This window comes from Heterocephalus glaber, unplaced genomic scaffold (assembly GCF_053883595.1).
Source record: "Heterocephalus glaber isolate CG9 unplaced genomic scaffold, H.glaber_assembly_v1.0 deba00001538, whole genome shotgun sequence".
Lineage (NCBI taxonomy): Eukaryota > Metazoa > Chordata > Mammalia > Rodentia > Bathyergidae > Heterocephalus > Heterocephalus glaber.
In genome coordinates, this window is record NW_028258333.1 from 22,918,708 (window position 1) to 23,062,886 (window position 144,179).

The 144,179-nt window shown below is 40.3% G+C and overlaps 1 protein-coding gene and 2 pseudogenes across 3 annotated transcripts; 2 read left to right on the forward strand and 1 right to left on the reverse strand.

Annotated features, from left to right (window-relative positions):
• The first annotated feature begins 41,388 nt into the window (after positions 1–41,388).
• Positions 41,389–116,573, forward strand: Slc1a3 (solute carrier family 1 member 3). Of its 2 annotated transcripts, XM_004848608.4 has the most exons (10): positions 41,389–41,570; positions 43,491–43,765; positions 65,583–65,720; positions 100,553–100,757; positions 103,375–103,417; positions 106,298–106,590; positions 108,879–109,112; positions 109,928–110,122; positions 112,538–112,672; positions 114,346–116,573. In XM_004848608.4, the coding sequence occupies exons 2-10, from the start codon at positions 43,585–43,587 to the stop codon at positions 114,548–114,550; spliced, it is 1,629 nt and encodes a 542-aa protein (XP_004848665.1). In that variant the 5' UTR covers positions 41,389–41,570; positions 43,491–43,584; the 3' UTR covers positions 114,551–116,573. The 2 variants fall into 2 exon arrangements, with proteins under 2 accessions (XP_004848665.1, XP_021117153.1); XM_021261494.2 differs by lacking the exons at positions 41,389–41,570; positions 43,491–43,765; positions 65,583–65,720 and adding an exon at positions 66,149–66,171.
• On the forward strand, positions 43,772–65,568 carry LOC147824511 (tubulin beta-3 chain pseudogene; annotated as a pseudogene). Its single transcript, XR_015442238.1, has one exon. The product of XR_015442238.1 is annotated as a tubulin beta-3 chain pseudogene (transcript).
• Positions 74,995–75,069, reverse strand: LOC147824512 (U2 spliceosomal RNA; annotated as a pseudogene).
• Positions 116,574–144,179: the final 27,606 nt, after the last annotated feature.

Here is a 144,179-nt window from a genome sequence, read left to right on the forward strand (position 1 = left end):
TCCCAGCAACACAATGCTGGGAACCAAGTCTTTAAAGCATGGGTCTTGGGGACATTCCAGATCCAAACCATGACAATCACCAACTGTCTTGAGAAATGAACATTCTAGACCAGTGATGGTGAACCTTTTATTTTATTTTATTTTATTTATTTATTTTTTGGTACTAGGGATGGTGAACCTTTTAGAGCTTTCAATGATAACAAACAGCCAGCCATGGTGTGCATGCCATGGGTTTGCCACCCCTGTTCTAGGCCTATTTTTTCATTAAATATGCTCTTTTATTTTTATCTTGTATCATGGTTCTTGGTTTTGCTTTTATTTTTTAGCTCATTGCTGCTGAAATTACTTATTCCAAAAATGTTAAATACAGTTATCAACTAGCAAATGGCAAAACCATTATAGCAAGAAAGTTTAGACTATTTTCTAAATATATCATGTGTGTCAGTACTGTTCGGCGTTTATGCCCAGCAGATACCTCACATACACTGAACCTATAATTTCCCATGTTTCCTACCAGTGGAAAATCTTTTCTGTGTTTTTGTGACTCTTCCCGGCCACCACCCCACACATAACAAGGCCCAACTGACTGAAGACCAAAGGGTCAGTAGTGTCAAAGAGAAGTGAGCTGCTGCTATTCGCTGAAAAGTAGATGCATGTCCTTTCAATAGCTAGCCTCCTGCATGCTATTCTTTTTTTTCTTTTTCTTTTTCTTTCTTTTTTTTTGAGACAGGGTCTCACTATGTAGTTCAGGCTGGCCTTGAACTCACTATGCAGCCCAGGCTGGCCTCGAACTCATGACACTCATGACGATCCTGCCTCAGCATCCTGAGTGCTGGGATTATAGGTATGCACCACCACACCCAGCTCCTGCATGCTATTCTTTTTTGTTGTGGTACCAGGGATAGAACTCAGGACCTTGTGTTTGCCAGGCAGGTACAGTGCCACTGAGCTACATTCCCAGCCCCCTGCATGCTATTCTTTAAAAGAAGGGCTAAAACCCATTGTATGGAGAGACAGCTGGGAAGAGATATGCATTGTGTACATTTATGGAAATGTCATATTATACCTCATAAATAAGAACACTTACAATGTCTTAAAAATAAAAATATATATTAAAATGATAAAATGCAAAAAGACATGCACATTATCATTAGTCCTTTTATAGGCTTAACCACATTAGAGTGAAAAGTCTGTTCACTGAACATACATGCGTATTACATGTGACCATGGCTGAACTAAATGTACAAGGTAGAGAGCTACTGTATTTGTTTTCTGTGCTGCATAGCACATTTCCTTTCTCTACAAAATGGGAATAATATTAGATCTGCTCAGGGGTTGTAAGCAGTAAGAGTTAATACACATAAATATGACTTGGTAAAGTGTTATATCAGAAATATATACTAATTATTACTACTTTCTAAAAAAACACTATATTCCTCCCAGCACTTGGGAAGCTGTTTTTTATCTGTCAAATGAGAATAAAAAATAAATATCTCACATCACAGGATTCACCATAGCTGGGCCTGGCGATGCATGCCCATGATCCTATCACTCAGGAGGCTGAGGCAGAAGGAAAATTAGTTCAAGGCCAGCCTGGGCTACATAGTGAGTTTAAGGCCAGCCTAGTCTACATAGAGAGGCCTTGTTTCAAAAAAAATTATTTTCCAGAATAAAAATGATCCCTGTGATATTCCATAAAGACTTCTTTTTAGGACTGGGATTATACCTCAGTGGCAGAGTTCATGTCTAGCGTATGTGAGGCCCTGAGTTTGATCCCCAGCACTGCAAATAAAGGGGGAAGAAAATCTCTTTTCAGTAGGCAAACATAAGACTGTTCAATAGCTACAAATCTACTTATCAATTAATTTTATTTATTTATTTTTTTTTTAGTACCAGGGATTGAACTTGGGACCTTGCGCTTGCGAGGTAGGCACCAGAACCACTGAGCTACATCCCCAGCCCTTATCAAATAATTTAAAAAAGTATACTAATGTCGGGTATGGTGGTGCATACCTATAATCCCAGCACTTGGGAGGCTAAGGCAGGAGGATGGTTGAGAGTTTGAGTTTAGCCTGGGCTACATAATGAGTTCAAGGCCAGCCTGAACTACATAGTTAGACCCTGTCTAAAAATAAAAAACTATAACAGTAAGAATGAAATTTCTATGCTTAAAATGGTTCAAACAAATTTTTGTTGGCTTCTTTTTGGGTTTTCTTGTTTCCTTTTCTTTTATGAAAAATAAAACAAAATTTCATAATAAAATGATAAAGAGCATAATAGTTACTACACTATATTGTTATCTTCAAAGTAGTTGGCTTCTTATGCTCAGATGTTTCCTTTTTTGTGCATTATTATTCATTCCTCTATTCTTCTTGTATGTTCCTATCAACACATTCACCTCAGAAAGCAAATTCCTAGGCAGAAAACATGTTTTGAATCTGGCAGCATAAAAGAGTATAGAGTACAATATCATGGACACCCACAGGTTCAGGAAGGACTTGTTGATGATTTTTCTGACAATACTTAACACTTGTTGAATCCCTTTTAAGCATGGATATTGAATAATAAGAAGAGCCAATACTTCGTAGTTCAAGCCATCCCTGGCACTCATGGTGCCAGGCAATCTTTCAGTGTTTTCATGTATAAACCTATTTAACACTGTAACAGTCTACCACTGACAGTCCTAGCATCCCTGTGTTGGTCAGCTTTCCTGCTGCTATGATGTGACACATGACACCCTCAACTTAAAGGGAGAGAGGTTTAGTGTAGCTTCCAGTCTCAGGGGAGCAAGTCATCAGGCTCCAAGGCAGGAACATCATGGCAGAAGGGCATGGAGGACCAAAGATGCTTAGTTCATGGCCGCTGAGAAGCAGAGCAGAAGAGCAGCACCAGAGAGGAAAGAACACGGGACCAGATATAGTACCCAAGATCATGTCTCCATGACCCAACCAGGCACACCCAGCCAGTCAAGTTTACACAATCAAGCTTAAGGCACAGTCTCATCCTACAAATGAAAAACATGAATCCCAGAAATGTCAAGTATTTGTCTGAGCACCAGAGTTGAGTCACAAGCCCATGCTTTTAGTTCTATCTTTGCTACCTCTCTGATTGCAAGAGACACTAATTGCCAGAGACACTGATCTAGCCAGGCACTGGTACTGCCTGGAGCAAGCACACCAGGCTGGAGTCCTGCTGCCAGGAGAGCAGGCAGAGGGAACACACTCCATGGGGCACCCCAAAGCCTGTGTGGATCCTATCCATTCCAAAAAATCCCTTATTTCAGAGCCACAAGGAGAAGGCTTTCCATGTGTATGCCACTCATGATAATGACAGTGCTGCTTTCTGACTCCCTCTTCTCTCCGGGAGCCCTGGGCAAAGGCACTGTTGGTGGTACCAACTTTCCTCCTCTTCAGTATTGTTTTCAAACACCCTACACCACAACGAATTCTCTCCCCCAACCCCCTTTGTCTGGGTGGGCTTTGGGGGTATCAGGTTAGAGAGGTGGTAGGGAGGTGACACTGGACCTCGCACATTATGTTTGGATGTTGAACACAGCATGGCATTTCTCAAGACATCTCTTCCTCATGGCACCAGCCAAAGCAACACCTGTCCAGCTATTCCATTCCCTTATTATTTTGGCAACCTAGCCTGGTTTATCTTTCTTTTACCCTACTTTTTTTTTTTCCTTTTGAACACAACTATTCCCTTCGGGATTTAGCAAGAGGGAATGAAGGCGAAGGAGTGACCTGACAACTCCTGCCACATTCTTCATGGTTTGAGGTGGCCACATCCTGAGCAGCCACCCATCCCCACCCCACCCTGCCTGACTGTCCCTCCCCTGCTCCCTGGGGGCCAGGTCTAACTGCAATGTGGTCAGCCATGTTTCTCTTCCCCTTTGCTCCAGTTCCCTTTCCTCTGAGTGCTTTTGCCACTATCAGGCCTTGTTCCAGCAGCAGTTTCTAGATAGTGCCTTTCTGCCTAGGAGCCACAATCCCTAGTGAATTCCAGAATCTTCCACTAAAAGCCGGCTGGAGAACTCTGTAAGATCCCAGCTCATATCCTCCCTTCTCTGGAGGCAAACTTATCCTCTAGCATTTGCCAAAGACTTCCATACACGTTTGTTCATCCGTTCTCCTTCAGAGAGGAGCATTGCTCATACCATGAGGGCGTATAAAATCACACTGAAATGTCAGTAACCTAGGGCATCGAGACAAGACCCTCTTCAGAATGTGACACACTCCAGCTTTGCACACACTGCCCCCAGGTAGGTGCTCCTGGGGCTGTCCACAGGTGCTAGGCAACACAGCCCAGACCTTGGAACTGAAACAGTCTCCTCCTACTCCAAACCCAGCACTGTTTTCAATGTAGAAGTAAGAACACTTTGCCAAAATCTCTCAGGAACACCAGTACCCCCTCCACAAAGCTCTTGCACCACAGCGTCATGTCAGTTATATCCATCTCCCACGGCCCTTTCCCTTCCTTCCTTCCTTTCTTTCCTTCCTTCCTTCCTTTCCTTCCTTCCTTCTTTCTTTCCTTCCTTCCTTCTTTCTTTCTTCCTTCCTTCCTTCTTCCTTTCTCTCTTTCTTTCATTTTTGTTAGTGTATGTTCAAAATACATAATGGTTAATTTGTCTGGGGGAATTACAACATGTATATGACATATCTTGGGGGTTTTTTACCCCCTTTCCCTCCCCACCACCTTTCCCTCTCCTCTGATTCCCTTCCTCATTTCCAAACTTCCTGCCTTCTTGTTTCACACCATCTCTCCTTAATTTTATTCTTTTACTCAATTGCTTTCATAGCTGCCTTTCTCTACCACTGTCCTAGTGAGTAAGGCCAATGTCTTGTTCATATTTATAGTCAAATCTCCCCACCCCCACCCCAGAGATGCTTGACAACATTTATACTATGGAAATATTTTAAGACAAACAAGGGTCTCATAAAGAGCGTTTATTAATACTTAAGGTCAGGCTTTAAAAAAATTAGGCTCATACACCAAGGGAATTAGGAATAGCTGACTTTTTTTCTAGGTGAATCCTCTCCTAATCAGACTCATCCACCCAGTACCATTAAAAATATCACAGATGTTTCCACCTTCTGTCTCCCAAAGGGGTTTAGTTATAACTTCTATTATAGCACTTATCACAATGTATTAATATAATTCTTTTCTTTACCCTATCTAGACTAAGAGTTCATTAAGGACAAGAGGCTAAATCATTCCATTCTGTGATGGATGAGTGGTAGGTGGTAGAGGGATGCTTCCTAAGTAAGTGAAGATGGCATGAACTAGACTGTCCACCTGAAAGAGAAGTGAGACAGGTTGATGCTGGCTATGAGGTTGTCAGAGTTTGAGATCTGTAGAGAGACACTGGAGAGTGTTAATGACACTTTAGAAATGAAGTCGAACTTACCCCTTTTAATGAGGAGGACATCCAGGGAAGTAAGTACGTTGCCCAAAGTCACAGTTACCCACTAAACTGGAACTAGGTCCCTCGGTCTTCTAGTTTGCAGTTCAGTGATTCCTATCCCTTTGAGAATTAGAGGCAAGGGTGAAGATTTAGAAATTACCCAAGCTGTCCTTCTTTCTCCATCATACCAGGCTTCACAGGCAACCAGCCTCAAACTCAGCCTTTCTCAGAGGCCCTAGGTCTGAGGCAGCAGCAGAAGAATTTTGGATGAGGTGGCTTTGAAAGCTCTAATGGCTCCCATGTTTTCTCCCTTTTCCTTAGGGGTTTCTTCCACTTCAAAGAATTTGCCTTCTTCATTCAGAAGGTGAACAATGTTTTATATTAAAGAACTTTCATCAAAAAGTTTTTGTTTTGTTTTTTCTTTAGTTTGGTTTGGTTTGGGTTGGGTTTTTTTGTTTGTTTGTTTTTTGAGACAGAGTCTTGCTATATACTTCAGGCTGGCCTTGAATTCACTATGTAGCCCAGGCTGGCCTTGAACTCTGGGTAATACTCCTGCCTTAGCCTCCCAAGTGCTGGAATTACAGGTATGCACCACCATGCTGTGACAAAGTCATTTAATAGCAAATTTGTTACCCAATACAAATGTCTCAAAACAGGAAGACATTTAAATAAATCATGGTACAGCTATACAATGACATATAGTATCATACAATAATCTGTTCAATTACTGGCCAGCAATGTAGCTCAATGATAGAGTACTTGCCTAGCATATGCAAGGCCGTAGGTTCAATCTCCAGCTCTGGGAAAGGAAAGGAAAGGGAAAGAAGGAAGTAGGGAAGGAAGGAGAGGAAGGGAAAGGAAGGGAAGGGAAGGGAAGGGAAGAGAAGGGAAAAGGAGAGGATACACTGAGGTATAGAAAGACTAATTCACTCAGGATAATACAAGTAAAAGGAGGGATTAGAAAAACGTTTTATTATAGCTGGGTGTGGAGGCTCATACCTGTAATCCCAGCACTGAAGAGACGGAGGCAGGAGGATCACAGCAAGCTAGAGGCCAGCCTGGGCTATATAGAGTAAGCCTGAACCACAAAACACTACTCTGTCTCAAAAAACAAAAGAGAGAGAGAGACAAAGTTTTATTCTAATGTTAGCTTTAAAAAATTCATTGTACAACTTTATATGTTGTTCCAACTATCTATCCAACTGTCTTTGTCCAAGGAAAAACCTTTAATTTTTATTCACAGCTAATAGAAATACTCATAGCTTTTGTTTTCTGGGGATTCTCAGTATTTTTCAAATGATCTATGATGGATAAATATTTCTCATTATACTTGTTTGTTTTGTTTATTGATTTAAAAACACAATGAGAATTTCATTTTTTAAAAATATTCCGTGTTACCAGAATCTGAAAAAGAAGAAAAGAAGGTTGTCTTAGTCCATTTTGTGTTTCTATAACTAAATACCTAAAACTAGGTAATTTAAAGAATAGAGGTGTATTTATCTCATGGTTCTCAAGGCTAGGATGTCCAAGGGCATAGCATCAGCACCTACTTGGATCTGGTGAAAGCAAGAAAACCTATGTCATATCAAATTGGAGGGCATAATGTGGTGGAGGGCACTAGCTCAGGTCTCTCTTCCTCTCCTTACAAAGCCACTATTGCCATCATGGGGACCTGCCCTCATGATTTCATCTAATCCTAATTAATTCCCAAGTACCCCAAATCCAAATATCACTAACATAGGAATTTGGGTATTAAGTTTCCAACAAGTTTTACATGGGACATTCAAACCGTAACAGTGAGGATACCTTAGAAAAGTACATGGGAAAGTGGGACAAGTTGAGCCATCATCCTGACTTCTTGTAGCCCTCTCTCATCTCCTCCAAGCTTTCTCCCCCAAATCCACAATGAGTCTTGCTTTCACCCTAAGAACTTCTCCAACTCAGGACCCAGAGTAGGAAGACAGGAGCTGCTTGCTTCATGGTGCCAACTATAGGAATGCCAATTCTTGGCCAATAATTTCCCCAGAAAGACTATGAGTGAAACATTTTGAGTCCCTTGCTCCCAGTTATACTTTCCTCTGGCCTCAAGACTCTGTGCAGGGGATTTCACACCTATAAAAGGGCTGCTGTAGAGAAGGTTAGAAAGGCCAGAGGTGGACAACAGAGTCCCTTACCCATTTCTATCTCCAGGTCAGCTCTGCCTGAGTTTTCACCCTGATGACCTGGATATAGGGAAGAATGACTAGCAAATCAACACTTTGAAATGTATCTGGCCCTGCTTTACCCCACTTGAAGCTTGTACAATCACTCTGTCCTTCTGAAGCACTAGGACTATGCTGCTTGCTTTCCTTTGTAACACCCACTTCCAATACTTACTGCCCTTCAGTGTGAGCACACAGACACATGCACAGGGGACCACAGCCACAGCCACTGCACGCATTCATAGGGTGGGCACCCATAGACACTCCTAAAGGCTTGTGCAAGGAGGATGGCAGGCAGGAAAGTGAGTTTCTAAAATGCCTTTTTCTCCGTCTCCTTTGTTGCCTCTTCTTCCTAAATCCCACCGTCTGGAGTGTACAAGGATACAGACACTGCACCTCCTCTCTTCTCCAGCTACTCACACCCTGAATGAGGTCAGCCAGACCCATTAAGAAGTTGGCAATTCCCAAATGTACACATCCAGCCAGGACTCTCTACCTAACTCATAAGTCAAAAATGTTTACAGACAGCCCATCCATGGGGAACAAAATGACAAATCAAAGTAGCATAGAGATTTTAAAATCTATTTTATGCTGGGAAGCAAAGCTCTCTCAATCAAATCTTTAAAAAGGAAAGATAAGAAGAGGAAGGAAAAACTGATTTGCTTTAAAATGCTTTCAAAGAAGTTTAAAAGAATTTAAATGAGCAAACCAAAAACATGTTTCATGTCATGGACAATTATCATAAAAAATCCTGCCTTTAATCTTCCCCAGTTTTTAAAAATATTGGCAGATTTGCTTCTATTTGATATTCATAAACACTCCATACAGCAAGCAAAGGAAATATCTTCGACCATAGTTATTCCATAAAAGAACTTGAAGCCAAAATAAAAAGTAATCTCAGAAGATCCCAGTAAATTGTGGCTTAGTCAAAAATGAATAAATATAGCCTCTGCCTCTCAAATACTAGCCTGAGATAAATCGACTACTTTTCGCTGACTCTCAGGGACCTCTTCAAGCCTCACTTATTATCAGACCCCAGGATTCATGGCAATAGAAACCATCCAAAGTAAAGAACAGACACAAAGCAAGCTAAAAACGATTATCAAAACATCAGTGATGTGTGAACACAGTATCCACTGGTCAAAAATATGTGTAATTGGAGTCCTGGAGGGAGGCACAGAAAGAATATCTAATAAATGGTCCTCAATTTTTTTCCAAAGTTGATGAAGAATATGAACTCACAAAACCAAGAAAGTTAACAAATCTCAACAGGATAAACCCAAAGAAAACTATATCATATTATGTCCTAATAAAATTGCTAAAAAATAATAAGTAGAAAGACTGTTTTTAAAAGCAGTAAAAGAAAAGAAAAATGTACATTATACACAAGGAAAGAAAAGATAAAATTGCTGGGCATGGTGGAGCACATCTGTAATCAGGAAGCTGGGACAGGAGGATTATCATGAGTTCAAGGACATCTTGGGCTACATAGTGAGTTCCTTCCAGCCTAAACTATATAGCAAGACCCTGGCTCAAAAAAAATTTATCTTATGAGAATTATACCATATAGAGAATTACAGTTTATTACAATAACAGAATCAAGAGAAGAATAAAGAGAAAGCATATTGGTTATTAATTTTAAAAATTTTATGAGATATGGTATATCTTCATCCTTTTATCCTTATACCTCACCCTCTTGTCCTTCTGTCTTTCTTGTTCCATTAAATACTACTGAGGCAATCTTTGCCTTCATCATTATTTCCAGTACTGATTTTTCAACTCTACTACTATTTTTTTTTTTTTTTTTTTTGCATTCTAACTCAGGAGGAGACTGTGGAGATGACAGAAATTCAAAGGTGCTGCAGTGCTGAGTTTGGCATTATCCACTTCAGAACCTTCACTTTGCTGGATGTGGCAGCACACACTTGTAATCTCAGACCTTGAGAGGCTGAGGTAAGAGGATCTCCATGAGTTTTAGACTAGCTTAGGCTACATAGTGAGTTCAAGACCAGACTAAACTAAACAGCAAGACCCTGTCTCCAAAGACAAATGAAACAAAACAAAACAAAACAAAAAAATGTCTTTATTTTGGCCTCTAGTTCCTTTGCCTGCAGTGATACTGTGATCATTTACCTCCATACTCTGCTCATCTCACCAAACCCCAAGCTATATAAACTCTTCCCTTCAATTTCTCCAACTATTTTATTATTGTCCTTGTTGCAGTTAATTGATTAAGAAATTCATGGGTAATATCATGGGGTTCTAATACTTTTTCTGCATCTAATCTCAACTAGCCTTTGACACTGCTCCAGCTTCCTTTTGCCCACCTTTATTTGGTTTCTTAGTGGAATCTACTTCATCTTAGATGTTTGTCTTTTCTTTTACTTGTATCTTCTCCTGTCCTCTTTGTTCCTATGGTAGATACTTGAAAAGGTTTTGATTTCCTGACATTTGAACAACCTGTTCTCTTTCTTCAGTTTGGCAAAACTCCCACTGTGGTAGGCAGACTTCTAAAATAGCTCCCAAGGTTCCTACTCATTATTTAAACACTAATTTCAGATGTTAATTAAATTCCTCAAACAATTGACCTTAATATAGGGAGATTATGCAGATTGTTCTGACCTAATCATAGTAGTTTTTTAAATCTGGGTCTAGAGATCAGAGACAAAAAGCCAGAGATATTTGAAGCATAAGAGAGGAATTCAATCAGAAAGGAAAATTCTCTACATTAACTTTGAAGATGGAAGGATCACATGGCAGAGAACACAGCATCTCTACTCTCTGAGAGTGGCCGTCTAGCTGCCAGCTAGGAAAGGGAGACACCAATCTTGTAACCAGAAGGAACTGGGTTATGCCACAACCATGTGAATTTGGAAGAAGATTTTAAGCTCTCAATGATAATGTGGTCTGGCCAAGACTTGATCTCTTGTAAAATCCTAAACAGAGAGCCTAAGACTCCTCCTCTACAGAACTATAAAATAATAAATGGTTGCTTTTTGTAACCACTAGGTTTGTGATTATTTGCTATGCAGCAAGAAAAAAATAAACCTACTGCACCCATGTTATGAGTTTGGGTAAAAGCAGAAACCATGTCCTGTCAAGATATAAGCATATGGTTCGGGTTTTTCCTCTCAGATCTTTGCATGCTAGAGTCAAGAGCCAATGGTCTAATAAAAATGGATCATGACATTCTCACTCTCTTTGATGTTAGAGGAAATTGTTTAAAATCAAGTATTCCACATATAAGTGATGTCCATACTGTTACTGGGTTTGGGGGTGAAGAAGTTTGGGGGAGAAGAAGTCTTAAAATTAGGTACTAGATGTCTTCCAACCCTGTTTTTGTTTTTTGTTTTTGTTTTGTTTTGTTTTTAACTTTTCTAGGTCCTTTGTGCTCCTATAAAACTTTTAAATTTCAATATCCAATTCTTCATTTATAGCAAGTATACATAGACCTGAATTTTTATATATACCTTGTGTTTTCTAATCCTGTTAAATTCAAATACTAGTTCTAGGGGCTCCTAGAGATTTCTTAGTATTTTCTCTGTAGATGATCATTTCATCTACATATAAAGATTTTGCTTCAACTTTGCCAATCGTATCCCAACTGTGTCATTTTATTGCCAGACTATTTTGGTTTAGGTCTATGTTTCAAAGTTTAATGGACAGATGAAGAGTAGGCATATCTGCCCTTGTTTCCCACCTTAGGGAGAAAGCTTTGTATCTTCTCCATTTATATAAGACATTTTTGCTGGAAGTATGGAGTACATGTCTTTAATCTGTTGAGAAGGTTCTGTTCTACTTCTAGTCTCCTGATAGCTTTTATCATGAACAGCTGTAGAATTTAGTTCAATACTTTTTCTCCAACTAGTGACAGGATCATATGGCTTTTTCCTTTCCTCTGTTAAAATGATGACTTTTGGGGGTGGATCTTCCAATGCTGAACCAACACTGCCATCCCTATGATAAAACCACTTTTTATATACTGCCAGATCTGACTTCTAATAGTTTGTTTTGTTAAACAAATTTCTATCTATGTTCATACTTTTTTCTTCTATTATCTTTATCCAGTTTTAGGATTAGCACAATGTTGATTTCCTAAAATGAGGGGAGAAGTGTTCCTTTTTTTTTCTGCTTTAAATGTTTGGTATAATTTATCAGTTAATATGTATACAAGCCTGTTGTCATATATATAGGGTTTCAAGCTAGGAATATTCTTTCTTTAATAGGTGCTGTTCAAATTTTATATTTCCTCCAGAGTTAGTTTCATGAATTTGTCTTCCAAGGTACTTCTTAGAAGTTGTCAAATTAATTTCAAAACAGATTGGGTTATTTTTATTTGTTTGTTTGTTTGTTTGGTACCAGGGATCAAACTCGGGTCCTTGCACTTATGCACCAGGCAGTAAAACCACTGAGCTAAATCCCCAGCCCTCAAAACAGATTTTTATAATATGCTTTCTATATCCTCTTAAATTCTGTAAAACCTGTGGTAATGTCTCCTAGATCTTGATATTGTAATTTAAAAATGTATAATTGATATTGTGTAATAGGAAGAAAAGGTCTAAAGGAGCAGGGGAAGCAGGAGGGGTAGGGGAAAGGAAAGAAGTGAAAAGAAAAAATGTGAGAAAAGGAAAAAAATGGAAACAAAGTCTTTGAAAATAGGGAAGGATGGAGGGGGTGAAGGGAAGGCAGGGGAAGGGGAAAAATATAAGCACCAAGATACTCATGTAATGGTACAAGATCCCAATGATGTATGTAACCATATTTTATACCTAAAATGTACCAATAAACTTAATGGGGGAAAAAAATCTCAGGTCTATAAGTGGTAATAATACATTGGGGGTTTTTCTTTGTTTTTCTTTTATACCACAAAGTTTGAAGTGGGTTGTTATGCAGCAATAGATGAGTTATACAGTCTCTCAGAAGTAAGCAGACATTAAACAATCATAAAAAATAAAAGGGAATTTCATGATAAGGGTACCATGAGACCCTCTCCTTTTCTGTTCCAAGGACATCACCTCATCCTATTTCTCTTCTCTCATCTTCCCAATTTCCTGTCCTAGTTCACAAAGGCATCACCTGACAAAAACCAAGGCTGGGAAATTTGAATCATTTTTGGCCTACATTCTTTGTACCCATATTTAATCAGTTATCATAGCCTGTTCATTCTACTTCCAAAGATGCCTCCCATCTCGCTTTTTCTTTCCAATCCTACCATTACATCTGCCTGAGGCAGCCCCTCAGAACCTCATCCCTGGTTTACTAGAATGCTTTCCCCAGTTGGTCTCCCAGCCCCTATTTGCCAACTTGCCAATTCATTCTATTCCTTCCTGTCAGACAGGCCATCCCAAACCACATCCCCAAATTCCCCCTACCCTGTTCACAAAACTTTACTCCTTTCACTGTCTATAACTTGCAATGTCTTAAGCCCTTCATGGTCCACTACTCTTCTCTGACCTGGTTATGTTCCACACAGTTCTGCTATTGCACACTACACTCCAGATAATCTGAACTTCTCAAGACACACCTTCCAAACACACCTTCTTCTCAATGCCTCTGAGCTCTTTATTCCTCTATCTGAATATTTCTTCTTTCTCCTCGCATCTTGGAGTGTACCTCCCACCACCTTTTGAGGTGCGGATAGCAGTGATTGTCATCAGTCCTATAGGAGGTTAATAATAGCCATGGCCAACATGGCTGTGGCCCAAAGTCTTGCACAACAACAGTTATGACTTTTTTTTTCTTTTGCAGTTCTGGGAGTTGAACCCAGGGTTTTCATACTGAGCTACATCCCCAGCCCTTTTTAAATTTTTCCTTTCGAGACAAGGTCTCACCAAGTTACTAAACTGCCCAAACTGGGCTCAAACATGTAGTCCTCCTGCCTCAGCCTCTCTGAGTGATGAGGTATGGGCATGTACTACCATTCAATGAGAAGTTACAAATTTTAACTGAGCACATGGCCAACTACAGACTAAATTCTTATCCTAATGCAGTTTAACATAATCATGTGACTAAGTTCTGGCCAGTGGACTGTAACCAGAAATAGTATAAGCCATTTGTGGGTGATGTTGTTAAAAGGATTAAATATGCCTCCCTCCCCCGGCATCATCTTTTCCCTCTCCTACTAGTGAGAACGTGGTGAGAACTATACTACTCAACTTGGTCTTGGATCTGGAAGCTACAAGCTAAAAGTGACAAACCCTTTATTGACCCAGACCTCCTACCTCTCTGCACAAAGAGGAGAATCAACCTCTATTTATGTTGTTATTGGATTTTGAGATCTCTTTGTACCCAGTATGGTGATGCCCACCTCTAGTCCCAGCACTCAGGAAGGCTGAGTCAGGAAGATCACAAGTTTAAACCCAACCTAGACAATTTAGCAATTTAGTGAGTTTTTTTATCTCAAAAAAAATTAGTAGAGAAATGATTGAAATATGTTATGTGCATGTACAAATTTGCCAAAATGAAACCTATCAGTCTATATAATCAACATGTACTAATAAAAAGAAGTGGAGAAAAAGACTAAAAAAATTTTAAGGGCAGGAGATGTAGCTTGGTGGGAAGACTTTGAGTTCAATCCCCAGTACCACAGAAAAAGAAAAAAAGAAGAAGCCAGGCATGATGATGCACACCTGTAATCCCAGCACTTGGGAGGCTGAGACAGGAGTATCACCATGAGCTCAAAGCCAGCCTGGGCTACAGGGTGAATTCAACGTCAGCCTGATCTTCATAGAGAGATCTTGTCTCAAGGAGGAGGAAGAAGAGGGGGAGGAGGAGGAGGAGGAGGAGGAGGAGGAGGAGGAGGAGGAGGAGGAGGACAAAAGAAAAGAAAGGGAGGGAAGAAAGGAAAAAAATCTCTTTGCTACAGCAGCTTAGTTTGAATCCTAACTTAATCATTAATGTTTATATCGAGGGTTTATTAAGTGGCAGATGATCTATTTCACATCATTTTTTCCTCATGATGATATCATGAAGAAGATAACATTAGAAATGAAGAATTAGCTGGGGTGGTGGCACACATCTATAATCCCGGCACTCAGGAGGCTGAGGTTGGAGACTGGCCTGGGGTACCTAGTGAGTTTAAGGCCAGCCTGGACTACACACAAGACCCTCTCAAAAAAGCAAAAAAGCAAAGAAAAAAAATGAAGACACAGAAACACAAAAAGCTTTGCAACTTGCTCAAGGTAACATGGCTAGTAGGTAATAGAGCTAAAAGTCAAATTCAAACCAATTTTTTTCAGAAACTAAACAGTTAATCACTACTTGTCCCTTTGCTCTATTTCACAGCTATACAGGCATAGACAGATGTCTTTTAGGCTTGTCAAATACCCTCACAAGCACTTGGGGAAAAAAATGCTTTGTATATGGTAGATGCTCAATAATCATTCGTTGTGTGAATGCTTGGTTGGTTTTAGGAAAACAGGTTTTTTGGAAGCTCATAACTACAATGATGTGATACAGTTATTCCTGGTTATCCAGTATTTCTGTATCCCTATTTTATACAGAACACTCTTCTGTGTGCTTAATATTTATTTCTCGCTAGAGAATACCATACATCAGAGCACTGTATCTTTACTCACCCTACATACAGTCAGCAGAGTCTATCTGAAGAAACTGGGAAAAGTGTTCAGCCTAATGCAGTATTTATTTACACAGCTGTTCTCCCCTTTGTTGAAGCAGAAGACTGTGGCCCAGAAACCAGAGATGGAAATAAAATCAGGGGGCTTTTTGAAGACTGCTGTGCAGGATCCTGCATCCTGGGCTCTCAGTAGGGATGTGGGGTACAGGGACTTTCAAAGTGTTCCTTTGTGCTGCATTAAGGGTACCAGTACAAAGTGAATAGTATTGAGACCCTGGGGTTGTGGGAGAGGTGATTATAAAATACCGATGTCCTGCTGTGAGGGCTGAATGTGTTCCCCTCTTCAGACCTCTTATCTGGAGCCCTTAGATAGAAATGGAATAGAAGAGAATGCTTGAACTGTTCTGGGGTTGCCATCAGCACTCTCCTGGGAAAATTTTTAGCAACAAACACAAATTAAGAGGAAGCTAGAGAATGATTTTTTTAAAGGGTCTTCAAATAGCCAGGCTTTATTTTTTCAAGTGGGGGGGAGAAAAAGAAGAAACTGGAGCCAACTTTCTTTCTAATTAAGTTCCAGGGACCTCCCAAAATACAACACAGATGCTATGATGAGCATTAACAAACTCTTCAGTGGAGTATGCCTGAATGCAGTGGCACTTAGAAAATGATTTTTGAAACTAAAATATTTTAAACCAAAACAAAACACATACACAGAGAAAGACCATAAAAGCTTTTTGTAAATATGGCTTGCATTAATTTGGGGAGAGCTTATGCAATAAAGCTGAATTCTTTTTCATCAGTACATTCAAAATAAATTCATTCTTGTCTTTCTGTTCCACAGTTATATACAATTAAGATTAGTCTTTTTCTTCCTGTGTGCACCTATCATATTGATATTGATGCAGCAATTTGAAAATGAGCATGATTTTGTTTTCACATATATGTTGGAGAATAATGTCCATGTCCTGGAATTCCACAGAGCCATAGTCTCAGTTGAGGTGCAGGAGTCAGATGGACCAACCACCTAGAGAACCATGCAGATTAGAAGGACTATACAAATACTGGATTGTCCCACTTTCTTGATCCACTCCTATGCTGTTTAAAAGGAGCCAAATCCCATGGGAGAAAGGTAGAATGGGTGGAGGGTAGATGGTCAAGCCTTGATAATTCTGCCAAATCAGAGGGTCTTTCTCTTCCAGATTCAAGTTCCACAGCAGTAACCCCATGATTATCATCAAGGACATGAAAGGGACATTAGGTGAAGGGTTTAGCATCCTTTTGGGGTTAATTAAGTTGAATTAAAAGAATCAGACAGGGCCAGGCCATGGGGTGAATGCCAGGAAAGACGGATGATGCTGTTCTGGAAAAGAGTTGAACTTAATGTCCCAATTCCAACTTGAGGCAGCTGAAAATTGGATTGAGGATTATCTGTGTATGATTGTATAAAGGAGTATTTGTAAACCAGTTCAAGAAAGAAGAAAACTAAAACACTGGAGAAATGTATCCTTATGATTTCTCTAATGTTTCTATTGGAGTGAGAATAAACTAAATAATGTAGGGGATTTGTTGAAGGCAAGAAATACATACGGAATGAACTGTGGAAGAAGATGAAGATTTATTTCTGGCTCTCTAGTGTCTATGTATATTATGTCTCTCATCCAAAAAAGTGCAGTGATAATTTACTCTTTCCATCATCACAGTGTTTGAAGGGGAAATTGTGGTTCCCTTCTTTGGGGGGGTGACTCTTGCAGCCTCTCTCCTGCTCCCACTTTTACCTTGGAGAGGATCCCTGGATTTATTTAGAGAGAATAAAGTAGGTGTTCTTGGCTCAGTTCCTGCTTTCTTCCTGGAAGTGAGCAGGCCATGGGGCTGTGCAGTCCTATCTGGGCACTTCCAGCCCAGGGGCATCCCTGGGCCATTCCTTGCATAAGGCTTAGTATACTTGCCTAATTCTGTGGCTCAATTCACAAGGCTGCTTGGAGGTCATGCTTAGCTATCCAATCCAGTGTGGGCCTCTAGCAAAAGTTATATATTGATTTCCCATCAATATAAAACTTAAATGGCTAATTCTTTATCTCTTTTTCCAATTTGTTCAGAACTTGGACAAAGAAATGCTATACAGGTGCTATTTGACTTAGGACAGCTACATCTGGACAAATCCATCTTAACTTGAAGATACTCTAAGTTGAAAGTGCATTTTAAAGAAAGAGAAAAATGGAGCAGAGGATGTAGCTTAGCAATTTTCTAGCATGCACAAGTCCCTGGGTACAATTTCTAGTGCCATTAAAAACGAAAGAGAGAAAAGAAAGTATATTTAATACACTTAACCTACTGAAGATCACAGCTTAGAAACACAGTACATGAGAAAATACTGATTGTTTCCCTTATCCTGTGGCTGACTCTGAGTGGGAGCTGTAATTCATCCTCTTGTTAGCATCTAAGAGAGTAGTATGCCACAAATCACTTGCCTGCAAAAGATCAAAGTTCAGGTAGGGTGTGGAACACTCCAGAGCCTGAGGCAAAAGGATCACCATGAGTTCAAGGACAGCCTGGGCTATGCTGAGCCTGTCTCAGAAAAAAAAAAATTCAAAATTCAAAACATTGTTTCTGCTGAATACAACCACTTTTATACCATGGTAAAAATCTTAAATCTAGTAATAATTGTAATATTGAGACTGTCTATATATTAGACTCCCTGGGAAATCCCCACCAAATACTGCCTATGCAGACAGCTCAGTAGGTCAGATGAGAAAATCCAGAAATAGATCAAAATAAATGAAGAAATATACAATTATAAAGATGAATTTAAGGGCTGGGAATTTAGCTCAGTGGTTTCACTGCCTGCTGTGCAAGCACAAGGACCCGAGTTCAATCCCCGGTACCAAAAAAAAAAAAGATGAATTTAAAATCAGAAGAGAAAAAGGAAAATTTTTTTTAAATAAGTGGTATTGCAGCATCCATCTGGAAAAAATTAAGTTGGATCTATACTTTATAGTTAATTATAAGATAACTTCAGTTATAGTAAATATTTTTTCTTTCATTCGTGTGTGTGTGTGCGTGTGTGTGTGTGTGTGTGTGTGTACTGGAGATTGAACTAAGGGCCTTTGCACTGAACTACATGCCAAGTAACTTTTATTTATTTATTTTTATTTTTTTATTTTTTTTTTAATGGGATGTCACAAAGTCACTAAGTTGCCTAGGCTGGGCTCGAATTTGCAGTCCTCCTACTTCACACTCCCAGAGTGGTGGGATTATAGGTATGTGCCCATGCCCAGCCTACAGTAACCATCTAAATTCAAAAAGTGAAATAATAAAAAATCCAAGAAGAAATCATTGAAGTACTTTTATAGTCCTGCAAAAGGAAAATGTCTTCAAAGTAATCATAAGAGAGCCTCCAGCCAGAAGTCTGCTTGACAAAAGCAGTGTGGGTGAACAGGCCCCCAGAAGGCCCTGCCCAGACACCAGCAGCTTGGGCACACAGGCCCCAGCCTAAGGTCTGCCTGGAAAACACCTGCACAGGCATGCAGATCCAGCCAGATGCCCACCCAGATACCATCAGTAAGTGAGTGCAGACACCAGCCAGAAGCCTACCTAACAACAGCAACACAGATGCAGAGGCCCCAGCCAGGGCCCCACCCAGACACCAGCAGGTTGGGTGCACAGGCCCCAGCCAAAGGCCTGCCAGAAAAACAGCTGTATAGGTGCACAGGTCCCAGCCAGAGGCACACCAGGTACCATCACTAAGCCTGCACAGGCCACAGCCAGAACCATACCTGGACAACAGGGCAGTGCGGGGATCTAGAAGGCCATCATTCTGAACCTAGGAATTGGCCCAGTGGTGAGCAGCAGAGAGAAGGCTTACTGAGAATTGAAGCCCTCTGGGTGTGCAAAGAGACACCTCAACAATGGTGCACAGCCTGCATCTGTTGAAATGAGGAGACACATAAACAAGACTCAGAACCAGACTTCCAGATCACCTAAGGCAAGCCCAAAGGTCAACAAGATGGAGCAATCAGATACTCAACCACCTGGACTCCCTGAACTGGCAATGAAAGAGGATCTGGAAAAAATAAAATAAGAAATAATTTCTGAGATAACAACAGAAATTGTGTTCATAGTGAAAGACATGATTAATAACTCTAGAGCAGACAGATTAAAAAAAATAGAGGAGCTGAGGAACATGATGGAGTCCCAGCATAGGAAACATATGCAATCCATAAAACAGATGCAAACAGATTTCCAGGAGATTAAAAACTCCATTGAAAGTTTAGGCAGCAGAATGAGCCAATGTGAGGACAAATATAAGATATAGAAGACAGGATTGCAATTAGTGACCAGGAAAAGAAAAATTTCTTTAAAATAGTAAGGGACTATGAGAAATCAATCCAGCAGCTGCTAGATGATGCAAAGAAGAACATAAGACTGATTGGAGTCAATGCAAATGACATAAAAAAATCACTATTCACAGAAGTAATGGCAGAAAACTTTCCAAGTAGAGGAAAAGAACTTGACATACAGATAAGTGAGGCATATAGGACTCCAACTAGCCATGATCAAAAACAAAATCTACACCTAGACATATAATAGTCAAGATCCCAGAAATCCAACAGAAGAACAAAATATTAATACCAGTTAGAGAAAACAAACAAATCACATACAAAGGAAAGTCTATCAGAATCACAGCAGACTTCTCAACACAAACCTTCAAGTCAAGAAGAGCCTGGAGTGAAATAAAACTCAGATTGATATATCCTACAAAATTATCTTTCAAAATTGATGAAGAAATAAGATACTTTCATGACAAACAACACCTGAGAAACTTCATGAATACCAAATCAGCACTCCAAAAATTTTTAAACAATATCCTAGGAAAAAACAATGAGAGTCAAAACCCCATGAAACCCAGCAGAATGAATCCATCAGGCAAGACAAGAAATTAAATGCAAAGATGGAAAATCGAACAACAGAAAAAGGTTATGACAAGAAAAAGTCAATACATATCAATTATAGCCATCAGTGTTAATGATCTCCATTCAACAATCAAAAGAAACAGGCAGAATGGGTCAAGAAGCAAGATCCAATAATATGCTGCATACAAGAAACACATTTAATTCAAAAAGAAACTCATAGACTGAAAGTTAAAGGGTGGAAAACAATACTCCATGTGACAAGAACCCAAAGAAAAAGCAGGAGCAGCTATCCTATTTGTAGACAAAATGGATTTCAAACCAACACTAATTAAGAGAGACAAAGAAGGCCTCTACATCCTTGTAAAGGGAACAATTCTCCAGGAAGGGATGACAATCAAAAATATATATGCACCAAATACTAATGCACCCAACCATATAAAACAAATACTAACAGACATGAAAAATCAAATAAGCACTAATACAACAGTAGTGGACGACCTCAATACCACACTGTCAGAAATAAATTGATCAACTAGACAAAATATAAACAATGAAATACTGGAACTTAACCATACTCTCTTTTTTCTTTGTTTGGCTGGGGGTTTTTTGGTACCAGGGATCAAACTCGGGTCCTTACACTTGGGCAGCAGGCGACGAAACCACTGAGCTAAATCCCAGCTCAACCAAACTCTTGAACAAATGGACATGACTTAACAGATGTGTACAGAGTGCTCCACCTCACAAAATCAGAATACACATTCTTTTTGGCTGCACATAGGTTGTTCTCCAAAATAAACCATATACTTGCTCATAGAACATGTTTAAATAAATGAAAAGTAATTGAAGTTATCCTGTGTATATTATCAGATCATAGTGTGATGAAATTGGAGCTCCATAGCAGAAGAAACCACAAGAATTTCATAAACACATGGAAATTGAACAACACACTTCCGAACAACCAATGGGTCACACAGGAAATTAAAGAAGAAATCAGACAGTTTCTACAATTAAATGGCAGTGCCAATTCAGCATAATGGAATCAATGGGACACAATGAGAGTAGTCTTACGAGGGAAATTCACAGCAGTGAATGCTCATATTAGGAAAACAGAGTGAGCTTGAATAAACAACCTAACGCTGAACCTCAAGCTCCTAGAAAAACAAGAACAGGACAAACCCAAAGCTCACACAAGGAAATCATAAAGATCAGAGCAGAAATCAATGCAATGGAGACTAAGAGAATGACACAAAAAATCAATGAAGTCAAGAGTTGGTTCTTCAAAAGAATAAACAAAATTGACCAACTCTTGGCCAACCTTCTCAAAAAAAAAATAAACACCCAAATCCATGCAATTAGGAATGAAAAGGGTGAAATTACAACAGACCCAGCAGAAATCTAGAGGATCATCAATACCTACTTCGAGAACCTATATTCCAATAAGATGGAAAACACAGAAGAAATGGACAGATTCCTAGATATGTATGAATTACCAAAGATGAATGAAGAAGACCTAAAAATTCTAAACAACCCAATACCAATCAATGAAACTGAAAATGTAATTAAAAACTACCAACTAAGAAAAGCCCTGGCCCTGATGGCTTCACTGCTGAATTCTACAAGACATTTAGAGAACTATCGCCACTACTGTTTAAACTCTTCAATGAAACTGAAAGGGAAGCAATACTCACAAATTCATTCCTGGAAGCAAGCATCACCCAAAGCAGAGAAAGACCCAACCCAAAAAGAGAATTATAAGGGCTGGGAATTTAATTCAGTGGTGCTGCCACCTGCCTCACAAATGCAAGGTCCCGAGTTCAATCCCAAGTACCAAAGAGAAAGAGAGGGCCGGGGATTTAGCTCAGTGGTTCTGCTTCCTGCCTCGCAAGCGGAAGGTCCCAAGTTTGATCTCCAGTACCAAAAAAAAAAAAAAAACAGAGAGAAAGACAGAGAGAGAACTATAGGCCAATCTCCCTAATGAACATTGATGCAAAATCCTCAGTAAGATACTGGCAAACAGAACGCAGTATATTATCAAAAGATCATACACCCTGGCCAAGTGGGATTCATCCCAGGGATGCAGAGATGGTTCAACATATGCAAATCAATCAATGTAATACACTATATTAATAAAGCCAAGGACAAAATCTATATGATCATCTCAGTAGATGCAGAAAAAGTGTTCAACAAAATCCAACACATATTCATGATAAAAACCCTACAGAAAATTCGAATAGATGGTCTCTAACTCAACCTGACAAAAGCCATCTATGAAAAACCAACAGCCAACATCATACTAAATGGTCAAAAACTGAAATCCTTCACACTAAAATCAGGAACAAGACAAGGATGTCCACTATCACCACTCCTGTTCAATATAGTTTTGGAAACATTAACCACACCAATTACACAAAAGAAAGAAATAAAAGGAATAAAGATAGGAAATGAAGAAGTTAAATTGTCATTATTTGCAGATGACATGATACTTTATATAGAAGACCCCAAGAACTCCACCAAAAGTCTTCTAGACTTAATAACCAAATTCAGTAGAATAGCTGGATACAAGGTCAAAACACAAAAATCAGTAGCTTTCCTGTACAAGCACAACAGACTCACTGAGAGAGGAACTGGAAAAACAACTCCTTTCACAGTAGCATCCAAAAAAATGAAATACCTAGGAATCAACCAAACGAAAGAAATCAAAGACCTATACTCTGAAAATTATAGCACTCTGAAAAGGGAGATTGAAGAGCATATCAGAAAACGGAAAGACATCCTCTGCTCCTGGGTAGGAAGAACCAATATAGTGAAAACGGCCATACTTCTAAGACTGCTATATAGATTCAACGCAATCCCAATTGAAATTCCAACAGCATACATCACAGAACTTGAAAAAGCAATCCAAAGATTCGTTTGTAACAAGAAGAGACCTAGAATAGTGAAAGCAATTCTAGGCAGCAAAGACAAGGTAGGGGGTATCACAATCCCCAACTTGAAACTATACTACAAAGCTACTGTGATAAAAACACAATGGTGGGGGTCGGGGATTTAGCTCAGTGGTTTCGCTGCCTGCTGTGCAAGCTCAAGGACCTGAGTTTGATCCCCGGTACCAAAAAAAAAAAAAAAAAAAACCAGCATGGTACTGGCAAAGAAACAGATCTGTGGATTAGTGGAACAGACTAGATGATGCAGAAACAACTCCAGGTACAGTCAGCCACCTCATCTTTGACAAAGGAGCCAAACACCCTCACTGAAAGAAAGATAGCCTCGTCAATAAATGGTGCTGGAAAAACTGGGTTTCAACTTGCCAATGATTAAAACTAGACCTATATCTCTCACCAAGCTCTAAATTAAAATCTGAATGGATCAAAAATCTAAATGTTAAAACAGAAACGCTAAACTGGCTGGAGAGGTTGGGCAAAACTCTTGAAGACATTGGTGTATGAAAAAATTTCATGAACAAAATATCAGTCACACATGAACTAGCACAAAGAATCAACAACTGGGATTTCATCTTATCAAGAAGCTTCTTTACATCGAGAGAATCCACCAACAGCTTGAAGAAACAACCCACAATGTGGGAAAAAATTTTTACCAGCTGTTCCTCAGACAAAGGTCTACTATCTAGAATATATAAAGAATTTTGAAAAAATCAGACTTCCCAAATTTTTTTTTGCAGTGACTGAATTTATGTTTTTAATTAATATAATTACTTTCTATTATTCCAATTGCAGTAGCAGTATGTTGAGACATACTGGCAATTTTCAGAAACCCAAAAGCAATCATCTGCTTTGTACTACTTTTTCTTTAGGTGTAACATTCAAGTTCATAATGATTCTCTGCTCATAAGCTAACAGTCTCCAATTAGTTCATATATGGATCAAACTTTTGGTCCTATTATAACTTTTAAATGAGCTAAAGCTTAGGGCTACATTTAGCAAAATGTGCAATTAAAAAAGCATTACTTTAGCACTACCTTAAAAAATTCAGATTATTAAAGAGGACATTGTTTTCTAAGCTGCTAATTTAATGAAATGGTTAACATATATATCAGAGATTGGAAATTCCTAAGGGTTTTTTTTTTTTAAGTTTTTTGGAGACAGGGTCTCGCTATGTAATTTAGGCTGAACTTGAACTCATTATGTAGCCCAGGCTGGCCTCAAACTCATATGACGATCCTCCTGCCTCAGCCTCCCAAGTGCTAGGATTACAGGCACCACCATGCCCGGCCAGACTTCCCAAATTTAAAGACCCAATCCAAAAATGAGCATCTGAAATGAACAGACATTTCTCAGACAAAGAGGTAGAAATACCAAAAAAACATATAAAAAAATGTTCAACTTGACTGATCATTTGAGAGATGCAAATGAAAACAATGCTGAGATTCCACCTCACTCCAGAAAGAATGGCTGCTATCAAGAAAGCAACCAACAACAAATGCTGGCAGGGGTGTTGGGGTAAAAGGAACCTTTTTCCATTGTTGGTGGGAGTGTACACTGGTACATCCAACATGGAAATTAGTATGGAGATACCTCAAAAAGCTATGATTGGAGGTCCCATTTGACCCAGCTATTCTCCTACCGGGTATCTTCCCAAAAGAATTAAAAGAATCATACCACAGTGATATATGCACACCCATGTTTATAGTAGTACAGTTTAGTAATAGCTAAAATTTGGGAACAGCTCACTTCCCCATCAACTGGAGACTGAATAAAGAAGATGTGTGTTTTTTTAATAAAATGGAGTACTACTCAGCCATAAAGAATGAAAAACTAGAGTCATTTATAGCTAAATGGATGTACATTGAGGTCATACTCAAGTGAAATAAATAGGACACACATATGTAAATACTAAATAGTTTCTCTGGTGTGAGAAACTGAAAGTATAAATAACGATCAAGATATATTATAGATAATGTGAAATAGGAAGAAAAGTCCCAAAGAGGAAAGAGGAGTGGGAGAGGTAGGGGAAAGGAAAGAAGGGAATAGAATTAGTATGAGGAAAGGAAAAAGATGAAAACAAAGTCTTTGTAAATATGGAAGGGTGGATGGGTTGAAGGGAGGGGATGGGTATGGGGAAAAAAATAAGAACCAAGATATATCATGTAAAGGTACAAATTCCCAGTGATGAATGTCATCATATTGTATACCTAAAATGTACCATTGAAAAAAAGTAATTATAAGAGTCTAAGAAATCATAAAAGGAAATAATGATCATTTCAATTACATAAAAATAAAAACTTAAACCCACCAAAAGAACAATTAAAAGACAAATGATAAACTGGATAAATTATTAGAAAACTAAATCACAGAAGAATATTAAACTTTCATAATACATAGAATTTGTTTTTCTCTTTTGGTTTTTTGAGACAGGGTCTTGCTATATAGTTCAGGCTGGACTTGAAGTCTGTGTAGCCCATGGTGGTCTAACTCATGTTGATCCTCTTACCTCAGCCTCCATAGTGCTGAGATTACAGATGCGTTCCACAATGCCTGTACACGGAATTTCTAAAAAACTTTTAAGTAAAAGATTAGTAACTCAATAGGTAAACAGGCAAAGTATATGAAATAGAAATGGCTGATAGATATGAAAAGATACTTAGTGTCATTGATTAGAAGAAATAAGTGAGTAAAACTACAATAACTTTCCTTTTTTGCTTATTAAATGAGCAAAACTTAATAATTTATATAAAACACTACATGGATGAGCCAGCAATATTAATACAAAGATGGGAGTATAAATTAATATTTCTACTGAGAATAATTTGACCATATCAGTGAATATTAAAAATGTACATACCCTTTAACCAACAAATTTCTGTTCTTGAATTATATTCTACTAATATATTTGCATATATGCAAGATGATATATGTATGAAGTTTTCACTGCGACAATGTTTATAATACCAAAACATTAAAAAGATCTAAATATCCATTATTAAGGAAGTGATGAAATTGTGAAAGATCTCATTTAGAATATAGGCTTCATGTGGGAGGAGATTCTTGTTTTGTTCACTGATCAGAACTCAAACAAGTGCTTCATATATAGAATGAATTCAATAACTATTTGCTAACCATATCTATCCAAAATAATTCTAAGTAGAAGTAAAAAAGAACAAAGAATCTTTTCAAACACAGATGGATCCAAATATCATTAAGGGAAAACAGAAAGGCAAAAAATATATGTATAATATGCTATTGTGTTTGACTATATAGGTAGAGTACATATATTTAATTACATACGCATAAAATATTTATATAAAAATACAGAAGAAACTAATGATATTCATTGCATCCAGAGAGGGAAGTGAGCAGTTAGGTCTGGAGATTGGATATGAGTAATAAGCTTTTTACTCCATGACATTTTGTGACTTTGAATCTTGAACCATATAAATTGTTAACTATTCAAAAATAAATAAAATGGAAGTTATTTTTTAAAAATTTGCTCTCTTGATTGTGGTGATTTCATGGCTGTGTACACATCAAAGCTTATCAAATTGTATACTTTAAATATATACAGGTTATTTTACTTCCATTATGCCTCTGCAAAGCTGCTTTAAAATATGGTAAATTAGGAAAAGATTGACTATTCAATAAACAGTACTGGGACATTTGGCTACCATTTATGAAAATAAGTGGAAAAGTTACAGCCTTATATTATAACAAATTCCAATGGGTTAAAATGCTAGATAATAATCCCAGCACTCAGGTAGCTGAGGCGGGAGGATCACTGTAATTTCAAGGCCAGCATGGGCTACATAGTGTGTTCAAGGCGCCTAAACTACATAGCAAGACCCTGTCTCAAAAAATAAATAAAATAAATTAAAATAAGATAAAACGTTACATAAAAATAATAAAACAAAAGCCCTATAAAAACGTTGGGAAAATTTGAAAAATATAGTATACTTTCATAACTTTTTGTTTTTCGGTACTGGAGACTGAACCCAGGGCCTTCTCACTGAGCTACATCCCAAGCCCTTTTTATTTTTTATTTTGAGACACAGTCTTGCTAAATTGCTAAATTGGCATCCTCCTGCCTCAGCCTCCCAGAGTGCTGAGATTAAAGGCACGCACCACCATCCCCAGTGTTTTATAACTTCACAGTAGGAAAGGCCCTTCTAAGAAATACTCCAAACCCTGAAGTCCTAGAGAAAAAAGGAAGGATACCAGACTCACCATCTAACACAGAAAAACCTAAGTCAAGACACCATGAATGAAGCCAATGTCCTTAACCAAAGCAGCAAGATACCTAGTAGCATATCATTATGCTGTCTTCCAGTGTAGTATGGTGCTCAGAAGTGGGAAGCACATGAAAGGAATGGAGAACACAGAGATAGCAAAGTGTTTCACCTCTTTACTGCCTATATCCAGGGCTAATGAAGCCCTTTCTTAGAATATTATAAAATGCATAGCGCATAAAACAAAATGCAAATGATCACAAGAAAGCCAATTATTTTGAAATACAGTCATATGTACATGTGCCTCTTCACTGACACTGAAAATAAGAGACAGCAGCAAATCTAAGACTTACTGTACAATTTTAAAGTGGTATTGATGCCGGGGATTTAGCTCCGTCGTTCCAGCGCCTGCCTCGAAAGTGCAAGGTCCTGAGTTTGATCCCTGGTACCAAAAAAAAAAAAAAAAAGTGGTATTGAGCATAGATGACTTTAGAGATATCTGAAACAATTGTAAAACTATGTGGAAATATCTGTGATTTCTATTGGGGACAAATTCCAGTTACAACCTATGTAAGTTGCTGCCTTAATCCATAATTGGAGGGACTGCTGAATTGCAATGAAAGGTTAATGAAAATAAAGAAGTAATACTTTTCACACCTCAGTTCACAGATCAGTGAGTTCTATTTACACACGCTTTGGAGGGCTGCTCCAACCTCAGGTTCAGTGTTCTGAGGAACGATTTTGACATAACCTATGAGAATAAAGAATGGCAAATTGCAAACTCCAGTCAAGTGGTATAGCCTCACTGCGGTTGCTTAAAGTTCCATAGAAACAAAACCCCAAGAGTTAAGTTATGTGAGCTGCCCCCAGCCCTTACCTTTCAAATTCTTGACCAGATTCTCAGCATGGCAGAAGGAAATCTCTAGGCAACAGGCAACACCGGCTAGCTGAAAACAGAACTCGAAAGCATCTTCTTGAGAAAGTAATCCCAAATTGTTTGCATGACATTTTATTATCATGTATGTATCTAAAATACTGGAGAGATTTAAAATTAAGTACAGAGGTGATGTCAAGTCAAAGCCATGGTACTCTGTGCACTAAATTTAGAAAGAATCTGAGAATATTTGATATTTTTAATTCTTGTAACATTTTATAATTTGACATATTTACCCACTTCTGCTCTTTCCTCCCTTACCTTACTATCTTCCTCCCAAAGCTTTCATATCTTATCTACCTTGATTATTATCTATTTTCCAGCTCCCTGTGGAAATTCTATCTCCATGCTGATAAAGCAAATCTAATCTCAAAGCAGACTTCGCTCCTGACTTCTTTCTCATATCTGACAGACTATCAACATCTCCACTCAACTGTCTCCAATTTTGAATTCCTGCCCTGACCACACCCCATACAATCTGTTCCTGGTATTCTCCAAATCAGTAAATCACAACTACATTCCTCTGGTTCTTCAAGCCAAAAACCTTAATGTCATCCTTTGAGAGCCAATAAATGCTAATGAAAAACTGGCTAAACATAGGAGGCAGAATAGTAGAGATTCAATTGTCATTCCAGCTTTTGTAATAGTGCTTGGTGTTCTAGCATGCACAACGTTAAACAAAATAACTCTGACTATTTAACTTGTAGTTGTTCCATTCCATTTCAGTTATGAGTCTTCTTTAACTTCATGTACCCTCACATTCCCTTGGAATGCTTGTGTAGAACTTAAAATTCTATGTGTGTGTGACAGGTCCCAAAGGTGGAACTCCAGCCTCATCTCTGTCTACGATGCCTTTGCCACCTAGACATCTCTCTCCATTTGAAGATCTGAGAGAATCCAGAACAGAGTTCTTCATCCTCTGACACCGAATCTGAACTTTGGCCCTCCACCCACCTCAAAATTAAACTCTGTTTACTCAGTTGCTCAAGCCTAAGAGGTATTTTGTTTTTGTTTTTGTATTTTGAGACAGGGTCTCACTTTGTAGCCCAGGCCAGCCTCAAATTTGTCTCAATCCTATCGCTTCGGCCTCCTGAGAGCTGGAATTACAGGCCTTTGCCACCATGCCCGGCTCAAGCCTAAAACTTTAATTCCTCTTTCATGACTCTCTTTCATACCCTTTGTCCAATTTTTCACCAAATCAAAACAGTGCTTATTTCAAATTATACGCTTAATTGTACCACTTTTCATCACCTCTTTGATTATTCCCCAAACCACCATCAGCTCACTAGGGCTTTTTCCAAGACCCTCCTAACTAGCTTCTCATTCTACTAACCATTCTCTACCAGGTAACCAGTTACACTCTAAAATGTCAGTTCATTTCTGTGCATTAAGCCCTGCAAGGCTTGCAGCCTGACTCAGAGTGAGGTCGAAAGTTCTTTCATGAAGCAAGGTATCTTTATTTGCTTCGGATTCCATGAAAGTGATTCACTCTCTTTTGTTCACTTTTTCCACAGCACCTTAAATGATGCCCAGCAAACAGTAGTGTTACAGGAATCTCCTGGTTTTTTATTCTCCTGGAGTGTTACACAAAAATGTTATCAGAGAGCTCTTTTTAAAAGTGGCTCGCCAATTAAACGTTACCAGCTTCTGGACTGCTCATCTCTTTCTGGAGTTGGATTCTAGGTTCTTCTCATCTTGAACAAAGAACTGAATGAAAGGAGCAAAAAGCAGTGGTATAGTTTATTTTAAAAAGTAAAAATGAACTGTAAGGAAGAAACTGGCACTGCAGAGCAAGCTTAGGCCAAGTAAAAGAGGAAAAAGCAAGATAAAAGAACGCCCTGGAGAAAGCAGCGTGGGCTATCCACGAGGAAAGCCATGATAGCAAGCTTTTCTTGGGGGCTGTGTAGTTTATACTCTCCAAATCTCGAGGAAACCCATGAGAACTTCTACATACGGGTCCTGAGTGGCGGCGCTGGGATCCCACGCCTCAGGCTGACCTCAGGTCTAGGCCATTCTATTGAAAACCTACTCGAGTTCTCTCCTAGAAGTCCACTTCCAGGGCTTTGGGAACTGTTCTGCACATGGGTTCCGGAATTTTTGTAATTAACAAGTCAGGCCTACTTCCCCAATAGGCTCTGCCACTCCCTAATCTCCTATGTCAGTAGGGCCCAATAAATATTTGTTTCGGGGCGGGGGGAGAATAACCTGCTAAATGTGGAGTGAAGGCTAGAATGTGAAGTAGTTTAGGAAGGAAGGTAACACTAACATTTTATTCTATATTTTTTACTTCTTTACAAAAAGAAGACATTTTAAAGACCTGCATCTTCAAAACTTTAAAGGGAAAAATTCAGGAAGGAGGGCAACACTAACATTTTAATCTATATTTTTTACTTCTTTACAAAAAAGAAGGTAGACCTGTGTCTTCAAAAACTTTAAAGGCAAAAGACTTAAGCTTATTGACAAGTCCAAGCTCTATATAATGACTGAAGGGACACCAGAATAAGATACCAAAATCTGTAAGGGCAGTGTGAGTAGACCTGAAGGAATTTGAAAATGTTAGATCAACTCTAAGAGGAAAATCAGATAGTCATCGTTCAATCTAAATTGACTTTATAATAAAAATCAATGTCTTATCTTTGGCTGGAGCTCATTTCTATGCTTTTGAAGAATATTTATGCCTTTCCCCACTCTTTTGTTTATAACAATAACACAACACACTAATTAATAATACAATAGCACCATTTTCGATTCTTACAGTCATAGTGTGCTTTTAAATCTGCAGGCAGCACCTAGTGAGTCAGGATGTGCCTAAATCAAGGCCCTTTTTCATAATGCCTCAACATCTCAAAATAAATAAAAATAGGATATATCTAGGAGACTCAATAGAAAGTTCAGAATAGTCAACAAAGTAATGGACTGCCTGACCAGAGCTACAGGCCCTGAGGATTCATGAATTTGTGGTGATTTTTTTCTGTCTGTGATTAGGAAGGCCAGATGTTCCTGGTGGTAAATGAAATATTAGAGGGGCTCCAGGATTAACAGCCAATGCCTCTTTGAGGGGTCACTTCTGGAAGGAGTAAGATTTGCTGGGTCCTGGTGAGGGTATAAATTTGCAGTGAGATTAGTGGAAAGGAGTAAATCCACCCCTCCACTGGTGATCACACCCTAATCCATGCGCACACGTTTTAACCAGGAGAAAAACCCCAAGTGGGATTTGATTGTGACTGCATTTTAATCACTAAATTTCATAACAACAGGACAGATCCATCTGATGGTTCTAAGAAAGAATCTGAAAGAATCCTGAAAGACTGCAAAGGCAAAACTAGAAGAAAAAACTCTGAGTCCTTTTGCTTGTGGTAGAGGAAAGATGAATACGAGCAGTCTCCAGAAAGGAGGTGAGGCCAGATGCTGTGTCCAGGATTTGACAGGCGAGTTCCATTTTGAATTAAATATTACATTTGAAAAACAGCAGACATCTGAAAAGAGAGTCTGACTGATATAGGGGGAAGAGATGTAACTCTCAAACCTACTAGATATCTGAAACATGAGTTCGTGTCCCCTAAAATCAAAGAATGAATTCTAGGAAGAAGGGAGGTTAAGAGTAGACAAAATTTATTGGGAGAAAGAAAGCTTCTGTCTAAGAGAGAAGGGGGACCGGAAAGTGGGTTGCCCACTCATCTCACTTCGCAAAGATGTTTTATACAGCAAAGCCACGTGGTGAGGCGGGCACAAGGTGGAATAAAACTGTAAGACCCAATGGAAATTTACAAGGTGGGCATGAGGTGGGAAAAAACCATGGCCAACCAATAAGATTACAAGTACAGACACCCAGGTAATATTGATTAAATGAGGGTCAAATGGGGGAGCAAGTCACGTACCAGGTGTACAGGATTTTCAGTAAGGTAGGTCAGGGATATTTCCTGGAGAGGCTGGGTTAAGACCTTGGCCCCTCACTCAGGTGATTGATACCTATTTAGAACATCAATTACTGCTATTCATCCTACATGAGTGTGCTAATTTCTCTCCTTTTACAATGCTGGCCTTCAGTGAAGGTGTCTTCTTCACTGTCCTCCATGTTGGCTCCTTGACTGTCCTCCATGTTGGCTCCTCCTGTGCTGGGCCTAACTGCCTACAAGATATCTAATTAACTTACCTATCTGCAGTATGACCAGCTATATAATAAAATTATTCACTCTTTCTACATATGGTGAAAGGTGCTTTTTCTAATCTTTTCTGGCTGCCTCATAAATGTTAATGATTTTTATCACCTGATGAATCTATTTCCCCCAAGTCAGGCCTTTCTTTAATGGAATAAAAACAACAACAACAAAGTAACCTAGGGTTTTAAGTAAAGCATATGGATGAGGAGTTGGGGGGGCAGTATCCTGGTTCTTCTTTTTGTTTGTTTGTTTTTTGAGACAGGGTCTAGCTGTGTAGCTCAGGATGGTTTTGAACTTACTGTGTAGCTCAGATGGGCATTGAACTCACAGCAATCCTCCTGCCTCAGCCTCCTGAGTGCTGGGATTACATGTGTGTGCCACCACACCCAACTGGTTCTAACAGATATTCTGCCATATGAAAGAATGCTTGCCATGGAAGAATTACTGTCTTGGTGTCTTTCACTTGGATATATTCCTTTTGATTCATGATGTTCGGATAGTTCTTGGAAGGAAGGTCTTTGGGTTGATTTCATTGTCACTGATATTATTACTGGTTATGGCAAATACCAGGACAAAAGATTTTAGCATCCTACATGTATTCATATATACTTTCCTTTGATTTTGTAAGTCACGCCTAAATATTTGTGTTAAACCCAAGAAATGCTGTTATTGCTTTTTCAAGAAAGCCAGATATAATTGTTTCTATTTTTTTACTTCACCTATATAATTGTCCAAAATAATGTGGCCACCACCCCCTACTTTCTTTCTCTCTCTCTCTTACTCTTTCTCTGTGCACATGTATTTTTGTGTCCCTGCCTCTCTGCCTTCCATCTGTCTGTCTGTCTGTCTTTTCTCTCACCCTTCTTGCCATGTGTAAAGTGTCATTGCTCTGCCTCTTCCATGAAACCCTCCCCTTTCCCCACAATATGAGTTAATCTGTCTCCTGCCTGTCTAGGGGACTTTTGCACATTTTTTAAACTGACATATAAAAATTGTACATGTTAATAGGATACCATGCAATGTTTCAATACATGTGTATACTGCACGTTTAAATGAGGTTAAACATGTTAACCTCCTCAAATATTTATCATATCTTTATGGTGAAAATTTTCCAAATCTTTTCATCTAGCTTTTTGGCATGCACAGTACATTACTGTTATCTGTAGTCACCCTACTATGCAATAGCACATCAGGGAATTTTATTTGTTAATTTATCTCCAGGTCTTATGCTGTCATAGATCTCACAGTGCATGATTTCCCTTCTATGTTGGAAGATCCTTGAGGACTGCAACCATTTTGCCAGTTTGTGTAACCCACTTCCCCTCTGATGCTTGCAAATTTACCAGTGCAAACCTGTGGAATTGAGGCAGGATTTTCAGGGGGAATGTTAGTCTGGACAAAGCAAAATTGTGTGGCACTGAAGCGTCTGAGCTTCAAATGCAAGAGGTCTGGGGTGGAATCCCAGTCCTACCACTTAACCAGTTTCTGACCTTGGTAGTTTCTAATTCCCTCAGAATCTCAATCCTTTCATTAGTAAAGCAGGAATAATAAAATTTAGTTAACAATAGGATTGTTGTGACAAGTAAATGAGGCAAATACAATGTACTTGGTGCAATGCCTGACACATAGAAAATGCCATACACTTAATAAGTGGTAGCTATTTTTATTATTATTTTTACCATTAGCAATAAACCTGTGTGCAAAGACCAAAATATTCTTACCCATGTTAATCTACTTAAATAAATTGGAAGAGACTGGGCACAACAGGGAATTTCACCAGCCCTGCCAATGTTACCCTCTATCAAGGATCCTCCATAAAGATTAATCACTTCTTCAAAGTGCTGACCAATAGAAATATAACGCAAATCACACATATAGCTTAAAATTTTCTACAGGTCACAACAAAAGAAGCAAAAAGAAACAGGTAAAATTAATTTTAATAAATTTTACTTAACTCCATATATTCAAAATATTATCATTACAACATGTTATCAATATAAATAGTTATGAATGAGATATTTTACATTTGGGAGAAGCTAAGTTTCCAAAACTCCAATATATACTTTACAGTTAGAACAGCAGATCTCAGTTCCTACCTACTGTGTTCAAGTGCTCAATAGTTACATGTGGCCGGTGGCTACTACTGATGGTTTTTTGTTTTGTTTTGTTTGGTACTGGGGACTGAACTTGGGACCTTGTGCTTGTGAGGCAGGTGGCGGAACCACTGAGCTAAATCCTGGGCCTTGGTGGCTACTATATTGGGCAACCTAACATTACAACATTGGATTTGAAACATGCCTCATAAATGAATCATATCATACCAGGCTTCCACTGAATGTAGTCAGTATTATATAATAATGTGTTTCTTTTAAAATGAATAGAGCTAGAAGCACTAATATTAGATTCTGGTCTTTTTTTTTTTTAATCTTTTTACCTTCTGATCTACTCTCCCCTTCTCCCCTTCACTTGACTGACTTTAGGCAAGCCATTAATTTTTTTGTGGGTTTATCACCTTTGCCCTGGGCTTGGTTAGGTCACAAGATCAAAAAATATGTGACCAGCCTCTCAATCCAGTCTATTTTATTGCCACCCACTCCTCCAGGCCAAGACAGACCTGAAACACAAACACATCTTACTTGTAGAATTTGTTAAACAAGTCATGTTCCTACAAGAGACAATTGAGGTATCACTAATCCTGTGGGGTTCCTAGAGTTCACTTTCTGCTTTTTGTCTTTTCCACAGAGGTTATCTCAGCTTAGGGGAACTCTATTCTTGGAATTTGAATACTTTGAGTTTCTGATCTGATCATTCCCATACCGTGCCCTGGTACTTGTAGCACAGACAGTCCACATGCTGCACCAGTGAAATGGAAAGAGATAGGAAGAGAAAGGCAGAAGAAGGGCGAATCTCATGGCCTGATGAACAGTATTTTTGTTTATCTTGTCATGAGATTTTATTTGCGATCCTGAACTTACTTCACCCTTTCCTTAGGAGGAGACGACTTTCTTCAATATCTGCCCAAGCTGACACAACCCAGGTCTCCTGACCCCAAATCCCAGTGCATTTTTCTCAAATGCCACATTACCTTTGCTAGTTTTACCTGGTCATGTTATGAGATTTTGAGGCTCTTAGTGGACTTAAGCATCTGTCATAGAAATACTCTTACAACTGGGGCCTGTTGGTGTGCGTGAGCGATAGCCTGCATTCATTTTCTTTCAGTAAGTGTGATCCTTCCTTGATAAGGAGGCAGGCATGTGGGAGAAGGAGGCTTGCCTTTGCCTCTTCTATGACCTGGAATTGAGCTGCCTCATGAGGCGACAGCAATTTCCCTGTCCGGCCAAGGAAAACAGGATTGTTATGCATCCTGGGGAATTTTCTTCTCTGGTCTTGCAGCTTAGAATCAGTCCACAGTCATGGCAGAAGGGACTTTGACTCAGGAGAACAACATAAACCCTAAATGTATGTTTAACACATAAACTAACTTTATTCTGACCTTGCCCCACTCCCAGTGCTATAAGAGCATCCAATCACCAAAAATTATTTCAGCCACTAAGGCTGATTTGTGATCAAGGTCCAGACAGTTTCCACTATTCCCCCTGTTTTCTCAGCTCAAAGCTGCATTTTCTGTTGCTTGAAAAATTTGCATATTTTCTCAGTGCCTGTTTCTGACTCACAATAAACAATGCTCATACCTCCTGCCAAAAAAATGTCCAAATGTGAAATAGTTGCTATAATAGTCGTTTTTGTGATGGCAACTTGGAGCTGTGTGCTTTTAAATTATAATTACTTTTTCCTTACAAAAGATGTGTATCTGTCTTGATTGCTGTAATTATGATTCTATACCAGCAAACAGTTATAAAAGAGTCATGTCATCACTGTGCCTCATAAAAACCATGTTTTTCAATAAGCTTCCTTTGGTGATTGTATTATGTTTGTGTTTAATTTGTGGCAGGGAACCCTAATGAGAAACTATTAATCATTGAGTATACTTAACTAAATAGACCAAAGAGGATATGGCAAGCCATTATTGGCATGACATGATTTAGAACTGGAAAGGGACTTGAGAAAAATGATCTAGTCTAACCTAATATTATAGATGATATTCATTCTGAATTGGAAGAGGAAGCATGTGGTTCAGTGACTGCAAACACAATAGAGTTGAAAGTCAAAGGGCCCAAGTTCTAAATCTGAACTTGGCACTAAGGAATTATGGGATAAACTGCCTAGACTTTTTTTTTTTTTTTTTTTTTTGGTACCGGGGATCAAACTCAAAACCTTGCATTTGTGAGGCAGGCTTCAGCACCACTGAGCTACATCCCCGGCCCTTGACTTCTTCATTCATCCTTGTTTCCAAACTGTCCTGTGCAGAATCCGCAGATTGAGGAGTTGGAAATAAAAAGGGGATATCAACTTGACCCGACCTCCCATCCATTTAATTAGAGCAGCACCACTGGGATCTATTTTATATTGTAATGTTTGGAAAAAAGAACTCACTGGCTTTTCTCTTTTTTAAGTTTGATGTTTACTGGTGTTTCCTCAAGTCTGAGAATCACAGATGGATCAAGAGGGAGAACTCCAGCACACACTGGTGCTGACTTTAGAAATGTACACTCAGGGGCCTTGGGAGCACATGGTGGGGACAACTAATCCTGCTGGATGTGGGGAGTAGGAGGAGTTTAGTTGACTTCCCAGAATTAACAGATGATAGGTCTTCCTTGGAATGTTCTTGACTTTCCTTTCTATCTATCTTTAATAAAAGCTACTGGAGGCTTCTTTTGGAAGAAGATGAGAGAGAATGAGCAAAGTTCCAAGAACTGCTAAACAGAACCTTTGTCTGACTGTAATCCTGGGAAAATTGCTTAACCAGTATGAACCTCCATGTCAACATCTGGATATACAGGACCACCAAAAACAGATAGTACCTCAAAGCAACATCATGAAGATTAGATAATGTGTGTAAAAGTACTAATAAAACTATAAACCCTACAAAAATGTTGATTATCGTTACTAAGACTGGAAAAGGATTTAACTACAGTTAAGTGACCTGATTTTTCCCAACTACACTAAGACTGTGGTCCGACAGAAGTTTGGCTCATGTTGGACAACTGGGGGAAAATGCCACTTTCCAATGTAAATAGTAATAATAATCGTGAAATCTTCATTAAAAACCAGATCCTCTTCAGTTTTAGTATTTAAAAAAAAAGCTGCTGGAGTTTTTACTTTCTTTTTTCTTCTGTATTGTCAATTGAACCCAGGGCCTTTGCACTGAGCTACATCCCCAGATGTTTTTTTATTTTTAATTTTGAGGCAGAGTCTCACTAGATCACTAAGTTGCCCAGGGCTTGAACTTGAGATCCTCCTGTCTCAGCCACCCAGAGTGCTGGCATTACTGGCCTGCACTTCCATGACCCCACTAATGTGTTAGATTCTTTTAAGACACTCTTATATCTAAACTTAGCTAATTGAAATAAAAGCAGTTGGTTGCTAGGTGTGGTGGCATACATCTGTAACCCCAGCACTCTGGGAGGTTGATGCAGGAGGATATCAAGTTAGAGCCCAGCCTGGGCAATTAGTCAAGATCCTGTCTCAAAATTTTAAAAAGTAAAATAAAAATAATTTAAAGGCCTGCAGATGTAGCTCAGCGTGAAGGCTTTGGGTTCAGTACCTAATATGGGATGGGGTGGGGGCGTTAAGACAAATGAAAGACCAACTACCACCAGTACCACTTCTGCACTCTCTTGCTGGTCTACTGTTAACACTCAGCTCATCAGGTCCTGTTCATTGCCTTAACATTCTATGATTTCTTTCTTTTTGGGGAGAGGGAGAGGATTGTAGACAGAGTCTCCCTATGTAGTTCAGGCTGGCCTCAAACTTGTGGCGATTCTCCTCCCTCAGCCTCCCAATTGCTGGGATTACAGGTGTGTGCCACCATGCCCAGCTTTTGGGGGGAAGGGCTGTCTATGATTTCAATATTTAAGAAGGAGAATTTACATTCCTTATGGCAATCCTTCAGTGCAAACTATTTTGAAAAGGAATGATAGAAAAGTCTTCTGAAATTAAAAATAAAAGTGAAAAGTACTCAATAAAATTTAAAATATTTTCTTGTTTTACTTTTTTTTTGGCATGGGGATCAAACTCTGGTCCTTGCGCTTATGCAGCAGGCAGTGAAACCACTGAGCTAAATCCCCAGCCCTTTAAAATATTTTCTTAATCAACTTTCTTTCTCCAAGAATCCAATTCACCATAATTTCCTAATTTTGTGTGCTGAAATCTGACTATCCTGTTTTAAATTATGATCAGCACTTACTTATTGTCTTGATCTCCCATATTTCAACCCAGTTAGTGGGTATGCTCCATTCAAGGATGAGATTTGGTTGTTTCTTGTTATACTGACACTTTTTTCCCAAAAAAATTTACCTGCAACATACTTAAAGAATGTTCAAAGAAAACTCTTGGCAGATTTTTCAAAAGGAACAGCATTTGCCACATGTGTGTGTTTGTGGTTTTTTCTTTCTTTTTTTTAAATTCTGGAATCCCAACATTAATGATTCCCTGGCTCTGTGTCCCTTACCCCAAGTAGTTTTAAATGAAATACAACATACAAAGATTTGTTCATAGCTTCTTGATCTTTCATTTTTGTACTGTTTCTATGAAGGAAAAAAAAAGTCTTCAAGGCCCAAGGGTCTGAACTATAAAATAGAAGGGAAGGGCAGAAATACACTGAGTAACCCCATGTTGCCCTGGGGCATTGTTACTCTAGCTTTCCAGAAAAGAAGGTGGTGCTTAAAAGAAGTAATTCCCAATATTTCCCCCAGACTAAAGCCTTGTCATTCCAATGAACTCTAAACTAAGACTCTTTGCATCTCATTTTCTCATTAGGTTTTATTACAGCCAACAAAACTTTCAGTGGTGAATTACTTCCCTTCTCAATGAACACCAGACTCCCATCATGTCTGTACAAACTGAAATAATGAAATGGTTTGTAACCAAAGTTTAAGAATTGGGCGAGGAGAACCAGGATCTTCTCATCTCTGTGCTAACCAAAAGTGTGGTTTTCCAGCCCTCCTTTCTTCTTGCCTATGAAAAAATAAATAATTTTTTTTAAAAAACAACAGAAGTGTCACAGGGCTTGAAAACCCCACTTAAAATAATCAGATTTCTCTTTCAAGTTCCCTTGAAATACAAAGTAATTCTACAAGAAATGTGAACCCAAAAAAATGTGAACAAATTGGACCTATATGCATAGATCAAGTAGGAGCTGATATAGTCAATAAATGCTTTTTTTTAAAGTAGTCATAGGGCCAGGCGTGGTAGCACACACATATGATCCCAGCACTGAGGCTGAGGCAGGAGGATTGCTGAGAGGTTGAGCCCAGCCTGAACTACAAAGGGAGACCCTGCCTCACAAAAACAAAAACAAAAAAAAGTAGTCATGGTGTAAAGAAATGAAATCAGTTCCATGCATCCAAGCCAGAGACATAAAAAAAAGTAGCTTTGTTTTAATACGAGTCAAAAATCTTTTGGTTTCACACCGTTATATTATGCCAGCCATTTGTAAAAATTGCTTAATGATTACTGTGGATCAGGCATAAGACAAGGTTCTTGCCCTCAAAGAACTTACAATTTAGTTGAGAAGCCAAAACTTGCGATGTTTTAAAAAGGACACAAGACAAGGTATAACCAAATGCTAAATAATGTGGCACAGATGCTAAGTGACCTAGAAGATCAGAGGAAAGGAAAAATGGCTAAGGGCTGAAACTCCTAAGAGAATGTATTTTCAAAAACTCTTAAAATAATGCCAAATTTAAAAGTTGTTGTAATTGCCGCTAATTTGTAATTTTAAGGCATTCACATGATTCACCACTGCTGTCCAACCAGTAGCTGTTCAAAAGCATATACATGGGCAGTTGAAGGTGTCGGGAGATATTTCTTTATAACTCCCTAGCTTTGCTAATGAGGAACAAAAACACATGCTTTCATATTGGATAAAAGACACGTGAACTGAGCACATTTTGCAAGGGGAATTTAGTGAGCAAGAACACAAAACTCTGTGATTTTGGGTGTGAGTTTTGGTTTCTAACGAGCAATTTTCTTCTGCTAAACAAGTTTTAAGTTTTGGGAATGAGTCAGACTCAAAAATAATTTTTTGACATCTATTTTCACAATTTATTTTCCTTTTAAGAAAAATGAGCTAGAGTTCAAGTTGTATTCTCAAAGCAATAAAACTCTTCTAACTCCTAAAAATGGTGTGTGGGGGACGTCTAGTATCCTTTAAAATTGAGGCATCTGAAGAACAACTAATCCTTCCCAATCAGGAGACTTCAAATGTGCATCTGCACCCTTGGTCTTAAAAATGCTGGCGAAGATCCCAGTCCTTTGTATTTCTTACCTTTTCACTCTGTGCAAAGCAGGCAACCAGAGCTCAATTGGATTTGTCATTATGCTGTTTAAACTGCTAAAACACAGTCATGTTGAGTTACTTGAGACAAGTTTAGCGTATTGTTGTTTGGATTTTCTCTGTATATTTATGTTTAGGATTTTCTCGAGAAACGTCAATTGTATACCCAATTCTTTTTTTTTTTTTTTTTTTTTTTTTTTCCTTTGGTATCGGGGATTGAACTCGGGACCTTGAGCTTGCGAGGCAGGCGGCGGAACCACTGAGCTAAGTCCCTGGCCCCCCAATTCTTTTTCATAACAGCTGTACAACCAGCCAAAAGAGCACACTCTCGTGTTCCCTGAAGGGGAAGAAACCTGCAATAATGGGAAGTAATTAAATTTAGCCTTAGAAAAGTCTTTGAAAATGTTCTAATCAAGACTTCCAGCTTTCCCGAGTGTGCGCGCGCTTTATTTTTCAAGCTTCCTAGTTCCGATCTTGCATTCCTAATGAAAAGTGAGCTGACAAAGCGTAAAAGTGGTCTAAGCCAGCAAGCCCGCTTTCGGTGAGCCAACAATTAATCAATATTCCAGAAACCTCGGACTCTCCCCGCCCTCCGGGTTCTGTTTTCATTGCCCCGCTCCCCCTTCCCCGCGCCCGGCTCCTCCCCTTTTCTTAAGTGGCCCTGATAGTAACTTGCAGTTTCCGAGCACATGCAGATTGCCTGGGCTAGCCTGCCGCTCGCTCGCCGAGTCCTGCTACTCCGTCCTACCTGCCCGGAGTTCACCTTGTCATTGCCTGGGCTGTCTTCCACCCGTCGGAAAATCGGAGAAGGTACGTGTAACGACCATGTTCCCGCTGCGTTTACTTTCTCGTCCCACTTCCCTGCCAGCCTGTCTTGTGCTCCAGGCGCGGGGCAGCTGGCCATGTTGGTAGGTCAAGTCCACGCCAGTGACTGCAGAGAGCGTGGTGTCTGCTTAAGCCGGATCCACTCCCAGTTTGGAGTTGAGTCATTCAGGGTGGGTTAGGGGTAGGTTGTAGTTGGAGATCTAGAAAAAGAATTAAGATTGAGCCGATCTCCTTTAAAGTGACTGACTGGTAAAGGGAATCAGCGCATTTAGTAAAAAAAAAAAAAAAAAAAAAAAAAAAATCCGGACCTTCCCCTCTCCTCTCCTTCAATTCTCGCTAAACTTTTAATCTGGTGTAAAGTCTTAAACAAGTTGCAGGTCTTATATCAGTGACCTCAATCTGCGATTTTGTTTAAAAGTCAAACTGTTCAGACAAATCTTTTTTTCCACCCTTGTACTTGCCGAACGCCTGCGAGGCGTCCTGGGTTTCCAGTTACCTCCCCACACTCACACGCTGGCCGCCTGCGTCGCCAGATACACACGTCCACAGGCACCGCCGAGCTTTCTGAGGATGGATCGTGGCAAAGATTATGGATTAGGACTCTTGCAAAGCAGCGGGAGGAATCTCTTGGTTTTCCAGAACAGCTGATTTCTAGCAAGGAAAAAAGCTTTTTCTTAATTGTGTTTGAATAACCTAAGAGCGCTTTAAAGAAACCAGAAACCACACACTAATGTTTGGAATGAAAATTGGATTCTTCTCATCTGTTGTAGGAATCCTAAATTTTAAAATATTTAGAAGTCAGTGATAGTTTCCTCAGAAGACTCCAATGTGTTTGCCCAAAGACAAATGCTACTTTGCACTTCTACTTCTAGTAAAATGAAAATGAATTATGATTTCAGATAATTAGTAGATGTGCCTGGAGCACTTGGTTTATTTCATGGAAAAAATTCTAAGGTACCCTGTAAAGTAAATATATTTCTCATATCCCCTGGGCACTTGTGTTCTTTTCATGATGATATTTACTAGTTGATGTTCTCTTTTTTTTTTCTTTCCGTTTTGATTTCCTCTCAGAGCCTTCCATAACCTGGGCCACTTAATCATTTACCTGGACCCTGAGTTCCCCCCGCAACCCTTTTTAAGACAAGGTCTCACTCTGTAGTCCACGCTGGCCTTGAACGTGGAGCCCTCTTACCTCAGCCCTCAACTGATGGGATTACAGGTGTGAGACACAACACTTGGCTCCTCCACCTCTTTATTTTGAGACTGTGCTGTGCTAAATCGCTAAATTGTCCTGGCTGGCCTAGAACTTCCTGTCATAGCCTCTCAAGTAACTGGGATTATAGGTAGGCACCACTTGGCCCAACTCGCTCTCTCTTTTTTTTCCATAATGAAGAAAATAACCAGTTACTTTACTACACATAGCACACTCACCTGCTGAATATGCTGAATAGTCCTTTTTATTGACCTGGTTATGCCTTCAATCACATATACAACATGAGTTATCAGTTAATTATTGGGTACTTCCTATGTGTTCAGTTAGCTGGACATTTATTAAGTGTGTTCATTATACAAAGTACTTGACTGAGTTCTGAGGGTAGAGCAGGGATAGAGGATGTTCCTCACATGTAGCTCTGAAGAGCCCTGTTTCTACCTTATTCGAGGGAAAAGGACCAATTTTGAAAAATGGAACACAAGTTCCACTAATACATTCTGAATTTATACCCATTCCTCACACTTGGTCTGTACAATATGTACCCTCTAGCCTGGAAGCCCTATACCGTGGCTCTCCAATCCTTGATTTCCACTGAAATTATGCATTTTGCCCATAGCCTGCCATAAAATGGGGCAGCACTGACTTCTAATCCCTGGAATCTGTAACTCTTGTCTTTTTCTCTCCCGTTCTAGTTGTGTTCTCTCACGCCAAAGAGGAGATTTGACTTTGTGAGTTGGTTCCAAAACACTGAAGTACAAAGAAGCGACACTCTGAGAAAAGTAAAACATGACCAAAAGCAATGGGGAAGAGCCTAGGATGGGAGGCAGGATGGAGAGATTCCAGCAAGGAGTCCGTAAACGCACACTTTTGGCTAAGAAGAAAGTGCAGAACATCACAAAGGAGGATGTTAAAAGTTACCTGTTTCGGAATGCTTTTGTGCTGCTTACTGTCACCGCTGTCATTGTGGGTAAGTCCTTTGAAAAAAATAAAAACAAAGACAAACAACAACAACAACAACAAAAACCCTGTATCTTGTTTCTCTGGGGCATCTGGCTGCCTGAGAACATTATCACATGGATTGATTGTAGATATTCAAAATGATAGCCCAGGTTCTCCTTTGAATTTGTAGATTTTTTTTTCCAGCAAAATTAGCTATTGACATGTTTGGAGCAATAGATGGTAAACACATGAAAATCTGAAAGAAGCCTCACTCAGCATTATGTAAATCACTTGATTGTGAGGTGAGGGGAAAAAATCAAACATTTTCCCTATTAGGAATAAAGGAGCAATTTAATCATTAGGGATGAGCAGTTAAGTAACAACAGAAACAACCAAACATGCTAGATTTGGCCAACATCTAATCATTATACAATGTCACTTTTACTTTAAACTAATTTATACAATTAGTACCCCCAAAATGAGATATGGCTCCTTAATAGTAATTATATTCTAATTGGTGCTGACTTGGAGGTGAGCATCAGTGCTTAAACACATAAGCCAAATCTTTTATGTGTTTCCACGCTCTCACCCAGCGGCTGGAAAAGAAAGGTAAATTGTAGTTCAAACTGGCCTTGAACACACAGCAATCCTCCTGCCTCAGCCTCCAAAGTGCTGGGATAACAGGAATGCACCACCTTGCCCAAAACCCAGCTATATCTTTTTTTGAAACATTTCAGTCCCTTACTAATTTAGCAGGTTGACAACAATCTGTACTAATAAAACATTGTTTTCTTTAGTTTATTGGTATTAAAGCTTTAGTTTATTACTTATAGGTAGTATTGATCTTAAAATATAGCCAAAAAAATACTTATTTGGAATTTTTTACCAAATTAATATAAAAATCCTTAGGTTGGCAAATATACACACCAATACCAGGTTATAAAAAAAAGTTCTAACTTAATTTTACATTAATTGGCTACCAAAAAGGCATTCATATACAGTTTTAATATCGGCCTTGGAATTAGCCAAGATCTCCAACTATAAAGAGGTAATGAGTTAATAAAAATTAAGAAAATTCTGTAGCATCTAAATATGTTTTCCCAAGAAAAAAAGATTCATAAGTTGCAGCCAAATTGAAATACAGCAGAAGAGTATAATTTGTCACAAGACTTTAGATATATCCCATTTCAATATCTTTGGCTCCTTTTTTTAATTGTTGACTAATGAGTGTAGTCTAATTGATTGTAAAGAAGCTCAAAGAGAACATGTCCTGGTTCACCCAGAAATGTAATGGCTTTCTTTGTTTAGTTTCCCAGACTTGAGTATATTTCTGGAAGAGGTATTTCACTGCAGTGTCATTGACCTGGAACTCAAAGCAAAGTGCACTATCCTGATCTCATTTTTTGTTCTAAATCACAGTCATTGTCAAGCCAAGGAATAGCTGCATAATACTCAGAGAAAACATTTACGTAGTACTGTTCCAACTACTTTCTAGGTATTTTGCATGTATTAGCTCACTAAATCCTCAAACAAGTCTAGGAAGTAATTGGGTAGGTATGATTTCTATGATCTTTCTCATTTTATAGATGCAACTGGTCATGGAGAGATCAAACAACTCCACACAAAGTCACAAGGCTAGTTAGTTAATACTAGAATAGAAAGTCAAAATAGTCTAGTGCGGACTGCTGATAAGTTGACATCTTGTGAGAAATGCCAGGAAGAGAAACACTTCCATGTGTGGGTGGAGGGCAATTAGCAAGCAGAGCTGGATGCATTCATATATCATTGCCATTTTATTATTTGATTTACCCAACTAAACTCAGCAAAAAAAGACTTATCTTTCTCAATCATTTGACAAATCTCCATTAACTTTTTAATCCTATATATAATACCTATTGAAAATGTATTTCAAGCATGAGAAGAATTCAATCTCTAAAAGAGAAATACTTCTACTAAAGAATAGAGGAAGGGAAAATAATAAAATCTGACCATGGAAGGAAAATTCTTGGAAAAGGAAGTTCCTAAATACAAAGAAACAATATCTCTAATAAATAGGAAGAAAACTCCAGGAGTCGAGGTTCATTTTCTCTAGGAGCTCTAGGATCACTTCCTAGCCCATTAAGGCCTTTCCTCCAATTTGTGAGAATTGCAATAAGTCAGCTGAGATGGAGTAGATAAATTGGCAGGATGCCCTCATGGTTGGCCTTACCAGTGGAAACTGAGGAGTTAGAAGTAACAAGAAGAAGACACTAACAAAGAAACATAAAAGAGCTCACTGACAATCCGGGAGACCATCAAGTCTATGCCAAAGACTTGGAATAACAAATAGCTAATTTAGTAACAAACAGATTTAGGAAAGAAAGAAGAACCCTTCAGTTATCTGTTGGTGTGTCATTCATGGAAGACCCAGGGGAAACAAAGGCTCCACTGTCTAGTCCCTAGGTTCCATGTCTATATCAGCCTTAAACAAAATAAAGGGGAAAGAATATGTCTGGACACCTCTTTTATTCACTGCAGTGTAACAATAAAAAACAGGAAAGATACTAGCAAGGAAGAAGGAAATAGTTACTTTCTCAAAATATGATATAAGAAGAACTATAGCTATTACTTTTCAGATTCTTAGACTTCAAATTTTTGGGAAAAAAAGCACTGAGAAAACCTGGGTAATTGGGGTAATTTTTTGTTCAATCTGTTCTGTCTTTTTAATATCTTTTTTATTTCCGGTACTGGGAACCAAACTCAGGACCTTGCGCTTGCCAGGCAGGCGCAGGCACCACTGAGCTACATCCCTGGCCCCAGTGTTCTGTCTTTTTTAAATAAAATAAATCTATACTTAATGTGTGGAAATGGAAGCTAGAGAAATATCATGGAGGAGTAGAAACATCTGAGTTAATATATTCAGAATAAAACAGAGAATTGTAAATATTTCAATATCAAATCCTCTATAGCCATAGAACCACTTACATAGTTTGAGTTTACATTTTAGGAAATAACATCTGCGGTGTCATTTTTCAGCAAAGTTGAAGTCTCAATGTTCTGTGCTATGACAAAAGCACACGTAATTGGAGCAGGTTAGCATCCTGATAGAGAGCAGTGCCAAGTTGCCTGTCCCTTTAAGAGGTTTTGTTAGGGAAGCACCAGGAAAATGTGTCTTCTCGGGCTGAGGCAGACATCTGTCTGACAAAAAAACACACTGAGAAGAGTGTTATTCTTCCTCCAGAAAGCACTTTCTTGTCTCAAACTGTGTGTGTTGTGTTAGAGTGACCTCAGACATCTTGGTGAAGGAAAGGAAAAAGCATTTGTCTTGTTCAAGTCGCAGAATACCAACTGTTCTCCATGAATTGTCCAATTTAAAAAAAAAAAAAGCTCAGGCAAAGGACTATGAAGAAATGAATCATAAAACCAACTGCAGGGATAGGATTCTAACTAGAATTGCATAGAATCAAATGGTGCTTTACCTGATGGAGTGTGTGGATACAGTAACTAGCATCTTTCTCTGCTGTTGGTTTTGCAATCCACACACACTCAAAAAGTTTGCATCTAAGTTTTCCTTTCTGTCAGTTTGAGAGAAAGAAAACAAACTAATTGATTTTTTATGAAATGCTAATACTCCTTTGGAGTCAATTTAAATTGTTCTAAAATTCATCTCAGTTCAATTCTATAAAAATATCTGAATAAACTGGTCACCACGGATGCCTCTTGGGATAGGAACCTGGTGTCTATGGGAAAGGGAGCAATGAATATTAATTTGCTCTGAATAGGTTTTGGAATACTTTGAATGTTTTGTTACTTTTTAGCTCAGTTATATATCATCTATTGCTTATTCTCTACTAAAGAGATAAGTTAAATTACTTCTTTGTTTTTTGAGACAGGGTCTTGCTCTGTACTTCAGGCTGGTCTTGAACTCCCTCTGGAGCCCAGGGTGGCCTCCAACTCATGGCCATCCTCCTCCTGCCTCGGCCTCCAGAGTGTTGGGATTACAGGTGTACACCACCATCCCCAGCTCAAACTATTTACTTTTTAAAAATCCAGTGCTGCTTACCAATTTAACAAATATTAAATCCTGTGTGTCTGGCCCTGTGCTAGGCAATTAGTTTAGTGGGAGAGATGGATAAAGAGTAAAATGAGATGATATATGAGAGTCAGTGGTGGCAACAGAGAAGTTTGTAATGAATTCTACACTTTTAAATTTTTAAATTAGTTGAGCATGGTGGTGCACGCCTGTAATCCAGCACTTAGGAGGCTGAAGCAGGAGGATGGCCTGGAATTCAAGGCCAGCCTAAACTACACAGCAAGACCTTGCCTCAAAAAAAGAAAAGAAAAGGAAAGGAAAGAAAAGAAAAGGGAGGGAGAAGTCATATTATGTGTACTGTTTTATATAACATATGGCATCTTTATCTGATAATACTTTAGAGATTATAAGATATTTTCTTTTAAATACCTGCATTGGGATCCCTACATGTGCTATATTTTAAAAAGTATGGTCTTTGGTGAAGTATAGATCTGGATTCATATGCTAAGTCTATTAATAGTTTATATGATTCTAGAGAAGACATTTAATCTTTTTTGAGCCTCAGTGCCCTCATTTGTCATTACAGCTATGATAAGATAATAAATATTGCTAGCAATAGTACAACATTTACACTATGTTCTGACTGTTGTTGTGTTTTAATTTTATTTAAACCCTCTAACTACCCTGGGAAGAAGCCATTCTTATTTCTCTCCTTTTACAAATGAGGAAACTGAAGCTCAGACCCTTACCCCAGTGCCAATACATATTGAGTGAGAATCAAATCCACCACTCCCACTCCAACTTCCTGCTCTTCCTCACCACACCACTCTGAGTGCCAGTCCCTGCTCCCAGGGAGGCTCACCCTCACTGTAGTACAGCAGTGCTCTAACAGTCTGCACCAAACCTCCACAGGAGGGATGGGAAGGAGATTTTAGTTGGGAGATTATTAGTCAATCACTCATGACACTTGGTGATTGAATGAGAGAGGGCATATTACAGGGTGGTGGCCTGATTTCTGGATTGTGTGACCAAGTAGTTGATGGTGCCCCCTTGAAGGAAGAACTCTGGGATGGCTGAGGTACACACAGGCAGTGATCTCTGTTAGGGACCTGATGAGTTTGACAGGTAAGATGCCACTGTAGTGGACGTACAGTAAAGGAAATATCCCCACAATCTCTAGACTGAATGAGGACAGTACTGTCTTTGCATGTTAAGTGAGTAACAATTAGTAAATCAGGTATTCTACTACAGTAGCTCCTCTGCCTTTTAGGCCTGAAAGCCTTCATCTTGCAAAAATGCCATGGTGTATTCTGTATCTTGGACATTATCTATGAGTGGAGCTAGTTCAGCCAAGAAAGTTAACTGATGTGGTTTGCTATCAGCTACTGGGCTTACCCAGCAGATTGTGGGACTGCACTGGTTATCTGCTTAAGTTACTGGAGCAGGCAAAGTCTGGCACCCATGCTGACATTAACTCTGTCTCCTGAGGCCCCAGACAGAAGGCCATCTCCACACAGGTTGAACAACAGGAATCCAAAGAATGGTGGACCAGTTTCTGGGTTCAGACTAATGGTTTCCTCAACAATTCTGGAAAATAAAAAAGGAGAGAGGAGCTTCAGGGAGCTGGAGAATGGGTGGTCCTGAGGCAAGCCCTCCCCTGGCAGTACCAGAGCTGGGTATGCTCCAGCTCATCAGAGGCTCCTGGGGCAAAGGCCTGGGGAGGAGAAAGTTGTGAATTTGCTGGAGAGATAAAACACAGAGACAGGAAGTAAGCACTACAGTCTATCTTTCTGCATCTTCTCCCAGGAAGCAAAAATACAGAAAAAAAGTCAGGGTGGGTGTTATGGCTTGTACCTAGATGTGCCCTCCAAAGCCTCATGTGGTCATAGGTGGGGCTTTTCAGAGTTGGCTGGATCTAGAGTGTGTGACACTGGAATTGATTCATGGTGCAATGCTAGGATCAAGGGCCCTAGGATTAAGGGTGTGAGTGCTACCTGCCCTAAGTATCCTGAATGAGATACAAGGGACAGAAAGAGCTGTGGTCATCCCTTGTTGCCTTACTACCTTCTGCCCACCATGAACTGTTTCTCCTCTGCAATGCCTGTCTGCCATGCCACTCTGTCTTGGAGCCAGCCAATTGTGGATTAAAACCTCTACAAACTGTGAGCTAAATAAACCTTTCCTCCTTGAACTTTGAGTGTTGGGTATTTTGTCTCAGCAATAATAAAAGTAACTCAGACAGAATTTGGTACCAGCTAAATGGGGTCATTGCTGTGACTGTACCTGCAGCTGGCTTGTGGGAAGGGGAAGAGTTAGGAAAGGTTTGGAGATGCCAGCTGAAAATGTAGAGCTGGAATACCTGAGGCTGTACTTGATGGGAGACTCTGGTCAGAGCTCAGAAGATCAGAATGCTGATAGAAATTCTGCCAGTAAAGACCAGCCTCAGGAGTTTTCTGCTGGGAAGGACTTCATTGGCTGTTGGACTCCAGATGATTTGTGTTATTCCTTGGCAGAAAGTTTGTCTACATTTTTGCTCATGTTTAGAGACTTTTCCTAAGACTGAGATTAAGGGCAGCAGACTCACTAATCTGGCAGAAGAAATTTCAAGGCAGTCTAATGTTGGAGCAGTGGCATGGCTACTGTTAGGGGCTTTTAGCCAGATTTATGTTAAGAATCAAGAGCAAAGAGACCAGCAGAATGATCTAAAACATTTTGAGTTTGGCCAGAAAAGAAGCACCAGTAAAGTTGCAGCCTGCAAAGATGGAACTGAGGAGAAATTGGTCACTGAAATGACTAGCAAGAAAAGCCAAGTATTTCAGAAAAGGACAATAGAAGAGATGGCCTGAGGACATCACAAGAACCATCCTCAACTGGACTCCACCCTCTGCAGCCTCAGAGTTGCAAAGGTGAAAAAGTCTTTGAGAAGAGGCCCTCAGAGCACCATGTTCCAGAATGGTGTCAGCCTAGGGAAGTTTTTCCTCATAGGTACTCAGTCCCTAAGGCCAAGAGAGAAAGAACCTTGGCTACTGCTCCAGCTGGCAGCAGACCTTGACATCATCTACATGGTGCTGGTTTTAGGTGCATGAAGAATGCAGAGTTATGGGGTCAGAATGGCTTCCGCCCAGATTTCAAAAGAATGTCTGCAAGGCCAGGCACTGTGCCCCTGAGAAGGCAGTGTGTGAAGCTGCGAGTGTGAAGCTAAAGGGGCAGTGGATTTCCCAAAAGTTTGGAGAAGCCAGGAACATGGATCATCTGAGGAAAACTGCAAAGAGGGAGCAGAGCTTGCCCCAGAGAGAAGCCATGGGAGCTACAACCACTGGCACTGCCATAGGGGCAGAGCCACCCAAACCTATAGGAGTTCACAACTTGCCACAGATTGCTGAAAATGCTGAAAGTAGACCTGTGGGATTTAATGTTTTCCCTGCTGGATTTCAGTCTTTCTTTGTTCCCATTCTTTGCTATTCCTCCATTTATAACTTTTGGAGTGGAAATGTTTATCTCATGCCATTGAATGTTGGAAGTGTTTAACTTTCCTTTCATTTGTACAGGGGCTTGCAGCTAAGAGTGACTTAAATCTCAGAGGAGATTTTTGGACTTGGTCTTTTCAGCAATGGTGAAATTGTTAGGTCTTTGGCAATTCTTAAAGATGGACTAAATGCTTTTTGTATAAAGGCATATGCATGAGCCTTTGTGGGGCTAGGGGTGGAATGTTATGGCTTGTGTTTAGATGTCCCCTCAAAAGCTTCATGTGGTTATAGGTGGAGCTTTTTCAGAGGTGGCTGGATCTAGAGTGTGTGACACTGGAATTGATTCACGGTGCAATCCTAGGATCAAGGACCCTTGGAATAAGGGCATGAGTGCTACCGATCCTAAGTATCCTGGATAAGATATAAGGGATAGAAAGAGCTGTGGTCAGCCCTTGTTGCTTTGCTACCTTCTGCCTCCTTGAACTGTTTCTCCTTTGCAATGCCTATCTGTCATGCCACCGTGCCTTGAAGCCAGCAGATTATAGACTGAAACATCTAAAAACTGTGAGCTAAATGAACCTTTCCTCCTTGAACTTTGGGTGTTGGGTATTTTATCTCAGCAATGAGAAAAGTAACCAAGACAGTGGGATGGCAAGTACCTGATAGATGCGTATGGTACACGTAGAACCTGGCCACTTCCCCATCCTCTCCAAAAGCATTACAGGGAGCTGCTTCCCATTGTGTGGTGTATCTAGTAAGGTACAGTGGGAATCCTGGCTCTGGGTTCTAGAGGCAGATAACCTAGGTTTATGTCTGAGATCTGGAGCTGAGCCTCTGTTTATTCATGTGTAAAATAGAATAATTATAAAAACTCTTCGCCAAGAAATCTTAGATATATCCCAGCTCTGCCATGGACAAGCTATGTAACTTTAACTGCTGTCCTTAAGTGCTTGACAGGTAAAATGTCCATAAAAAGTTCAAAACCCTTGCCTTTCATTTATATCTTTGCCGTGGCAATGATCTATAATGTGCACTAATTTGGAGATGCTGATTTGCCAGACAACTAACTACAAAAGCCAGGGATTGGAGAGAATGAGGGCCAGAAGATATTTACCAGATTTAGGTTTAGGAGAAGTGGCTCGTATTTTCTTGGCTACAGAAGAGAGCCAAGAGAGTTGTAGGTAGAGACTTTAATAGTTGTCAAGGGCCTTGAGAGGCAGAAATGAAAACCTCAGAGTGAGTGATGCTGACATTATCTGACCCTTACCTCACTGGCCTCTTGAGCAGAATCAGAAAGTAATCCCCAGGCAACTGCTATCACAACACAGACTACCCAGTGGAGGGAGAACCTGGCAGGAGAAGCCTCTCTCAGGAAAACAAGGAGGTGCTGAGAAAATATTTTTTATAAATGTTGTAATGAACTTGGATTCCTCTTTTGTTCCTGCCACTTGGGGCCCATTGTACAACTCACCCCCTTCCTGGTTCCTCCATTTCTCCAGTGTTTTGTGTCTCCTGCTCATTAGCATCAGGGGTTGGTGACAGGAGGGGTGCTGGAACCTTGAGAGAAGCGTAGCTGGTTTCCAAGAGAGTTGGTCAGGGTTATTTTGAAGCAGGAGGTAGAAGTCTTGATGTTCTAAGATTATCTCTGGATTTTATTTTGCTCTATTTCTCTTCCTGTTAATTCAGATATTGAGAAAACTCAAGAGGTTGAGAAAAATTTGAAACTGAGCAGGCAATTTCAAATTTCTCTTTCAAGTAGGTAATCAAATAAGCAAGTATGTTTAGAACAATTACTCGCAATAATAATACCTTCCATTTTTGTGGTGTTTCGGTTTCTGAAGCACTTTCCCACTTCGCTCAGTAGCAATGTTCAGCCCCATCCAGCCCACTCACTTTCTAGGTCCTATCTGCAATTTCTGGAATGCAGCTGAGATGCACTAAGAGCCTCAAGGTCTTGGTTACAGGCCCAACTCTGCCATCAGCTAACACATTTTGTGATTTAAAACAAACTTCTAGGCCACTTATTTCCTTGTCACTAAAATAAGGGTAGACTAATATCTGCTCCCAGTTCCAAAATTATATTAAGTCTTGTTCGCCTTCTGCTAAAGGATCAGAACACATGGAGTTAGATATACCCTATTTTCTTTGCAATGCAGAACTGTACCATTGCAAGACCCTTTCTCTGATACTGATGATCTCCCAACTCATTTGAGCTGGTCTCTCCACACTAACAGGCAACCTCCTTCTCTCCTCTTGCCTTCTCAATAATGGCTCTAACATCCCCACTCTGGGTCAGATGATTGATCGGTGTTTCCTACCCAGTGTGTGGGGACATTGGGAGGAGCACACCGCTACAGAAGGCGCATCTATCTGCTCATCTTTCATGAATCAGAAAAAGAACAGTGCAAGTGTTTGCTTTTGGGCTCACATAAACCACTATGTGGAGGAGGCAACCGGGGGTTTAAGTACTATCTTTTCCAAGGTACACATTCCAGGCATTAGAGTACTCTGTATTTGTGGGACACTGGGGTGCTATCATCTGTCAGGTGTTTGGCCTGGCAGCTGAGTGGGCTGCATCATTGCTGTGAGATGAGGAAACACACAGAGCACGTCAGGGCACCAAGTTCAGCCATCACACAAACCAAGCATAAGAATTATGGGTTTTGAGTTAAGCTTCAGGGCTATCAGGATTTCCCAGAGCTAATTCCCTAGTCAAGCATATTCATACCAAGAGTATTCATTATACCTTATTAAGAGATGTGCATAGTAATCAAAGAGATGATAGCTCAGGTGGGAAAGTGTATGTCACCTAGTGCAGCATAAAGATACCTTCACTTCCTATTTGTAAGTCATTCCAGACTAGCAAACCAACAGCAAAAGTGAGAAAACTGTATACACTGAAAATTTAATTGCTAATTTCACGATCTTGAAAAAGAAAAAGTGGAAATATCATAAAGAATTGTTTGGAGAGAGTGAGGGAAAGCAAGAAAAAGGAAGAGAAAGGTGCTCAAGAAGTTTTGAAACCAAATGGAGAAGGATAAAAGCCCCAGAAAGGTTTAGATAAGACCAACTAGGGTGAATTAAGACAGGGAGCTGGGCCAGGCACTCCTTTTTTTCCTCTGTGTACCATACAAAGACTCGAAGGTAAATAGGAGCAGGGAGTTGAAAGGCCCAATCAAGTTTTGAATTTCAGGACAGAATTCCTGTCTCCAGAGAGGATAACTCCATTCTCTTTGTCCCCAGAGAGACTTCTCCAATTTTCCAACCGTGAGTTCAGGGCACCAACTGATTCCCAGAGAGAAGACAGTGGGCTGTCAGTGAGAGAGCTGTGTAAGATGAGCTCATTTATCCTAATGACAGTAGGGGTGGACAATATCTGGCCTTCTCACCCTGAAAAGATGCTCTCATTTTAGACACTTTACATCACGGGAAATTCCATCTTTAAAGCAAGTAAAACAAAACCCTAGGAATGCGTGTGCTTGACAGTAAGTTTGCTGGTTTCTTCAGCTTCTCTATGAATGTGAAGGTAAAGGCATCAAGAGGAAAATTATGAGTCTATTAAGAGACTGCTTGTGAATAAAGTAATCTCCATTTTTCTTTATTAATCTTTGTTTTCTTGGATTTGTATACATATGTGTGATATTGGACATTGAACCCAAGGCCTTCCCACGGAGGTACATTCCCAGTCCTTTAAAAGATTTTTAATTTTGAGACAGGGTCTGTTTAAACTGCTCAGTTGCCTAGGCTGGCCTTTAATGTCTGATCTTCTTGGCTCAGCCTCCCAGAACCCTGGGATTACAGACAAGCACCGCCATACCCTGTTTGGATTTGCTTTTTAAGGCAGGTGAAGTAGTAATGTAAACAAAGCTGACATTCAGTAAAATTTCCAGGGTATTGCAAGTTTTGGCATTACAGTGCTTTATACTAGATGATGGATAATGAAAGAGCATGTCACCTTTGCTGTCCGGTTTAGAATGTGAGTTTTTAGTTTGTGCTATAGTGCTTGTAACTCCATAGGAAAATTGACTGAAGCAGCACATAAGCCTGTAACAGCTGAGTTCAATGTTCTTTCATATTCACTTCCTTGTCTCCAGAAAATAAAAGTTATTGGTCAGAAAGTGATCCACTTACTAAATCAAGCACAACTAGGGACTTTCCTCTCAAAGTCATCATTCAAGCGAATTAAAACAGTATTGAGAAGAAAACAACTCAGACTGAAAGCAACTTCTTAGAAGAGCATGGGAATCCTGCAGAAATGATATAGACAACTGGGAGTGGTGGTGCATGCCTGTAATCCCCAGCACCCAGGAGGCTGAGGCAGGAAGATTGCCATAAGTTCAAGGACAGCCTGGGGTACATAGGGAGACCCTGCCTCAAAAAAACAGAAAGAAACAAAGTGATATAGAAAAAAATTCAGTAAGAAGAAAAAAATCAAGAATCTTTTCTTTGCTTATTTGTTATTTTACTTATGCAGTACATAAACTTACATAGCTTAAAATAAAAATACAAAAGGATATAAAAAGAAAGAATCCTGGATTTAGCTATACAAATTGTGCTGCTATAAACCACTATAAGAGCACACGCCCAGGTCCTCTGATCCTCGGCAGCATCCGAGCCTGCAGCCAGCATGAGGGAGATCATGCACATCCAGGCCAGCCAGTGCGGCACCCAGATCGGGCCCAAGTTCTGGGAGGTCATCAGCAATGAGCATGGCATAGACCCCAGCGGCAACCACGTGGGGGACTCAGACCTGCAACTGGAGGACATCAGTGTCTACTACAATGAGGCCTCCTCTCACAAGTATGCCTTGGGCCATCCTGGTGGACCTGGAGCCTGGGGCCATGGACAGCGTTCGGTCCGGTGCCTTTGGGCACCTCTTCCAGCCCAACAACTTCATCTTTGGTCAGAGTGGAGCTGGCAACAACTGGGCCAAAGGTCATTACACAGAGGGCGCGGAGCTGGTGGACTCAGTCCCAGATGTTGTGCAGAAGGAGTGTGAGAACTACGACTGCCTGCAGGGCCTCCAGCTGACCCACTCATTGGGCGGTGGCACGGGCTCGGGCATGGGCACCCTGCTCATCAGCAAGGTGCATGAGGAGTATCCTGACCGAATCGTGAACACCTTCAGCTTGGTGCCCTCGCCCAAGGTGTCAGACACCGTGGTGGAGTCCTACAACACCACACTGTCCATCCACCAGCTGGTGGAGAACACCAACGAGACCTATTGCACTGACAACGAGGCGCTGTATGACATCTGCTTCCACACCCTCAGGCTGGCCACGCCCACCTACAGGGACCTCAACTACCTGGTGTTGGCCACCATGAGTGGAGTCACCACCTCCCTCCACTTCCCAGGCCAGCTCAATGCCAACCTGCGTAAGCTAGCTGTGAACATGCTGCCCTTCCCACACCTGCACTTCTTCATGCCTGGCTTTGCCCCACCTACTGCCTGGGGCAGCCAGCAGTACCGCGCCCTAACGGTGCCTGAGCTCACGCAGCAAATGTTTGATGCCAAGAACATATTGGCTGCCTGTGACCCACGCCACAGCTACTACCTGACAGTGGCCATGGTCTTCCGGGGCCACATGTCCACAAAGAAGGTGGATGAGCAGATGCTGGCCATCGAGAGCAAGAACAGCAGCTATGTTGTGAAGTGGATTCCCAACAACATCAAGGTGGCCATGTGTGACATCCCACCTCGTGGGCTCAAGATGTCCTCCACCTTCATTGGCAATAGCACAGCCATCCAGGAGCTGTTCAAGTGCATCTCAGAGCAGTTCATGGCCATGTTCCAGCTCAAGGCCTTCCTGCACTGGTACACAGGTGAGGGCATGGATAAGATGGAGTTCACCAAGGCTGAGAGCAACATGAATGACCTGGTGTCCGAGTATCAGTAGTACCAGGATGCCACAGCTGAGGAGGAGGGCGAGATGTACAAAGATGACGAGGAGGAATCTGAGGCCCAGGGCCCCAAGTGAAGCCACTCACAGCTGGTGTGCGAGGCCATGCGGCAGCCAGGGCCAAGACAAGCAGCATCTGCCCCAGAGCCATCTAGCTACCAACACTGCTCCCAGCTGTGCTTCCCACCAGCTCATCCCAGCACCCTAGGGCTCCTGAGTTAATGTCCTCAGTATTTATGGCCACCCCACCCCACGAGTCCATGTGGCTCTGTCCTCCCCATGTAGGTCACTTCTGTTTCCTGTTGCTCTTGGTCTGTTTTATTGTGGCTCCAAGTCTGATGTTTTATGGTTTGTTTTTTACTGGTTGTGTTTATATTTGGGGGGGATACTTAATAAATCTATTGCTGTCAGATAAAGAAAAAAAACATTGGTATGCATGTATCACTGTAGTATGATGACTTAAGCTCTTTGGGGAATGTGCCTAGCAGAGGAATAGCTGGGTCATATGGAATTTCTAAATTCAATTCTTTGAGAATTCTCCATACTGATCTTTATAATCATTGTGCTAGTTTGCATTCCCATCAACAATACATGAGGCTTCCTTTTTTCAACACAGCCACGCCAGCATTTGTTATTGATTTCCTAATGATTGCCATTCTTTCTGGAATAAGATAGAATCTTACCATTGTTCTAATTTGCATTTCTGTAATGGCCAGAGATGTTGAACATTTTTTCGTGTATTTATTAACCATTTGTATTTCTTCCTCTATGAAGTGTCCATTTCTCTAGCCCATTCCTTGGCTGGGTCTGATAAACAAAATGTGGTATCTGTATATAATGAAATACTACTCTGTTATAAAGAATGACAAATTTGAGGCATTTGTAGGAAAATGGATGCACTGGAGAATATAATACTGAGTGAAATAAATCAGACACACAAGCTTCAATACCGTACGGAGTCTCTCATTTGAGTGAGGCAAAGTATGAACAAAAAAAATGATAAAAGATGGCTAGAAAGGGACAAGGGGACAAATCTTGTCCAATGGGGAAGTGGTTTAAGAGAACAGGGACAAAGAGTGAGGAAGAAAGGAAGGAGAAATGAGAGGAATAAAGATGTGCTATGTACTGGATCCTAATAACCCCAATCAATGTAAACGTTTTATGCGATAACATGAGCTAAGACAAATAATATCAACAAGTGTGTAAAAGGTGATGGGGGACCAGAGGAAGAGGGAGAAGGGGAGAAAAGGGGAAAGGGATTAGAAAACAAGCTGTAATATGTACATGTAACCACTCCCCAAGATGATTATAAACTGCATGAGTTGTGAACACGTACTAATAAAATTTAATTTAATTTAAAAAAAGAAAGTATCCCACCTACGCTTGTGCCCCAAAGATTTGGTTTACCTTAGTATCCTTTTCTTGTGTGCCTGTAGAGTACTTTTTGAGTGTAAAAATAAGAATATATTTATTCTTTTTTTTTTGCTCTTTGTACATAAATAATAGCATAGTATACAAAGCTTGCTTCATTTTATTTTTTTAATCTGTGCGATATATCTGCATTATTATCCTATATGAGTACATAAACAGTTTTCTTATTCTCTCTTGGTACTGCATTGTATGGGTGTACCATAATTTGTTTAAGCAAATCCCAAAGGATGGGCATTTAAATTGTTTCTAACCTTTAGATATTGCTATTAAAATATACTATGTAATAAATAATCTTGTACAAAAGTTATTTCACCCAGGTAAAGTGTGCATGTGAAATATAACCCTGGAAGTGCAGTTGCTGGGCTGAAGGTATATGCGCCTGTAATTTTGACAAATATTACTAACATGCTCCATAGAGATTATAGTGATTTGCTTCCCTAAATTGCAGAATTTAAAATACAGCTTTGCTGCTGCCCTTGCTAGAGGTGAGGATCCAAGAACTTTGCGATTTGTGCGGATTGACATGAAAAGTAAATTAAGGAAATTAAAGCAATCTGTGAAATGAAAAAAACAAAGCTCTTTCAGGATAGATTAAGCAGGTACAGATATTCCTGCTGCCTGCTTCCAATGCCTGGCTTTAATTCCGATGAGATACCCAGCTTCCCAAGCACCACCACGTATCTCAGCATCTACAATCTTCATAAGAAACTAAAAGAACAAGGCTTCAGGGTTTTGTTTTGTTTTTTCGTGAAACCTCTCCTTCCTCAATTTAGAAACCAAGACCCTGAGGAATCTGTCAGAGGTGCTCAGAAATAAAAAATAGCTGGAAACTAGACTCCAGAAGCAGAGCTCCTGCCTTCCTGGCCAGCCCCGGCTCTTTCAGGTGTGGTCCAGGCTGGGGCGTCCTCCCCATAAGTGATTCCACAGAATCTTCTTGCTGATAAATAACCTAAGGATCTGAGCATAAAAGTACCCCCTGCCACACAGAGCAGAAGATAAAATAAGGAAATAGGAGTAAGCTTTAGTGTTTGTACTTCACAGAGACACATAAGTGAGCAGAGCAGAGACTCTCAGAGGACCAAAAAGGGAGCACATGGAATAGAAGGAAATGGGCACCTTGCTGTGCACAGGTATATGACACAGGAGCAATAGATACTCAATGGATACACAGAACTTGGAAAAATTTAAATATATTTCAATTCTATTCACTCTTAACAGTATATATATATATATTTTTTTCTAGAATGTAAGACACCAGGTTCCGACTAAATAGTATTTGTTATGAAGACTCCTTACGGGAAAGACTGAACCCTTTCTTCAGCTTTTCATAGGAGAAAGTATTTAACAAAAATGCATCTTTTCTTCAACCAGCACAGTGAATTTTGATCACCTTAAACATCCCAGTGATGATATTCCCTAGATTCTAGAAATTTTAAAATACTCAAGAAAGAATGCTACATAACTGTAGACTGAGAGGGAACAATCTGAGTGTCACTAATGAAATCTACATATTATATAATGTCACCAAGATGCAAACCTGGCAAAGTTTGTTTCAGCTCTAACAAGCCTACCAGGGAGTTATCCTGATTTTTATTTTTGCAGAGTAGTCAGCAGGGAAGATCTGTTCTTTTGCACTCAGGATCTGTTGGCCATAGAGCTTTTCATTAGCTCTGAGACCATGAGTCAGTGAGTGCGCTTCAAATAAGTTCTCGCTGACCTCCATCAGCGTCTCAGCAACTGAGCTACTTTATCAAAGAGAAACAGGACTCCTGAGACTTTGTCCAAAGACCTGGCCCTACTGCCTCTCATTGGTAAGAAGGACAGGGTAAAGATGGCACTCAGACATTTGTGTATCAAGCAGAGAGGACATCTTTTAAGGAGGGTGTTTTGTATTGCTGGGATAGAATGTAATCAGAAACCTATCTGCAAACCTCCAGAAAAGCAGTATTTGAATTCAGAGCACTTCCTCTTGATTTTCCCCCCTATCTTTGGTACTGGAGATTGAACCCAGGGCCTTACCACTGAGCTATATCCCCAGCCCTTTTATTTTTTATTCTGAGACATGGTCTCACTGAGTTTCCCAAGGGAGCCTTGAATTTGCAATCCTCCTGCCTCAGTTTCCCAGAGCTGGAATCACAGGTGTGTGCCATCACACTCAGCTTCCTCTTGATTTGACCCTACCATTGGCTTGGCACAGAAAACTGAAAGAAAATGTCTTTTGTTTATTCACCCAGCGAATGAGTTGAAAAAGCTAGATGTTGGCTTCATCAAATAAAATCAACCTTTGTTTAGCTCTAAATTTAGTTATTCTGCCAGGTATGGTGGTGTATGCCTGTAATCCCAGCACTCGGGAGGCTGAGGCAGGAGGATTGCTACAAGTTCAAGGCTAGCCTGTGCTACCTAGTGAGTTCAAGGCCAGCCTGTGCTACATAATGAGTCTCTGTCTCAAAACAAAACAAAAAATAGATTTAGTTAACCTAAGTCAAAAATAGAATAAGGAAGTAAGCAAAATACCGTGTGCTAAGTTAGGCTTCTAAACTTAGCAGCATGATGACTGAGAGGTCATGAGTACAGTATGGGATGAGAAGTCTGAGCTCTGGGGCTGGAGAGCCCAGGTGTGAAGTCCATTTCAGCTGCTCACTGCGGCAGTGGATGGGCAGCTTGGCCTCCTCTCAGCCTTCCATGGCTCTACTGTACCAGCCATGTGGTCTTGGCAATGTACCTACCCTCTCGAGGGCACTGGCTCTTTGTCTGTGAGATAGGGATAATAATAGTCCTGGCCTCAGTGGTATTTCTGAAGCAAAGTGCTAGTAAGGTCTTGGCATCTGCCATGCGCCTGATGACGATTAGCTGTTGCTGTTAAGAAAGTGGATCTTGGGGCCGGGGACGTAGCTCAGCTGCACAGCACCTTCCTGGCAAGTGTGAGGCCCTGAGTTCAATTCCCAGTACCCCCCCAAAAAAATATATATATATATATAAATATATAAATATATGGATCTTGAAACCAGTCATAGTGATCTACACCTATAATCCCGGCACTCTGGAAGGCTGAGGCAGGAGAATCACAAGTTTGACCCCACCTTAGGCAACTTATCGACCTAGCAAGATGCTGTCTCAAAATACAAAATAGAAAGGGCTAGGGACACAGCTTGGTATAAAGGCCCTGGGTCTAATCATCAGGACCACAAAAAAGGTGGGGAGGGCCTTGAAATATGTTTTGATTTATTGTCATTTTCATCTCTATTGCTGATGGTTTCCAGTGATTAAAATGTGTTCAGTCAAGGAAAGGCAGGCTATTTTAGTTAGTAAGCTTTATATAAGCTTAGTTAAATCATTCCATTTTTTTTAAAGGCATTTGGTGTAGCTCCACAACAAATAAGACCTATAAAGTAGTCCCCATTGTGCTGGGTGCCTCTGAGACATCTCTAGGACATCCAAGATTATTACTCAAGAGCATGAACGTTGTGGAAGTTAAAGATGCTGAAGATCTAGGGCCCATGCTCTTTGGAAGACTACCCTTAGACCCAGCCTACAAGGATGTGTTAGTGTTTGAGAGGAGCTGAAAGAGTAGTAGAAAGAGCACTGGGTTTTGTTTAGATCAGCTGCTTAACTTTGTAAGCTTGAGCAAGTTAACTAACCAACTCATTCATCTTTAATTTAGACATGATAAAGTTGGCTTCATAAACTTCTGATGAGGGTTAAACACCACCATTAGCACATAGTAAAAGCTCAATAAATACTCCCCTTCTCCAACATAATCTCTTTCCCAAGAGCATAAATGACTCACTTGGAAAACCTAGAGGTAGTAAGCCCGGGAAAGCATAGTCAGAGACAAAATGATTCAAAATGTATCTGTAATCTGGTGTCGCTACACAACTTTACTCTTCAAATATTTGACCTAGCACCACGCCTTATAAATAACTGATGTTATAAATGGTTTCCATTCTAAGGTAGCCTGCCTGATGGGTAAACCTGACAGACCAGTAGGAATTTGCATTCTAGATCACCTATCTTAGATAAGATAAGATGGATCACCCCTCAAATCACATAAATATACCCAACTCCAGGCCATACTGTCCCTCTCTCTAGAATACCCACACTCCACTTTCTCTGAATGTGTGCTTTTAAATTATGCCTAATAAACCTCTTCATGCTTCTCAAAATAAAGTGATGTTTCCTCTCTGCTATCCCCATATTAAGAAGCACTTTTAGTGAATGTGGATCCTGTAGAGAAGCTGAAAAAGACCCTAGAGGAGCTGAGGCCAATTTCTTTCATGACTGTGAGGAGACACAAAAAAATATCACAATTCTCGGGAGGTAGCCTACCTGTCTAACCAGATCCTACCTGCCCTTGAAAATGTTGCTGTATGTGAATAAATGCATTTGTAATAACAGCCAATTCAGGTATGAATTTGTAAAACCAAAGCTGGTCTTAAATTGGCATTTGAGCAATATTAAAAATTGCTGATAGCTTGCTGTGTTCAAATTCCAGATGATCAAAATGAGTTTCTTGGGTTAATTGTGTACAGTTTTTGTTGTCATGAAATGACAAATGTTTGAATATATTTAAATAAAGATCAGAAAACACAGAACCAATTCCAGTAAAATTACATTTGATTGAAATTAAAGTAAAACATTTATTTGTTTGGATTATAAGATGAAGCACTTATCTCTGTGTGGCTTGGCTTCCATATGAACAAGCAGGAAAGAACCATGTATAACCAAAGGCTTTAATTAATTCTTATGTGTTGTGGATGCAGCTGTGCTGAATAATGTACATTGAAAATTAAGAATTAAGTCTCTTACCTCAAATTGAGTTCCAAGGAAATTAAAGGTTAAGTATTTTAAAATAAAGCAAGCAGAGAAAGAGAGAAAAATGAATTAAAGGTTTATAAGCTTGTGAGAGGCAGGGAAATTAAAGTTTATAACTCTTGAAGAAATTACCTTTAAAAAGTGTGCAGATATTGTTTTATGTTAACTATAGAACATTCCAGAAAGAAAGGCACTGAAGCACTAACAGTGATTGCCTTTCCTCTCTGCAGGAGAGGCAAGAAGCATGAAAGGTGGTTAAGAGTGGAATCTGAGTGGAAACTGCCTGGGTTTAAATCCCAGCTCTGCCACTTAAGCAAGTTTTCAGGTCACAGTGATTAGGTTTCTCCATCAGTAAACTGATGATAAAATAGTCTTTATCTCCTCGAGTTGTTGTGAGGGTTAAATTAGTAACAGAGAGAAAGCAATGACAATAATGCCTGGCATATAGTAAGAGCTCAGTAAGCATGAACTAACTTCCTTTTTGTTTAAGTGGCAGAATCAATACAGGCAGGCTTTGCCTCCTCTCTTGCATCTTCCAAATCAGCTTTTCTCTCTTGAGGATATTACTATTACATTGGAGAAAAAACAGCAAGTATTTCCTAAAGGTCCTGTGAAAGTAAGTCAGCTGGATTTTCTAGTCATATACATTCAAGGTTTTATGAAAACCTTTCTAGAAATCACGGTCTATAGCTGGAGAATGGATACTTCATGGTTGCTGAGACCTAAGAATTAAAATTGAAGTTGCAGTACTGATTGAAATGAACTTTGCGTCCCATTGCATAAGAGAAAAAGCCTATTTCATAAGAAGTTAGGAAAGCTCAGTTTCTATAAAGGACTGCTTGCATCCTTTGGAAAAACTTGTGATTTCCCAGCTTCCTTTCCTCCTCCCTACCCTTCACCCCCAACTTCTAGCTTCTGCTCAACTTAGTACTTGGCATTTTCTTTCCTCTATAACTTACACAGACTTTTTCTTTAATAAAATCACATGTTTTAGTAGCATTACAGATGTCTTAGTTACTTTTCTCCTGTTGCTGAGACAAAATCCCTGTCACTCAGAGTTAAAGAGAAAAGGTTTATTTAGCTCAGGCTGTAGAGGTTTTAGTCCATAATCGGCTGGCTCTAAAGCAGGGTGGCATGGCAGACAGGCATTGCAGAGGAGAAACAGCTCATGATGGGCAGAAGGTAGCAAACCAAGCAAGAGACCCTACCAGATTTTTTCTGCCCCTTTTATACTCTATCTAGGCTTCTGGGCTTAGGGTGGTGCCAAACAAATCAGTGGACTGATTTAGCAATCATACACTCTTAATCCCAGCATCACACACTCTAGATTCGGCCACTTCTGAAAAAGCCCCACCTATGACTGTATGAGGCTTGAAAGGTACATCTAGACCCAAACCATAACAACAAAATTTTTAAAACACTTACAATAGTGGAATTAGTAAATTTTCTTGGGCAAGGAAAGTAGAGAAAGAGAAGAAGGAGTCAATATATTCAACATCTTCACTAATTTCTAAATGGGTCAACAGTTTTCATGCATAATTTAGTTTACATATACAGTTATCATTCTTAAAATATGTTTTGAAGTTCCAGGAGCAAAGAGAAAACTTAAGAAGGAATTTCTTTCTCTTTCACCTATTTTGCCACAAATTTTTGTTTTGGAGTCTTGCCAGCAACTAACAAGTCTGTACAATGCAGTTCCCACGGCAATGCCAAGACCATGTAGACAGAGGAAGAAGATACAGTGTGCAGACAAGGAGATGGTGAAAACATTAATAATGTTAGCATAGGGTGAGGGATAACTGGAAAAAGTAAAATCACATTTCCCTTTACATCTGATGCTGTAAGGGAACCCTTTTCCTCCATATCACTTTGTTCATGGGTGCATGATTTCTTTCCTAATTATGCCCTAATCTCTGTACCTCTGTAATGAGCTTTGTCAAAATGGGTTCCACTGCATTCAAGTCAGACAAAGAAGTTTTTCACTTGCTTATTTTTCTGTCAGTTCTACTTGAAGCCTTAGATCCAGCCAAACCCTTCCAGATCATGACCACACAAACAGATGCACACCATGCTCTCAAAGCTACACAAATATTTGCTGATTGAATAAATTTGCTCTTGTCAGATGTGAGTAACCACCAACAAAATATTTGCTCATTTTTCTAGGACTGTTGCTGTAGTTTTTAAAAACTCGATTTTTCTTTCTTCAACCTCCCCCGCTTTCAGGTACAATCCTTGGATTTAGCCTCCGACCATACAGAATGAGCTACCGGGAAGTCAAGTATTTCTCCTTCCCTGGGGAACTTTTAATGAGGATGTTACAGATGTTGGTCTTACCACTTATCGTCTCCAGTCTCGTCACAGGTACTATATGTGGTTTTTGATGTTTTTATAAGTGTGCTTATTGCAAAAAATTGCTTAGAAAAGCAAACACTTTAGGTTTCTGCTGGATGCATGCTCTGTTCTAGCAACAAAAAAAAAAAGTCCCTTCAAAATGATGGAAAGGAGGCTTTAGTAATGCATGAACGATTATAACTCTCGTATGTTATCAATCACAAGAGGAAATGGATTTAAACAGCCACGTAATCTGGTCTGCCTCACCATGAACGAGGTGCCCTGCTAGACACCACACAACCAGCCTTCTCTGACCGCAGTGATGTAGTTGACAACAGCGTACAACAGGTCTGTTTTCTCACCCTCTTATCCCACCCAGATAACATCTGGTTGGACAGCCTATTAGCTATTGATGCAAGAATGCTTGTTCTCAGAGCCACCAGGACTTGAGCGGGAGCCTTCTTGGAAGCCTCATCAAGAGGTAATGCCCACAACACACTCACCAACTCTGCTGCCACCAACACTTTCTGTTTTTCTGGTGAACCCGCATGATTTCATGTCCTCCTTCAGTTGCCCCACATACCCTTGTTACCTTTCACACTGGTGGGAGAATGGGGAGGGGGTGGGAGATTTCCCTGATAGATATTTTGTCCATTGACCCTTGGATTTTTAGCCAGTAGAAGCTTTGCAGGATAGGATTCTATTTTCTGTGACACTGAGATAACAGTCCACTCCTGCATAGAAAAAGGTTTAAAAAGTCATTTGCCTACATGATTGACAAATACAAACAGAGCCAAGAAGTTATGGAAAAATGTTACTGTCCTTCCTGCCCACTCTCCTCTTTCCCACAGCACATCTCTGACTTGCAGAAGGGATTTCCACAGACACTGCCCCAGCAAGATGGTTTCTGGTTTTGTAGCTAAAGCCCAGAGCTCAGGTATTACTGACTCTGCCCTTTTCCACCTATGGCTCACTGTCCTCTCTTAGGCAGTCCACATCACCTCTATGTGAGCTGTCTCTGAGTATCTCTTCCTCTCTTGCCAAGGAGTTCTCAAAGATGTTTATAATCTCTCAAGATCTCTGTGTAATGAGAACTTCATAGTGCAACTCAAAGGTCCTGAGCAACATTCTGACCATTCCATGCGTTGGAGGGGCTGGCCATTACTTGGCCAGAACTTGGTTAGATTTTTCCTTAATGCCTTGCAGATCTCTGCTGGCTTCCACTTGTCCAAGACCTTAAACAAGTAATTGCACGTATACAATCTCTAATTGGAGAATGAACTGCTCATAAATGTAGAGAATGGATGATTTGGGGTACTTGTTTGTGAAAGTGGGCTGGTCCATTGCTGGCTAGAGGTAATCATAGTCATTACAATTCTGCTCACAGAAGCTGTACTAAATGCTGACATGAGGGTGCGCTTTTACTTTGTCATCCATTTTTCTTGGAAACAAATTCTTCACAGAAAGCATTTATAGGCCAGGACCCACATCTGATGTTTTATTTAGGAGAAAAATGAATCCCTCCTTGTCATCCCTGCTGGAAAGACATCTTAACTGAGATCTGAAGTTTCCCTGGACACAAACTAAGGGGTCCTTGAATTCCTTTATACTCTCTCTTCGAGGGTGCAATCAGTATTTAGAGGTTTCTCCTTTCTCTTAATTGTACCGACAGGCAATAGTGTTACTTTTTAAGAGAAGAAAGCCTCTATGTGATATAATTAGAAAAAAATGGTACTTCCCCTTAGTGGCAGGATAGCTGACATGTACCCTGAAGTGGAATTCCATGGTGTTTGTAATACTTAATAATCAACTTTATTGAAGGAATAAGATTTGGTTGAACAATTTTACAGAAAAAAATACTACAATGCAATCCCTTTGTGTGGTTAAAATATGTTTTGCTCAAAGCTTGGAGAAATTATCAATATTTACAATATTGTTATTAAAGAGAAAGGAATTTGAAGATGCAAACAGCCAACATAGAATGAATTTTTTAAATGTAACCTAATTGCAAATTGGGGGTTCTGCCACATAGGAGAATTAAGATAATCTTAGCTCTTATTCAGGACTGTATTAAGACAAAAAACCTCAGTGGCATAATTTAGCTTTGTCAAAGATCTTTTTAAGGTGTTAGTCTCAAAGGACTAATTTTTAAATTGTAGTAATTTAGATACTTGTGATCAATTAGGGTGAATGATTAATTCAGTAAGAATTGCCTTCATGGTTTTGAGTACAGTGATTCTAAACCAAAGGGGGAGGTTATAACCCAGTGGGGATGGGGAGGGGGAGACTTGAGCAAATTGCATAGGCCCTTGGAGTATCTCTGTGTGTATTGGGAGATAGTACTGAGGAATGTGTTGTCTAGACAGGAAACAAAGTAAGGCTCCATCATTCTGGAATGGAAAAGCAATCTTAAATGCTGCTAGTTGTCAAGGGGGTAACATACATATATGAAGCTGCCCTTTCAGGGTGCTTTTTGTTTTCCTACTTTGATAGAGTCATGGATATAGAGAAATATTTCTCTTCCACAGGAGAAGGAGCAGAGACAAGAGTGATGATAAGGGAGGAGTGATTGCAGTGCAGAATAATGTGGACAAAAGGGAGGCAAGGAGACTTTTGGGACCTGAAAAGTATAAGGCTAATCAGCTCCGGTTGTTGCCAGGTATCAACAAGAGCCAAATCTTCCCTTTTTTTTTTCAAGAGAATTTAGTTATTCAAATTTTTAAGAGGTCTTCCATAATTTTAAATGTTGATGCTCTTCACAACACTATAAGCCAAGCAAAGAATATCTACCCACCCAGTCCAACCTTTGGGAAATGAAGTTTGGATGTTGGTATTACATGATGAGAAACACACTGCTAAACTTGTATATCCATCAGGCTGTCTCTGGGTTTCTTATGTTGCCTGACTCAACCGTTGGCAGTCTCTTGCTAAAGCTTAACTCATAATGGTGGAATTAGCTACTGAATACCATGTTATTGCTGGCTAAACAAATAGCTATTGTGAAGGCTCTCTTCTCCATCTTCTGGGTATGCCCACATTGTGCAGCATTGCTTCTGGGCTTTTCTGCACAAGATAAGAACATCATAGTAAGAACTCATAGATCACGATCCCATAGAAAGTGTTTCACAATGGGAAAATGCTTCACAGACTTAGTGCTCCTAAATTCAAATGTCCTGTGGTTTGTACAGTAGGTTAATTGTATGAAATAATTATTCCATTATTCCCTTTTGTTTTGGAAGATTCTAGGGAACATGTGACATATTTAATTTTACCAAAGTCAGTTAAGGGTTTTTTGTTTGTTTCTGTTTTTTGAGTGGTTAGTTTTGCAGTTTAGGGAGTTTTGTTGTTGTTGTTTTTGTTTCTGCTTTTGTTTTGTTGTAGTTTTGTTGTGTTTTTTTTTTTTTTTTGTAGTGCTCCTGCATGCCAGGCAAGTGCTCTACCATGACATAAGGCTTCATCCCCAACCCTTAAAGTCATGTTTAAACTTTGCAAAATCTAAGTTAAATTTTCATACTTGAAACTCTGTGTTTGTGAGTTAGAGCTCTAAAGTCCCTGGAAGCTTAGTTCTCCTTGTCCTGAATTGAAATTCCAAACTTTCCAAACATCCCTGGTGTATATTAGCATTCCAGAAGCTGCCAGGGAGAAGCTGGGAGAAAGCCTAATGGCTACATTTGTACTCAAGTATCTATTTTTTTAAACAGGAAAAATGTCTCTGTGCCAACACAGCACACAATAAAACAAGGTTTTGGCACCAATTTATATTGATTTGGTCAGGATCGTAAGCCAAACTAGATATTTCATGCCAGAAATATGAGTTGGTTTGGATGGATTAGCATGGTGTAAATGCACTGGATAATAATTAAACACCATATCTGGTTGTGTTGTGTGGACGTAACTATTGCCTCTTCCTTAGTTCTGAATTTTCTTAGAAAACTAGAGCTTTTTCCCATTCTAAATGTGCATTTCCCTCAATAACTTACTGCAGAAGAAATCTTTGGTGTTACCCTAGTCTTCTGAAAGAGGGTAGTTTTTGGCAATCTGAGTGAAGTAGGGCATATTGTTGGTAAAAGAAGTAAGAGAGGAGGATCAGCAATTACAGCAAAAGGCACAGCAGTGGTGCACTGGAGGTATGCTCTTAAAAGGAATGATATTCATCTTGCAGCACTCACTCATCCCTTCATTCATTCACAGTCATTTACTATGTCAGACAATGAGCTAGACACAGGGACTACCTGAATACTAAGATACAGTCCCTAAATGTGTGTTGGTAAAAAAAGAAGGAACCCTCTCAAATCCCTTCATTAATATATATGTAAGCAAACTCCCATTCCAATTCCACTAGTTTTCTGCACTCTCAACAAGAGATAATTTGAATGATTTTTAAGAACATGATCCCAACTCTGATTTTCATAGAGCCCCAGCATCTCCATCCCAAAATCAACTAATCAAGAATTTTCCAATGTGGATTCCATCCCTATATCATTTTCTTAACATTTTCTTTCAATTAACATGCTTTTCTTACCATGCTTCGAATCGTTACCAGAAAATGGAAGTCCCTTATTCCTCTGAAGGAAATAATAAATTACAGTATTAAAAAATTCTGAATTGATACAGTTGCCTGACAGAGGCGCAGACAGCCTGACACCACCCATTCTGTAGTTTAAAAAGAAGAGGGATGATTAGCAAATTCTTACAAAGCGTTGAATACATATGAGCACTGAAAGAAGACTTCACCTTCGCTGTGATAAGAATTGAGAAGAATGACTTTCTTACTTGTTCTATGACTTAATATATAAAGAGTGGAAGAGTTTCTGTACTACCAGAACCACATATTTCCCCTACAGGGGAAAACACTGGTGTAATCCAGCCATTTCTGCAGTTTCTCTTCCAAATGGTTATCTACCTTCTGCCCAGACATCCAAAGGGAAGAGGTCTTTATTACCCATTTGTCTTAGAAACTAACATTTCTTTTTAGCATCAAAAATAAAGCAAATCTTAGAAAAACAAGCTCCTGCTTGCTGGTACTCTTTCCATGTGACAAGTTCTGGAATGTGTCAAGTATTATTTAGGCAGCTTCCTTTCAAATCGAGAGGCCAGTTAATTCAGGGGACTGTGGGACTTGATGACAATTGAAACCAACAAGCTACAGTGACCAGAAAAGAGCTCTGCTACTTAAGAAAATAATGAGAATACAGTGGTACCCTAGTACCAGTTGTTCATTGGTTCCAGGAGGCAAGATGAGTAGCTAACAAATTGTTTTGGCTAGAAAAGATAACAGGTCACAAGGCAATCGATACAGTCAGGTTTAGCTTGTATATGAAGTACCACATGATAAGTACCAGGACAAAATTTTTCTATCAAAAAGCATAGAATACCAAATTCCACGAGTTTCAAAGTACTCCAGTACCAAGGTATGACTGTAAAAGCAAAGAATGAATTTGAGGGCCTCAAATACGGCCCTTTGGCTCCAGAGAAATAATTACAATATGAGCAAACTAAAGTTTTTGTCATTTCATTTAACACAAGAGATCAAAAGACGAGATAGACAATTCTTCATTCCTGAGCTTGTGTAAAGTTTGTTAAGGCCTTGCAAAAATGAGAGCCAAGATCACTTAAGAGAAATTTAATATCTTAAACTATTCATCGTTAAGGCTCTGATGTGAGGCTTCCTTTTCATGCTCTGTAAAACAGGTGATAACACTAGTGTCATGGGATTAGTGTGAGGATTTATTCCTTGCACATAGTGTGTGCTCATTTAGTGGTAGCTGCTGGCAGTAGGAATAGCTGTCCTCTGGCAGTTTTCATTTGTATCATATCATCATACAAATGAAATTCAAAAAAGATTTCTTCAAGGACATGTAATTAAAGCTCCAGAGTCAATGATTTTCATTTATCTATGATCCTTGCTGCAACCAGTTTCCTATTAAGGTAAATGAAAGAAACCATAAAGTTAATTCACTAACTACACTGGGAGCCAGAGAGAATTCCTTCCTCACCACCAGAGGGGATTGGTTTCTGCCCTGCAGCATGGAATTCAATTTCCTTTATCACAGCTGCATAATTCTAAATATTATCATTGGTTATACAACTGCCCAGTCTTCCCTGAGAAACGCAGCCCCAGTGCGTGGTGCCCTGGATTCCTTGGGGCAGTGAATTCCACACACTGGTCACACACTGTGATAAGAGCCTTTCCAGCCCATGAAAACTGAAGGCAAACTGAGTGTCTGTCTCAGGACTCAGACATACCTCATGGAGCTCTGTAAAGAAGCCTCAGCCCAGTTCATTTGAGACCTGCAGGCTGGTCCTCCATTGCCGTCTCTCCAGGTGCTGCTCACAGAGAGTGGGCCGGTGGCTGAGCTGTGGCTGGCCAGGTTGCAGAATGGAGTGGGAGTACAGCAATCCCCTGGCTTTTTACATCATGCACAAAAGAAATCTTGGGGAGTAATTCTTTAAACCACAAAGCTACATCTCCAGTTTAAAATGTTTTTTCCTCTTGCAGATTTGGGTTTTGATGAGGTAGACCAAGTCATGTAAAGACCCATGCTTCCATAACAAACAGCTTCATTCAGTAAACCAGGTACATTTCTAGGACTGAAGGATGCCCAAATAAAAAAGACAAAATTCCTATCCTCTAGGAGTTAATAATTTGGATGTGGAGACTCATGACTGTAATACCCAGGGTAACAGTGACAGGTGGTACAAGCCTAGTAGGGAAACAAGATGGAGAAAGGAACAACGCAGCCATCTCTCTTCCCCTGCTTCTCCAGTATTCAGGTGCCCTCGCCTGAAAATAACTGAGCTCTTCAATCAGTTGGTCTGAAATGGGTCTTGGGAATCAATGTTTCTTTATAGTTCCCTAGGTCATTCTAACTGCAACCAGGGTTGAGAATTACCACTTTACAGTTTTTCTAGCACTGTCCTTTGTTTTCTAGTGTCACAGTGCCAGGTGTCCCCATTTACTGCAGGCCATAAGTAGTTCAGATAGACCCTCTTATGGGAGCCTTCTGTGGCTTTCCCCAGGCTCTCCTGAAGGATACTCCCAGAAGCAGAGGTTCATTTCCATTGTGTAGTGAACTGCTGCAATGTGATTTGCTATTAACTTATCAGTCATCCTCACAAAGACCTCTTGAGGATACCATGTATTTACCTGGCATAGTCTTTGCACTGTTTAGAGAAGAGTCTGAATTCTTGATATGGCAAATAAGACCCTTTACAACCCACTGCTTCTCTGATGGAAACTCTGCCTCTTTCGGGATTCTGACGCCCTCAGCACTTCATTCTTCCCCCTGATGCGTTGGCCTCATGACTCGACCTCTTCCCCAGCTCCATCTCAATCCTTTAACTCCTTCAAGGTCCAGTTGGGCTTTCAGTCCTTCCGTAAAGTTGTCCCTGCTGTTTGCAGCAGTAAGCAAGGATGCCCTCCCTGGCTACCTGTTGCTGTTATTTGTATGTCACCATCACACACTGCAAATGTCTTTTCCTTCAACCAAATTAAAGGCTTCCCTTAGGACTGTGTTTCCTATATCTTTATGGCATTCAGAGCATAGTTCATACTGTCTGACAGCATACCATTTTAATGGATATTTTAAATTACAAAAACCATACACAGTGTATTAAAAATGACGCATAAATACTGATGTGCATAAAGTGAAAAGTGAAATGCTACTGTACAGAGTATAGAGAGGTGGCCACAATCCACAGTGTGAATCCTGTTGGAGAAACAGGGTGTGGGTAGTGGGTAAGCGTTCAGATTAAACCAACTGAGTTCCAAACCCAATGGGGCCACTTCCCAACTCAGTGACATGGGACAAGCTACTTGATTCTCTCTGCCTCAGTCTCCTCATCTACAAAATGGGGATAAAAATAATATCTACCTCATCGCATTGTTATAAATATCTATGTTGTTAAGGTCCTATAAAGCCTTGAGAACACTGCCCAATACATGGTGGCTACTAGAAAATGTGAGCTGTTAATCTTTCACACTTTTTTTTTACAACTTTACATACAGATACAATATTTTGTTAACAAAGAATCATGTGTTCTGCAGCATGCTTTACTTGGTAAACTGCAGCATGCTTTACTTGGTAAAAAAAAATGTTTTGTGGCTGTTCTACTATATTAGCAAGTGCAGATATGCCTTAGCACTGAATGATTGGACTTTACCCAATATTATGTGCTTTCAAAAAGATTTGCAATAGATTTCACTATTTACACATGTGTGTTCTATTTCTGAATTATTAATTACTAAAGTAAGGTCATTAGAAGCCAAGTATGGTGTAAATATAACATTTAATATTAGAATGGTTCTAATTGAGCTATAAATTGAATGCATTGCTCCTGAGTGTCCTAAAAGCTGAAGTTTTATTTTAAAGCTAACTTCCTGAGAGTACTTTGCAAAATTTTGCCAAATTGAAAGATAGCAATTCATACAAAAAAGTTCTTATTATCAGCATACCTAAACTACACATTAAGTATGTAAGAAAAAAATGGAAACATCTGTACCTTCTATACTAGAATCTTGCCATATTTTTTCATTTGAGACTAGAATTTTAGTCTTATCTAGACCCTCTACGTGACTTATCTGAAAGCATTTCTTTAACACAGACCCCAGATACTTTTAGCGCTAGACATCAGTGTAGTAATTTTCAAACTAAAAATTCATAACATTCTTACAAGTACAATTAGTAAATGCTTACATATTGAATTCTATGTGAAGTAGTCACATTAAATATGAGAAAATATGGCTCTTATGAAATATAAGAACAAAACCACCAGCATATTTTCATAAATACAGTAAGCTATTGAATTTAAGAGTAATTGATAATTTCAAATTTTCTAATATCATTTAAGTGTAATACTTCATAACTTTCAAGCTCTTTTTCTACAAGCATTCAAACAGATAGTGAGCAAGAGAAGGTGAAGAATCTATAGTGAAAAACCTTGAAATTGTGAATTTAATCTATCAAATTTAATCTATTACTTTTGTTTCTATGTTGTACACAAGGCATCATTATTTGACTTTAGGAGAAAACATTTGAGTGTAGCTTATGGAACACAGATGTTCTGTGGGAACTGACTTGAAGTCACTAAGTAATTTCCAGTTAAATAAACATCTGAACTTTAACTCCCAAATGAGCCCAAGTGCCTGAAGTGCTATATACATCAAGAAAGCACATTTACCTTATGTGAAAGGTACATTATAGTGCAGTATATTGGACTTTCCCTGGCTTAGAATCATACCTTTTGCCACTCACCACTAACATCCCTTTGCTCCTCATAAGGTAGAAACTTATATTGCAATTGAAAAGGGTCTTTTATTTATGTGAAGTCTCTAAAATTATTTCTACACTTGATCTTAGCCAAAAGGCCGAGAAGCGATCTAAAATTATTTCTTGATATTGGTAGACCTAGGTTTATCTTATTTCAAGATTGCACTTATTTTTTAACTGGCCTGCTGAGAATTCATTTACATTCATACAATTTATTCACTTAAAGTGTATAATTTGATGGCTTTTAGTATATTTACAGAGTTGTACAACCAAAATCAATCTTAGATTTTCATCACTACAAAAAAAAAAAAATCCTCTGCATTCTCAGGCCAACATTCCCCAAGTCCTCCACTCTCCCAGCGCTAAGACTACAGTAATCTAGTACTTTCTTTCTCCATAAATCTACCTATTCTGGATGTTTCATATAAATGGCATCACTCAACATATGATCCTTTGTGACTGACTTCTTTCACTTAACATAATGCTTTCAAGGTTCATGGTTCACCTATGTTGTTACATATATTCGTATTTCTCTCCTTTTTTTTTTGTGGTACCAGGGATGGAACTAAGGATGTTGCACTTGCCAGGCAGGTGCAGTGCCACTGAGCTACATCCTCTGTCCGAGTATTTCATTCCTTTTATAGCTGAGTAATATTCCATCCATCATATAGACATACCACATTCTATTTCTCCTTTCAGTAGTTGGTGGACATATGAACTGTTCTGAATTTTGTTCTGTTTTGCATTTTGTTATAATAAATAATGCTGCAAACGTTTGTAGAAATATGTTTTCATTTCTCTTGGGTATGCATTTAGGAATAGAATTGCTTGGTCATGTAGTAATTCTTGATTCATCTTTTGAAGAATTGCCAGAACAATTTTCAAAGTAGCTGTACTATTTTATCCCCACCACCAGTGTATGAAGATTCTAATTTTTCCATTTTCTTGCCATTACCTTGCCATTTCTTGTTATTACCTGTCATTTTGTTATTATATATTTGTCACAGTGGGTATAAAGCATTGTCTTCTTGTGGTTTGACATGCATTTTTCTGATGGTAATGAGGTTGAATGTCTTTTCATGTGCTATTGATTATTTTTATATTTCCATGGAAGAATCTTTTCAGATCCTATGCCCATTTTTAGTTGGGTTGTCTTTATTGAGTTGTAATAGTCTTTCTATATTAAAACTTTTAATCTTAAAAATTTTTTTAAGATTCTGGACACTGGGTTATACAGCAATTACTATAAAGCTTGTCATGAGTCATAGATATGATCACTCTTGAGGATTCTTTAATACTATAAATACTATAGTTAATACTATAAATACTAGTTAATACTATAAATAAGCACTCTGAAATGCTTGTTACAAAGTATAGTGAAAACAATAAAACACTGATGACAATTTCTGGTTCTGTTCTATTAGGTACTTATGAAATAAAACTTCACCTTCTTCAAAAAAGGAAGTAATTGAATGGCATTGTCTAAAACAGTGGCACTTCATTAAAAATACATTTCATTTGTCTTAAGCATAGGAGGACTCTGGCTTTTATTTGCAGAGTTTCATGTTTTAGTTAAAACTTCAAAGGCTAAGATAAGTAGTTTGAGAATTAAAACTGTGCATTTTATATTTCAAAAATGGTAAAATTCATGTTGTCTTTGGCTACACTAAGATAAATGGTGAAATCCTTTGAAATATAGATGTTAAACTCATAAATTATATAACTTTTTGTTCCATTAAAATTTAAGATGTGTTCATTTCTTCAGCTTACAGTGAAAAAAAGCCAATTTTTAAAAATAAAGGGTTGGTGCTGTAGCTCACCACGCAAAGGCCTGGGCTCAATCCCCAGCACTGCAAAAATTAATTATAATAATGGTAATATATAAAAATCATGCAAGTTACACAGTAATTTGAATATATTTTACTGAACGATATGGTTATGTGGGAGAGTTTTACCACAATTAAAATTTAAAAATCAATGAGCTGGGTATAATATTTTAACGCCGATGCTTTCAAAGGGGCATTCTAAATGGTCACTTATCAGTCTAACCTTCTGCAGCTACAGGATTTATGCAAAGCTTTCAAAGCACATTATTTACTGCTTTGAGTTAGATAGTTTTCCTTTCTATCCTGGATTTTATTTTCTGAAATGAGCCATTCCAAAACTTGGGTTATCTAGCATGTGAGTTTTTCAGGCAGTGATTAGATATTTCTCAAAGTTAAGACTTTTCTCAGCTACTTCCTGGGTTGACCTAAGAAGGTGGTTTGGTACCAAGGTGAGGGTAAGGAAGACACAGACTGCAGCGAGAGGATCCCTGGATTTCACACTCCAAGTCCTCCAAGGAATATGGATGCTAAGACTAGAGTGAGGTACAGATCTCTCCAGGATGCAATGGATTTGACAAGCTGCCTGGTCTCCTAGTACAGCTCAATTTCCAGAGCAGTCCTGTTGCTAGAAGCTCTGTGTAGTTCTTTTACAATAGGGTTGAAATACATAGCTATTATAATGTTTTTATTATTATGCATTATAATCCCTTCAGTTATTTTCAATTCAGAAAAAAAAGTAAATATTTCCTTTCATAGATATCTGTACTTGAGTATCTGACCCTCAAACTGCTGGGTTAAATGCTGGGTTAGTGGTGCACACCTGTTATCCCAGCACTCGGGAGGCTGAGGCAAAAGGATTGCAGTGAGTTTGAGACCAGCCTGGGTTACATAGTTCAATGCCAGTCTGAAATACATAGTGAGACCCTATCTCAAAAAAACCAAAAACAAAAAAGATGCCCCTCAAGTTGTGTTTTTAGGACTCTCCACTTTTGAAAGCACTAATAAGACCTCAAACCCAAGTCTTAAATGCTCCATCTTTAGGAAATGATTTTCACTGACTTCTGATCTTCAATCAGGAAAGACCAAAGTGAAGCAGACCTGAAAGGTTTCCTAAGCACACCATTCTCAGTCACTTGAGAAGTTGTTTCATTCAGCTTCTGTCTCATTTCTTGAGTTCCTAGGAGAAGCTGCAAAGAATTTACTTTTGATTGGGGAGTCAGTTTATCATAATACATGTTATTGTTAAATTTTCCTTCCTGAGTACAACTACAGCCCAAGCATCTCTTTGCATTGGCATTAACATCCCTCATTAGATATATAAGTGCAGTCATCCCTCTGTGTCCATGGCAGCTTGGTCCTGGGAACTCCCTTGCTTACCAAAATGTGCAGACACTCAAGTCATTTATGTAAAATGGCACACTGTTTGCCTATAACCTACACACATCCTCCCAAATACTTTAAATCATCTCTAGATTACTTATAACTAATACAATGTAAATGCTATATAAATAGTTGTTATGCTTTATTATTTAGGGATTCATGCCCCCCCCCAAAAGTTTGTACATGTTCAGTACAAATAAAATTTGTTTTCCAAATGTTTTCTATTCATGGTGGTTGAATCCTTGGATGAAGAATTCACAAGTACAGAAGCTGACTATAACGTATGTGTTAATTGTAAGTCATTCCCTTGTGTGCATTAAAGAAAACCCCCAAAAGATTCTTTGGTGGGAGCTGAATTTAAGCTACTGAATAATCTTTCATAAAATAAAATTATGTTGATAAGGGAAAACAAACATGATTGGGTCTTTGGAAGTTGATAGCAAGGAAGACAGGATTGTGCTCCTTCAAAAGCTCCATTGGCGAAATTGCTGAAGATAGTATGAATTATTAGTCCGACCAAGGATATGTTAAAGTACATTGATGGAGTATCGCACGGAACATCCTTGATAACAAGGGCTAGTTCTTTTCAGTGATGATTAGTTTCCTTTGTTTATTTTGCTTTACAGATTATCTTTTCAGTGTTGAAATCCTCACAGGGCACATAATAAAATACAAACCCTCAAAGAAGTAAACAAAACATCTCAAACTTTTTGGAAAGATAAATGTAAGGCTTTGTTCAGCCATGGTTGGACAAAACCACACTCTGGTTTGTGTGTCGGCTCTGTTTTCGACCATGTGATTTGCTTTTGGAGGCTCAGGGCCAGAGTCTCCTTTCCGAGTGCAAGCTGCATGAAGGCAGAGATCCTGTCCCCGTTTTGTTTATGCCTGGCAGTCAAGCTCTCAGCACATATGGGTCACACGGGCACAGGGGTCTGTGAGCCTTTGTCCCTGCTGATTTCCCTGCCTAGTGGAACATGAGATTATTCCCAAGAAAAAGACTGCATTGTCATATGTGTGGTCTTGAAGAAAGAATTCTACCATGTGGTTCCTAAGTCTCTGAAAATTTTCTCTTTCAATAGTACAGTACCCACAAAAATGCTGAAAGGGCTATTTCTGAGAAAAAGATTACTTGAATTTTATGGGTATGTTATTCCTGCCTCAGTGGAATACAAAGAGCATGACGTGGGGGAAGCAGAACTGGTGGCAAGAATTTAAAAGTATGCAGCCGTGGGCTGGGGATTTAGCTCAGTCGTTCTGTCACCTGCCTCGAAAGCACAAGGTCCCTGAGTTCGATCCCCAGTACCAAAAGAAAAAATAAATAAATAAAATAAAAAATAAAAGTATGCAGCCTTCACTGGACTTTAATTGTGCTACTGGATATAAAGGTCAGGATGGGATCAGCTTCATAAGATGTTTCTAAGTGAAATCATCTCTATTCCAAAGTCCCAGGGTCATTAGCCAAGCTATATCTATTCCAATGAACACAGGTCTTCTGTGACACAATCTTATAAATACATTTTCATTTGTTTTTCTTTAATTACACTATTGGAAATGTGTAGGCTTTTGTTGTTTTGTTTTGTTTTAGTTTCAAATAAGAGTAATTTGATCATTTTCTTCTTAAAATACTCTGAGCACTGCAAGTTGTCAAAAAAACACTCTTGATCAATTTCTATTTTCAGACACATAACATTCATAATCCAATCTATTAAGAGAAAGTTGAATGAAATAATTTAACTATTCCCAATGTATTAAAGAAAAAATTAACTGCCATGAATTTCACTGGTACAAAGCATATTTGATCCTTCCAAATAAATGTTTTCATTTTTGATGTTCAATCACGATACTCTTAAATTCAAATATTTTTTATTAAGGATAATATTTCCTTGGGCATTCAAAATGATTCCAAACATTACTCAGAAGCAGGGGGTGGAGAGAGAGGAGGAGAGAGAAGAGAGACCAAATACCATTCTACCTATCAGTTTAATTACACTGAAAAGTACTTACAAAAAATTAAGATAAAATCAGTGATTCTTCCATGGATGGGAACTTTTTTTTGAGACAGGATCTCGCTATGTAGTTAAAGCTGGCCTTGAACTCACTATGTAGCCCAGGCTGGCCTTGAACTCATGGTGATCCCCCTGCCTCAGCCTCCAGAGTGCTGGGATTACAGCCTTGCGCCACCACACCTGGCATGGCTGGGGACTTTTGTCAGCATCAAATTTTGATCAGATTTTCTTAATGAACATCAAGAGTCTGGAGATCAATTTATTTTATTTTAGAGCTGAAATCAGTTTTTGAGAAAAGGAAGCAGTTGCTACAACTACTAGACTTTAGAGCAGTTTCTTGTATCATAATTTATTGCAGTAACTTCAAGATGTTTTTGTTTTGTTTTTGGTACTGGGGATCGAACTCGGGACCACTGTTGTGTCTTGTTTTTCTTCTTCTTCTTCTTCCTCCTCCTCCTCCCCTTCTTCTTCCCCTTCTTCTTCTTCCCCTTCTTCTTCTTCTTCCTCTTCCTCTTTTTCTTCTTCTTCTTCCTCCTCCTCTTCCTCTTCTTCTTCTTCTTCTTCCTTCTCCCCCTCCCCTCCCCCTCCCCCTCCTCCTCCTTCTCCTTCTCCTTCTTCATTATAAGACGTCTTTTGGTCAATAAGAAGTTATTCATGCTAGGCTCAAACTTGTGATCCTTCTGCCTCAGACTCCCAGAGTGCTGGGCTTACGGGCTTGTGCCACTGTGCCCTGCTAAGTTTTGCTCTGTTGTGTTTTGTTTTAATGCACTGTCTCCATTTTGAAAGAAAATGAAGAAAATACAGTTTCTCTGTTCAGTTCTTACCAGCAGGCAGGACCTTCTTTAACCTTGTAACTTGCTTTTCCAGGCCCCACGCCAGAGTCTCCTCTCCAAGTGCAGGGTGCATGAAGGCAGAGATCCCAAATTTTCATTGTAGGGTCTTTTGAAGGAAATTTAAGATTTGTATCAAGAGACCTTTTTTTTTTCCTGGTACCAGGGATCAAACTAGGACCTTGTGCTTGCCAGGTAGGCACAGTGCCACTGAGCTACATCCCCAGCCCTCAAGAGACCTTTTTACTAACGATCAGTATAATCTGGAGCACAGTACTTAATTTAAACTCATGGAATCTACCATTTTTGGAACAACCCCATGGGCATCTGAACCAGATCCCACACTCCTCCGAATGGTTTGAGAGTTTGGCTTTTACAACCTTTAGCTGCCCTTGGAAAGCATTTATGGGTTTGATGAATCTTGTTCACAACCACAGTGTGTAAAATAATCTCTAGCCTTCTTATGACACTGAGGTACCGGTATCAGTCTCCGTATGTACAAGTTGTCTAAATCCACATTCAAAGCATGCAAACTTGAAAGTTTTTAGTCATGAGCAGGCTCAGAGTGTAATTGGTCTTTAGAGATAGTACTTCTTGCTTTTTTTCCCTGCAACCACATACATTGAAAAGACTTTTTCAGGGAAAGTGTAGGATTTTGATCTCTCATGACCTTTGCTGCATTAATAACTTAGCTTCAAATGTTGCTAGGATTTCAACAGAGCAAACTATGAGAATAAAAAATTCAAGAAAATCACCATAAATATATACTTTTATACTATATACAACGAGCGTTTTTGGCTGTACAATTCATTTATTATATTCTTTATGTATGCTTAATTGTAAAAGTCACAAATTACTCTAAATGGATGAATTTATCTGATTGGCTCATTTGTAAAAGATTGTCTGAGAATTTCATTGTCTCCATCCCCCAAAACATGGAACATTAGGGTAAATTCCTGCTATTAGAATACCCAGAGAAGAATACAATACTATTTTCTGTTATTGCCAAGTCCAAGGTGGAAAAGTGGTATAAAGAGCAGGTCTGTAGGCTTTCTGTAACTTGTATCTTTTCTGTTAGCAAGAAAGATTTTTCTTTTTTAGGAGTTTCATTCCAACAGATTGATTCTAAAACAATTCCTGACTGTGTTGAAAAGCCAAGGTGTAGTTCACTTTGAGAAAGTACCCTAAAGAAAAATCCATATCAGTGAGCTCTCAAAAACAATTCCATTCTCATTATACTTAAGGGATTTTTAAAAAATCACTCCTTTCAGTAGTTAATAGTAGTTAATGCAGCTTCTTGTTTTGTTTTTGTTGTTGGTATGTAGAGAACAGATGGAACTATGTAAATTTACATGGTTTTTTTAAACTCTAAAGATTGTATTCAGACACTCTGATACTCATTTCCCTCACTCCTTAACACCTGAGTGGAACGTGCCTTTCCAGTTCCAAGTCATTGTGTAAGTTTTCCAAGAATAACAAATTTTAAAATGTTCCATCATGAGTCCCTTCAGTGCATTTAAAATTTGACCGGAAAAAAAAAAAAAAGAAGCACTAGTTTCACTTTCAAAAATATATTGCCAAGCAATGTTACTCTACCTTAGTATTTCAGAGGCATCCGACTCCTAGTGTAAAGGCAGGTGAGGAAACTAGGATTAAACGTTGGGTGAATTTATCCACTGTCCCTACCTTGGGCTCTAATTTTGGGATTACAGTAGAAGGCTTCTCTTTTGAATACAGGAAGGGACTTCCATAGTCTGAGGGAAAGGTTAGTTTATTTGCTTCTGAAAGAGGATTCTTTTCCCTTAACACAAGTATAATTCCCATTATAACTTGTTTAAAAGTTAACAGTTGTCTTTTATTATTATCAGCCAGCCCATTTTCAAAAAATCTCTATTTATTTTCTCTTTTTACAGTTTATTGGTTTAAATTAAGCCACATTCATACACTGAATGCTTGACCACGTTTCTACATCTGTAAGTGTGAGAAAGCACTACCCCCACTTCCCTATCTCTGTCTGTGTATCTATCTTTCTCACTCTTTTGTGATTTATTTGTTGAAGAGACCAGGTTTACATCCTTGCCATGTAAGATTGATTTTTCACAGTGGATTTCATGACTTGTATCTCTGTGGAGATACAACATTTTCCCCTCACCCCCCAGTCACTGTGCTGTGGTTATGAGTTCACAGACTGAGAAACAGCAGAATTCTGAAGTTCTAAGGGGCCTTGAAAAGCCCCAGTGCCCAGAGCATTCAGGAGCCAGTAAAGGCACTTGACCAAAAGGACCAAGTTTGGCAGGGCCAGACTTTGACAACGCAGTGGATACTTCTTTACACTCACAAAAATTCTTCCTTTGGTTTCAGAATAACAGGAGACTGTAAGGTATATCACAGGTATATACATAAATCGAATTGTCTGCAAAGTAAGCTAATAGACACAGTAAAGACTGCAAAATTCTGCCAAAAATGAACCTCTTGGTCCCACTAAAATTACTAAGATCTTACAGGGCCAATTCATTATTATGAAGACCATGAGCACATGTGGAACAAATGTAGTTCTGGTAAAAGAACATAAACATGGAGGGGAGTTCAGCTCTTTTAGATTTAGAGCAAAAGAACAGAAAAATTATTGAAAAGTGTTTTTTAAAAAAATCAAAGAAAAAAATTTTCTGAAGTAGGGGCTAAGTCAGAAACATAGCCCCCCCTTCCACTCCTCCCATCCCAGGCCTGTTGATTCCACCTCCCCAGTTGATTCTACATCCCCAACTCCACTGACTCCCTTGAAAGCACCACCTACCCAGTCCAGGCAACATCATAGTGATCCTAATCCACAGTGACTGTTCTAGTCTCCCTGGCTTCCCCTCACCACACTCCTCAGAATCTTATTCTTTTCCTGCCTGCTTTTTTTTTTTTTAGCACAAAGACAAAACTCAATTCGAAACTCATTCCCCACATTGCTTTTGGAATAAGCCAAACTTCTGAGCGCGTTTGGCATGGCTCCTATTTCTTTCTTTTTCACTCCGGCTCCCCACCGCCCCGCCTCGTGTCTGTCTGGACTCTTTTTCCCAACCTCCTCACCTGCAACCTTTCCTTACCCTCAGGTCTTTCAGGTGACTGCCTCCCTTGCAGTGTAATTAGGTGACCCTGTTAACAGTTTTTACCTCCTCCAGCTAACAGTAAGTGTCAGGAAAGAAGGGACTGTTTTGTTCAACACTCCATCCCCAAGAGCTGGCAACAGTCACTTTTTTGAGATTCTAAGTTACTCTATAAAGTGTTGTGAAAGGCTCCACTTTCATTTTTTAGAGGGTTACATATTGCATAACACACTTTGGAAAGTTATTAAAGGTCTGCAGACTTTCTGGGTCTAAGGTCTAAAACCATCACACTGTTTCTTTAAGCAGTATTAGACCAGAAAAGCCAATATTTGGACACTTGACTTAGAGAAATATTGTGCCCAAAACCAATTGGCTTTTCTTCTTCCCTCTCTTCCTCCTCTTCCTTCTTCCTCCTCCTACTCCTTCTATGGGTAAAGAGCACTTCCCAATTCTTTTCCTGGAAAGAGTCACTGATTAATCTTTCAGTTAATATGTGGTGGAATGCCTATGAAAACCGTGGCATGCATTTCTGCCCTAGGACATAGAAGTGTGTGTGTCTGTTGTTGAAACAGTGAACATTACAAGAAGTTTTCTGCTTGCCAGCTAGTTTGCTTCTCTGACAGGCATTTCCAGATGTGAGGAAAGATATATTTTGACATCCAAGCTCCAATTGGTATGGGCACTCATGCACATGAGCTTACACACACACACACACACACACACACACACACACACACACACAGAGCACTCATTCCCCATCAGTACTTAGAGTTAACTGTCTTCAAAGTTTGGAAAATGAGTTTACTCTACAGCAGAATAGCTGTGCTCTTGGTAACTTTCAAGGGGAGAAATGTCATCTCTCCCTCCCCTGGAACTGTGTACAACAGCTTAAAAATAGAACAATGTGTGTTCCGTGTATTCTTTTCATCCTCTGCATCAATCACAGGTGTACAGTTACAGACACAAAGAGCTAGATTCACATCTTCCCTAGGCCTTGGAGAATTCCCAGAGTTACCCACAGAGCAAGAGCTGGGCCTAAAATGTTTCATAAAAAGAAAGTAACCCAAAATAGCTATGTATTCATAACACTACTATAACACATGCCTTTATAATTCTTCTTCCCTAGTGACTCTAGGATATAAAGGCACGGTAGAAGAAAATTATCAGGAACAATTCTTAGGAACCTTGCACATGCATTTTCCAGATCATAAAATAAAGTTTATATCTCTAAATTTGGCATGGGAGAAATTGACATAGCTCCTATCAATTGCAGCCTGTGAAATGGTTTGTCTGCTTTCACCGGGAGCACAGAGACAGCTTTGTAAGCGCTGTGTGAGAATCCAGATTGATTTGCTAGTTCACTTTTTAATGCATTTTCTAAGATATACTCCTTACGTTGTTTCATGACCTTTTAGAAGCACTGACCCCACGTTTGCCTTGCAGTTGAATTCCTTGTCCATTTTGCAGTGCGCAGGATCGGTAATGGTGTTACTTAATGAATGTGTTAGTGCATAAACTTGCAGTGTGGATGCAGCATCCCCTGCTGACACACTTCTCTCAGCAGCTGCTTGCAATCCCTTCATGTTTCCTCCCTGAGGAGATGGCTCATAATAGATGTGAACAGATGCTAGGTGTTTAGCGGCACTGTGAGGGATACTGGTTATCAAATATTGGATTATTTCATGTCTTAGAATTTCAACAGCTCTTAGACTTTCAGTGTATTTCCACATTCACATAAATACTTGACTTCTGGCTCCACGTTAACCTCTCATCAGTTCTCTTAACCTATTTATTGATTCTGACAATACCACTATTAAATCCTTGACTCTCCAAGTCAAATCTGGTAAACATGCATGAACAGATCTGATTTGACACTAACATCGTTCCTTCTTTTTGGATGAGCTTTTCTGATAGTCCTCAGTAGTGCTGCCAGAACTCCAACTTACAGATTATTCAAGTTTCCCCAAGTCCCCTTCCCCTGGTCCCTTTCTTTTGCCACATGTGCATTCCTTTCTCAACCCCTCACACTTTCTATCTTGGGAAATGCTGTGCTACTCTGGGCTCTTAGGCTTTGAAAACAAACACTGAGTTAGATTTCGGTTTGTAGCTCCTACACCTGGCATCAATAAGTGCTCAATACATAGATCTCAAATGAGCCAAGGATGGTTAGCTAAAAATAAAGAAAATGTTAATGTTTTCTTTAACAGCCTAATTGGAGAAGACTCTGAATCCTCCTCTGAAGGGGTTCCCATGCCCCTCCACGGCTGTTAGGAGGACACTGAAAATTGTTTGGATGCACAAAGTGCGATAGGAGTTGGCTAAGATGGTGAAAATCTCAGGCTTCAAAACCCTCAGTGGTAGATGAAGGCTCATCTGTGTATCTTGTGCACTGATTCTCCATTCATGGGTATCCCATTTACCTCACTTCTTTATACCACTTATGTCCCTATTTGAACATTTTACCCTCATGTTGACTGGAAAGCAACTCTACAGCCTCCATGAGGCATTTCCCAAGCACTGTGCCCTCCGTCAATACACTTCTCATAGGCACAGACTGCACATATCCTGTATTTCCCACCAGATCTCGTGTAGCTCTTGCTTGCACCAGCTGTGTTGTAAATAGTCCTGACACCATCTGCTATATGTGTTCATACTTCATTCCTGGCCCTCATTGCTTCTGCACTCTGAGTCATGTGCAGCAGCTATTGTCCAGCTGAGGTTGTTAATTCATTCAATATTGAACTCCTCTGTTAGCTATGAGAAGCACTGATGAAGGAAGTCACAGAGCTGTTAAACCTGGACCCCAGGCCCTGGATCTCCCTCCTCTGCAGAGAGACTAAATGTTGATATCAGAAAATTGAATTGGGGCCCTGCTAGGGGCTGCCAAGAAAGCTCAATCTGGCTATGTTTACATGTGGTCACTCCTGTTTGGTTTTTAAAGAATACACATTAGAAGCACCAGACTAATTTCTGTACAGGTCACAGCACTAACTTCCTGTGGGAGAAGTTACTTTGGGATTCTGGTTTCATTTCTGAAGTGGAAATAACAGTAGCAATAGTACTAAAAATATCTGTCATACATGAGAGATCTGGAGGTGAGCTCGGTGCAGACCATGGCTGTGAGAGTGACTTCCTTGAATCTGTAGGCACGGGACTAATGTCAGTGGTGACCACTAGTGTGAGATTCTGTTTCACTGCCATAACCTCAACTTCAGAGTCCCTTCTGGCTTCCTTGCTGGAGAGTATCGGATATAAGTCCCCTCCTCTCACTTGCCCAGAGAGAGTTGTTTCCTCAGTCATGGCCCAGCCCTCTGACGGCATTCTCATTGGCCGCCTAATCCGGAGCCAGTTTCAGAGATTATGTTGCACATTACTTCAGCTCCTGTCAGCTGACTTGCTGCACCTGAGTCCGGCTCACTGCCTTGCCTAGATGTTTCCAAAGGAGAAACTTTCTGGTGCCCCTAAGTATAAGTGAAAGCACTATGTATTTTCTACATTAGAATTCTTTAGAAACTACTTTGCCAAGAAAGCACATAACTTTCCAAGATTGGAAAAACTACATTTGATATAAATATGAGCAGTTTCAAGTTTCTTACATACAGCTTTATACAGTTTTTTGTGAACAAAAGGCCATGAAGCTTTCATTCTGTCCCCAGCTCATCACTAACTAGTAATGTCCTTTTGTGAACCATTGAACCTCTTGGGTTCCTTGGCCTTACTCACCAAAGTGAGAGGGTCTCAACTACAACTTAGCCTCAGTTTTAGGTATTTAATTTTGGCTTTTTAATGACAGACTTGGTTTCCAAGGGTATTTGCAGATTTCCTATCCAGATTAAGTTCTCTACAATCAAGTTTCCATTGTATTAAAATTAGTACAGGCCTGGGGTTGTAGCTAAATGGTAGAGCACTTGCCTACTATCTGGGAGGCTCTAGGTTTTATCCTCAGCACCAAAAAATAAACGAGTGCAAGTTAGAGGCAATGTTAGATGGTTTACTTAGGCTAGGACACAGCTTCACACACAGTAAAATACAGTACTGTATTGCTTACATCTAAAACTGTGAATGTTTGAGAACATTAGTATTGCAACTCACATCATGTGTGATTCCTGACCTTTTTCTTTCTTTTTTTTTTTTTTTTACCTACCATAATTGCTAGCACTTATTGGCTATAAATAGCATGCTATTGAAAAAAAGAGCTATTTCCTAAAGTTACAAAGTCAGCCTTAAAGTATTGTCACAAATCATCTTGTAATAGCTCCATGTATTATAAAGAGTCTTTTCATGTTTAAAAATACCCCCTTCCTGTAATAACATTTTGGCTGTGGGATTCCTGATCCAATTTGTTTCAGTTGTTCAGAAATTTTTTTAGCCTTCCCTAATACTTTGACAATAAAATTGACTTGATAAAAACAGTGAAGTGGATTTGAATTCTACATCAACCTAGAAAGACAATTGGAGAAGTATCTCAGTGTACTTTTCAAAAAGCCCCATCCTAGTCCACTTTTATCAGTGGCTCAAAGACATAGAAAGTATCTATTAGTGTTTTCAGATGACATAAGGGCAAAAAAGGATGGCTTTCACTATATGTGGCTGTAATCACAATCAAAATGACTTCAATAGGCTGCAATGCTGGATGAAAACCAACAAGATGAAGTTGAGCAAGGAATAAAGGTACGTTACTGCTTTTAGATTCAAAAGACAATTGCACAATTACAGGATACGGAGCAACTGAGCTTGGCAGCAGTTCATGTGACTAAAACCTTAATATGAACCAAGTGATAGCTAAAATAGAATGAATATGGCCATATGCTTTCTCAGTAGAAATATTAATAGTTCACTGTACTCTGCACTGGTCGCACTGTGTTGGGAGTAATTTGTTAGCACTGAGCACATTCAGGACAGACTTTGACAAAGCAGAGTAGCTACTTCTAAGTTGGTGTTGAATCTAGTCCAGGATACATTTATTGGACTCCTGTTGGGGGCAAGCAATGTGCTGACCAATGCAGGCAATAAAGATACAAAGAGGCATTGCTAGTCTCTAGCCTCAAGGAGTTGAAGATTTAAATGGACAGCCTGACAAGTACACACATGACTGGAAAACAAAGCAGACTGTGAAGCCAAGAAGCATAAAGAATGTGCTCTGGGAATTTAGGGACTGGACTAGCAGAAGGATTTCTACAGGAAATGAGGATGAGAGCATAGGAAGCCTTGAAAGCAAAGATGGAGAAAGAGGAAAAGTCAAGATATTTCTAGGGAATACTAAGCAGTCTAGTTTGCTGGGATAATCAGGTGAGCCTGAGTGAGAAATGAAGCTGAGAAAAGAAAGTTTCAGCCAGAGCTTTAGGGCACTGACTGGAGGCAGTGAGAGATCCTACAGATTGGGAGCATCTGGAAATGATTCAGAAGGACCATTGGAGAAAGGATGCGGTTTAGAGAGGGAGAGACTGCTACAGCTTCACCAGTGGCCTGTGAGTTCCAGGAATTATCCAGGGCTCAGCAGTGTGTTATTATGCATGGCTGAGTTATCTTTCTTCTTTAATTTGGGATAGTTCTTAGTATAACACCTTCTGAATAAAATTGCCATGTTGTGATGTCAGGACGGACTCCAGTGGAAGGGTCCTTTGCTGTGACAGTAAACCCTTGTCCTCAATGCTTGACTTTAAATATATGCCTCATCCTATTTTACTGTGATACATGGTACTCTTTCAAATATTAACTTAAACAGATTTTTGGCCCAATTCCCTATTAAGTGGATCAAATGCAAATGAACAATTGATATAAGCCCGGGGCAGAGAATTTATTTTGCAAAGAATCTCCAAAGCAGTATGTGTAGTGATTGAAATGGTGGGTTCTGGAGTAGAAAAAGAATTCAGATGGCAGCAATGCCGTTTATTAGTGATGTGATGCTGAGTGAGGGATTTCACCTCCTTGTTTCCTAATCGGTAAATGGCATTGATCATTGTTAGTCTCTACCTTAGAGGGCTGTTTGGAAGGATTAAAAGAGATAAAGCATTCACCACAGTGCCTTGAGGGGTATAGGCTGTAAGTTTACAGAGTTCTCATATTTTACAGTGTTACTCCAAGGACCCTTCAGGACCAAAAATATTTTTAGAACAATAAAAACATCATTGATGTATATACCACCTATTGTTCTAATCTATCATATATGTTAATTTATTTCTCAGAAAAACCCTATTTAGCAAGATACTGAGAGATTGCATGTCTTGACTCTCAAATAAGTGGAATAGCCAGGATTCAAAGCAACCTGGTTCTAGAGTTCATGGTGACTACAACTATTTCCTTCCAGTATTTACAAATAAACATCCCAATTTTCTTTCCAATTCTAGTGCAAATCACTCAGCTTAATAATTTTATTTGTTTTATTTGTTCAGGGCAATTCCACAGTAATATGTTGTTTTAAATTGTATTGCTTGTAAGAAATAGCCCTCTATGTCTCCATATGCCACACTCTCAGATACAACCAAGTGCAGATCAAAAACATTCAGGGAAAATTTTTATTTTGTCTATTCTGAATATATTCAGACATTTTTCTACTTATTATTCCCTAGACACTACAGTATAATAATTATATGACGTTTGCATTGCATTAGGTATTATAAATAATCTAGAGATTATTTAAAGCATAACGGAGGATGTGTGTTAAGTTATATGCAAGTATTATATCATTTTATGTAAGAAACTAGAGCATCCACATATTTGTTATCCAAGGGGGTCCTGACACCCATACAAGGATGGATACAGAGGAAAAGCTGTACATCAGAGGCCTGATTATCATGTCTTTGACCAAAGCATCAAGAAATTCTTTAATGAATGTTGAATCACTGCATAAATAAGTGAAAATATTTTAATTGGAGAAGGAATTAGTAGTCACTCTTAGAAGAAGCAAGTTATCCTTCACATAACTTAGCTGCCTCAACATCATATTCATTATTTGTGATAGGGTACTCAAAGCCCTTTGAATCATTCATTTAAAGTCCAGTGTTTTGCACCCTGTTTTCCTTTACCTTTTTTATAAACCTTTCATTTTACATTAATTTGATAACACCAATGTCTCCAGTATTCTGTCTCTCTTTTAAAAATCATTTAGTTGATCATGTTTTACTCAAATGCACTCATCCCCTGGTTCTGCGTGTTCCAAACACTAGTGACTGAGACATCATCAATCCAACTCCTAAATTTTATGTTAAGGGATTATTTTACTAACCCATGCCATGCAACATCAGTCTCAAGTCAACCAAATGACACATCTACATCTTTTCTTTGTATACTCTTTTAGATTCCTGAAGTCTAATCAGGAAAAGTGAAGTTTGATATAGGGGACTGTCCAAATTTTTCATTAGGGAATATCAGGAAACCCTAAATACCCTTTGAAAAATAAATTAAAATATATAAAGTTGAAAAGCTAAAAGAAATTGTGTTCATAGGTATTTCAAAAGTGAAGTAGAGAATCCAGAAACAACTGTCTTCCAGTAAAGGAAAAAAGTTATAAACATGTTAGTCACTACTTGCAGAATATATCGGGAATAATTCGATTCCATTGTTGCCCTTGAGCCAGGGGGCAAAAATGCAACTTTTTCTGGTCCAAGGAGAGAATGTTCTCTTACTACTCATAAGGCAGAGATGAAGGAAGCCAAGGAATTCCAGAACTGGAATAGTTTTTTCACTCCATGACGTGATACAGCTTTATTGTTTGGCTCAGGTAGTTGGAAGAATATAATCTCTGACTCCCTGGGTCAGAAATTTTATCCCTTTATAGATTAGATAAGAACAGTTGATGAGCTTTTAAATGCAGAGAAAACTAATCAGAACTAAAAGGGAGTATTGTTGGGCTCAGCCCAAAAAATACATTGCCATAAAAGCACCCATTGAACTTTTTCACCCTTCTGCCTCTGCTTCTTGGTCTTCCTCTCCCTCCTCTTTTCTTTCTTTCCTCTGCATAGTCTTCCCTTTCTCCTCTCCTCAGCTCCCAACTCTAGCCCCAAAGATTAATTTCACACAAACTTTCTCTCTCTCTCTCTCAAATGGCCAAATGTGGACCTGAATTTTATTAAAAATACATTTGTTTATAGAGTAGATAGGATAAATATCTCTGGATTTAATTTGGAAAATAGATAAGGTGAATGTGTTTTATTGCTTAATGGTTTTTAATAAGAAATTCATCAGTTTCAAGCCACAAACCTAACCTCAGTCCATTTCAGAGCGATCAGGTTGCATTGTGGCTCTAGAATCTTTCCATGCCAAGGAATGGGGCTAGGGGTAGGAGATGGGTAGACTTCCGTTCACATGGGTGTGTGCTGCACCTTTGGCCCCACAGATCTCCTACGTCCCAGCCCGAGCACTAGTCCTGTAGCCCCACTCTTGTTTCAGCTATTCTATTGGAAAGCAGGGCCAGGTCCAATTGGTTTTCAGCACCATACGTTGCTTTCAACTTCTATGAGTCTTTCATTTCAATTCCTTTTCTTCTGTGAGAGACAGGCCTTCTGTGGGAAGAAAGGGCACCCCTTGAGGTCTGACATGCTCTGCAGTCAACTCTAGGCGCCCTTTGGTTAACCTTGGACAAGTGGAACCCAGCTGTGGAATTCGGTCATGGCCATTCAACACTCTGCCACCTAGGAAACAGGCTGTCTTGATCATCTTCCTAAGAAAGTCATGTGGGAACGTAGTAGGAAACATAATCCAAAGTAAAGAGTGCTGTTTTAGAAAGGGCAAACTACTCATCCAGTGGGTGGGTGAAAGTCATAATTCTTGGGGGGAGAAAAAGGCAGAGGGGGCTGGGGCTCTGGCCCTCAAACAACTTCCTCTCATTAAACCAAAGCAATTCTCCGCTCTCTGCAGGCTCTTTCTGTTAGTGAATTCACCTGCTCTTCCCACTAATATTAAGGTTCCTGGTGGCTGCTGGTGGATGGTCCACCCCACAGAGGGTCGAAGGCGCACACGCCCACAAGACAGAGCTTTCTTTTCCAAGTCACTTTACAGGTATGACCAAGAGGCTCTTTGGTCAGCCAGTTACCCCCACTGCCCAACACACTTTTCTTTTTGCTTCCATTTTCCGTGCTCCTGGGTTTCTAAGTCTTGGCAAGAGGACAGTCACTCCTTTGTGCTCGGCTGTTACAATGAGGTAACCAAAGAAAGGGTCTTGGTCTGAGGCTGTCAGCTGTTACTAATCACTACTCCCCAGCTCGTCGAGGCTCCCGCTCGCCTCTCCCTCTTGCTCTGCTTAGCACACATAAAGAAGATGAATTACCCTCTGGTTCCTCTTCAAAAAAAGCATATTGTGCCGCACATTCCAATACCGTGAGCGAAGGATGGGCTAATGTGAAGGGTAAATGGGTATCTAAATCACTTCCCAGTGGGTCTCGCACCAGCTGCTGGGGGCCTCTGAGGAGAGAATTTCAGAGTCCCCCCCTCAGTTTCCTGTGACCTTGCTGAGAGTGAGAGGAAGTTCCTGTGGTGGGCTCTCTGGCAAACTCCCTAACCGGAACCATCACAAGGCTGTGTGAGGCTGCAATGAGTCTATTGAGTGGTCAAGACCATTGTAGAGAAACCACTGAGAAACCCCCACTGGATGGATTCCCAGGAGAAGGAGCCTCCAAGTCCAAGGTTAAGCCAAAGGGCACTAGAAGCACTTTGATATTAGTGGTAGCAGTGGTGGAAGTTAGGCCTCAGTTTCCCTTCACTGCTTCCGTTTATGCAAGTTCATTCTCAAAGGCAACTGTAGCCAGAGAAAAGGGATTACATGGTTAGTCACAGCAGACCAAAGGTAAAAGTGATGTATTTGACTTTTCCTGCCACTAATAATAATGTCTGCTCCACTAATTTTTTTTTCCATTTAACCATCTTTCATTAGAGAATGTTTCTTTTTTTTGCTTTTCTGTACTTCATTTTCGCAGGGAATACTGGAGCTCCTGGTTTCCTTCTAAAGCCTCTACTTTTAACTGAGTGGGGATATACACCAGTGTTTGCGAACCTGAACTTACAATAATAAGTATCTTTCACATTGTGTCTTTGCATTTGTTCAGTTTTGATTATTCACTCATTCTCCTGTTAATATATGGACAGATAGAATAACAGCAGTGACTTCTATAGGCTCATTTGCAAGAGTGAAATATGTTAGCAAAGGAAGGAAAATAATATCAGAGTGGGAGAGTGAGAACAAAGGACAAGTATGAAGGAGAGTTGTCCATGCTGGTGAGGCATAGAGGTCAGTCATCTTCCTGGTCTTCTTACCTGCCTGTAAACACCTTGCAATGAATGATGTCCCAACTCTGGAAATGATGATCCAAGTGATATCAAGCCACTGTTTCTTCACAAGGTCTGTCTCTCGTTGTTCCAGATACAACAAACCTCCCTATTTTAGATTAATTCAGAAAAAATCAACCAAAATTGGTGAGTTAGAATTTCAGCAAATTTTAAACAAAAGCAACATTAATACTTGTAATCCATATAGTAATCCAATCTAAATATTAAAAAAAAATGTGTGTGGCCTCTACCCAGCACTACAACAATAATGACTATTAAATCAACAAATAATCATCCGGTACCTCCCACTTGCAGGCATTGTTCTAATGGTTCTTTGGTTTCTTTCTCTGAGGCTACAGCAATGAATAAAGCAGATGCTCCTGCTGTCTTGGCACTAAAATTCTAGTGGAAGGAGACACAGAGTGATTGTAACTGTCATTATCAAGGGCTTGCTTTGTACTCAACTTTATGTGTTTAATATAGGTGATATAGGTATTATTAACTTCGTGATATAGGTATTATTAACTTCTCTCCTCGGTGAGAAATGGAGGCTTAGAAAGGTGCAATAACACTTTGTGAGTAGTATGTTTAAAATTTATCTAGTTAATTAGTGGTAGCATCTAAAGGGTTGATGCTTACCATGTGCCACACACCACATGAAAGCCCCTTTTTATGTCAGCTTCCATCATTCAAACAATACAGATGAGGAAACTGAGGCTTAGCAAGGCCACATGATAGTAAAGCCAGGAGTAGAACTCAGGCATCCTAACTTCACAGGTACCATAAATACATTTATTAAAGGAAGATGCTTCTTAAAACACCTAATGTTGGCCTTAAGACATTCAACTATTGTCTTTTAGATTAAATTCAGAGACTACAACCTGCTTACTAATAGATTTAAAATTCTGATACAATCATTCACTACCAATAATTTGGAGCCTAACTTTTAAAGATTTGCCTTCAATTCCAGAACTTATAAACTGATAGAACTTTCTGCTTTTTTTACAAGGTGGTTTAATTTATAAAGGTACCAGAAGAAACCACTTTGTGCAGAAAAACTATATACAATTTTAGACAGAGATTTAAAGTGATTTGCTTGGCACACACACCCCAACCTTCTTGGCTTTCCTCTGTGAGCTTTTTGGCACACTGGCTCCACCCCCCTTTTCTGGGGAGACAGTGTTTCCCAAGTCCAGTAGTGAGTATCTGCTTAGGACCCAGTGACCAATTTCTCAATCTGTAAATGTGAAGCACTATATTTTCAGAGCTCAACTTTCCTACTAAAGAAACCCCCTCACCTTGTATTCCCATGGATACAGTACATATCAGAGCCTCATCCTGGTTTCCTTGCTGTAAGCTTGCTCATCTTGAAATTGTAGGTCTAAGAACAGGCAGCTTTCATTAGATGCATGTCTGAGAAGTGCACTGTGGAGAAGGAATACATCTAAAATAAAATAAAAACTGAAGCAGAACAGTCTTCTTTAATCACCAGTTGCCATCACCCTTTTTTTGTCTTTCTGGGCCTGGGCCAAGGGCCTTGGAAGAACAATGAAACATCATGAGGATAAGTGAAAAGACAATTCAGAACAGAAGGCTGCTTCTTTAGATTTCATGTTTTAAACCACAGACAGGAACTGTTGGGGGGAAGTAGACTGAAACACATTAATTTATAAGGCATAGATTTTTTTCCATCAGTTGGGAGAATAAAACCCATGCAAATGACAGAATCTTTGGAGCATGGCATTTTCACATCATCCTTTAATACTTGGCTGATAACATGTTTTCTTTACCCAAGAGATAATGCCAAATATTATACCAAAAGAAATCTAATTTACAACACAGACTTACAGAGTTCCACATACGTATTTATGAAACAATCCCTCTTTTTTCTCCCCCTCAAAATCCCATGAATTTGGTGAATATTTGTTGTGCTAAACTGATTACCAAGAGACTGTCTTCATAAATAAAGCAGAAATTACATATTTGCTCCAAGAAATTCTTTTCTTTTCCTCTCTCTTCCAAGTGACTGCTGCCTAAAGTACTCAAGTATTTGAAGCAAAGTTTTGATCTTTTACTTTCCAGAAAGCTTCCTGTTCCATCTCCTTTTGATGCTTAACTCATTGATGAACTTATAATAGGTGTGCAGAAATTATTTCTTCCTTTATGATTGGCTTATTGATGAATAGAACATGAGAAAGGAAAATAAAGTTCCAGTGCTCACAGCTAGAAAGAATTCATGGTCCTCTAACCTGCATTAGAACATGCATGCTCTGGGCTGTTTTTCTAAGAATGGTGAAGAGTTTGCACTGATATCTCAGCTACTCTTTCTGGTGACCAGCAGTACTCAGCTCTGCCTTCATGTAGATCAGATGCTTTCCTCAATTACATCCTCCATACAATTTTCCTTAAGCCAAATACCTCATCTCAACACTAAATTCAATGCAAGAAAGCTAGAGAAAGTTAGTGCGGATAACAAGCAAGTGCAGTGTGGACAGCTCCTTGCTTGTCCATAAGAGAGGTATAGTGGTAAAGATACTCTCTCGAAGTGTGGATCTTGCCTTTGCCATGTACAACACTAAGCGAGTTACTTAACTTCTCTGGCCTCTTTTTGCTTCACCTGTAAGATAATATCAACAATATCTGCATTGTACAGTTGTCATGGAATCAAATGAATCTCTAGCACCAGTCAGAGGTAGAACCCAGTAAGTGAATGAATGGGCCAGCATAAATTTAAGTCACAATATACAAGATATGCAAACAAACAAACATGTCATTGTAACTGGAAGATCCATCAGGGTACTTGTGGCAATAGTACAATATATGATTTCTTTGGGTTTGAAGAGAGTTTTGATTTTGATGGCAGATTCTTTTTATGATAAAGACATCAGGATGTTTTAAATGGGGCTGCCTTAACTTAGCCCAGATCAAATGAAAAAAAAGAGACAAGTCAAGAACATGATCTTCCCTACTTGTTCTGGAATGTGTTTCTCAAATGCATATTTAGATGGTTGATGTGACGCACTCTCGAAAGTACTCCATGTCCAAGTGACTTCCTGTGTCCTCATCACTCCAGTGCTCTTTTCTCCCCTATATTTTAAAATGAGTGACAAAGCTCAGTGCAAACAATAGGACATTCCTGCCAAAGCTCCCTTTCTGCTAAGTGATTTAGTACTTTGACCTTGCCCCAGACACATGTGTTTAGTCTCTGGTGTAAAGCATAGGCTCTCATATTTCACAAGGATGGGGAAAGAGGATGGTCACAGAGTTCAGGTGAGTGAGAGGAAGAACGATGCCCTGCTCACTTGGGGTTTTGTCTTCCAGAGTTCTTGCTCCGTTTTCCTGGTTGCACCAGTATCAAGGCCATTGGATGTGTAACCGATTGTACACATCTGTCCTGCTGTTGCCCTGGTGACAATGTGTGGCCTTGTTCCTGGTGGTTTCTTTAGTTTTACAAGCTGGAGTACCCCGGGAGCAGAGGTGAGCAAGGGATCTTGTGTGGGATGTCAGCCCCCCTTTAGAAGAACCTACATGGAGAGTTGCTTAATGAAGATACCATGCCCTTTCTTGGCTGAAGCAGTAACAGCTGTGGTCTCACCCTGTTTGAAAGGAAACGAGCCAATATGCAAAGGTGGATGAGGCCTCTCATTTGGCTATTCTTCTGCACTTACTGCTAAGAAAATGGCTTTTGATTTGGTTGTCATCAACTACTTCAGAATTACAAAGTATGAAGAAAATACTTCATATCAGTTTCACTTAAAAAGTAACTTTTAAGCCTATAAACTTTATTTCCCAGAGTGAAAGCCCTACAGCAGTAGGTACTGGGATCACTTTCCCTGTCCTTCTGCCTGGGGGTGGGAAGGACAATGACACCTTCTTCTTTGTCTGCCACTTTGGTTTCCAGTAGTGTCTTGACCACCTGGCATTCTTTCTGAATAGCTATAGGTCGGGAATAGTGGGCAGGAGCATCAAAGAAGAGCTGGCTTGGGAATGGAATGGCACCACAGAATAGGAGGCAAGAGGGAAAGAAAGCATCTTGGAGGAAGAAAAAACTGCTGCCTGGTGCCTCCTAGCAGAGCCATCTGGCCTCATGTGTTTACACCATTCACCAGGTCAACAGGGAGAGAGCCAAAAGAACTGCAGTCTTCAGTGTCCGCAAGTTCAAGCAATCATGACAAAGAGAGTGGGCCCCTTCCGAGAGCAATCTTGGCAAGCACAGGAAAGTCAAGATATTTGGAAATGTAATTCATATCTGAGGAGAGTGGGTGGGGCAAGGAGGATGGGATACTTCAGCTGACAACAGATTAGGCCATTTATAATGTAGCTGAAGTGTTGAAGTGAGGCCATTACAATAAATGGATACTTAACCATAGGTTTCAGGCACATGGGCAAACCAAAGGGGTTAAGTTCATACACTTACGCTAAAGTTGGCTTCCTGCATTTGGTCTTCTTAGGCACAGAAAGCTCACTAAACTTAGTTACCTAAGATCTGAGTTTGTGTTCCCACTCCATTCTGCTTAATGTTAAGACTTCAAACTTAACTTTTTTTAATCTGCCATATTGGTTGTTAAAAATAAAAATATATCAAGTACTGAGTAAACTGGATGTGGTGGTACACACCAGTAATCCCAGCACACTGGAAGGCTGAAGCAGGAGGATCAAAATTTAATGACAGCAAGAACTGGTCTCAAATTAAAAATAAAAAGGGCTGGGGATATAGCTCGCTGTGAAGGCCCTGGGTTTAATACCCAGTACCACAAAAGAAGTAAATGTTTATAAATGGTATGATTCAGATACAAGTGAAATTATAAATTGAAGCTCCTGGATTCAACTTCCACCTTCAATTACCTTTGTATCAAATTAACATTTTTGGGCAAATCCAACCAGACATCTGGCACTCATGGACACTAGTTTTTCAATACTTTATCTTAATCTAATTATGTTTGTGTGAACATGGTCATTACTTAATATTAAACCATGAAACTCTGATATCTACCATTGATATATAGTATAACTTTTAATACATTTGTGGAAACACAGTTTTAAATAGTAAATAAAATAGTCTAACAATAATTGGATTTTACTATACTTGGATTTTAGTGTTATTATGGGTTGAGGGGGATTAAAAAAAAAAGAAGAAAAATGAGGAAATGGCTAATGAAGCAAAAGAGTCCATATTATTATAAATAATTTAGTTTTGTGCCATTTCCAATTGTTTTCCAGCCAAAGAAGCACCATTTGTCCAACAGGCTAGCACCATTCAAGATGCCTTCAAGTCATGACTTCTTTTTTTTTTTTTTTTTTTTGCCTAGATGTCACTTTTCCTAAGGTAGAATTTGAAGGTATCTTGAAATGAGGCAAAGAGGTCTTTTTAACATGTGACAAGATGTCCTAGACCTATGGGACAAGATAGAGGAAGACATGGTCCAAGAGTGAGAAGAATACCACCAAAATAATTTTCTTTAATTTTATGAGATGAGCTGAAATGAAACAGCAGAGAAAATATTTGAGAACTTTAGCTTTAGAATCTAGTGTTTACCTGAAATGCAAATTGGAGCTAGATCAGCAGGTGATTAGAATAATAACATAAGTTTTACATAAAACATTGTTTTTTTTTATTTTTTTATTTTTTGGTACCAGGGATCGAACTCGGGACCTTGTGCTTCCAAAGCAGGCGGTGGAACTACTCAGCTAAATCCCTGGCCCTAAAACATGTTAAAAAGACTCCCCAAAACATTTATAAAATAATAATGACCACAGTATTTGAACTTCCTTGAGGTAAACTTAGATTATTCTGTTGGAAAATAATTTAAATATTAGAAAATATTTTAAATATTTCTATGTACACACATACTACTCACATTTGTAGGTTCCCCAACTAGTAGTAACCAAGGAAAGATTTCCACTGCATTTTCAAACCATTAGAGAGCAGAGTTTATTTTATTTGTCCATGTGAACTCATCTCTTGGGGCTGAAAATGAGAGATTTCATGCTCACTGGCACAGCTGATTCCTAGCCAATCTGGCTTTTTCCCTTCACCTTTTGTGGTCCCCTGAATAAATCTGGGGCCACTTTCTTGTAACATGTATTGCTGAGTGGGATGAGGGTAAGGAGTGAAGAAGGAAATGCTGTTCCCATTGTCTTCCCCTGGAGAATCCCTTGGACTCACCTCCTGAAATCTCCTTCTGTTTGCCTTCACCAGGAATGGCGGCCCTAGATAGTAAGGCATCAGGGAAGATGGGAATGCGAGCTGTAGTCTATTACATGACTACCACCATCATTGCTGTGGTGATTGGCATAATCGTTGTCATCATCATCCATCCTGGAAAGGGCACAAAGGAAAACATGTACAGAGAAGGCAAAATTGTCCAAGTGACTGCTGCAGATGCCTTCCTGGACTTAATCAGGTATGTCCTTATAAGCCTGTCCCTTGAGTATATTCTGACAACTCAATTCCCTTATTTGGGGGAGCTAATCAAACCCTGGAAGAGGTATCTGACTGAACCATTCTTGCCTGGCTTGAAATGAAGGCTACATCTTCACTTTCTAACAGAAATTAAAGTAAGGTTTTATTTTCTCCAATCATATGCAAGAGGTGAGAAGGTCAAGAAGAAGAGACAAATTTTGAGAGCCCTGCTTTTAGGATTCACAATCTCATCACTAAGTTTTCTCCACTGTGAAGCTCACCTTGGAATATAAATAATTCTTAACTTATTTTTTAACTCTTACACTTTAAAGCTGGTTTTTAGCTTAACCATTAAACCCCTAATTTAGAATGAATATCATTGTTCATTATACAAAACATAGTTACATAAGGGACTTTGCAGATCATTTGGTCATTCCCAAGACTTTCCTTTTGTACTATTTATGAAGAAAGGATATGGCAGATTAGTTTAATATCAAAGAATAAATTCTTCATCATTGTTTTATTAACAACCAGATATTGATTATAAGTGAGTCTTATCTAACACTTGAAGTGAACTTGGTAACAGATGGCCCTTAACAGAACTGTGAAGTAAGCCCAAGTTTGATCCTGGCACTTCCCTGCTTTCTTTTTCTGTACATCTGCCCTGTGTTATCAGGTCTTAGCAAGAAGCATACGGTATACTCAAAAGGAGCATTATAGAAGATTTGCAAAAACTTAGGCATGGTTAGGGGAACTCCCCAGCGACGATGAGGTACCAGAGAACTAACAACAGTAGGAAGCTATTTTGTTCCACTCCTGGCTAGGAAGGGAGCTGTTACTAGGACCCAGAAAGAGCTGTAGCCATGGAGAAGTGGCTTCAGGGTAGGAGCTCCAGCTTTAATTGGAGTAAAGGAGCTGCCACCAACCTTGTCAATGAGAGAGGTAATAGAATACACACATGGACTTCTTACTCTATCCTATGATCTGTCAATGCATGCCACTAGACAAACCTACAGGCAGCCAGAAGGCAAGGGAATTCATATGCAGATTCATAGGAGTCCATAGGAGTCAACCAGTGCACAAAGCAAACTAGAGAGTAGACCTAGAAACTCTTTCTTTCCAGCTCTAGAGATTTCCCAGAACAGGCCTCCACATCCCCCGTCTGCTTAGCATTCCCCCACCAAGGAGCCCACCCAGCCTGTCTGTCTGAAACCTAGCAACAAAGTGTCTAGGAAAGGATTTCCCATGGCCACCTGAAGAAAACTCATTCAAGGGATTCATTTCAGATGCCATTGCAAGGAGTGGGTCTGAAAGTAAGATTCACAAGAGATTTGGGAGCCAGAGGGTCTTGGCAGCAGCAACTCTCAATTCCCACCATAGGCATCACTCAACACCATGAGGCTTCTTCTTGAAATTCCTTTTCAGGGGAGTTAATAACAATAGCCTATTTTTCATCATGTTTTTATGAACTTCACTCTCAAGTAGTTTGGGTCAGGAGTCTTATTATAGGCTCTTTTCCTATAATTTCTACCTTTGCTTAAAGGATTGGTATATTTTCATTCTCAGTCTGATTGGTCCATCAGAGTACTGTGAGTTTATGCCCCATGTTTGCCTTAGCAACAAAGACAGGAATATGCTGCCACCACCCAGTCACTTGGCTTCAGCATTTATCTTGAAGTCTCCTAAATGCGTATTTCTATCATAGAAACAATCCCATAGAACATAAATGGGAATGAAAAGAAAACATGATCGTCTACATAGTAGAATGAATTTACAACCTTAAAGCATGACTTTGAAAGATGTAACATCTGGAATCTCAAGTTTAAGATATCTGCCTGGATCATATCTTCCCTGCCTTCCATCTTGGATCCCTAATGATGATTTAATCCAGTCTCCTCTTTACACTTGATCTTAGCCAAAAGGCTGAGAAGCAATTCCAGTCTCCACTTTAACAGATGAGTCAACTGAGACATAAATGGGTGTCATGACTTGGACAGTGTCACATTCCCCAGCCACATTGCTGCTCTTCTCCCAGAATGAACTCAAACACTGCTCTGATGCAGTCTCTGAGGAAGTGACATACCCTGCTACATGGGCCTCAAGGTCAGATTTTATGGGCTGCCAAAGACCCCCAGAAGCTCCAGCAATTCAGTGCCAATGTTCTATCCCCCATTAGACTTCTGGGAAATAGAATTTACAGTCAAACCAGGAGTTTTGATTCAGAACACTTGGTCCTTAAACACATAACACAATAACTAAAATGACCACTACTGAATAATACCTCAATCACTCATACTGCAAATGATAAAAGGTATTTCCAGTCTCACTTTGATTCTTTCTAGGAAGAGGGTTTTGATTATGTAATGGCCAAATGAGGAATCTCATTGGCTGGCAAGAGGACAATTGAGTTGAATTTGTCCCTTCCCTGAAAATATGAGTTACGTTAGCCACACTTAGTGATAACCATATGTTCCATTTCAAATCATAAAATCATGGTCTTTTTCCATTTGCTACTTGTTTCAATGCATTCTTTACCTTAGACATGATCAAACAATATTGAAGGAACAAACAGTACAGTATTTGGGAAATTCATCAAGTAACTGCTATTTTCTTTGCAGGAACATGTTCCCTCCAAATCTGGTGGAAGCCTGCTTTAAACAGGTAAACACTCTACAGCAACCCATTCACCTTTGGAATTTTTCTTTGGCATACCAAACCAAGTGGAGAGCCCCCCATGCACACATGTCCGCTGCAGTTTCTCTGCAACCAAATGGAAAAGAACAGGGTTTTCTAGGAAATTTGGGGGTTCAGGGAAAGTGAGTCTTACATTGTATTGAAGGCTTACTAGTTGCTAGATGTGGTGTGTCTTGCCCCAAAGTAGTACATTGAGCCCCTGTTATTGGTTTGTTTGTTTGTTTGTATGTATGTTTGTTTTGAGACTCATTACATAGTACAGACTGGCCTTGAATTCACTATGTAGCCCAGGCTGACCTCCAACTCACAGAAATCCTCCTGCCTCAGCCTCATGAAGGCTAAGATTATGGGAGAGCTCCACCACACCCAGCCCCTGTTATTGTTAAGAGGGCTAATCAGGAGATTTCCTCCCTTTCCCCACTGCTCACTTACAAAAGCCCACAAAGCAAACAAACTCCAGTATAAAATGCATTGAATTGGCTATTCCAGTTTCTAGGTTTGATTTTAAAAATCACTGGAGTGTTTTTATTAACAATCTACTCAGGACCTTCAGGATTCTAAAGGAGAACCATATGAGAAACAAATGGTATCCTCATATACAGAATGCCTGTCGTGTGCCATGGACTAATGTTATATTTAATCCTCACATAAAATGATGAGCATAACATCTTCATTGGGCTAATGAGGCACTCATTTATAAGAACTGGGAGATTATGTAATAGGCACAAGTTCTCACAAAGAGAAAATGGCAGACCCAGAATTCAGATCAGTTGTGTTGACTACAGATTCCATCCACTTCCTGCTACTACATTCTGCTTCCTAGAAAGCAACATCCAGGGTGATGAGACCCTTACCTGGAGGCTATTGTGAAGTCCAGTTCCTTTTAGCCTAGCATCTAAGCAATTCTTAGCTCACAGCATTGTGAATACAAATACATTTTACTTTTAGGGAATAAAAATCAACAAAGTTCATTCTAACTTCACTTAACTATAAAAGCTTTGTTGCCCAGAATATGAAAAGGGAAACAGTCATTCTATATTAAATAATAGTTCCCAAACACTTTCCCAGATGCTGTCCATTCACCTATGTGGTAGCTCCGTAACCTTTCTGCTTGGGATCTGTAAAACAAACAAGACAAAATCCTAACCTCATGGAAAACAGAGTTTTACACATCTAAGTCCCCTTTTGTTTTTTCTCTTTAAAAAATTATTAAGACTATTTTAATAGGCAGGGCATGCACACATTGCAAAATTCAAGTAGAATCTTTTCTTTAAAAAAAAAATCCTAAAAAGCCAAAATCTAACTTTGTTCAAAAACAGCTATAACCATAAATAATAAGCCCTTTTCAAGCCAATCAACCAACCCCAGCACCATATTCCAGTTTTCAGCTAGCACTGGGTGATATAAAAAATGTTGATTTCCAGATCTTTCAGATGGGAAAAGTGCTGATTTGTGCAGATTTATTGTATTTAGTTTGGGATTGCATTTATAGGATTTTGAAGGGAAAGCAAATGTATCTCCCCAGATCTATTTGGCTTAGACCAGAATGCAAATGAAGTTGCAATTTCTGAGTAAGCTGCAAATTGTGTCTAAGGGGAAGGAGTTGGAGACACAAAACAGGCTGATGGGGATAGAAAATCTACCATGGACAATTTATAAAATGCATAAGCACCCAACAGAGTAAAGAGATTTAGGAATTGACTAGATTCTTTGTTGCTTGAAATTACCAGCAGTACAACTGATTGTTCAGGGATGTGTCCACAGTATTGACAGCTAGCCTTGCCCTTGTTAGGGAATAACAGGTCTCCAACAGACCAGAAAGTCTCCTGCTTACTCTTGGCAAAGAAATGGCCAAGCACTTCACATCTGGCCATTCTTTCCCTCCACTCCAAATCCAGTCAACAGCCTTACATTATTACTCTGTCTTGCTTTGCCACCACCAATATCAAGACCAGGAATTCTACTCCTGTTACAGTCACATAGGGATGAGCTTCATTGTTTCATGTAGCCACAGCAATATTCTCTGCATCTCCTGGTCAGGCATCTATGCAAAAGCAATGGGAGAAAGGCCATCTCTCCAATAAGAAGAGAAATGCCACTAAGGGCTTGAAGAAAGTGAGTTGTCATCATCGCTATTCATCAGGCACCTATTCTAAGAATTGATAATATCAGGAATGGCTTGATGACTGGACCAAAATCTCCAACTAGGTCTAATCCCTGGAGGACTTTGTCACTGAGCATCATTAGCCAACATTAGCATAGTACTGTAAAATTTACAAGATGTTCTCGTATATTATGTTTGATTTGATCATTGCAACAACTCTGTGAAGTAGAACCAGTGCAGTCACTCCTGTTTCACAGCTGTGGAATATGAGAGAAGGGTGGGGGATAGCTTGCCAATGATCTTGTAGCATGATACCTGTAGAAAGTAAAAGGACTCTTGCGAGTATTGAGGTTCACGGCTTCTTAAAATCTCATCATTGTCATTTTACTAGGGTTTCAGAAGGAAGCAAAAGCACATGTGTGTTTAGTCCAATGCCTTTAGCCAAGCATCTACTTCCTGTTGTGATTTATTATGTCTTTGAATGCATGTGTGTGTTATATGTACTTGAGTGGATATAGGTCTGCCTGTCTCTCTGTCTGTCTGTGTTGAGGAATAGGGGATTGCCACAGATGTATAGAGAAATACATGGTAGATGGATAGATTAATAGATAGACAAATGGATAGTTTCTATGACATTATGCTTTGAATACAAATGTAATGTTTATTATGGAAAATTAGAACAGGAAAGCAAAAGAAAAAAATAAAAATCACTTTTAATTCCTGGTGTGCTTTTTATTTTTAAGTTTAAAACCAACTATGAGAAGAGAAGCTTTAGAGTGCCCATCCAACCCAATGAGACCCTTGTGGGTGCCGTGATAAACAATGTGTCAGAGGCCATGGAGACTCTCAGTCGGATCACAGAGGAGATGGTCCCAGTTCCGGGATCTGTGAATGGGGTCAATGCCCTGGGACTAGTTGTCTTTTCCATGTGCTTCGGTTTTGTGATTGGAAATATGAAGGAGCACGGGCAAGCCCTGAGAGAGTTCTTTGATTCTCTTAATGAAGCCATCATGAGATTGGTCGCAGTGATAATGTGGTATGTATTTCTGTGGGTGTGTAGCCAAATGTAAGATCCTTAATGCCATCAAAATGTGTTAAGTACTGAGAAAGACACCACCAGGCCGGATGGCCAGTTGCAGTGATCTCGCTCTGGTCAGCACAAGGAAATCAATGTACTTCTGAGCCTGTAGTGTCCATGAACCTATGTGTAAGCCTCTCAATAAGTTTACTTCTGGTTTCCAAAAGGTGTCAACTCCTTTACCCCAGTGCCAATGGAATCCCACACCTCACTGGCCCACTTTGCACCTATGCAGTTATTAATTTCAGAAACATTTATTGTCTACTATATGGCAAGCAGAGCATGTAAAGGACTGTGAATACAGCAATGCAAAGAGCATGCAAGGGCATCCTCTGGATCTTTCATTTTTTAAAGGAGACAAACATAACCAAACAAATTACCCAGGTGCTTTAATTATAAGTACTGTGAAAATATAAAATAGAATAGCAGGTGACTGGGGAGAAGGTAGGGCATTTGCCCTGTATGATGAAGAAAGACCTCTGAGGAGACATTTTTTGCTAAGACCTGAATACCCAGCAGAAGCCAGTCCCACAAAGAACCCAAAGAAGAGCTTTCCCACCTGAGAGAAAAGCCAATGCAGAGGGCCTACGCCATCAAAAAATTGAGGCCTCCTTTCTCTGTTTGAGCCCTAAGAAAGAAGTATATACAGCAGCGCTGGTGCAATGTACAGAAGCCCTCATGGGAAGTACCACGGAACACACACCACGACTAATAGCAGCACTTCCTTTAATAAAGCTGAGAGCAGGAGACAAAGGAAAAGACTAAACCCAAAGGGGAGCATTGCCCTTGGAACGTAAACTCCCCAGCAGCGAGAGAACATTTTGCTTGGTTTAGGCCTCATGTGGGGGTTGCTTTCCTTTTATCCTTTATTTTTTAATATCCAAACTCTTTCCTGGCACCTGAGGCAAGAAGGCTTCCATTGCTATGAAAAGCACTCACTCCCCAACGTGATTAAAAATGCCCTTTGTCTCTAATGCCACCAAAGCCCAGAGGAATCCACTTTTTAGGAGTTTGCACAAGATGGATATGAACATGGGCACAAAGACAGGTCAGAATGTGATCTCCACAGGAGCCGCCGATTGGAAGGCGCCTTTGAAATCCCAGCAGGGCTGAAAGTGGACATTTATCTTCATATTATTAAAATGCCTCCACCTTTCACCTCTTCCATGAAAGAAACCCATTCAAGGCCACTGAATGAACCTCACATGTAGCTTTTCTAGCTGTACATTTGCCTACACATTCAACACTGAGTTATTACTTCTCTGAAAACAGGTACTCCTATGATTTCCTGGCCTGCATTTGTAAAGGACTTTTGAAAGAAGCGTTGTACTGTTCAGTTCTCAATAAGTTCTCTGCAGTTCCCAGAAGACCCTTTTCCTTAAGGGTGATAGCTTCTTTGCGCTGGTAATGTGAGTTCAGTGGTAGTCTACTGCACACCTCAGAAAAGAGGGTTGAAAGCCAGGCAGCGGAGCCTTTGAGCAACCAGGAGCATTTTAGTACGTCCAAGTCATTTTGTGATCAGCTGTTTATTCTCTTCAGAGTCTGCAGGGGAAAGCAAGACAAGAGCAGCCAGGAGGCAATAATTACTTAATTACAACACCTATAACCTGATTGTGGTAGAACATGTTTGCATATTAATTGTAATAGCTCTGAATTTATTTATATACTATTTAGAGAGCAAGTGATACTGGTTTTCCATTTGCACTGTAACATAAAACTCTCTTAAAGTAAATTTATTTAGGTAAAAATGGTGAAGAAAAATACTAAGTAATATTTAAGTGATGTGGAGATATGGAAAAAAGTCATAAAAGTGGCCCTGGAGTAAGAGAGATGACTGTAAATCTGAAACACTGATATGGCATTATGTGTCCCTTGTTTGAACTGGAAAATGCACCCAGAAGTGAGAATATAGGTCCAGTGGGTTATGGCAGTTCCAGGTACTTAGCAGTGTTCAGGAGGCGTGGGGAGTGTGTGAAGACCAGAAAAGTGGCCTCCTCGGTACTGTGAAAGGAGAACTACCTCATACATGCCTGCCTTCTTCATAGGTGTAAGAGGATAAAAATGTGTCTTAGAGGAAGACTGGCTGACAGGAAACTCTGATTCAGCCATATCCAGGGGGATATTTATATTAAAGAAAAGAAAGAAATTCACAGATTCTATAATTCCTAATAGTTTCCTGGGGAATTTACATGGAATAGCTCATTGGAAATCATACTTTCAACTGTGTATGTGTTGCTTCTCCATAGGTATGCCCCTCTGGGGATCCTCTTCCTGATTGCAGGGAAAATTGTTGAGATGGAAGACATGGGTGTGATTGGAGGGCAACTTGCCATGTATACAGTGACAGTTATTGTCGGCCTCCTCATTCATGCAGTCATTGTCCTACCTCTACTCTACTTCCTGGTAACCCGGAAGAACCCTTGGGTCTTCATTGGAGGTTTGCTGCAAGCACTCATCACAGCTCTGGGGACCTCTTCAAGGTATGTATGCCTGTATTGGTCAGCTTTTCCATCACTGAGACAAAATCCTGACAATTGCAAATCAAAGGAGAGGTTTAATTTGGCTCATGGTTTCAGAGGTTTCAGTCCACGGTCCATTAGCTCCAAGGCAGAAATATGAATCCATAGTGGAGCAAAGCTACTCACTTCAGGGTGGCCAGGAAACAGAGCACAAGAGAAGAGCATGGAGAGGAAGGGACCAAGGACTTGATACAGTTCCCAGAGTCACACCCCACCCAGACACACTGTGTGTGCTTTACTAATCTAGGTAGCTCTCAAGCCAATCAAATTGACAATCAAGCCTAACCATCACATTCCTCCAAGACAATGTGTCTAAAATTTTATCTTGAACCTGAACTCCTCAGGTTAGAGGTAGATAGAGGTGTTTGTGCTGGGTTTTAAACCTCAGGAATAATGAATTTGCTTTTTCATATCTATTTGGGATACAGGGAATCACTGGCTGCATATTCTTTTGTGAGGGACAAAATAGAAGTTACCTATTCTTTCCTGTCCATTGCCCTCACCCTCTTCCAGTTGAGATGGCAGAGTGACTTGGCAAGGGGTTCTGTAATGGGGAAAAACCATGAGTGATGCCTCAGAGGAACCCAGAAGCAGGACAGCTTCCAAATGACCCCCTGAGGGGACCACGTTGTTCCTAACCCTGCTCCCCTTTTATACAAGTGCTGACTTAGTTCCCTTTAAGTTAGGGAGAGGAAGGAACTGTCTGTCCAAAAGATCAAACACAGACACAGAACTACAGGACGCTCAGCTGACATGCCTTGTTTTACTGTTCTCAGTTCTGCCACCCTGCCTATCACCTTCAAGTGTCTGGAAGAGAACAATGGCGTAGACAAACGTGTCACCAGATTTGTGCTCCCTGTGGGGGCCACCATTAACATGGATGGAACAGCCCTCTATGAGGCTTTGGCTGCCATTTTCATCGCTCAAGTTAACAACTTTGACCTGAACTTTGGACAGATTATTACAATCAGGTAAAAGAAGAGTTCAAAACAACATTTTCTTAAGAATAGACTTTTAACAAATAAGAGAGAGATCAAGGATGGTTGAAGAAATAGTTGGTAAGAGGATCCCTTATAAACAGGAGGTTGGGGATTGGGAGAATAGTTAGATATTTTTATTAGCTATTATAGATGCACATACTCATTAACAACAAAATGAATAACAGAGAAGCGCGTAAAGTACAAAGTATAGCTTATGTGATACCATATCACTGCATTTTTTTGTAAGTGATCATTATTCATGTTTAGTTTCGGAAGAATTTTGCATATGCATAGACACAGGTCCACTTCTTTTTTGTAATTAATCATATCATACATATTGTGTAACATTTGACTGGTTTTCTTATCAATATATCATTTACAAATCTAGTTCATTCTTTTTAATGCCTGAAAAATACAAAGTATGAATATTTCTCTTCTTAAAAAGTTGTTATACTTCAATAATATATGTTAGCTTTTGTAGGCAATGTTGGAAAATAAATATACACTTAGAAAACTTTTCTCTGGGGTTAGTTTTTAGGCCATATAAGAAAGATGACTGATTATACTGACAAGTAAGATTGAGAATTTGATTTTTCCAGGGAATTTTTTAAACTCTTATGTGTGAGGTGACTAGTAAAAAGTAATTTTCTTTTCTATACCTTTTTCCAATCTCTTAGTTTCCTTCTTCAGAAGCAACCAGTGTCACTTACCAGTTTCTCTTATACTCTTTCACAGATAACCCATGCATGTCCCCCTTTTGCCTTCTGAAAGTGACTAGGAACAAGGGACCCATGAGTCTAATGGCCACAGGAGACTTTAAGCCTCAAGATCTCAATCTGCCTCTGTTCTTCACTGTTGCTCATTTTGGTTTTAATTATTATGAGCAATATATTTCAGAGATCAAAATAAATCAGATTTTTTTATTTTCACAGCTCTTTATTATAGAAGTTACACATATAGAAAAGCAGAAGCAATGTTACAACAAACATCTTCTACCCAGACCTAAAACTTGTTAATATTTTGCCATTTTTGCTGCCTCCCCTCACCCCTGTACATCATTCAGCATGCAGCTCCTAAGAATAAGGACAATCCTCTATATAACCATAATAGTAAGAACCCTGAAGTACTTCTAGAATATCCCAGTCTATCTTCAGGTTTTCCCAGCTGTCCGCAAAATGTCTTTTATAGCTTTTTCTCCCAGAGCAAAACCAAATCCAGGCTTATGCTCTGCATTTGGTTTTATGGTTCCTTTTCATCTTTATCAGTAACCTCACATTTTTGTTATGTTTATTTAGAAATAAATTATCTTGAGATTTTTTTTTTCCAGTACCAGGGATTGAACTCAGGACCTTGTGCTTGTGAGGCAGGCGTGGCGCCACTGAGCTAAATCCCCAGTTAGGCTTTGTATATATACTGTATGTTATTGAAAAGGGGTAATAGCTGCAGGATGCAGTGGAATAAAAATGATGATACTGGTGTTCTGCTGTGTAAGAGACCACGTATGTGATTCCAAAATCTCTGGGGTATCACCCTCATCCAGGTGGTTGAGAATGGCTCATCACCACCCCCAAATTTTAGCCAGTAGAAAGTGGAGACATGCCATAGCCTCTAAATTAGGATCATTTCCACTCATGTCTCATGGGCTAGAACTAAATCTAAGCTCCAAAGGAGGCCGGGAAGTGTTGTCTTCATTTTGAGTTGCCATATACCAGCAAAAAGTGCTAGTACCTCTATGGGCAGTCATTGCCACAATTTAGTGCTTTATTAATACCATTTTAGATCTAAGTAATACTCTAATATTTATGAAAATTTTTATACTCTCACATCACCCTATTAAGTAGGTATTTAACAAGCTGAGTTTCAAACAGCTCAGCAAACCAGTCCACATTACCATACCCTCCCAAAAACTTATAGAGCTACAGAACATTGTTTATCAGTCATTTTGCCTTTGAATTAATAAATTTAATTTTTTCTGATTACATTAGTTGTACAAGTTTAGTCTCTTTATAATCCTCTACTTGGATAGGCAAATTATTGGGAACAAATTGTTACTGTAATTCTGTGGCATTTTATATGTACAAACACTTTCAGGAACATGAAAAGGAATATAGACATCAATCCTTCATTTAAAGATGGCTGTCATGGTAGGACCAACTGCATGAAGGTTGTGAGAAGTAAGCCGTGAGAAGTAAGCCATGCTTAGCATAGCACATGACATGTAATACGTATGTGTTGAATATTAATATTAGTGTGGTGATTTTTTTAAAAACTCATTTCTATTTTTCTGAAGCATGTCTCTTCTGACAACATGACAAGTCAGGCATTGTTACCAGGTGTGTTTGACAGGGTGTTCTCCACTGGGTGAGATTTGTAAAATGTTTTCTGTTTCGGTGCTTATTTCAATAGCATCACAGCTACGGCTGCGAGTATTGGGGCAGCTGGGATTCCTCAGGCGGGCCTGGTCACCATGGTCATTGTGCTGACATCTGTGGGTCTGCCCACTGACGACATCACGCTCATCATCGCAGTGGACTGGTTCCTGTGAGTACGCACAGGCTGCATCTGGCTCACTTTGCAGGGCACCAAGCAGCCTGGCATGCCCCCAGAAAGAACGTGGAGAAGAAAGCCAGCTTGGTCTAAAATTAAATTTTCCTCATTCCTTGATCCCTGGCCCCTATCTGGAGACAAAGCCTGAGGAGCCATGTGCACTTATCCCCCCCCCCATCAGCCTGCAGGGAACATCTGACCACCATACTTGTCACCCTGTAAGCCATTCGAGTTAGGAAACCTGCTCTCTGCAAGCCAGCGTTAATCAGCAAGGCCCTCTCTGAATTGCACGACAGGTTCCCACAGGGGTCCCACACACTGGCTCTGGCACTTCCTCTTTGCACTTCCTATTCCAATGGTGAAATGCAGGGCAAATGTTCCTCTGAGCCATACAAGCTGAGGTGGCCGGGCAGACAGTGGGAGGAGACCTAGTGTCATTAAGTGGAACTGATTTCAGGCTCTGGAGAAAATTCTAAAAAATGTACCCTTAACACCTCCAGACCCCGACCTCTAGGGCTTATCCCTGAGTCCTCTTCCCTTGCTGTTCCAGCTAAGATTCTCTGCCCTTTGCCTCTTACAAATTTCCGTCCACTTTTGAAAAAGTTCTCCCAAGAATGCCCAAAGCCAATGCCTAGAGGAACATATTGGGCACTGGGGTCAACATGCTGACCTTACCAGAACTGATGGCCATGAAGAGCCATGAGTGTACACTAAGCCCGGGGTCCCAGCATGAGTTTCCCAGTCACTTGGGTGATAGGCCATCCACCACGCTAGTTTTCACCTCTAAAATTGGGATTATCATGTCCTCTGCTTCATGCTGGCACTGTGAGGGCTAAATGCAATGACACATATGCCAGCACTTGACCCACCGTAAGTTTCCTAAGTATTCATACAACTGGAGTCATCCTAATTGCTTCTATATCCAATGAGTTGATATCACATATAGGGTAGCCTTTGCAAAACTCTACCAGAAATCTTGAGAAAATGAGTGTGACAGGGATAAATGACCTTTTAATATTGTTGTACAATAGTTTTGACCTCAGGGACCCCCAAGGGTCTTTAGACCCTTGAGAACTGCTGGTGTAAAGGAAGGTGAGTTGGAGAAACCTTCAATAAAAGAGAAAACTTAAAAGAAGAAAGAGAAAGGTCACTTCCCACTACTGATGTTCTAGCTACAGTCACCTCAGTAACTGAAAATAGATTGTTCTTGTGGACTGATTTTCAATAGCTGCTGTTATAATGTTACCTACATTTCTGTAGGTAACCATCCAATGGATGGCTACACTACATTAAACTTTAAGAGATGCTTGTAGGTGAGTGTGGTGGTACCTGAAAGGTACACTTGCCTGAAATCCCAACACTCTAGAAGGCTGAGGTAGGAGGATTGCAACTTCAAGCTCAACCTGGGCAACTTAGCAAGGCCCTGACTCAAAATAAGAAGAAAAAAACCCTGAGAATGTAACTCAGTGCTAAGGCCCTGGATTCAGTTCGAAGTACCACCAGGGAAAGGCGGGGAGAGGTGCACATGAAGGGAGAGGGGACAGGAGAGGAAAGGGGAGAGAAGAGACAGAGGGAGGGAGGCGGGAGGAGAGACCTCCTAAAGACTTTGTCAGCCATTCACAATAGAAGCTGAAATCTCCTTCTCCCTCCCTCCCACCCCACTTCAGGGACCGCCTCCGAACCACAACCAATGTACTGGGTGACTCCCTGGGAGCCGGGATTGTGGAGCACTTGTCACGACATGAACTGAAGAACAGAGATGTCGAAATGGGTAACTCGGTGATTGAAGAGAATGAAATGAAAAAGCCATACCAGCTGATTGCTCAGGACAATGAAACTGAGAAACCTCTTGACAGTGAGACCAAGATGTAGACTAACGCAAAGAGATGCTTTCCTGAGCACCAGGGGTTTGAAACCATCGTGAAATGTGTCCATCTCATTAGGCTCATGCCTTCCAGCGAGCCCCTTCCCTCCTCTTTTCTCCCTGCTGGGATAGGATTGGAAGGTATCCATCCAAAAACAAGGGAGGATTTTGAGGCAGCCAAACCATATTGTTTTCATCCCACATTTGCAATTTGTAAATCATCTCATATTAGTCTTACCTAATAAGGTAGTAGGATCAAAAAATCATCTTGATCCTGTCTTGCAAATTTATCTGGCACGTGATCCCACAAATATGATTGTTTTATAAGTTAAAGAATCTAACAAATAGGCTAAAATATTTTAAGTCAACTTTCAAATTATAAAAATCCTTCAGAATATTAGTCTCAAAACATAGCAACTCAATGGAAAACCATCAGCTGTGAGTTGGACTGTAGAAGGATTGTTTTCCCTTTCTCTTCTGACTTGTGTCTTCATTTTATTGGGATCAGGAAAATGTAGATCGACACATCCCACACAGCTGTGAGGAGGGACAGCAAGTGAAATTTCCATGTGGCCTGGAGCAAGTTACCTCTTATCTCCAGGCCTCAGTGTCCTCGGCTGAACAATGAGTGACTTCCCTAGATGCCTTTATGGTTTCACTAGCCCAGTCTTCCTGTGACATCTCAAAAGAGCCTGCCCTCAGTTTCCCCATGGGATACCCTGCACACCAGGTATCAGTCGATGCAGTACAGGGCTCTGAGAAAGAACACTTAACGGAAGTGAACATTTCTATACTGGGGCAAGATGGTGCGAAGTTCACCAGCTCCTGTATCGAAAATGTCAGTTATGCAAGTCATCAGGTCACAGGCCATTCCAGGAGAGGGATTATTAATGCAACCCTTTTTTCTAACTATTTCCACCAGGGGAAGTATTTGCTTCTTTCCTCCTCTCCCCAACCTGAAGGGGAGGATGTCTCCCACTGTTCCACTGACAAAAGACCTTTAGGAAATAAACAGACTAGCAACTAGCAAGGGTGCTCTTGGTCTTACTATGGAACACCACAGAGCTGAGGAAGAAGCAAGCGTGACTGGCATTAAAGAGAGGATTTTGTAACACCAACAGTTTAGGTCTTCTTTAAGGAAAAATTTTTAAAAAGAGTTTCATTTGGATTTTTTTTTACCTGAAACACTTTTTCTTTTCACTTTTGAATCATTCCCTCAAGAAACATACATACAAAAATATGACTTCTTACATATGACGAAGAAGTCAAATGAATGTGCTAATAAAGGTCCATGAACTGAGTCAGTGGTCTCTTCTCTTACCAGATCTTAGAATGAGAGAAATGAAATACTTTGTGTTGAAATTCCACTTACCAAATTACTCAAAACTTGCAACTAGAGCAGGGTTTGCTTTAGTTTTGTTTGTGTCCCTAAGAGATACAGTAGAAGACCAATGAGTAGGAAGAAAATGTCAATGAGATCACAAAAAAAGACAGCAGTGGCATTAGTTTCAGGCAAGGCAGCTCCCAGGTTGAAAAGATTAATTTTTGTCCCCTAAAAGAATATCCAGTCAAAGACACTCAGTGGGAGCCGTCAGACAGTACCAGCTGTGTTTGAGTTTCTGCCTGAAAATGGTGAATGGACTTAATTATGCTAACAAACTGAGAATCTAGACCTCTGTCCTCTGATACACAATTAGAGTTTTTTTATAGAGATCCTGAGCCCTATGTGCATATAAAAGTTAACAGTAGGCTGTGGTAGAGTAACCACCTAATGCTGAGGCTCTATTTGGGAAATACACTACAAAAATTAATGTACAAGGCTGTCATGACACTAGTAGAGCATTTGTGTCAAAAATAATTGTTACACAGTGTGATGTTTTTTATACTAACCGTCCCTTATGAAAGCAGGTCCTCTAGAGTGATCCTCTGGCCAGCCCGTCACAGGCTTTGCATACACACGCGCCTAGTGTGGATGGAGAGGCGTTACTGTATAGGTGTATTTTCAATAAAGAAAAAATAGTTTTACATTAATATGCTCATGTGTTGTTTTTCTTTTCCCTGAAGGAAACTTAATTTTCTGTTCATGCAAGTATTGCAATGAGATCAGGGCAAGCTGGGGAAGAATGCCACGCGGCATGGTAAAATCTTGGCAGAACGTGCTGGGTGAGTTGGCCCCAAGGAAATAAGTAAGGACATATTCTCCTGTAAACACCTCAAAATGGAGGTGGAAAAGGGCAGGTGAGGGAGGCAGCCTGCACTTACTTGTCCAGGTCAGATTCAAGTTTCTCAGAGAAGTGGAATCATTTTCATGTCAGGATTGGTAAAATGTAACACAACCATGGGACTCTTCCAAAAAGTGATTTTCAACCTTCAAATTAAGTAGATTTATCTGTGTAATTACTACTGCCATTTGTGACAAAATGCTGAGTAAGTGTTCAAGGAATATTTCAGAACCAGCCATGGTGCTGGTGTACCTCTCTATGCATTAAGACAGACTTACAGAGGACTCCTTCCCCACCTGCTTTTTCATAAAGAATTGGCAAGTATTATCATGAATTCTCCAGACCTAAGTTGTGTCTAGAGACCCTTTCATCTGACCCTCTCCATGAAGAGGGCAGTCACGAAGACAGGCCCATGACCCCTAGGTCTTCCACGTGAAGACTTCAGTGGGTTCATAGCCCTTGGAGTTGAGGAAAATCTGCGCATCTGCCTGATTCTCTGGATGAAATCCTTGGACTCCACCAGTTTCTCTACAAGGTCATGTGACCAAAAAAATCTGTGAATCCACTGTACTGTATGGGATGAATACCTTCTAACTTTTCAAGGCGTACAGTATATGATATTCATGTAGCCAATTTGTGAATAGAAAGTTAGGCTGCTCAGAGTCCAGAGGAACAAAACCTGGTCACTCAAAGAAATCATCATCTGCATACTTGGGACACTCTGGACAGAGAAGCCACCTGAGGTAGAGTTCCCTTTACTTCGTAATCACAAATCTATTCACAAATGGAACTATGAAAAAGTTAGTAAATGCATTTCATAATTTAAAAGTCCTGGACCCCCAGAAGTTAGGGCCTGTTGCTCCATTCCCATATTCATCCTGTCACCACCACTGTCTAACCCAAGCAGGATTCTTTTTCTCAAGCCAAAAATCTCACTTTACCAATAAAATCCTCTTTCCTATGACTTTATTCACACACACCACGTTGCAAACAGAAATTAAGAGCTGTTAATTGCATGGGTCTGAAGGAAGGTTGGGGAAGGGCTCCTTTCCAGGTGGAGGGGGGGTTCTGTGGCTGGATCCTGCGGTCCAGGAACACGGCCTCTTTTCCGGGCGGCCCGCGAGGCCCTGACCCCAGGCTGCTGTCAATCATCGGTAGGCTCCCCACCTCGCTCCACCCCGGTGGTCCCAGAACTGGGGCAACAATACGCAGCTCTGTGTGGCCTCCTCCTGGGGCCAGAGCAGTTGAGAGGTGTCGCGCCTAGGGCAGGCTCCGAATGAATAAGCCGACACAAAAAGAAGGAGGGAAGAACAGAGGGAGCTGGTGGGGAGCGTCCTGAAAGGGAAAGGAGAATGAGCAGTCCCTGGGCTCAGCGAGGCGGCGTGTGGGCGAGTGATACCCAAAGGAGCCACCAGGGGGCGCTCACCTAAACCGGTTTCTAGGGAGCCCTACGGAGGGGCGGAACAGCGAATACCTGGGTCTATGGGCCTAGAAGGATTAATCTATGAAGACCATCAAGCTGGTTAAAATTCCTCAGGACCCCCATTTCACGTTTCCCTCTGGTCACCCTGCTGCAGCAATAGCCTCTGCAAAAGAGCCCTGTTTTCTGGTCACCCTTTGTCTTTTCTCCTTTGTGTCTTTCTTGGCCTCTCTCTCCCCCACCTCTCAGCATCCTGCTGGGGAAGCTCGTCTTCCTTCCCACTCTGTCGCTTATTACGCTTCTCCGCCATGCGCAGGTCCTCAGAAGGTAGCGTGGTAACCTTTCCACCGGCTACACCTCAACCGGCCCACAAACAGATATCGCAACTTTCAGTTTTCAAACAGTCACGTGTTGTCAAAGTCTGCACCTTCTAAGTAAGGTTGTCAGATAAAATACAGGAACCCCAGTTAAATCTGAATTTCAGATAAGTAAACAATGCTTTAGTATAAACGGTAAATAACAGCGTGTTAGTATAAGTATAAACAATATGGCATTAGACATCCAGCATTTCTATTTGTGAATCTGGTAATCCTACATACAAGTGACAGGAAGAACTGAAAATGACTGGTTTGCTTTGGTTAAGAGCAAATTGTAAGCGACAGGGTTTGCATGTTTGGAGAGGGGGAATTGTCTTAGTAAATATTGTTCCAATTTTTAATGTCTCTCTGAAGGCTTTCTTAAGCATGCTTTAAGAAGTTCAGGTCTGACATTTTCTACTGTTTACTTGTTCTGAGACACTGTCACTCACTATTTGCTTGGAAATCTTGTGACCACAGTCAATTGCCTCTAAGACTACAGAATTGTCTCAAATAAATTAAGCAGTGTTTCAGTTATCCATGGTTGAAATTTTCGAAGGCTGGCATCTGTTTTTCTTTTCTTCCCTTTCTTATTTTATTCTTTCCTTCTCTCATTCCTTATTCCCACCATCACCACCCCCAACCCAACATAAAGTATCTTCAGTAATCCATTACAGGGCTGACAGATTTGACACTCATATATTCTTTTCCAATGATGGACACATTTTTTTTTTCCATTTGGAGGCGCGTTCAGAAAAGCACCTGTGTTATTTTTCATGTAGTGCTATTCAAAGATAATCATTTTCCAGAACTGTAAAGTTGAGAATGAAGCATTTCTTAAAGATTTTCAGGGAACTCCAGACTCCATGGTTGGGAATAATTCCTACAAATCCCCTTCTTTAAGCCATGGCTGAAGGACATAAAAAGCAGCAGGAGGAAACAAAATGAAATCATAAACTCTTCCAATATTGACCTCCACACAACCCCATTACAGACACAGGGGCAGAACAGATTTGATGCTAGAAGATAACATCAGATGGCAACTTGAGATTTCTTTTCCAACTCTACAGGATCAGACATTGTAAAAAGTCCTGAAAGCAGCCAGGCAGGAGCTTCAAGGCATCGCCACTCAGCTGACCTGACCCTAACCGGATGTCCAAGCCCCTAACCCCTAACATTTTTGTCAGCCACACAAATCTGAAAACTATCACCACATTCCACTGTCTTGGCATACAGTGCCTTAGAGAGGCATTTTTCCAGCCCACGAGGAGCATTAGGCAACGAAATCGAAAACAAACTTAAGAAAATCAGCATGTATGTTAGATAACTATCCTAAATAGACTTTCAAAAGCTTTATGCTTCCTAAAGCCTAGAGGCCTCTGGCTACAGAGTGGTGTTCAAATCCAAACCTGTACACAGTGATGGGTTGAATCCCCCATGCTAAACACAATTTTTCCTTCCCTCCCCTCCCCTCCCTCCCTCCCCCCGTCCCTCACCTTTGTTTCTTTCTTGCTTTCTCACTCCTTTTTTGTACTAGAGATTAAACCCAGATCCTTCATACTGAGCTACATCCCCAACCCTTTTTTATTTTGAGACAGGGTCTTGCTAACTCACTAAGTTGCCCAGGCTGGGCTCAAACTTGCAGTCCTCCTGCCTCAGCCTCCCAGAGTGCTGGAATTACAGACATGTGCCACCTCACCAAGTCTAGACCTGAATTCTCAAGCACTTAGTTAGGGCCCCTGGACAGTGACCTCCCTGCACCTCAGTGTCCCCATCTGTACGTGTGGTGCTGCCATCTCCACGTGTGGTGCTGCCATCTCCAAACTTCCATTCGTATCTGATCACCATGTGTCAAAGGGGATGTTAACTTAAAATGAACCTGAGTTAGTCAACTAAGCTTCACAAATGATAGGCTAAACTTCAACATCCTTATCGTAAATAGCTTTTTCATGAAGTTGGAATGAAAGTTAAAGAAAATACATAGTATTACATATTATATGTGCCTACATAATATAAATAAAATTCTCAGTATAGTTTCCAGCATTCAGGGAGATTCTTGGTATATTTAGATCAAAACTGACTCAACAAAAAGGGAAGAGCTTGGGGGTGGGGCTTGGAGACCACTGTACTTGGAAGGAACTCAGGGAGGAGACCACAGTTCTCCGGGTCTTCTGGTCTCCGGGGAGGGCTCTTGGCGGACTCTGTCACCCCTGGAAACCGGCTTCCGGAGCCTGCCAGGCCTCTTCCCAAGGGCCCAGGCCGCTCTTGCCAGCCTCCGCCAACAGGCCTTTGTCAGGCCTGGCTCTCCCAGCAGCCCGCGCTGCGTGGAGGTTTTGTGAAGGGCTCAATTCGCCACTGAGGAGACCACCCAGCTTCCTCTCCCAGAGTCTCCCGAGTACAGAACTGCTCCTCTGTGTGCCAGCGACCTCCCACTCTGCCTGGACCCCTCCTGCTGTCCTCTGAGGCCAAGGGGACAGGAGGGCCAGTCGGTGGGAACCCAGGGGACCCAGCGTAATGCTCTGTTGAGCGCAAGGCTGAACTCCAGGCCTGGGACGCTGCTGCCACCCAGTGGCAAAGGCCTGATGGTCCAGAGCAACCCAGGCCAGACCACCAGGAAATATCTGCCTGCCCTGTCACCAGAATACAAGGGGAAAATGCAGTTCCTTCCTTAATTTGGCTAACATACATTCGTAGAACTCTTTTTTTTTTTTTTTTTTGGTACCAGGATCAAACTTAGGACCTTGCACTTGTGAGGCAGGCACGGTGCCACTGAGTTAAAGCCCTGGCCCCAGGCTAACATACATTTTTGAGTGTCCACTGTGTGCCAGGGACAGTATTAGGCAACTGTAAATAAAATACTCCCTTCATGGAGCTCCACTTTAATACAGTACATGTGCGGTGCAGGCTGCTGTGGACTAGTTGTTTGTGTCCCACCCCCAACATTCATGTGTTCAAACCCTAACTCTCCATGGGACTGTATGTGGACATAGGACTTTTGGAAGTGATTAGGTTTAAATGAGGTCCTAATAGTAGGTACTAATCCATTTGGGTTCTTGGCTTTCTAAGAAGGAGAGAGGAAGAGGGCTCTCCATAAGCATCCACCAAGTGAAGGCCACAGTGAGAAGGCAGCCAGGAACAGGGCCCTGGAGAAACCAGTCATGCCAGTGCTCTAATCTGGGGCTTTCGGCCTCCAGAACTTTGAGAAGTCAATGTTTATTGGTTTAAGCCACCCGGCCTATGGTATACTGTTCCAGCTGGTGCATGGGTCCAGTGTTATCATCGTTATGAAGAATAACAAAGCTGGGTGAGGACTGGAGCACTGTTTAAACACGGTGGTCGGGGAAGGCTTCCTGAGGAGACACCCAGACAAAGGCAGACAGCAGGGCTGTTATTCAGAAGGACGGGCAAGAAAACCTGTGCAGAGGCCCCAAGTGTGCGGCATAGGCTGCATTGTAGACCTAAGGAGGAGGCCAGTGTGGCTGGAAGAAGGGGACAGAGTCAAAAAGGGGCCAAGTCCCCATCTGGTAGGATGTTACAGACCACAGTGAAGAGGAGAGTCTTATTCTAGGTGTGGTGAGATGATGCTAGAGGTTTGAGAGCCAAGCAATCCTGTACTTTGGTTTGAGTATGTCTCCTCTGAAATTTAGGAGTTGACAATGTGATGGATTTAAGAGAGAGGCCTTTACAAGGTGATTAGGTTAGGAGGGCTCCTCCTTCCTGAGTAGGACTACGGCTCTCATAAGAGAGACTTCTGCAGCATTAGTTCTGCTGCCCTCCAGCCTTCTGCTATAGAGGACGGAGTCTCTCTCCTTTGGAGGACTTGGCCTTCACCAGATAACTGGACCTGCTGGTGTCATAGTCTTGGACTTCCTAGCCTCCAAAAGTGTGAAAAAGTGAGAAAAAATACATTTCCGTTCTTTATAAATTACTTATTCCCAGGTACTTTGTTGTAGCAGCATAAAACTAAGACAAAATCTAACTTACATTCATCCTCCAGATTGACAGCCCGTCTTTTCCCATTTAAGTAGTCTCCTTTGGGTGACACAGCCACTTTCTGTGTAAGTGTCTGGCACCTTTCAGTATCATACCCTAGTCTTTCGGCTCCCTCTCTCTTCTCACCCAACCCACCAGCCCCCATCAGACGGGCTGGCTCTCAACCTGTCATCCTCACCTAATAGGAGTGAGAGAGAAGCTCAGATATGAAAACCACACCCATGTTGGCACAGGGCACTCAGCATAATCAGAGGGTGGGGTCAGAACCCTTCTGTCCACAGGGTTCTTAGCTTCCATAATGCCTGTCCTCTTGGGCCAGAAACTTCCCTCATGGCCTCCCTTCTTTTCCCAGCCACCCCACACTGAAAGGATTGGATTTTCTGTTGTCCACATCTCTTCTTACATGAGTCTCCCAGTGAAAACCTTGTAGGCTCATTAGGCCTGATTCTTCATAAATAAGGAAGGAAATTAGAGAATTTAGAAAATCTTCTACCTCTACAATACCTAGCCTCCTCAAACCTTTTGCCTGGAAATGGGGTGCTATTTTGAGGGTCGGGGGTACAATGGTACAATACTTGCTTAACATATATGAGGCTCTGGGTTCCATCCCCAGTACACACACACACACACACAATCCTATTTTGAGAATGAGAACCTGAATACTGTCAATTTCCTTCTGCTGTAATTATCCTAACTTCTTTAGACAGATGAGTGCCATTGACTAGCTTAGCAGAAAGTATATTCTGACAAGCAAAAGAGAAAATCACATCACCCCTCCCTCCCCAATTATTAGGTCATTATAGAAAAATGAGTCCTAGTAATGGACAAATATTCACTGGGGTTCTTTTTCAGACAATGGATTTTTTTTTAAGTCAGGTTTTCCACTTTCTATTTCTCCTTTTGAGATTTATTCCTTTATGAAATTCAAACTTCTTCAGCCTTTTATATCCTTTATGTCTTTTCTTCAGCCTTGTTTTCCTCCCATAATTTCCTCCACTTCTTCTTTCTCTGAGATTGTGAGCCGCTCCAGGTCATGCTGCCAGGTCACCTTGCACCTCCTCAGTGCCCTGTACAGTCCGCATGAGAGAAGAGAGGAAGGGCCCATGCAGAAAAGGGGGGTTGTGGAGTTCAGACAGCAAAGGAGCAGGGAGGGACCGAGTCTTCTGGTCCCTGAGGGTCAAGCCCACATCAAGCCTGGTCATTTCGTCACAAAAGAATCTCATTTAAAAGGAGAGGAGGCTTAAGGTAAAATTAGCGGGAGCCTTGTCAAATCCCTCCCCTGAAAGATCAAGGAAACCCTTGGCAGAGTAAAGAGGTCACCACTTACCACTCACTTCCCCCCATATGGAAACCAGAGGCCAGGATGGCAATGGCATCTCCTCAGTGACTCCCATTCAGGCAGGAAGAAATCAGGCATTGGACTGAAGCAAAACGGAGAAGACTTCTATATCTGCCTCAGACTCGGACTCTGTGCAGTTGGAATCTTCTTCCCACTTTGCCTCTGCTGTGAGCGCCTGAGACCTGGGTCGCCCCAGGAGTCACCCCAGGCAGTTAAACTTGCACACTGGATCTACAGTCAGGTTCCTGGTCCACATCAGACCCCTCTTAGGCACTGCGCATCCTGGGACAATGACTTTACTTCTGTAAACCCGCCTGGGAAAACTGGATTTGAATCAAAGAATCTAATAGAGAACAATCAGGTCACACTTAGCCAATATCCACCATACACGTGTTCAATAAACTACAGCCTCCTCAGGGCTGAAAATCAGTGCACTGGGACAGTCACAGCGGCTATCTGATACATTTTCACTATCACTTCTGGATATTGTTACTACCAGGGTCATCAGTGCTTTTGTTTTCAGTTCATCTGTGACAGTGGGGGGAGGGGGAGAGGGAGGAGAGGGGAGAGGAGGGAGAGAGAGAGGAGAGAGGGGAGAGGAGAGAGAGAGAGGGAGGAGAGGGGAGAGGAGGGAGAGAGAGGGAGGAGGGGGGGGGGGAGAGAGAGAGAGAGAGAGAGAGAGAGAGAGAGAGAGAGAGAGAGAGAGAGAGAGATTCCACCACAAGAGGGCAGCAAACCACCTCCATTGTGCTTCCCAGCTCTGAAGCCTCATGGGTCTACTGAAATGATCTATGTCGTTTGGACTGAAGTCAGCCTAAAGAGGATTGTTACACAGGCCAGTTGGGCCCCAGAGGAGCAATCCTTACCTGCTCCTTCCATCAGGGCAGGAATCTACAGGGGTCCTTTGGAGAGGCTGAGGCTCTGTTCCTGAGCCACAGGATATTTCTCTGCCCCCGATTTCCTTCTCTTTAATCCGCTGCTCTCCCTTGGTTGCATGGAGCCCCCAACTCAACAATTCTCTCACCCCAGCTGCCTAGCCGTCAGACTGAGGAATCAGACAGCTTACTGGTTTTCCATTTCTATTCTGCCGAATGCATCTACTCTGCCTAATGTCTCTGTGGTTGGAAGCAACGTTCCCACAGGCCAAGCCAGGATCCTGGAATACTCAGTTCCAACCTGGACTCAGACTCCTACTTGTCTGTAGGGAATCAGACCAGAGTCCTGGGTCTAGCAACCAATTCACTATCAACATAAAGTATTGTGTGCCGCAAACATGCTGAGCACTGAGTTAGCAGCTGTGTGTGTCCAAGAAGAGAAGTGAGGCTATGAGTTCTGTGAATACACAGACCAGCCCTGGTCTCAGAGAGGGAGTTTAATCCTGACTCTGTTGTTCAGTAAGTGTGTGACCTTAGGGAAATGTTACACCTTCTCCAGCCCTCAGATGGGTAAGATGAGTATAATAATAATACCTACCTTGTCATGGTGACCGAGAGGGTAGGTGACCGTGCACAGAGGAGACAGTCACAAAACAGCAGGCATTATTATAATAAGACACTTTTGAGGATGATGTATAAACCCATCAGAAAGAGAACGATGCCCACAGAGGTGTGGAGTAAGATGCTAGGGGTTCAGAAGAGCTGGACCACAAGAAAATTGCTCTTTTCCTCAGGGAACTATGAGACTCACAGACTGAAAAACAGCTTATATAAACTCTGTTTTAAAACAACTCCAGTTACCTAGTGACTGGGATTTATTACCCTAAAAGTTAGGGAGTCAGTCCTCCCAGCTCCACCCTCACCTCACAGGGCTCCTTCAGCATAGTCCTCCAGACAGGACGTCTGACCCACCAGCCCCAGTCTCGTTCATAATTAGGCATTAATCCATTGATACCCGGGCCACCTACTGTGTATCATCCAAGCAGAGATCCCACGAGGGAAAATGGCTAACTGAGTAATGACAGTCATGTGAAGAGTGCAAGAGAGGCTCAGACAGGGCACCTCAGTGAAGCCACACTGTAAGCTAGGTCTGTCTGACCTCCCCAGTTCTGCAAGACAGGTGCGGCCTGGGAACACCTGAACTACAAGCAGGATTCCTCCATGTTTAAGGGTTTTCAGTCACTAATTTTAGGACTTAATCCCTCTTCCACATCAGAAATGTCCTCATTCAGTTAAACTGTAAAGTTCTCTTAGCAGATACCATGTAAAAACCTTTACGTACAGGAGAGGAAAGTGTATGCATATATTGGGAGCCTGTTATCAATCAGGTGCCTTCTGCTGGCCCCACGAGGAGGCATTATTCTATCCACTTCAGATCCAACAGTGTTGAGGTTCAGAGGACAGTAACTTGAGGTAAAGTTGCCATCTTAGTCCACACCTACACTCAGCATGTGTTCTCTCCCTTGGTCTACTTTGACTCTGGCCAAGCATCACATGCCCCAGCCTTCATTGGGAACATATGGTGGGACAATCTGCTGGGTCAGTGTTTTTCAAACTGTAGGTTATTAGCTTAGTAGGTCCCAACTAGCATTTTATTTATTCATTTATTTAAATAATTTGGTTGTCAGGGATGGAACCCAGCTAGGCAAGGGCCCTACTACTGAGCTTCATCCCCAGTCCCAGTACTTTTTCATGAAAGAATAGAGTAATCACATGTGTTCAGGCATATACTCAGGAAATTTTATTTTGATTGTTTGTGTGTATAGGCTCTAATTTTGAGTTACATTTCATGAGTAACACATGTAGTAAAGCTACAGCTGATCAATAACTGATGACTTTTTCACCTCACAAATTCAAGAGTTTCAGTGCCTTTCAGTTTTCAGAACTGACCAGCAATGAACAGTCATCTTTTAAATACAAATCATTCCTCAGAAAGGGATGCTTGGACTTCTAGAACCAAGGGTTTCTCCAAATTCAGCTCCAGGTTGCTAACAGTTGCCCCCACCAAATCGCCACACCTTCTAGTGAATTGAAGAGGGGACATCACAACCCGGCTGACCTTCTGGTAGGCAGCTTGGTGTGTCCCTGAGCTGCCAGACAAGTGAGGACACAGTGCAGCCTGCTCTTAGCTCTGGAACAGAACCCGGCAGAGGAATTCCTCGTCAGCACTGACATCTGGTGGTCATCGAGAGGCCAGCACCCCAGTATCGACCTCAAAAGTGTTGAACTTGAACTCAAAAGCCCTGGAAGCCAGGTACCAGCCAGGACTCCACAGGAGTATTGATTTCTTGTGTCCCGCACTCCTGAACCATATTCCTTCTCCATGCGGCTGGACTCACTCGGCAAGGTGGGGAGGAACATGAGGATTTAGGGCCTCACGTAACGAGGGTCCCGTCTATCACTGGATCTCAGATAAACTAGGATCCAGTTGCAAAATCGGAATAAGAAAACAATTGAAAGTGAGACTCGGAGTATTTTATTTTTGCTCAAAACAATGCCTTCAGTGTTACCCACCAGATCTTGCTTCAGCCCCCTTCCATCAGTTTACGTGAGGCACTCTCATGCTTCAGTGTCTGGAGCATACTTCCTAATAGTGCTGCTTACTCTGTTGAAATAATAGCTAGTATTTATGAAGAGGTCACTATGAGCCAGATGTTGTTCTGAGAGATTTACATGATCAAAATTAAGTCACATTGGCCCTGAGATAGACTATTATCTCACCCTATTTTACTGGTAAGGAAAAGAAGGTGGGGTTGGGATTAAATAGGGTGCCCAAGTTATCAAGTCTCAGAACCGAATTTTCACTCAACTGTAGAGCTCCAGAGAGCACACTTTTTGGGGGGTACTGGGGATCAAACTTGGGTCCTTGCACTTGCACAGCAGGTGGCAAAACCACTGAGCTAAATCCCCAGCCCAGAAAGCACACTTTTAACTTCTGGGATAGATTTAACTCTTTGCCTCTTAGTGTAATAATAGCTAATACTTGAGTCCTTAAATCCTGTGCTCTTTATATGTATTTTCTCATCAAAATAGTTTTTATAATTATCTTCATTCTACAAATGAAGTTATATGATGGAGGTTAGATGACCTACCCAAGGTCATGAGGTGAAGAAAGATGAAGCTGGAATTGCAACTCAGTTTGATTTTAGAGTCTTTTAGCCATTCTTCTCCTTCAGTCTTTCAGGCAACTCCAGCCTCCTAGCCAACCTGTGATCTGGCAGGCAGAGCAGTTTCTCCCCGTAGAAGACATTTCCTTACCAGGTGGTAGACCACAGTGGCAGCGATCAGACCCAGCTGATGAAGAAGGCCAGTCTGGCTTTTGTGACCACATCATAATGCAACATAAAAGAGAGATAAATAAGAAGCCCCAGTCCCAGGGGACTGTCAGTGTATTTCTGGTCCAGGGTCTGAAGGCAGGTGACAAGAGTACTGATGCTAACAAAGTTCTCAATTCAGGGGCACCATCCCTAACATGGTTCCTGCCACTCCCTGGATTTAAACCTTCTAGTGGCTTCTTACAGGTCTACAGTAAAGTCCAACTCCTACACAGAGTTCCAAGGCTTTTCATACCGGACCCCTACTGAACTCTCCATCCTCACTCTGTCTTCACCCTTGTTAGGATGGAAGTGATAGCAGACTGAACTTCTTACCTTATCCTCGTGACATTATGCTCTCCTAATCCCAGGCCTTCATGGCACATGCTATTCCTTGCCCAGAAATCTCACCACCCAACTCCAGCTGTCCTCCCATAACCCCAGACACTCTGCTCACCTTCCCCTTGCTCGCTCCAGTCCCAACTTCAGTGGGGGCAGCATGACATTTGGGAACTCTTTCCAGACCTCTCTTTTATACCCCTTGGTGTCCTGGTCACTACTACTACGGCACAGTATACACATATCATGATGAATTACAAATGACCACAGTGTTAGCATCTATTTGGGTACTATGCCCTTTCCCTTTCCAATGTTTTTCAGTACAGGTGTTGCTGGCTTTTGGATAAGACCATTCATCAAGTTGGATTTCCTTGAGAGCTACAGGCATCTGGGATATCTGACTCATGGATGGCAAATGCTGGTAAGCCCCTACCCCTCTGTCTTTCCTACTACTCCTCCTCATCTCCCACCTTCGCATCCCTATTGCTGTGACACCAAAAACGCCCTTACATTTTTTTAAAATGTCTGCTGGGAAGTCATATGATTTTGAATAAACTTTCCCAGGTCAAAAATCACTGTACTATTTCATATTATCTATTATACATTTTGATCCTCATTTACACTTTCAGTTGCTCACATCAGAGAAACTATTTGGTATTTACACATGTGTGTCCTATTTATTTCACTTAAGGGTATGCCCTCAATGTGCATCATTTAGCTATAAATGTCTCTAGTTTCTCGTTCTTTATGGCTGAGTAGTACTCTATTTTATAATAAGAACCAAGATATATCATGTAAAGGTACAAATTCCCAATGATGAATGTCATCATATTGTATACCTAAAATGTATGAATAAACTTAATGAATTTTTAAAAATCACTTACTAAAAGGTGGTTCTGATTCAGAGGGAATATACTTCTCTTGAATTAGGCATTCACAATGTTTATTGAATTTTTATATTGTACCTCTTACACTGTTGCTTCTTGGTTACCTCTCATATGTAGGCTCCTGACCCTGTTGCGTGTCAGTGAGCTTGAGCTACCCAGCAATGTCATGATGAGTCTGCCCATGAGAGGGATGAAAGTGTAGGAGTGAAGGAGGAATCCAGAGAGACAAAAATGTTGGTCACTTTGCCAGAGCAAGAATGATGTAATAGTTGCCATTTTCTTCTTGACCAACTTTGTGAAAATGATATTTTTTTTCTGGTTTCTTATTATCCATTATTAACACAAAATATACAAGTCATAGACACTGGGTCAGGGTTGGGAGTAAATGGCCAGCCTGAAGACTTGCCTTATGTGTTTCAGAATGGTGCTGGGATTTAGAAATCTTACAAGTTATGTTGAGTGTTCAACATTGCTGATACATAGTTGTGGTGAGAAAGAAATAATTCTTAAATGATTGTTGTTATCAATTCTCTGCAAATGGAGTGGAGTTTTTTGGTAATGCTTGTTTTTCTCACTGGGTAGAGCAAGGAGGAACCTGTTAGGGATTTCTTTTATGAACATGCCATTCATTTTTCTTTTTCTTTTTTTTTTTCTTTGCCACTCATTTTTCTATCTTGAAGGGCAATCATTGCTGCTGTCAGGCCTTGTATCTTTATACATGTCAGCACATAAAAGGGTTGAGTATGGGACTCTCTTATGAAAAAGACTTGTAGAACTGTACCATCATTTCTTTTATACTCATAGGCACTGATCACTTTAATTCTTTTTTTAAAAAACCTTCCTTAAACAATTAGTTTTGACAAGGTATGGGTAACCAGAATATTAAGCTGTAAGTGTGTTCATTTTCTTCTTTCTGACTACACATATGAGATAATAGAGACAAGAAAAGTAGGTGGAAGATGACTTCAAGTGATTTCAGGGCATTATTACAAAGTGAGGCTGGTGAGATTTTTGTCTTTCTGACAAATTGAAGGAAGCCAGCAGAACAAACCTTGTTTCAGGAGTGCATTTTCACTTAGTTGCCCTCTAAATGGGAGACGCATTTCTCTCAGAAAGAAAAACCAAGGCTCTTCGACTGACCAAAGATAAAATGACAAATTTGGCTTCCAGCAATATGTTCTTGACAGCTACTCGAGTTTCAGAAAAAGAAAATAAGGAAATTAAATTTGACAGAAATGAAGGGGAAGAAAAAAAAGAGGGAATTTTTTTGCAGTTAGAATCTCAATGTCTTGGAAGGGATTTTAGGAAAATCTGATAACAGACCACTTAGGCATCTCCCCCACATTTCCTTACAGATGTGAATGTTATTTTAATGGAGCTGTCACCCTATAGACAAGAGGTGGTGCCCACGTGTTAGTCCATGGATTGATTGCGTGATGACTTGCTCAAGACAACTTGAGAACAAACATGCATCACAACCTGCCTGGAAATGAATTGTACAGCTTTCCATCAGACTTCATTTCTGTAAATTCAACAATTCACTTTTGTGGAATTCTTACAAAAATCTTTTCTCTAGTTTGGGCCTCAGACTAAGGAGCTTGTTTGTTCCATGTTTGGATAGCTGTACAATCCTGGGTGGCAGTAGCTATTTGAACTTAAACTAAATAAGTTATTTGAAGCAATTATTTAAAATAATTGGTTATTTTTTTAAATAAAATGAAATTAGAAGTTGATTCTTTAGTCATGTTTCAAATGGTCAGTAGCCAGATGTGGCTAGTGGCTAGTGGGCTAGTGGACCACATAGATACTGTGTAGAACACTGCCAACAAAATGGAAAATCTCACCCTCTAGTTATCTCTGAGCTGATATGCAGGTATAAAAGTGTTGGAACTGGGGATGATGTGGCACAAAAGGAAAACAGCTGGGGAGGAGAGGCTACAGCGGACATCTATGAGCAACCACAGGACAATTTGAGTGGTGAAATAATTGCTGATCACCTACTCCATGTGCCCTGAACTGAGCCTGAGAGAAACAAAGATGGGTAAATAAGATGTGGTTCCTGCTCAGGAAATTCAGAATAGAATGAAACAGAAGAAACATCTATTACAAAATCACTTTAATACAGGCTACGGTGCCTCTCTCTCATGTCAGGAGAGAGTCAGGGAGGAGCTCTTGGAGTTTTTAGTGGAAATTAAAGATGAGATTACTAAATGATAGGGGGATAGAAGATAAAGGAGATCAAGAAGTAGGAGAGGACACCCGAGGAGAAATGGCAGGAACTGGAGAGAAATGTGAGAGTGGAAATGCTGACAAACACAAGCCCACCATGGAGCCAAAAAAGTAAAGGGTGAAGATTCCCAAGATCATCAATGACCATTTTTTATTAGGCTCCAACCACTATGTTTTGAAAGATCTTCATCCTTGTTACATGAAATTATGGAACAAGTATAAATTCTGAAGCCAGAGAAGCTTGGGTTTGAGTCCTGCCTCTACTGCTGTATAGCGACATGACTTTAGGCAATGTACCTAACTTCTTTCAGCCTCCATTCTCTTCCTCATTTACACAACTGGATATTGTAACAGTTGTTTCTTAGTATTGTCATGAGAATTAAATGAAATAATGCATGTGAAGGTGCTTCACAGAATGCCTGGTAGAGAGTGGTACTTAACAGGCGTATATAGTAGGTCCAAAGGTAATGGCTAAGCCTGTGGGGATTGGGAAAAGAAGGCTAGGTTCACCTTCTGACTGCCTCTCACTAGCTATGTGATCCTGAGCACACTGCATTTCAAAAGAGCATTCCTGAGAGACAGGTGAGTGTGGACATGTCACAGCTCCTGCTGAACACACCAGTGTTTGTGGCAGGAATGGCAGCCATTGGCAAAATCACTTGGTAGGACTCCTTTCACACTACTTATGTCAAGGATAAACATTTGCCAGTTCATCTCACAGTTGGAATTTGAGAATGGTGGGAACCAAAACTGCAGCAAGCATTCAGAACAACTGGTCCAAGAAGAGTTCAGCAGAATTCTGTTTTGTTTACACTTGCAAGGTCAGCTCTGTTGTAATCTGCATCAGTAATGACACCTCACAACACTTCCTATGGTTGACACTTTTAGAACTTAATCACATACATGTTGGGCTTATGGTGTTATCTCTTCTGTAACAGATCATCTGCTTCCTTTTCATTTATCTCATCTCCTGAGCCAATATGTAATTTTCTTGAAAGCAAGAGCTGAGTAAATGTTCTTTATATCCCACGTGGTCTGTAGCACAGTTCTTTGATAGTTGCAGGAGGAGGGAATCAAAGAAGGGAGGAATTTGCGCGAGTGTTAGAAACCTGAAATAAATATTTGACAATAAAATTGCCACGTTGGGCAAGATTCACCTGGTCCATCACAGTCTAACATTGTTGTCTGATTATGATATCATGTTATCTAATGCTATGTTGTGGAAGAGTCCAGTCCTTCTTCATGTCAATCTCAAATAATCAAGACTGAATCTTGGAAATATGCTAGGAAAATCCTTCGAGGTTCTGAAGTCATTACTAAATTGAAGAGACATATTAAATTATTTTTCTCATTTAAAAAATAGTACATGAATTGATTCTCTTGTAAAACCTTTGAATGATAGGAAATACACAGAGTAAACCATGGAAATTGTCTTCATCTTCTCATCTGCCTTTCCAATTTCCCTCTGACAAAGCCTGTTTCTTGTGTTTGTTTCCTTGAAGCGATCTAACTCATTAGGTTCAGGTTAGGCATGTGTATAAGTTTCCTGTGGCTACTGTAAGAGGTTACCACCAACTTAGTGGCTTAAAACAGCAAAAATTTATTCTCTTACTGTTCTGGAAACCCAAAGTCCAAAATTAATATCACTGAGTGAAAACCACAGTGCCAGCAGGGCCATGCTCCCTCCAAAGGCTCCAGGGGAGAATCTGTCTCTTGCCACAGTTGGCTTCTGGTGGCTTCTGGCTGGCAACTCCTAACTTGTGGTCACATCATTCCAGTCTCTGCCTCCATGGCCTCATGACTTTTTCCTCTTCTTCTGTGAGTGTCCGCTCTCCCTCTGTTTCCCACTTACAAAAATTGCATGGTGATCACAGTTAGGGCATGTTGAATAATGCAGGATAATCTCACCATCTCAAGATCCTTAATTTAACAGCATCTGCAAAGATACTTTTCAATATATAGTAAAATTTACAGTTTCCAGGGATTCCCACCTGGTACAGTATCTTGAGGGGCTATTATTCAGCCCACTGTAGTAAGTTGATATTTTTTAAACAGTGAATCTTTCACTTAAAATTAATGACAATAGTTACAATAAACTTCTATCCAGATTTTGCTCATGCTAATAAAACTAAGAAAGATATTCTGATGAATCTCTATTCTCTTAACATTCCTTATTACTTTTCCTCTAACTGACTTAATTATATTCCCTCTAAGGTCATCTTGAAAGAAGTGGGATGTTCTCAGGTAATACGCAGCTGGTAACTTAAATTCAGTGCCTCAGGATAACTGTTTTTAATCTTCCCTTTGTCCTCCCTTCAGCAAAGGTAAGTTAACTCCCAGTGCTACCAGCCTTTTCCGGCCTGTTGCATCAGTTCACCACTGTGGTGGTTCAAGCTCATTGTCAGAGCACCGTGATGAAAGATCTGCAGCATCTGATGCAAGACTGTGCTCCCTTGGGGCCCTCATGCCTGAGCAAGTTGGCTCTGTGCCCTCCTGTGACAACCAGGCTGCCTTACTGTGGAATATTCACCAGTCCCTGGAGCCCCAACATTCTGACTTTGAAAGCAACCTTTGGGGCTTTACTTGTATAGGAAAAGAACTTTGGAGAACTCACTACACAGGTTGGTTCACAAGGAGCAAGGCAGAGGTGCATTTACAGTGCAGGAAGAAGAAAAAAACTCAACAAAACCCCCAGCCTCCACTAACTTGCCAGCCTTTCCTGGTTCATTTGTTCCAACTCAAATGATTAGATCCTTGGCACATTTTCTCGTGTGACTAAACATTGAACGTGATGATTAACATAGCACCTATCGCGAGAAGTTGAGTTCAAAACTTAACACCCACCTACTTACACTCCTACTCATCCTCACTCCATCTCACCAACATCCGTTTTACTTTGAAGAAGGAAGCAGTGAAAATTCAATGTAAAACAACAGCTTCCAGAACTTTAATTTACCACCAGTAATTGCTACTCAGAGAAAGAATTTAAAAATTATAATAATAAAACACAACTCCAATTCCCCACAGTCTCCCTGCTAGTTTTTTTCCCAGTAGCCAGCATCATATTTACCAATATATTTTAGGTCAAGCATGAAAAGGTTGAGAAAACCAGTAACTTTATTATCTGGAGTGCTGACAAAGGACGTAATGGAGTAATTAAACACCAGGTCAAAATGAGCTCATTACACAAATATGCCCATCCTTCTGGAGGGCTGTTGGGAGGAATGAGCGAGGTAATGTATCCAGGGTACTCTGCGCAATGCCTGGCAAGTGGTAAAGGCTTCATAAATAGCAGGGACAGCTATTATTAGTACAACAGTGGGACGCACATGGCAACGCCACCCAGTATTAAGGAAAGGAAGAGACAAAATGAAGAAGAATGCATGGCTAAAGGTAGGGAAGGAGAAAAAGAGGAGAGGGAAGAGACCAATAATCAGGCAAGTCTTACAAGTTTCTCTTGGGATAAACTTATACCCTAGATGGACAGTCCACTAAAACCATTTTTACCTGATTGTTAGATACCACCAGTTAAGCTAAGATCATTATACTTCTCATTTACATCAGAAAACATCTTCCAAGGTTGGAAATGCAGTTGGCTCTATTTATTTTCTTTTCTTAACAAAAATGAAAGACCTAGATACTGGAGGGTTTGTTGTTGTTGTTTTTTCACCACTGCTTACCCTGGAGATTCAATCCTGGTATTATGTTTCATGGGCCATTTACCTATCTGGAATATCTGGAAAATGTACCTGACTGGTGAAAACTTCCTTCTCCCTTGTGAAATGGAGTGAAATGGGTGACATTTGTGCCACCCTTCTGCCTTTCAATGTATTGGAGTGAAATAAATAGCTGGAATTTATTGCCAAACTTTCCTGGGGAGCACGATATCAACCATTCCTACTAATATTACTTATTTGTGTCCCATACTGGTCCATGGAGGATTAGAAGAGCTTTTCAACAACATGTACAATATTATGACATAAGTTAGAATAAAGAAAAAACAGCAACAGAGACAGTATAAATTAAAATAGAAAGTCGAGACTGGGAAAGCCCATGACAGCTATAGGGGCTATAATTGTGTCTCAAATTTAGCTAGAGAGAAAAGTTTCCAGGCAGCTAGAGCAGCAACCTAGGAGCTGGGCCCAGGAGGCCAACTTCAGACTAGAAGAAAAGAAGGGCAAGAGCCACTGGCACAACCAGGAAGCCTACAGGGACAGGCCCACAAGAGGACAGATGATGCTGAAAGGCCTGAGAGTCTGCACATGACAACCAGTGAGCCAGAGATACCAATTTTATTCCTGTCTTTGCAGTCTAACTCCACCCCTCATCCTCCTTTAGTGTGGCCTCAGGGTAACACAGAGGACTTGGCAGGCCAGGACTCCATGAGAGATGATCTTCAAGGATGGATCCAGATGCTTTTGAGATCAAGTGAGAAAGTAGCAAAATTTGAACACCTGCAGGATACCGGTGGACATGGCTGGGGATTTCCTGAAGGAATAGTCCTCTCAAGCATGCCAACAATGAAGTGCTAAGTTTGTGGCATTCTATACCATGGATTATGACTCTGCTCCTCTCGGTACAAAAAATGCTTGGAGCAGGTTTTACCAGTCATTCAGCAAAATTAAAAAAAAAAAATCTCAGAAATATCCTCATGAGCAATAACTTCTCAGTGAACCTGTCTGGATGAATTAGCTGTACAATATGCCCCAGAAGTTACTAAACAGGCAGTTACTAAATATGAAGCAGTACAATTTGGAGGACATCTGCCAAAGGAATAATTTTCACTTTAGAATGATTACTATAGAATGACTTCTTTAAAAAGTAGCTTATAGGAAGGATTACCTGTTTGTGGTAGGACCCTCCTGATCCCTAGCGAGACATCAGCAAACCACAAGGCTTATGTGTTCCCATCCTCCTATCATCTACAGCCAAGCATCCAGATGAATGCACTGAAATATAACTTTGCAAACAATGAAAGCGGTGAGGAAAAACAATCTCAAATTATCAAATTTCATAGCAATCCATTATGGCTAGCCCTGCTTCTTACAGAAATATGAAAATACAGTGTAGTGTACCAACTTCCGATCACATCTGAATTAATAGCATGGTAGTTTTTGAGAGCTGTGGTCCCTCCAATTGTCTCTTCTCATTAAAAAAGTGTGGGAAAAAAAGTGTGGAGAAGGAATTCCTAGGGAACCTCTTCCCTATGCCTTTATCCCTTATATTCTCATGGTAAGCAAAATAATACACCCCCACTGAGATACTCACTCTAATCCTTTGAATCTATGAACATGTTTGTTAGGTTACACAGCAAAAGGGAATTAAGGCTGAAGATGGAATTAAATTGTTAATCAACTGACCCTGAAATGGGGAGATTATCTGGGATTATCCCAGTGGGCCCAATTAATCAGAGGGTCCTTAAACATGGAAGAGAGAAGCAGAGGAGAGAGAGAGAGAGAGAGAGAGAGAGAGAGAGAGAGAGAGAGAGAGAGAGAGAGAGAGATGAATGAGAACTGTGAGAAAGATTCAACCAGTCATTTGCTGGCTTTGAATATAATAGGGGGCCAAGACCCAAGCCAGGTAAACAACCTCTAGAAATTGGAAATGGCAAGAATACAGAATACAGACTCCCCCAACACACACACACACACCCAGAGTTTTCACAAGGGAACTTGGCCCTGCTGATTTTAGCTCACTGAGACTTTATTTTGACTTTCTGACTATAAGATAATAAATTACTATTTTACTAATACATTATTTCTCTCCAATTGTAACTCATGCATAGCCCAAGAATTCAACTCACTCTGTCTTCCTGATGGCTGTGGTTCTCCAACCTTGGCTACATATTGGAATCTTATGGGAAGTTTTCAAAATACTGAATTCTGGGCTTTGCACTCAGGGTGTCTGATTTAATTAGCCCTGGAGACATCCCAAGAGTGAGGAATTTGACAAGTTCTCTGAGACAATTCTAATGTGCAGGTGAGTTTGGAGACCACTGTCATTAACCCATCAGTGTCTCAATAGTTTTCAGTCTTACCATGACCAGACCATCAGATTGAAAGCCTATCCGATTCAAAGCCTGATGAAAAAACAACAAAAGACATATACATTTGACAAATTTCTCTCCAAAATAATAGAGGCTATAACTATGATCAATAGTGGAGACATCACACCAGAACCTTCTTGCTTCTCATATAAAATAGCAGCACAGGACAGTGAGTTCCTAAAGTCCTATGCCAATCAGGGTTTACTTGCAAAGAAATGAATCCAGTGTTCCTAGTTTAAGCAGGAAAATGTTTAGTACAGTATGATAAGTGGCTTATTGAAGAAAGCAATGAGAACTAAAGAAATAACCTCCAAGTCAAGATTTTAGGAACAAAAAGCCACAGTGTAAAAATGGTTACCAAAGGCATGTCTGCCTCTGTGTGATCAGAAAACAGCTGGCTCCAGAACGATACCACACTGCTATTTTCAGGAAGCTGCCCCAGTGAGGAAGCTGCCAAATTAGAAAGTTGCACCATGCCTTCCTTGATACACCCCAGCTTAAAGGGATGCCTGCTGTGAGTCTCTTACTATTCACCCACTTACCTACCAGGCACTAGTATACATGTTAGTGCCACCACAGAAGAAAATTCTGTCACGACTATGCTTTCAAGAAAAAATCAAAAGTACAGCTTTCATCTCATTTCTGCTTTTTAGGTCCTGTACAAGTACATTTAATTGGCTCAGTTTACATGGGATATAACACCTCAGCTGCCAGAGAGTCCATGAAAGATACTCCTTTACTTTCTAATTTCTTCACTTAAGGAAATGTCTCCAGAAAAAAAATTGAATGGTTATTGAGCATTAATCCAAGACATATTTCATAGACTGTTCCTCTGGCTATTTAACATCTATACTTACCTTCACTCCATATTTTAACACCCAAGAATATTAATAAAACTGTGCCCAAGGCAAAAAAAATGCACTCACTTTCCCTCAAAAGGAGAGACCCTAAAGCTGTGCGTGTATCTCTGGGTGATACTCATTCTTCCCCTAGTTTAGTCATAATATCATCATGATATCCTATAACATAAAAGCTACCTTATAAAGTTTACCACCATTGGTAGATCATTTATAAAATTGTCCAGAAAAGAGGAAAATTGTTAATACCTATAAAATGTTCATAACAGATCAAGGAAGAAGTTATTTATAGTTATGATAGTTCTCCTTTCAATCACAAGAGCTGGCATTTGTAAATTTTTTCCTCCACAACCCATTATGTTACTTTCGCCCTCTGTCAACCTCACAGTTGGACCAGTTTATTTAGCTAGTGCAGTTATCCAAACCTTTATTCTTAATGGATCTGAGCCCTTGGTAATTCTGATTATAGTAGATTTCTGTAGCCTTCCACTGAAAGTTAATGTTAAATACATAAATTAACTACATATACATGCTAAGTAAGTAATTCTAATATAAGGTAAATTTCACAACTGGATATAGCACTACTTTGAGTTGGCTCAGAGGATTCCTTGGATTCCAAAAATACTCCTCTCAATTCCTATCATATAACAGCAGTCCTATTTCCCCTTGATAATGAGGATTAATTGCCTAGCTGACAAAGTAGTGACGTCTCTTTTGCCCATAATTGTCAGCGGCCATCTCAAATTCCAACTCAATAGGACAGATATGACTCCTGATGTTTTGCATTGAGAAAGATACAACACTGGTTAGGTGCCATTCCTGATAAAAATGCATGCCCTGGAACTAATTGTAAGGAAACAACATGTCAGACTAGGGAGAGAGGCTTACAGACATCTATAAAAGAAGTATAGTGTCCAATTTACCTTTTGGCAACTTCTCCTCAATACATGCCCTATTGTGAATAAATGTGGGTCACACCTAGCCTCGTACTCTGTGCCCATCCTACAAGTTCTATTCACATACCTTTTCCCTAGTCATTCTTAACACCAATCCTCTAATTGTTTTCCTTCCAAATCTCTGACCAGTCAGCTAATCTGTGCCCACCAGCTCTTACCAATGAATCTGTGTTAACCTGAATCTCTGAACATTCTCATTTTCAGACAACATTGACAAATTCTGCCCATTAAGTTTTCTTTCTCTATTGTACTTCAGGGTCACCACTGAGGTTTTTCCCCCTGTACTTCAAGGTCCCTACTGAGTCAGGCTATAATGCTATGTCAGTTGACTTCCAACTGATTCAAGCACATCACGTGGCTGATTCTATGCACCAGACTTGATGGAGGGGCAGAGGGGGAGGAAAGTTCTCAGATAACTTGTTCACTGCTTTCCCCAAGAACCTAGAGGCTACACCCTGGGAATGTAAGCCCCCTGCACAGGCAATGTATATGCCTTCCAGACCACTTAACAACAAAGTTTTGAAAAATGAAGAATGAGAAGTCCCATTCTTATAGCATGTTTCAGGAGATAATTACCACTTCATATGAATAGCTCATGAGAAGCAAGCCAGTCCTGTTTCTCAAAGGGAGAATAATAAACCGGCAAATAGCATATGACATCACTGCACAGTTGCAGGGACCTGCACTGTAATTCTCCTAGAGAAGCCTGCTACAGGCTTTGTGCACCATTCTCATCTGATGCAGACTTTCAGCCACTACAAAATCAGATGGTGTTATGGCTTATATTCTAGATGTCCCCCCAGAGCCTCATGCAGATGGGTGGAGCTTTTCTAAGGTGGCTGGATCTACAGTATGTGATGCTGGGATTAAGGAAGTGATGCTAGGACTGATTCATGATGCAATGCTAGGATTAAGGCTGCCCCACCCTTGGTGTGAGTCCTACCCACCCTAAGGGTGGATAGGCTGGATAGAATATAACGAATAGAAAGAGGCCTGCTGTGGTCACTGCCTGTTGCTTTCTGCTTCACTACTTTGCTGCTTTGCTGCCTTCTGCCCACCATGAATGCTCTCTCCTCTGTGATTCCCTCTGTCATGGCACCCTGCCTTGGAGCCAGCCAACTATGAACTGAAACCTCTGCAAACTGTGAGCTACAATAAACCTTTCCTTTTTTAACTTTAGGTGTTGGGTATTTTGCCTCAGCAACACAAAAAGTAACCAAGACAGATGGGTAATTAGGGTCAAGTGGTATGTTGCTTGCTCTCCAGCCTGGACAATCTGAAAAGCCTTTAAGTACTCTGGACCATACACAAAGCTGGCAGCTTTAAAGGTCACTCAATGAATGAGTTTGACCAACATACTCAAATGTGATATATTCTGTTTCCAATAGCCAAAGTACATCTGTCAAACTTGTGCCTCCTTCTTAGCAGAAGGTACAATATCTAATCTTTCACTTTTGATGGGGTATCTCAAAATGCTCTAGACTGTTGATTTGACACATGGTACAGCAAACACAATTGGGGTCACCATCTGCTTAAGTATACAGTAATCCATTGTCAATCCCATAGTTTTTCTTTAAAGGCCAAATACATGAGTTAAACAAAGATAAGAGAGGAATCACTACCCTGTACATCTTAAAAAACCTTCTACTTGGGGGTAATAATCTCTATAATTCCTTGATATTGTAGCATTTTTGTTTGTTTTACTACTTTGATAGATAATAGTAGTTTTAGCTCTACTTGATCCTGCATAGTTAATAGTATTTACTCTATCTACAAAGCCAATATGGTAATTCTCCTCTCGTTAAAATGTCTACTCTAAATATGCATTCAGCAACTGAGAAAATAATCATTGGATTTGAGATGACTTCTCAAACCCAGTGAGATCACCAAGAGATAAACTCAAACCCAAATCTCATTCATTACCTCTAGAGGAAGAAGCACAGTAGTATTTTCAGTTTTAGGAAATTAATAATGAATTCAATAATCTCTCAAAAGTCTTATTTTTTCCTTTTACCAGTATGGAGTTCAAGATTTTTGTTTTGTTTGTTTTGAGACAGAGTCTCACTGTGAAGTTCAAGCTGACTTTGAACTAGCAGCAATCCTCCTGCCTCAGCATCCAAGCGCTGAGATCACAGGCATACACCACCACACCCAACTGAGAGTTTAGTTATTAAATAGCTACAAGTTTCTTGGAGAAAGATTTACAGTCAAGATTACAGATCAAGTTGTTACCCTGGTAGAATGGCCATCTAGAAACTCAACCACCAACTAACAACCAATAAAGGTCAGATTTTTACCATTGTCCTGCTGCCAGATGCTGTTTCCACCTTGTTTTTGACATTTAAATATTGTTGTTTGTCCTCTACCACTCCAACATCTCGACAGACCCATTGAGGGCAAAATGCCCATTTCAATAGCAACATCACCTACCTTCATCACTGGACTGCAGAGGGCTCGACTGAGGTGCAGTTTAAGAATTAGTTTCTCACAATTGTGTTCTTAATGCCTTGGTGAAAAAGAGTGACTTTGGTGGGTGAGTCAGGTATACATGAAATACGTATCTATTCAAATAGTTATTTTTCCTAAGTGCTTGAATTTCTCTCCCTACACTTCAGTTTCTGATTTCTGACACCTCAATTTCCTTCCAAGTATGCTGCTATTTAGCCCTGTTGCTAGTCAGTTAGACATGCTGAGTTACAGTCATTCTCAGGTATCCCAACTAGAAAAATGAATCAAGAGTCTTTAGAAAATGCACCATACTAATAAATCAAAAATTTACATTTTTGCTTTTTCTTCTATGGTCTAGGTTCTGTAATCCATTCCCATACCTACCCTCTAGGTTTGGTATTATATAAATGAGCAAAAGCTTACAGTACTTTGGCTGTATAAACTTTTCCCTTAAACTCCTTGCATTTATCTTTCTGGCATGTGATGAAGTTTCACTGTTATAGGTCTAGAACCATAAGTGATGGAGATAGGGGCCGGAAAACCCCATCTCCTTGCAGGGAAACTGCCTCAGCAAGCTCTTTACAGAATCACTAAGAAACTGATGGACCAGCCTCATAAGATAGGGGAAGGGAAGATACTGCTATTGTCAAGGGAGGTTCAGTGGAGTTTGGGCATTTGTTTACTCAAATAAAATTGAACCTATCCACATGGTTCCATTTCAGTTCTTAAGGTTCCTCTCTTTCCCAACCAATAGCCGAACTTTTGCATAAGGCCTAGTGATACTGAGTTCACACCATTCTTAATCATCAACTCATAGAATCTAACTGCATTTGATATTAGAATCCATCATCCCTGTCACTACATGAAATGATCTTTCTAGGAAGTCACAGGGGCTCCTTGGCCCTTTGATTATAACAATAAATTTACAATCCTTAGTACAATTTTTTCTTAATTTTTTTTCTTAATTTCACCAATGTAGGTAGACTCAACTCTCTAACTCCACAGTCTTTGTATTCCTCATTCTCACAATAATGGTCAGTGAGTACTCAGTCCACCAAAGATTTGCCTACATTGAGCACTTCACTCTGAATGTCCAATGGTGATACCCTAGGTCACTGTTTTGCCACTGCATATCCTGCATTGCCAGTATTCCATACTGGAATGTTAACTTAATCAATGCTCCCTTTGAACCCAATCAAGTCAGAAAAAACAAATCCATGTTTCCAATTTCTTTAGAAGGCCTGTTGCTCATGATTCTCCTATACTAGTAGTAGTCATAAGCAGAAATTAGTTAAAGAGAACATAAACCATTCTAGCAAGTTTGAGCATAAAGAGGTTTATTACAGAACATTGAAACACTCATTGGATGATAGGAAAAGCCAAAAAAAAAAGACTAAAATTGAGATTTCAGAAATGGTTCCCAAGGCCACATGGTAGAACTAGGTCATCAAGGGAGCTCCTGGGTCACCCAAAATTAGGAAACTTCCACTTTCTAAAACATAGTAGGACTACCAAAGTCAGGAACCCACCACAGTGCGGAAGTTTGCATGGACAGGAAGCTGGCTCCACACCAGACCAAATAGGGTTTAACTGTCACCTCAAGAATGAGATTCCTATGACCTGGCTCTTGACACCCACAGACTTCTAACACTGCAGCAGAAATGCAAACACCTCCACAACTGATTCGAAAAGAACATATACATACACACACAGGGAAAGTGTGGCTTTACCTTGTGTCTGCTTTCCAACTTTGCACCAGTGCAACATAATGGCTGGATTCAAAACATATCCAAATCTTTGAGGGCAGAGGCTCTGAGAAATGTGGTGTTTAGCTTTACACCCTCCCCAGTGCAGAAAGACACATTAGAAGGCAGATGGAATTTGGTCACTGGGGTAGAACTCTAAACCCATCACAAATCCTGAACACTGAGGTCTAGTCTCAGCTCTGACCAGGGATCTATAAAGATGCAACCCTGTTTGCAACCAACAAGTCCACAGCTTACACTTCTGTGTACACCTTGCAATATCTGGTATAATATCTTGACAATTATACATAAACCGTAGGCTCTCATGGATTGAGTAATTGGTTTAGAATGCATTATAACAGAGAAAGGTATTTTTGTTTGCTTTGTTTTCTGACTCTTTGCTAGACATCACTGAGAAGGGGCTCCTCTACCCAGATGCTGTACAAAATATTTGCTATTTGTCTTGATGAGATTCCAGAGGGGTTTCTAAATCATCCAAGTAACAGCAAATGATATTTGGTAACATTGTAGTTTGAAGCACATTGTACAAT

What these genes read in the sequence shown, in the direction of transcription:
- Slc1a3 (XM_004848608.4), top strand. Translation starts at nt 43,585, where the DNA reads ATGACCAAAAGCAATGGGGAAGAGCCTAGGATGGGAGGCAGGATGGAG. An exon ending in TGTCACCGCTGTCATTGTGG is followed by an intron (nt 43,766 to 65,582) that starts GTAAGTCCTTTG and finishes CCCCGCTTTCAG; the next exon opens with GTACAATCCTTGGATTTAGC. An exon ending in CGTCTCCAGTCTCGTCACAG is followed by an intron (nt 65,721 to 100,552) that starts GTACTATATGTG and finishes TGCCTTCACCAG; the next exon opens with GAATGGCGGCCCTAGATAGT.